This window comes from Mugil cephalus, chromosome 1, assembly GCF_022458985.1.
Source record: "Mugil cephalus isolate CIBA_MC_2020 chromosome 1, CIBA_Mcephalus_1.1, whole genome shotgun sequence".
NCBI lineage: Eukaryota > Metazoa > Chordata > Actinopteri > Mugiliformes > Mugilidae > Mugil > Mugil cephalus.
In genome coordinates, this window is record NC_061770.1 from 5137092 (window position 1) to 5281270 (window position 144179).

The window sequence follows — 144179 nt, forward strand, 5'->3', positions numbered from 1 at the left end:
GCGCTGCATTGGTTTTCTTTAAATACAACAGTAGTTCTACGTTTGGGGTTTACTGGGAGCAGGCTTGGTTGTACAGCCTCACATTCGCAGGAAGGGAGGACCTGCAGTAACACTCCTTCACACAGCGCAGGTGAAGCAGTTGTCTGCTCAAGGAGCTGCGGATCTAATACCACAGAGGGTGTGGGATGACAGCTTTGCTTTCATCCTCCGATCACCTGCCACCCCCGTAGGCTTGATAGGGAACCACAACAGACATGGCCTTCTGCACCAGTTTGTTCAGTCTGTTTTTGTCGTACGCTGAGATGCAGCTGCTCAGACCCCTCTGTAGTATTTGACTGATGATGAGACCACAGAGTCATTAAAGGACCTCAGGAGTGCTCACTGCACCACGAAGGACCATGTGAAGAGTTGATGGTCTCATTTCCCTGTGGTTGGAATTAATCAGTTCTTTCTGCAGTTTATCCAATAAAGTAGTAGAAGTATTCTTCAGCTAGTTGAAATTTCTGATCAGAATAGTTTTGCTGAAGCTGCAGAAATGTTGTCCATGCAAAACATAAAGTCTTTTAGATTTCAAAATTAGTTGTTCAATGGTGATCTTTTACCAACTATTCTGCAATAATAATAATAATAACAATAAAATATTTTAAAGTTAGTAGATAATTTTAAAGTGTCACTTTAATAAAATACATATTTGGTTTCTCTCTAAATTAACAGTGATTTAATTTTGTTACTAAATTACTCACAGGATTCTCCTCCAAAACTTTAATGTCAATGTAGCAGTTGAAAAGCTTTTTATGGTCGTCTTTGACTTGCAAAGTCAAAAATAATCTAAGGCTAAATGGATAATCAGATTTAAATAAAAATCAAATTACAGTTTGAGAATGTCATTTGTCACTAATTTAATTCCAGCTTATAGCTTATGCATTAAAAAAAAGTCTAAGTGAAAGTTAAAGGTAAGAAAATCCTGGCTTTCAGCCTGTACTGCACATACAGGTCTTAACTCTTGGAAAATACAGGCCATTTAAATCACAACTGCCATAATGGTCAGATCCACTGACTCACTACACTCAGGGGAGATACTATGAGCACTTCTGCAAGTGCTGACATCATGTGCATAGAGAATTAGAATCCATTATTTGTATTCCGGGTGACAATACAGGAGATCCCTGGGGGAGACGTTAGACTAAGATCTGAGCTCAGGTCAGTCGAGGTCCTGTTAAAAAATAAGTGTGTTTAATGAGTCCTCTGTGATATCTGGGTCCCTTCAGCCTTCAGATATGCAGCAGAAAGGCTTTGGAGCCTTTAGACGGCACCAATAAATAAATGACACTGTAGAGCGGACAAACAATTCCCACTGGTATATCTGCTGCTTCTTTCTCATCTTTATCTGGATGTGATTCATTAAGTGTATTCAGTGCAGTAAGTCCCTTTTCCATTCACTTTATAAACAGAAAATGGATGTTTGTATGCACCCTAAGTGTCTTTGGAGGTTTGGTGGTGCCGTTGAAGATATTAACACAAACAGATTATAAGTGTTGTTCTCCAGATCAGCATGAGAAAGTTTGTGTATTCATTTGTGATTACATATTACAGTTCATGTGATGAACATGTGTCTCTGAAGGGTTTTTTCTGCTTTATAGTGTATGGTTCATTCATGACAGTGTCTTGTAATGCTCTTTAATAATGTGTGGAAATGTTGGTCTAAAACCACGATACCCTGAGAACTGTGGGAATTTCTCTCTGACTTGTTGTGATATCTGCATGGGAAAGGGGTCATTGAGACCCAGTGTTCCTGTGATAAGATTACCGTTTACGTCAAACTGTCCAAAGCAGTAGTGTTATCTCCTGGAGGTCAAGGGAAGCCATGCCTCATTAAACAAGATCACTTCTTTTAACAGTTTCAACAATTCTTCTCTATCGTGTCAATGTCATCTCTTCCTTATTTCTCTACTCTAATGATTGAGCATTTTACGATGTGTAAACCTGTGCCTTGTAGCTAAGGAGTGGTGAAATATAAGATTGCACACTGTTGTCTGCAAGGAGGCCAAGCAGAGTTGGCATCCCCTGCTGTCATGACACTGCTCACCTGTAATTAGCCAGGGCTGGGAATTGGCCTCAGTCAATCAAAACATAGTATCATCATCATCAAGCCTCTGAATGAAATAATGCGAGATTAGCAAGATTGTGTTGACATTTTGTTAGCAAAATTAGCAAATGCAGTGACAGAGTGTTGGAGATTTGGAGTATCAGTAAAATTGAAACTGACTGAAACTATCTGGGGTTCTATTGCAACAAACACCAGTTTGATCAGCTGGCTGACATTTAGTCAGTTACATTGCACAATCTGCCCAAATACAACGTGGTTCCCGACATTACTGACATTGCAAATGCATACAAATGGTGCAGTGATCTTAAATTTGTTTTTCCTACTTTCACATTGGGAACATTTGCCAGAGTGCATTTCAGTACACTAGCAAAATTTTTACTTTAAGAAAAAAAGAAGAAAAGTTGCCTGGCATAGATAATGTAGACTTGGAATATTAAACAGGAAATACAAATATTTGTACAGGGTGGTTCAGAGGAGTACACATGAACATATGATGAACTGAGATCTGTGCTGTCACTGGATGGTAAAAGTCAATTCATAAGACTTCACCATAGATGACTTAACCCACTTTTGACATCAAAGTTAAGGTGACACCCAGGGTCCTACTAAATGAACTGTCTGAGCTTTAAAAATATTCATTAGTTAAGAAAATGGAATAAAGATGTGCAAGATGTTCCTTTGTGAAGTACAAAATAAAACAAAAGCTAAAATGTGGCTGTGCGCTTTGGGAAATAACTGGCAGACAGTGTAGCGTAGTGGAAAAAAATGCTACCATGATCCTCTAAATCCACACCAAGCTGCAGCTTTTTCATCAGACTAAATGAGCTGGGTAAAACTGGTATGTGTTTTTGTGAACTGACAGAGGGTTGCCAGAAAGTGATCCCAACAGAAAGACCTGAGGGCTGCTGGGATTACTGCTCAACCAAGCGTCAGACTGACTCATTCCACACTCGCCGGCACACGCATACACAAAAATACACCAATTACTGCCAATTTTGCTGATCAGGTTAACTCAGGACTCAAAAACAACATATGACTTACTGGAGGACCTCCAATTTAAAACCCCTGTGACAGTTTGAGAAAGACCTGACCTCATGACGAGTTAATTTTTGTGTTTGGTTATGTGATGCCAATTTCTTTTTTGTAATATTTATCACCTTATTTAAGAGATTATCTGTAGAGTAAAGACTTTAAAATATAAGTATAACTGAGTATGATTATCCCTGTCTCTATACCCCTATCTGGACAATGGATCCTCTGGGTAGACATTTAATGCCTATTTCTCAAAGTTTTGTAAATGTCATTCATCATTTTTCAACATGAATATATACAATTATCTTTTTAAAAACAAAGACCCCCAAAACATAATTAACAAGAAAAATAAAAACGCTTAACACAGGGCCAACTTGATATAAACTTGATGTAAAAGTATCACAATCATCAAGATAGTGTTGAATGCTGGCAGGAAGTCACATGACCTGGCTACTTGACCCATCTGTCTTAAGAGTTTCTCATGACTTGAAATATATACAAATATATTTAATATCCCTCCCTCTACACCCTGCCGCATGTCTGTATCCCCAAGGGCACAATCCATTTAAGTGCATGTTTGGTATAATAGATGACGATAAGTGATGAATAACTTGTGCAAGGCTGAAAAGACAGCACATCTTTCCATACGTAGGTGTCAGACCGTCAGAATCAGAGCGTTTTCTTTTGCATGGGCAGTATAGCAACAGCGTTAAAAGGTTTAGAACTCTCCAATGAAAACCCTGGTGAGAGTGAAGGTCAAGTTTTGTAAGAGTTTAATACTTTTCATTAAGGGAAAAAAAAGTTGTGCCTGAATTGAGAAGAGTTGTCGGTGACTTTACACTTAGCTTTTTTATCACCTCGACATCAAGCATACACCGTACTGTCCATACATACTGGGCCTCATGCAAGAACATTTTCGTATTCTTATCCTGAATTTCTCTTACCTTTTTTCTTATGTTGCGTTTGTACGAACATGCCCCATCAGCTTCAACAAAGACACGTTGTGACAAATATCCCAATATCCCTTTATTTTGACATTTCTGTCCTCACCTCCATCATTTCCTTTACCTTACTTCGTTTTCTTTTCTCCTTCTCACCAATTCTATCACTCCCTCATTGACCTGATTGTGTTCACCTGTTCACTCCTTGTTTAAACCCTGCACTCATCTTCATTCCTCCTTTCCTCACCTTTGTATGGGGTGGCGGTGTTGGTAAGAGCTTCTTTGGTCATTCACTCCTTAGTTTTGTCCATTTTTCACATGCAATCTTATTTCTTTACTATCTCCTGCCTGCATGTATTCTCATCGATGCCCCTATGATAGTGAACATTTAATTCTGAATCTCCTCCACATGTAGAAACATGATGACTGCCACCTATGCGTACTTGAGTGCAGTATATTCGCATAATAAATGCCCCAAGAACACCATGTAAGGATGTTTCCCACGCCTCATGACAGAGTGAGTGAGTGTTCATTAAAAAAAAATGGTGTCTAAGAGTAAAAATAAGACCTTTAGTGATTCAGAGATAGAAGTCCTGCTGTCTGACATACAGAAAAGAAAGTGTCATTTTCAGCAGTGGAATTAAAGGACCCACTAAAGGCAGGGAATGGGGAGAAAAAAATATAAGTGCTGTTAATCCCATTTCATCTGTTGGTCGCACTGTCAAGGGAATTTAAAAAAAAAAGGTTCAATATGAAACATGAATGTCTTCAAACACTATGTCTGGCATGCATCGCTGATGAAATACAAAAGCCACATGCCAATAACACGTAGACCTAGAAATAAAATAAATAAACCCATCAACTCATAACTCATCGTATTACTCAATCACAGCATGATGACCTGCCTTAAAGCCACGCAATTAGTTGTTGTCTCGTCATGGCGCCATGTAACTGGTGTTGCCCATGTGCAGGTTCTCCTGACATGTTTTCTGCTGGTGCTGGGTCAGGGAGAGGAACGCCTTACTTCATTGCAACATTGTGAAAAACACAGCAATAATTTGACAGGTCTTTTCAGGGGTAAAGAGCAGCTTTCCACCAGCTGTGTCGATGGACATCCACTTGGCCTTGAGGGCACAGCGCTTATGACGCTCGTTATATGAGAGCTCCTGTCTTATTTGAGGGTTTACCAGAGGTGTCATAAGCCAAGAGGCAAATGCATAATCTCGATAACTTGGAGAAAAAATGTTGTGTTAGGAAAATGGTGTGAGAATAGTTGGCATGGCGACAACAATTATCACGTCACTTACCAAAAAGTCAGCCATCACCATGCACACCTTGCGCAACATGCTGAGACCTGTGCAAGATAATGAGACCAGGAACTAATGGCACTTTTTCTTAAAAGGTGTCCGGTTTATTAAATGTTCACACTTTCATAATGTTATTGTTATTGATTATATAGAAGCCAAACGGTTGGAAATCACTGGTTTAGTCTTTGTGTTGTTAGTCAGGTTAGTCATGTTGTATCTTATCTTATCCTATTGAATCAAGGTCCGTCTGTAGTAGTTCTGTTGGAAATTCATTCATGTGCCTTGAAGATCTGCTGGGCCTATCAAATGCAGAGGGATGGACAGAAGAGTAACATGAACATCTCAGCACTTTAGATTTGTTTACAACAAAATTGCAGTCATCGGAGAACTGAGATCTTTAGTTTCTGCTATCCCTCCTGTAGCCTCATCAGAGGACCTAATTCTTTTTAGACACTTGGTGAGAATCATACAGTACATCCAGAGCCAGCTGTCCCACTGGGCAGTATAAGCAAAGGCTAAATGCACTGTGGCCTCCAAGGGGCGCCACAAAAGTGGGAAAAACATCACCTTTAATACAATTATATTAAAACTATTAGTTACTAGTTACGACTAGGGAAATGAAAGGAAGCATCAGTGTACTGTTGAGTTGAGAACTTCCTTGTTTTACTGTTGTGGACCTTTTGTAGAGATCAAACCTACCCAGTAGGTGTCTACATTGGCCTGGTCAGTGCTTTTATTGTTTGTTGTATTTACATCTACGTAGCTCTGCCTTGTTTTTCCAGCTGTTAATGGTCAATCAAAATGCTGCTCACTTTTCACATCGTTATATATCAGATTTTTAACCCTAGTTGTACGCTGTGTGTTACAGTAAAAACTGTCTAAAGCATGGTAATTGACTTAAACTTTACATCAGCATTAAAGTACACATTATTATTATTTTTAATACTCAGATGCACTTTTGAGATATTTAAGTCCAGCCTCTGCAAATGCTGGGTCATCAAGTAAGCCTCTAGCCCTCCCTCTGACCCCTCCACCTCAGAAGAGCCCAGGGATGCAGCATTGCTGACTGGCCATCTTCTCTTATCTGATCAAGTACGAAGACAGTTAGTTCACAGAGGTCCACTTCAAGTTCAAAACGGCTTCACATTCCAGAAACAAAAAGGACGGACGAAGGTGTCCACATCAGTATTTTATCAGATCCTTATTCAATGGGGAAGAAATGAGGAGAAGCTGGCTCATGTACTCTAAAAAGGATGATAGCTTTCACTGCTTCTGCTGCAAAATGTTTTCAAATAGAGATAGAAACTGAACAGTAGATAGACAGGAGAGGGCACTTGTTGAAGCTGGGTGAAGGTGAGATGAGGTTTTATATCGATTCGTAGCAATATTTAAAAAAATAGGGTTTTTATTTTGTGGTAAGGGTATTCATATTGGATTTCAGATTCGTTAGTATTTAGTGGTAATTTGTAAAGCATGTTAGTTGGGTCAAATGTTATCTCATAAATTAAAGACGAGGGTAAAAACAATGCCACTCAGTGTCTTTTGTAAGCGTGTGTAAATCGCTTCCGAGGGCCACCTCTGAGTACATCACATAATTGTCACATAATTAGTTGCTCTTATTGGTTGTAGGACCATCCAGTGCGTCCAGGGGTTTTCTTTTTTTCTCCGCATCAGTTCAAACATGCCCCATAATGTAATCCAAATGGCGTGTTGCCACTCAAATTCTGATGAGAACTGAGTCTGTCTATGTCAGCCGGAGACAGAAAAAAAAAAAGATAGTACGTAAAGTTGCTTCAAATGACGCCACAATCCACATTCCCAATGTCATTAAAGGAATGAAAATAAATGACTGGAATTCGGTAAACTCCATTATTTAAGATGATAGATAGATAGATAGATAGATAGATAGATAGATAGATAGATAGATAGATGCTTTATTCATCCCACTCAACACCATACATACCGTATATAACAGGAAAAACACAATATATACACATTATTAACAGAATTATAATGCATAACCACTAACTACAGTAGATGGAGAAATATTCACATTTTTGCTGTTTTGTACTTTGCTCTGTCTACTAACATAATTCTGGGTTTACCCATTCAGATGTTGCTAAAACCTTAGGACCTAAGTGTGAACATTTACGCTTCACTGTCCAGCATGTCCTTCCTCTGTGTTGCTAAAGGATGTCAAAAAATAAAGATCAGATCATCAAATATTGAAAGCTCATATGGATATTATAAACCTTTAAGAGAAATTCAAACTCTTACAAAACAGTTTCGTTTTGTCCCGTGATATGATTATTATTCCAGTAATCCAATGTCACACAATGATGCTTGGTTCAGAAAGTGCATTCAGTCATTACCCACATCAGAAACGTGACATCACCTTTTTTTTTTTTTTTTTTTTTTTTTCACTGGAAAAAATTTCACTGGACAGGAACCTAGCGTGTCCAGGTCTTGTTAGTGGGAAGGGTAATGGGATTACAGTCACAGGTTGCAGTACTCTGATCGCGTAATCACGTGCTCCCCCACAGACGTTAAACCGCAGGCCCCGCTTTATCATTCCTCAAGATCAAACACAGTCTGGAGAGTCACATCCTTGCAGGCGCCTGTATACACACACGGCAACACAAAGAAAGGGCTGCCAGGATGCATGCACACGCACGAACTAACGATTCAGATGCGCATACAAGATGGGTTACTAGCGCAGAGACGGAGAGGAGAGGGGGAGGAGGAGTGGGGGTGTCGAGCGAACCCTCATCGATCTGACAGGAGGGGGAGAGTGTGGGGAGAGAAAACGCAGCGCCTGGCTGCATCTTTATCCTAGCAGACCCCTCTCTCTCTCTCTCTCTCTCTCTCTCTCTCTCTCTCTCTCCTCGTCTTTCTTCCAGCTGATGCTGAATGCTGGAGGTGAAGCGGTCTCTCTCTCTCTCTCTCTCTCTCTCCCCCTCTCTCCGCTCGTCATCCCGTGAAAATCTGGACGGATTGACAGAGGATTGGGATTTTAGACAATGGCTGCTACTTGATGACAGCGGGAGGAAGCTGTGAGTTGTAAAGAAAACTAGCCGAAAGAAAGAAAGAAAGTGGACAAAATCCAAGACAGTGCACAGTAACGCAGAGAGAAACACAACAACTTCCAGCGCTGTCCTCGGGTCGGTCTGCGGGGAGCTCTGGGTCTGTTGACACTGAGGTAGGATACTGAACAGTCTTCTACAGAAAATAGAAAATAATAAAAAAAAAAGAATGAAAAAAATTTACGGTCCCAGCATGCTCGTTCATGTACATAGATGGGTGTAGAAAGGCTCCGTGTATATCCTGGACCACCACAGTGCGCACTGCGCGAGAAACACACCCGCCTGCCTGCAGTTTGTCACTGTGTTTATGCTGATCTGCCTCAGCTGAAAGGTTGCCATAACACACTGTATAGATACTGACGGAGAGTGCGCGCGGCGCGTGCGTGGCGCACTTACCTTAAAGCGCGTTTATGGCGCATTTGTGTGTGTGTTTGCAGAGCGCGCGGTGCGTTTAAGCGTGTGCATACTTGTAGCACATGCCTCCTCGAGTGCTGCGTTTAAGCGACAGATTGCCTGGAAAAGACGGATGGAAGTTTGGTGCATTGAAGTGTGTTCACTTCAAACACCTGCTCAGAGCGAAGGGCATCCTTGCTCGGAGCTGTCTGATTGCGTGTTGTGTCGGGCTGCTGAGAGTGACTCTGGAGTAAAAACGTGGGAGCGTGACATGACAAAACAAAATAAGGAGCGGATTTATGAGCTCTGCCACAGACTAGACCTGCATGGTCCATCAGCGTCGTTTCATCAATAAAGCAAACTCCCCATGGAAGACATGCAGCAGGCATAGCTCAATTAAAAAGTCAACTTAAAGTCGCAGTTACTTTTAACCAAACAAGTAACTAGAGAAACTTACAGGAACATTTGACCACACTATCACAACTCTTGTATGCTCGGTTGCGCTCACATTTAGAGATTCAAACTTAACATTAGCACACGTAAAACTTACTTTCCCGTTGGGTTGGAAAGTGTGCAGTGTTGTTGTCACCCCGATGAGTGCAGTGATGCAGAATCATCGCTTAGTGCTTATTAAAGATGGAGCATATTTGCAAATACTGTGATTCCAGAGATGAGACATTTTCCAATAATGACTAATGACTTGTTACTAATCCCACATAAACACAATAACTGGTCACATGCAAAAGCTCTGTTGACAAAGACCCAGATCAGTCAGCCAATTAGCGAAAATCGAGAAGCAAACAGCAGTTTTCTGTTGATGATTAAAAACAATTAATACACAGCACAGCACTTGGAGAGACAACAAAACTTGGCTTGTTTTTTTTTTGGCATGTCTCATGAGACAACAAACCTGTTGCTGACACATAGCTATAAAAAAAAAAAGTTTTGCCACTGACACGTGTAGCCTGAAAACAACAGAATGCAAGAGAAGTCTGTGGTGATCAGATGGGTTGGCAAACCGGCCCTTTCTTCTTTAAACTGTATTTCCGTAAATTCAGAATCAAATTTCACCATTTATACTGTATCTTCCATAGTCTCTCAGGGAGTTGAGGACATATGTTTGTGGACTTTAGTCGCATGGGAAACTGAGATTTTACAGGGTTTTGTTTTGGTTTTTACCTCTAATCCTATTTTCTTGCCTTTAAATTCTTATTTTTTTCCTGCCAGGTTGAGCAGATGCAAGATGTTCAGTTTTTTAGTTTTCAGTTCAGTTTTTTGCCGTAGAAACCTACGTTAAGTAGCACAGGATATTTACAGTGTTATCATTGTAGGGAATGTGGAAAGGACTCTGGCCAGGGCTGTGTTCTGCGGAGATAAAGCAGAAACGAGGACTGTGTTGCAATGAACAAGCCGAAGGGTTGAAAATAAGCAGAGACTGCATCATCCTCCACAGTTTACCTGAACTGAACGGACATATAAACAACTTTTTGTATTATCTGTTTCCTCTGAGGAGGCAATCTGAGCCCGCAGGCATCCATCACAGACGACTGTTCAGCAGCTGTGTGATTTATCGTGTATATATATTTTTTAGCAATATTAGATACTTGTTTGCGCATTTATAAATCTGCTCTGTGAACTTGGGCTGAACTTGTCTCAAATTTTGCTGGGCCATCATTGACTTATTTCATTTCCTAGTCCTAGCATGGCGTAGCCGCACTCAATTCTTATCAGAATATTAGTCTGGTAGCAACATTTCGATATTATCATGGGGCGTGTGTCAAGCGATACAGAAAAACAAATACTTCTGCATGTGTTTGGACAGCAATCACCGCCAAAAACCTGCCCAAACAATTTCATTTGCCAAGTAGTTCTTTTTGCCGGGATATGATAAGTTTCCTACAGATTGACTCCAGACCAACTTTCCCACACAGACATTTTATAGGCAGAAGAAGCTCAGGCGGACTTCCAGGCTAATCCCATCATACCGTATCCTTTCAAATTCAGTGTTAAACAGATTTCAACACAGTAGAAACATACACTTGGTTTGGAACCCCTGCTTGTTCATCAGCAAGCATATGAATCAATCCTGTGTCAGAAGTGAAATCCATAAAATTCAGCAGATACAAGTCAAAATTATCAATCGTGTTCAAGTATCGGCATGTGGAAACAATTAGATCTCGGAGACATATCAGACTGGCTGCTTTAAGTAGGAGACGACGACGGCCAGACTGGTTCAAGCTAACAGACTGGCTAAGGTTACATTAACAACCACTCTTTACAACAGTGTGGGATTTGGCGTCTAAGGGAGGGCCAAATATATCCAGTATCAGTATGTTTTTTATCAACAACTAAAGTACAGGTGAGACTGCTGAAACCATGTCTGTAGTGTCTGCTGAGGAAACATCTACAGACTATCAAGTATATGGGTGACTTGAATGTCCCCAGTTTACCCCCAATCTCACCACTGGCGATAGAAACACACGACACATATGAATCAGGGACAGTAAACAAATGCAATCAGGGGTTGGATGCAGCAATGAAATGATACAATGAGTCAGAGTTACTGCTGCTTGATTAATTAATGATGTGTGTTCACATTACTGTAGTTAGTGCATGGATTCACTTATTACTTCACAGTCCTCTTAGGAAATGTTCACCAAACATTCGGATGGACACACAATAACTGATATAACACTGGCAATCAATATGTACACACAGAGGCACCCGGAGAAGGATAGTTGCTAACAGTACTTTTTACATGCAGTTTAGTTAGTTGTGTATAGTAAAAGTAATGAAAACATCAGTCTCATTAGGGCTCCTGTGTCTCCTCACACGTACTGGTGGTACACTGACCCGTCCCACACACACACACACCAGAGTGGCACTCCAGCCTTACATGGACACACGCTTAAGGCTCTAAGTTTAACTGCTTATTCATCAAAGCTTAGGAAGCCAAAACACACGCGGAACACATAACACCCTCTGCTTCTGCAGCAGAGACTGAACCCAGAAAACAAAACACACTGTGTCAGAATGAAGAGTTTGTTCGTGAGGGGGAGAGGAGTAAGAAATGGGATAAAAAGAGAAGAATATTATAGCATATGTAAAGGATGTATATTAAGCCTGGCAGTGACCCTCGGGAAATTCAGCAACACAGCAGAGTTACTTCGCTGGTTTGATTTCATGAATATTCATGACAGTGCAGAGAGGGGGTGAAAGGGAGGGAGAGAGAGAGGGAGAGAGAGAGAGAGAGAGAGAGAGAGAGAGAGAGAGGGATTGAGGGCACTCGCTTTATGGCATCATTTTGATATACTGCTGCTGCAGCTTGCATGTAGGGGTGTTTCAGCGGAAAACAGTTTTGCAGCATCAGTGTCATGTTGTTCAGAATCTAATAAAAACACATTAGTAATCGCCTTCATTTATTACAATGAACACTGAGGCTGTCATTAAAGTGAATCCATGTGGCATTTTTGTTTCTTAACGATTATCTAGGTCCCAGCGGTAGCATGCAAAGCAGGTAGCCCACGCATCCTTTTCCAAGCCACGTCCTCCAGCTCTCCCTGAGGAATTCCAGGGTGCACCCAGGCCAGATGGAATATGTAATCCCACCAGTGGGTGTTGGTTGTGCATCTTCTCAGTTGAGTGTTTCAAAAATATCTCAACAAGGGACCTCCCTTTTGGCTAAATCTCCTGACCTGGCTCTTTTTGATGTGAAGGATCTCCTTCTGAGCTTGTTACACCCTAAGGATAAGCATAAGCTTGGCTGCTCTGCAAATGGAAATCTCCTCACACGCTTGAATGCATTATCGTATTCCTTCAGTATCTTCCCACTATCATGATCGTAAAGGCTGCAAAGTACACTGGTCAGCCACAACATTAAAACCTGACAAGTAAATGACATTGACCATCTTGTACAATCAATATTCTGCTGGGAAACCTTTGAATCTGACATTCATGTGAATGTTACTTAAACATGTACCACCCACCTAGACCAGACCAGACACCCCCACCCCATCGCTCCTTGATGGCAGCAGCCATCCCCAGCAGGATGCAACCCGAGACAGGCACACAAAAAAATGGTTTAGGAACAATTTAATACTAAAGTAGATCCCAGACTGATCAAGTATCTGTGGGATGAACCACGGACGCCCCTCCCCTCAACCCATAGGACCCAAAGACCCCCACTAACAACATTCTGTTGTGAGACACAAGGGAGACCTACACAATATTAGGCAGGTTGTCATAATGTTGTGGCTAGTGAGCGTATATCAACCAATGAATTCAAAGCTTCACTTCTATGTTAATCTCTGGCTTCATTAGGAAAGTCCAATGTGAGACTGGTATTACTGCTGATGAAGTACCAATTCGTTTGGCAGTCTGTTACTTTATTTTATTCCCACGTTGGAAAGAGTATTCACTCCTAAACAGATATGAGCAATCTGTATAAATCCACTGGCCTCAAACGTGGAGGTGCGGATTTTAATCGCTGCAAGTTCAGACGCAAAGTGCTTCAGTGCAGACTGGCTGCCACAGTCTGATGAAGCAGAACTACCAGGTGCAGTGAAGGGCGACCTCTGTTTTAGACACTGGCTCACATCACCTCAGTGTTGGACACAAGGGGATGTGGACCCTTATAGTCCTGAAACTGCTTCTCTAACCAGTGGCTCACAGCTCCCCTAAAAGCACATTGAACCCAGGTCGCAGTGGTGAAAGCACAGAATCCTACTAGACAGATTCTAGCATGGGTCCAGATCTCTCAGTCAGTGCATACATGTATGTTGGATGTTGTCGTTGCTGTGCCATTTTTGTCTGTTTCCCACCTAGTTGCTGTTAGATTAAAAAAGCAAAATTAATTGCAGTATTAATAGTGTGAGATTCTTGTAGAAAGACTGCATAGGGAGGATGTCTGGGCGGGTAGATGGACTACAATATACTGAACATTGTCTGTTTTGTGCTTTGCTTCAAAATCATATAACCGCTGCTTTGTCTCTTTTCGCTGCATCAACATCCATAAATATTGACGCCGATCCTCCCTCGTTCTATCCATTGATGTCTGTCTCACATTAGTTGGCACTGATACATGGCAGTGCATTAATAGAAAATTCGACGCTGTTAGTTCCTCCCCCTCAACCTTCCTCATCCACACCATTTCCTCCCCGTCTTTCCCGTGTTTCATTTTATCCTCTGTGCCTTCAGTCATGCGCCTCTCTTACTGGCTTAAATTTTGGGAAGAGAGAACAGACAGGAAGCTGTCGTTTGCAACTTGCAAAGATTTATAGGGTTCATTCTGAGGGACACCTGAAGTAATAACTTCATATATCAATTATATTCCAATTTAATAAACATTTTATTGTATTGACAGTATTTTAAATTCATGGTGTGATAGAAAAGCACATGGAACAGCCCCTCTGTCTATGTCACCAGGACAAAACACAGCATTGATGAAGACATGTTTAACCAGAAGATAAATTCAGATAAAACTGTTGATTGCAAATACACATCTCCTTTATATATGCAGTTAAATGGGAAAGTTTAATGATGAAATCTATTAGTTCAAATGTATCATATTATCAGACTCAGTATGTTAACATGCATATGAAAAAAATAAATTATTGCCTTAATCTGACTTTAACTGGACAACTTAAGTGCATGTTAACACATTGCTCTGATTAATATCGAAGTTCTCCTTATCCGATTAAGATATGCGATAATGCGATTGGAAATTGATTTTCTCCCCCGTGTATACGCCTTAATCAGACTTAGACTTGACAACGTGTGTATGCATGCTCCGCAACCGCTACGCTGGAGTATGACACTGGAACAAAAACATCCAAGAAAAACAGTCGTAGAAAAAGAAGCTAAACAGAGCCGGTAGAAGAACCACCTGAGGGATAGCTTGTGTCTTATCTGCAACTTAATTAGCACGCACATAACATACGAGATTAAAAACGCTGTACTGTTATAGTCTTGTTGTGTGAAATGTCGGTCTGTCGTAATATTATATTATATGACGTAATAGGTCAATTGCAAATGGGGTGTATTAACCTGCTGAAAAGACATTTTCCTGTCAGTTATTCGATTTTCTCAGGACGGCATTCAGAAAGTCGAATTTATTAGTAATTAAAAATGTCCGTATGGCTCTAATGGTAAATAGCCACAAGGGAGTTCCCCCTGAGAATTATACAATTTTGAAGGTCAATACTGCCAAGAGGAATGCTGAAGTGATGTATAGTAATAGCTGGCGGGAAGTTGGTATGGTAACATTACTTAGCTAATTAACAGCATGGCCATATGCCTGCTCACTAAAATCTGGTCCATTAGAAATTAACCAACAGTGCTGTTTTCATTTGTGTAACCACTCAGCGTACACTCATGCCTGGATCACTACCACTGAAGATTCCTTTTGTGCTGGGAAAGTACCTACGGTGATGCAGTAGCTGTGAAAAAGATTGTTAAACCAAGTGTTTTCAGGTTCTTCAGCAGTTCAGCAAAGCTGATGGATGTTCAGAACAGGCAGAAGGGTGGTTCATTAGCGAACCCACACAATTGTTTCCACTCGAGTAAGTTACTATTTCGTTACATTGGGTTTGGATTTACAACAGAAACTAACCCTGAGGGTGACTCCATTACGATATGAAAGTGTTTCATACTATGACATCGCCTTCAGTTTGACCGCACATCTTTCTTCTTTCGGGCAGGTGTGAAACACGCCTTGACGTTGGTCAGAGATGGAGTTCCAAGATGACATCCTGCTGGCAGAGCTGCAGATCTACAATGACTCGTTTTTCACAAACAACTTCAACAGCACCTACAACGAGACCGACGCCTTACTGCCGACGGGGGTGAAGGTCACCATCGTAGTCGTGTACATGATCGTCTGTGTCATTGGCCTGGTGGGAAACTTCCTGGTCATGTATGTCATCATAAGGTAAGACGAATGTAGTTAATTCCAGTGTGTAAATAAAAATAAAAATTGCAGCTGTTCTGTCTTACTCCATCTATCAGAGGATGAACCCTCCCTCGGCATGGCCTGTCTCCACTACTACTGATGTATTAGTGTGTGAATCAATACATTGATCGGGAGAAAATTATTCACTGTCAGTTTAGTCATTTACATACATCATTTGTCAAGGAAAAGCCACACCATTTTCTGCTTTATTAGCGTTGTATCTATGTAAACGCAGTTCTTTTGCAGGCTGGAAACATTCGTTAGACATTGGTCTGCAATTTTTACATGCAACCAGTGCATTCTGGTCTTAGAGCTCACACCTTCAGTACATAACCACTAGGGAGCTCCCCCCGAGAATTATCCAACTAGGTTTGCTGTACAAACGGGATTGAGTGAAAAATACTCACAGTTCTCCTACACAAATGTATGTATTTATGCTTTTTATGTCTGCTTGTGGAGTGTTGAATTATTTTGCCACCAGACATCCAAAAAAATACCTTCATAACACAATCTGAGCAAATCCAAGACTTGCAGGGGGTTGCTTTCGTTACATAAATAACAACCCTTTCACCCTAGAGATTCCTGTACCCGGATAAGTCTATTATTTGTTATTAGTATGCCACAGGCCACCATTTTTAGAAGGTGTAGAAAGTCTGTTCCCACTGCAATGAATTTGAAGCAGCATTGTTGTGCTTCAATGTTGTAGAGTTGCATTTGAGATTCCTTAGAAAAGGCTGACTAACTATCACTTATTTGTTGTTTGTCGTTTCCTTTCTGATGATTGGGTAGAAGATAAAAACATTTCCCAAGTGTCATTTCAACCTGGTAGTGTTTCTCACTGATTTTGGCTTTGTTTTTTTTCCCCCAATGTGGTAATTGATGTGGCTAATCAGAAATGACATTAATCAGTAGCTGCAGTCTGGCAGGGCATGAGGCTCCTTCACACATTTCCCCCCCAACCTAAAGTCCCTCGAGGGGATCTTTCAAAACACAAAGGCCACCATCGATATGTGTCTACATTTGTGCGGGTGCGTTTAGTTGAGTGCATATTTCTGTGGAATGCCTAGCAGCCAACTCTCTGATCACGTTGGGTCACGTGTGTCTCTCTGTATGTGTTTTGATTTACGGCATAGTGTGAATCAAGCATGGGTGGACTCATAGACGTTGTCAGTTACTGTTACTGCCAAGTGGGCTTCTGCTGTTTGCTCATGTATATGATGTTGATAACATTATGACCACTGACAGAAGAAGTAAATAACACTGGCCATCTTGTGACAATGAAATGTTCTTCTGGGAAACTATATCTTCTTACACACTGTTCAAAGATCCTGCGTTGCCCCGGATCATTGCGGGTCTTTTCGGCGGTGTGAAAGGGTTGCTGTGGCATTTCTTCACAGGTCAAATTACCCTTCAAGCAATCTGGGAATTTAGCGGCTCGGCTCGCCTGCCATGTGAAACGCCCTGCGTTGTCCTGCTAAATTACCCAGTGACGTTGATGTACCTGCCTGTCGTGCTCTGATTTTGTCACTGCAGCTTGTCAGGCTGTCATTATGGAAACTCCAGGGCTGCGAGAGCTGCTCACTCAGATCTCAAAACAGAGCAAACTATTGGTCTACTCCCATAAGATCAGTCTTCCTATTGATCTCACTGAGACCGATCTCTGAAGTGCAGAGATTTTTCTTTCAATCAGACAAATCAAATGTGTAGCTACACACGCTTAGAGAAGCCCATACGCGAATTAGCCCTATGTCTTGCTTAGGAAATCCCTCCGCTCGGGGAATGCTGACGTGAACTGCACATGTGCGACTGTGTTTCTATACAGCTTGTATGGCGATATGACACACCTTTTTATCCATCATGGCAGTTCATGTACATTTTCCAGTCTGTGCTGAATTTGTACACTTTGCAAAAGGGACATAATTGCAATGCACAAAACACTGGCGTCCATCCTCTATTGTTTACCTCAGAGTGTTCCAGCACACTTAAATGTGTAATGATGACGTTATCAACGCAATGACGTATGAGAGGGAGGAAAAAAAACAGGCCTGCAGCTCTCACAGCGGGAGGTCAGTCTGAAAGCACATTAACGCCCACCAAAGCAGGTCAGTCCTAGTCAGAAAATCCCACGGCAACGCGTTATTTTCAGTGTGAAAGCTTAGTGGGAGGGCTTAGTTGCACATAAAAAAACACTCTTGAGAAGCACAAGTGAAAAGAAATGAATTAGCATGAACAAAATTTGTACAGTTAGTACCTAGACAAGACCAGGCACCCAGGAACTCAAAAAACATGATGAACAGCACAAGGTGTTGACCTGGCCTCCAAATTCACTAGATCCTAAACTGATCAAGTATCTGTGGGATGATCCACAGAGGCCCCTCCCCTCAACCCATTGGACCCAAAGACCCCCACTAGCAACATAACCGAGTCTTACGCAATATTAGGAAGGTTGTCGTCTATATCTCTTTCTCTCTTACGGTAGATCAATAGATGGATGAATTATGTACGTATCTATTAATGTATTTTACTGCATATATTATAGTTTGATTCATTCTTGTTGTTTTGTTCTTCCACTCCATGTGTTGTTGCTGACCAGTCAGAGATGTTGCAGAGAACAGTCAGTAAACATAATAATTGGCATCACTATTTTTAATTTTCTGTCATTTGTTCTCTAATGACGGTATGTGCTTCAAAACATGGCTTTAATTAGTGTTAATGAGTGTTGTGATCCGAGAGCGGCCATGTGTAAACAGTTAATTTACCATCAAGTAAAAAGTAAGCAGTGAACAGAGTGCCGCTGATAGGCTCCCCTCTCTGTACCTGTCTTCATTTAAGCCCGGGTGATTAACAGATTTCTCTGTTCGCCGTTGACGATTCATGCCACTCGTCTGCTCGCTCGCTGCTTGTGTTAACAAGTGGCGAGTTGGAGATATAACAGAATTCCTCCTCGCCCTCAATTCTCCACATGTCCTACTTACAGAGATCTCTTAAGTGAAAGAGTGATTTTTTTTTTCTGCCTCACTTGAAAACTTGCAGTAGGCGCAGTGTCAAAAAAAAGGGAGCAACAGCACAATACGGAGAATGTGATGGATGCAAACGGCCCCAAGAATAAATCTTACAGAAGCAATGCAGTGCAAATTAAAGGATTAAACAAATTACAAATTTAATTATGCATAGAAAATGAATTTGTGCTGATGATAAATAACGCTAATTACTAATGTATCAAATTAGAGTATTATGACATTATTATGCACTTTAAGCATAGGTCACATCACTGACAAGGTAAATCATGCACCTTAAATAGTCTGAAAGCATTAACATATAATCTCAGATGTTTACAGAACGGGCCCAATGAGACTCACTTCTAAGATGAAGGATTGTGGGTAATTAAATTAAATCTCACCTGGAAGAGGAAGATTTCGGGAGTCTCATGACAGTGGTCCGTCTGGATAACTCACTTAGGAGCTTGCGAGAAAGGGAGAAAAATGTGGAAGTAATGATTAAAAAAGATAGAATCCTGGATTGAACCCTGTTTTCGCTGTGCACCAGATGTGATATTTGGCTGTCATTTTTAAGAAATACTCACAGCTATGCGTCATTCCTTTGGAGCAGATGGGGAAGAAATGGCGTTTAACCTACACAGATACATGCCCACACATGCGCATTTGTCACTTCTCTGTTTATCCAACAAGGATTTCTTGAAGACAAAAAGCGCATCTATAAAACACTGGTTACAACCGTTTGCCAGAGGTGTTCTGAATACAGCTGTAGCCCACTTTGAATGCTGTAGTAGCTCCTCAGAGAACTGTGAAAATGATCAACTGAGAGATCAATCAGTTCAGCAAAATGTACCACGAAATATCGTCCTTTTTAAGCATTTATTTTGTGTCTTACACTGATTAACTTTTAACTTCTGTTTATGCTCGCATAACGTTTCAGTGAATCCCCCACATATAATCAGTTTTACACAAGGGAAAGGTGGCTGAATTACCTCACTAACAGCAGTGTGTCGCTCAACGCGGAAATTCAGTAACACGCTCCAAATTTTAATCACTGTAAAATGTCTCCCACATGGACATCACATGGCGCCTTGATGAAAACTGACTTGTGCTGCACACGTGTGAAGTGTGAGGCAGCCGAGGACAGTGGGAGGCCGGCATTGTGAGGGAGAAGCCAGAGCAAGACAAAGACAGATTGACAAATACAAAGAGGAAGTTTTGGGGATTTGCACAGTGGGTGAGTCACTTTGTAATTTAGCCCCCCAGCAGTGACAGAGAGGGCCCTGGAGGCCATCGAGGATTCCATTAACCGGACTCCACCCTGTTGCACATAATGGAAATGAAAAAATGCTAGGGGTAAACAAGAGCAACAGGAAGATACACCAACACAACATGGCAGCAGACAGTAGATACAGATACATGCAGGGCAGGAGCTGCTTTTTTGCGAGTGGCTTTATTTTTTCTGCGTGAATGTTTACGTGCTACACGCCCGTTCATCAACCTCGAGCACCTTCAACTGTGTACACAGGAGGAGGAGCGCTGACTGGTGCATCAGCACAGCAGCTCCAGTGCACAAAAACATGATGCACTCAACCACAATGTTGAGAATAGGTCACCTGCATTTTGGCAACGTCCAGAGCTCAGCCCTACACACCCTGTAGCTACATGTAAAATGAAAAGAAACAAAAATTGTAAAAGAAATAATAACAATAAAAAAATGTATAAGTCACGTTTATTTAAGTATGGCTTGAGAAGATGTGAGCCTGTGTAGGCAGCTGAATTGTTTCAAATAGAGAAGTGATTAAAGTGAATAGAGGAAACTAAGCAAACCAGTAATATCCAAGGCTATATTTCTGAATTCTTCATCCATCACGAGCCAAACCACATTCTGAGTTCATCTGTCAAGGGCTGTAGGTAGCTGTAAGCTGTCATAGCTCCCCTTAGCTCAGGAGTGTCTAACCGGAGGAGCTAAATTTAACATGACGCGCTGTGCATTTTGCCCTGTATCTTACACTGCATATGTAAGGAAATCACTGCAATTCAAAAGTGGACTGGAGGAATGTAAACTGAACTCTGGGTACAGTCTTTGTCTTGTGAGTGTTACGTTTTCACAAACTTTAAAATCACATGTTCAAAAAACAAAACAAAAAAAAAGGCGATGTGTTAAAATTGATGCCCGGCACTTGTTGGGCTGGCTCCACTTGTAGCGCGCACATCTGGTCGACCGCACAATGCAGATGCTCACACTATTTGTGCACAAAGGTTTGCTGTAAGATAAAACTTGAAGAGAACTGCGTCGACTTTTCGAGGGGGGAGACAACAACACGTCCCTCCACAGCCACAAATTATCATTTAAAATGCCAGAGTTAACAACAGAAATCAAGCGCGGCAGATAGCGGCTACCCAACCCAATTTACCTCTTCCTTGTAAACACAAAAGTGATGAAAAGCACAGAGGAAACGGCATCCAGCAGCATTAATTGGGGTTGTGTGTCTGTTGGGAATGTCTTCTCTCTGTGTCTTTTTTTCCACTGCACCTCTTCTCGACAGCACTGCGAGCGTGGCGCGTTTTCAGATAACAGTGGGAAACAATGAGTTTTTACTCTCTGCAGCAGAGCACATCACCGCAGACATGTTTCGGTTCATCGCAACATCAGGAGCCTCGAGGAGGTATTCCTTCGAGCTGTTTAGTGCTAGAGGCACCGAAAAAGAGAAGGTGGACTAAAAGGAGAGAGAGAGATCAGCACAGAACCACCTGGAGACAGAGAGACGCAGAGAGGGGAGACAGTGGATGGCAGGTTGAAGCTCTGTTTTTACGAACCATTTTTTTTTCCTTGTAAGGGAAAAAGTGTTGCCTAAAGGGATTCTTGTTAGAAAAAAATAAAGGGTTCTGTTTCCATAACAACAGACCGATCCACATTGTACAGTTTAGGACATCAGCCACCCGTAGCATAGCATCACTCCTGAAACATTAACACGGCATAAATCCTTATATATATATATGTGTGTGCGTGTGCGTATGTATGTATGGAAACAGGTACTTTATCAAAATCAAGTTTAAACACAATATTTATTCAGATTCAGGGATTCCAATCGTCATCCAAATAAAAGGTTTCATCCTCCTGATGGTAAACTTGGCATATTGTTGGATTAAAAAACAAAGACAAAAAAAAACATGCTTTCCTCAGTACAAAGCTTGAACAATTAACACCTGGCTAAAACCTTACTAAAAGCAGTGCAGGAATCAACCTGCCCTCTAACCATGTGTGAGAGGACTGGAGACATTTCACTCAAATACACAAATTTATTTTTTTCAATTGAATTCTTTCCCCAGACCTAATCACACCAACTGCTCTGTGTTCTAGAAAGCAAAAATGAATAAATAAATGCAAACATTGACGTTTTGCCTTTAGACAGAGGCAGATTAAGGTCATCCATAAGGTCATTATTGGTCCCTGGTCATGGGCATTGTGTGGTTGTGTGTCTGTTGGGAGTCTCTTCTCTCAGCCACACTATTCTTAATGCTGTACGTATGAATGAATTTTAATAAGAACTAAGGAAAAGTCCTTGTGGCGGTAAAAGATTATCACTGAATGTAATCAGACGATAGCCACGGTCAGCGGCACATTGTCCTCTTGAGATTCAAACTTTTTAAATACAAAAGTAAAAATTAGTTCTGAACAGTAAATTTCTCCCATTTTCCCACAGAGTAATGCTCATTGTGGTCTGTCCTTCAAAGTTAAATTGGTATGTAAATTCAATGGGGCTGACTGATGCCTCTAAAGTACAGCTCTGGAAGGGTCTCTGCAATGACAGCGCCCTCAGTGGACTGCATTTTTTCACGAGTAGCCTCTACATATTAAGATGCTTTTGACCTTTTCCCTCGGTCCTTTAATTTAGTGGGCGTAATGGAAAGATACGCATCAGAAGGTGCTTGAAATTTCACAAGAACCTTGATATTGGTAGAATGGAATACAAGGATCGACAAATGTAGACATGGCAAAGGGTAAGTGATATTGAGTACATACCTTTTAGTGTAGAACACACCTGAGCCAATTAAAGCCTGCATGCTGATTGGCAAGAAGTCACAACAATGGATGTTGCTTTTTTTCGTTTGAATCCCCAGATGGCCATGCACCTATCCTTTATGCATTCTGTAATCTTAATTAGGCAAATGGAGGAGATATGGAAGGAAAAGAGGAGGAAACAAGTCAGTGAGTGGGCACTTATCTACTAATACCCTCGGCTTGATCTTCTCTCTTTATTATAAAGCAGGTTTTCTAATGTTCTCTCTTTGAGTTGTTCATTAGCACAAGAAACCCTCAAAGATGTTAATCGACTGCATGATGCTGCCTGGGAATTATTCCATGTGTGTTCTTTGGTACTTAAATGCACCAGTAAACACGTTTCTTATCTTAAGATCCCTAAAACATCAAACAAATCGGAAGGTCAATTTATGTTAGGTTTGACCATCTGCTGTGGAGCAGATCTGGCACCGCCTGAACGGAGGTTTTGGGAGCCGAGACTCTTAATTAGGTTGTGACTGGGCTTTAAAGCTGCGCTGACACCCTGTTATTTAAATCTCTCACGGTAAACAGGCTGCTGGTTGGTTTGAGCCGATAAAACAAAGACAGTAATAAATTAACCATCATTACAGATACCAGTTTCATGGGCTTTTTTTTTTGTGCAATTTATTTTTCAGATTGATGGTCTATGTGACACAATTTTTGTGTGACACAAACATTCAAAATGTATTGTTACTTCGTTCCAGTGCACTGAGGCTCACGAAATACCTTTTTCAATTATAGCCTCTATACCCTGTGAACCAGAAGAATAACTTTACTGTCGGTTACTGTTGGTTACAGTATCTTATTCAGCAGATATGACTGCTGGTGTCCATTTCATGGTCGTTTATGGATAATAGTCATTCAGTCCACTCTGCTGTTTATACTAAGCCAAAAAGTCTCCCTGCATAGGGACAAAACATGAAGCATTCATACTTTGGCTGAGAGACATGGAGCTGACTGAATAGGTAATTATGCGCAGATGGTCTGTGAGCGAGACAAAAAAAAAATAAAAAACAAACGCACGTACGCAGGCGGCGTCGATTTTGACCTCTCATTAGTCAGCTCTTCAGAGGACTTCATTCTGTCAAATTGCATTCATTGTTATTGTCATTACGAAGGTCAAAATCAACTTTTAGTGTGTGCGTATAGGTCGAGCCGGAGGTGTCATTTTGAGGCTTTTAGTGAAAATAGACTGAAGCAGATGGGAATTGGCAGAAATAGAGAGAGGTCAATAAGAGTACCAGAGGCGGAGGTAAGTGGGACACAAAGGGCAAAGAGAAAGACATGAAACTAAAGGGGATGACGGAGGGACATGGAGGATCCAATGTCACAATATCTGATGGATCATTTTCCACGTCCTCCATTGGTTCCCTTTAAATAAGAATGAGTGCATGTGCATGACACGGTGTTCGTAATCTGCATTTGGTGACAGTCATTATCACCTTCCTGATGAAATCTGTTTATTCATTAGTTTGTTCCTGCATCCATCACCAGGTTATCTGCAACATCGCCGCTTCATTTTGACTAAACCTGAAGAATGAGAAGTACTAATATGTAGGTTTTACATAATATAGACTGACTAATAATGTATTAATATATATATATATACATTTGTATATTATACATATACAAACATACATATATATACATACATACATACATCATGTGGATGTTACTTAGATAAGTAGCACCCACCTCACAAACTGATCAAGTAACTGGGATGAACGGGGAGAAGGTTAACGTCCAGCCAGAGGCCCGACCCAAAACACAAGAGACTGAAGCTAAAGTCAGTAAAAGGACGAAGGAAAAAACAAAAATGCAGAAAGCAAACAAAAAGTGAGTTTATTGGTGATTGGCTGCAGTTGAGTCAGGTGCCCACCAGTTTGCTGCCCAGGTGAGTCTAATGAGAGTGACTGAGGGAGAGAGAGCGCAGGGAAAGAAGAGAAAAATAAGGCACTGGATGCACAGGAACCCAGGACCACGACAACAAGCCTGACCCTCAGAGAGAGATACAAGGCTTGACAAATGTAGACCTTCCTGAACAAAACTCTGGAGAGCAGTAAGATGCAGTATGCTCATTCTGTAACTGGAACAACAGTGTCAAAGATGACGCCTGCAAAATGCATTCTGAGATACATAGCTGTCCCAAGACCATACAAGTTACCTCCTGATGCATCCTCAGTGAAGGCTACTTTAAAAATGTTTGGTCTCACACAAACAAACAAAAGTAAACTAAACTGAGGCTCTTGATGTGAGCTGGTGTTTTGTTTGTTTCTTAGTTTGTGTGCATCCATTACCTGCCTGTATACATGTGATCCATCTGGGTTATTACACTAATAATTAAAGCTTTTATATCAAACCATATATGGCAAAACATTAGGGAAGTTCTTTCTTGATCTTTTTTTTTTATCTCTCTCTCATGCATTTATTTATGACCCAAACTCCCGTCATTCTTCTCCTTTCATACTTTATATGCATGTACCTTCCACATTCACCAGATTCACTCTGCATCCGGACAGAGAACTGTTGGCAAGTGTTTGTTGGCAAGAGACGCTCTGTATGAAAAGGAAGGAGGGTGACTGATGCACACCAGAGAGACAAAGAGAAATATGGCTGTCGTGGCATTTCTGTCGGTCCTTGACCCTATGATCTGAGTTCTCTGCAGATGGATTGATGCTGTGAGTGTGTGTTTCTCTCCGTTTTCGTATTAAATGAAATGATGCGTTACCCTAACTGACGCATTAAAAAGAGCACTTACCACATTTCACTGTCGTGCAGTGTTCTAAAACTGAAGCAACCTTTTCAGCTTCTTTATTTGTCAAACTGCGGAGGCATACATGTCCCCGCAAATGTTTCTGTCTGCACCTGTTTGTGTGTGTGCACCACAGGGTAATGACTGTGCCTTCCTCCCTTCTAATGACCACATTGAATTATGAGGCCATTTACTCTGAACTGCAAATGAATCCCTCCATGCCGAGAACAGAGGGCGACTGACTGCGTGTGAGCACGAGTGTGTAATGGACACCAAATATAGCTGCTTGTCACATGATTTCTCTCTTCCGAAAAAGAGACACACACACTGTTATTTGCATATACTAAAGACATGCACACTTGCTGTGTCCTCTCTGCCGTGCTTCCTTGTGTCTCATGTTCTGTTATTGAGACTTTCCCCTAATGTTTCATCACCGTTCATTACCCGCGTCCGTGTTCAAATTACCAGGTTTATCAAGGCTTCTACTTAGAACCGAATGAAATTAGACTGGAATAAGTCACTATAGTCCCTTAGAGTATCTTTTAAATGGCGGCCACGTTTTTTGTCATGCAGCCTGCATGTCTAGCGCCTCCCTGTGGAAATCCCAACGTTCGGTTTCAAGCATGACATTTTGAGTAACGTCCAAAATGGCTGAGGTGGATCGTTGGTCAATACATTATTAATAATCAGATTGTTTCTCTTGTTAATTGCAATTCTGTAACATGTCAGTGGAAAAAATGCTTTTTCCATAAGCTCACAAGTTCCATTTGAAGGCAGCATTTGAAGGTTGTACCCAAGTTTGTAGTGCGCTCTCCAATGATGTGGAAAAAGGCTTTTGCAGAAAATCAAAAAAAGAAGACATGACAGCCTTGGAGCTTTTTAAACATCTTGATACGGAGCAAGCGCTGCACTGAAACCAAAAACAGACACAATTCATAGCTCTTATAACACAACACATAACAGCCTTGTGTTGTGATAAACAACATTCTGCTGTCTGAGGTGATGGCTACTGGCTGCTGCTGTGGGGCTGCTAACAGAACCTCAGTAGAGGTATAAAACACTCTCTGTGTCAAGCAGAACCAGTGCGTTGATTCTCACAAGTCTCTTGTCTCTCCTAATCTGTGGATAGATACTGTGGATATAGAAGGACTTAACACTCAGTATTTAGGTGGTTATAATTACATATATGAAGAGCTTTGGAGCATAAATGTCATATATTATAAGTACACTCACTTGCCATTTTATTAGGTACACCTGTTCAATTGCTTGTTAACGCAAATAGCTAATCCATCAATCATATGGCTGCATTCATTTGAAGTTCAAACAAAGCATCAGAATGGGTCTGAGCATTTCAGAAACTGCTGATCTACTGAGATTTTCAAGCACATCACACAACCATCTCTAGGGTTTACAGAGAATGGTCCCAAAAAGAGAAAATATCCAGTAAGCTGCAGTTGTGTGGATGAAAATGCCTTATTGATGTGAGAGGCCAGAGGAGAATGGGCAGACTGGTTGGAGATGATAGAAAGGCAACCGTAACTCAAATAGCCACTTGTTACAACCAAGGAATGGAGAATACCTCCTTTCCTACCTTCAATATCTCTGAACGCACAACGCGTGGAACCTTGAAGAAGATGGGCTACAGCAGCAGAAGACCACACCGGGGGCCACTCCTGTCAGCTAAGAACAGGAAACTGAGACTACAGTTCACACAGGCTCACCACAATTGGACACTAGAAGATTGAAAAAAACGTCTCAATTTCCGCTGCGACATTGAGATGACACGGTCAGATTTGGCATGAACAACATGAAAGCATGGATCCATCCTGCCTTGTATCAGCGGTTCAGGCTGGTGGTGGTGCAATGGTCTTCTGACCATTCTTCTGACAGTTACTTCCAGCAGGATAATGCACCATGTTACAAAGCTCATATCATCTCAAACTGGTTTGTTGAACATGACAATGAGTTCACTGTACTCCAATGGCCTCCACAGTCACCAGATCTCAATCCAATAGAGGAACCTTTGGGATGTGGTGGAACAGGAGATTTGCATCATAGATGTGCAGCCGACAAATCTGCAGCAACTGTGTGATGCTATCATGTTCATATGGACCAAAATCTCTGAGGAATGTTTCTAACACCTTGTTGAAAGTATGACACGAAGAATTAAGGCAGCTCTGAAGGCAAAATGGGGAACAAATTTTTACTAGCAAGGTGTACGTTACAAAGTGGCCGAGGGTGTGAGTGTATATCTCCTTTGATTGGCCAATCCGATCTCAAAAAAAAGTTGGTAGTATTGAATGATGATTGGCTACTTCTCGCCAAACATCTGATCTTTGTTGATGATAAATCAGTCACTGATTTATTTCTTCTCTTTATTTAATAAACCTGTAAGGCTTTTATGATGCACTTTGAGCTTCCATAGGTTTGACATAATAATTTGATTGATCTCCTTACAGGAACATTAAATACACATTAACCCTGTAATGTAATAAATAATATTTTTTTTTGTTTGTTTCAGTTTAAAATCATAATAATAAAAAAGACCTTAAAATAAAATATTGAAGTTTGGCAAAAAAAGGATCTTGCAGTCTGGAGTCTGGAGGACTAACAAGCTTCCTTGGCTTGAATGACACGGCTCAAGCCCTTAACAAAATTAGTTTTGCACCTTCAGGTGATCCATAGTATCCACGGTAGATATTTGGAGGGAGCCTGAGCACACATTTAAAGCCTCACCAAATCGTCTCGCAGTCACACTGAGGCGGTGCACCCAGACCCCAATGCCGTTAGTTCAGCTACCTTTGAGTTTTAACCTGGAGATAGATGGTCTCTCACTTTCATGTGCCTACTCTTTTTTTCTTTTGAGGAAAGTGAAGTCAGCCTGAGTCTGAAATCTGTGACCCTCAAGGGGAGTTTGGGAGCTCTTTCCTTCGAATATGTCAGGGGTTAATAAGGATGCGAATAAACTGAGCCACAGGGCACATGACTTTTACTTCAAGCCTGCTTTCGACTCAGTGCTCACCCTCATCTGTCATCCACGTTTCAGTTTTCCCGATACACATGATAGTTCTAAATTAACATAAAAGGTTGGACTTCAAATCAGGCTCCTTGCAGCGTTTTTTTTTTCGTCCTATTTTTTCTGATCTCTAACTGTACCAGCCTGTTAATGATTGCTCCAAGTACCCTTAACTGCCATTTGATGATTAAAGAGTCCAAAATAGGATTGACTTTGAAACTGTTTGCTGAAAAACCAGCACCTAATGAGCTATGAAGATGACCGACATTCTGTCAGTGTCTGTGTGAGATGTCCCAGTTGGAACATCTGAGTCCGTGACACTTGCGTCATTGTCATCTTTTCCCCTACACCTGCCACCTGCTACTACAAATCCATCTTAGTTAATTGCATACACAGATCTTAAGATGCATGCAATCCCAGCTTTGCAGGCGGTGATGAAATGTTGTCATGTGCTATCAGGGATGAAGGCAAACACTTTAAACTCCATCTGGTGAAAAGGTAGCCCCAGATTGCGCCTTTGAGTGTATTAGCATACGTTGGGGCCACAGAGCTAACCACTGAAAAAAGATTAATTTTGAAGGTATCCAGCTGCATACTCACCATCTGTATGGGGGGAAAAAATAATATTTCAAGTGCTGATTCTTACATATTTCTATCCAGTCCCACAAGGTGTGCGTTTCTGTTTATGAATCCAAACTAACGTAGCAACCCTCCAGCTGAGGATGGGCACAAACTGAAGCTAGGTTAAGTGGTGTCGGTTTGCTTGTCTCTCTTTGGAGATGAAGGGACAATGATCTGAGAGATAATTTGGGATCTTTCATAAGTTGTTGGACACACTTTGTGAATTTTTAGCAAGCTAACAGCATGGTTTTGATACCATTAGCAGGTTAAAGGTCACTGACACTGTCCTCTACAGGTGAACGGTCAATATATAAATACTGGAGTGTGCTTATACGTGTGATTGAAGTACAAGCTTTGTGGGCTATGTGTGAGTGAGTCTGAGGGACCTACTGAACAATTTAAAGGCCCTTTTAGTTACTTCCTTGTTTTCAAATGTGACAAAAGTCGCCATTAAACCAAACATCTGCTTGTCCTTGGTTGCTCAGAATTAAACACTGACACTAATGAGGAGCCAGATGTGAGGAAGAGGAGTACAGTGTATATTTATTTTTATTTTTTTCCATTTTGACTTATATGGCTTGATTGCGTTTCCCTCTGGTGTGCGGCAGCTAATACTGATTGGGAGAATTGAATTAAATCATATGAAAAGTGGAGACATTAACTGTTCAGACCATTCATTTATATCATTTGCTCTTTTAATTTGCACTTGCACGTCTCGATTCCGTCGCTGTACCTCTCTCTGGGTCGTCTCTCTCGCCATATGTTTCTCTCCATCTCTGGCTGGTTTAACTGTAGATTATAATGAGACTGAGGTCATTACCTAAATGTGCATTGAAGTGATTTTAACAAACCGTTTCTCAACTGCAGACTCCACTCGAGGGGTTCCACAAAGTCACTAGGTGTAAGAGTTCAACGTAGCGTACCCGTGGACTGGATTCAGCCTGGATAAAGCTTCAGCTTCACATTAAAACAAAAAGGAAATTAAGATTCTAAAGAAACACTTTGCAAATCTTAACAGCACTTTTACTTTACATATATGAACAAACAGCAAATGAAGGCAATGGAGTCTCTGAACCAGACCTCAACCGATCGGCATCTTCATCAAAACACAAACTGGGACCTTCTCTTATGGAAGAATGCTGTTCATCCCTCCAGAGATTCTTTACCAAGGAGGATTAAACCTTTCAACCTAATCGTGTTGCCTTCCTCGGTTGATTGAACATGCTCATTGAGGCTCATGGCAGGAAAACAAGAGATACAGTAAGCTGTTTGGTATTCATTGTTGTGTGAATGTTCCACGGTGAAAAGGTAACAATTCAGTCAGTCAGAAGTTGACAAACCTCTGCTACTGATACAACGAAAGCTTACCTCCTCTAAAACCGATGGTAGCCACTGGCTGCGGGGTTTGCTTGAATTTCTGGATTGTAGTCAAATGTTGTAAAGAATGAAAGAAGGGGTATCTGGGAATTTCACATAATCTGATGAATCGATAAATATTTAAGTCTGTTTAAAACTAAAAAGCATAAATGGCACTAACTAGGGATAAATTATTTTTCGAAGACTATTCAAAAGCAGTGTTGGCCAAACTGTATTTTTATCTTGTTTCATGTCTGGCATATGTGCACTGCACCCCTCTGCCCTGCTTTCTATCTGTCAGAGAAGAAGAAAATTGAAACATTCATGAAACACACACTGGAGCTGTGATGGGGAAAAGAAAAGACGGAAGGCAAAATCAGATGGAGGGGAGAAGAAAATGCAGAGAGGCAGGAGTTCCTTTTTTGTTCTCCGGTCCCTCATTATATATTTTCAGGCTTTGATCTTCATTGTCATCTCAGTTTTCCATCAATGGATTCTCCTTTTTGTTTTTGTTTTATTATTCTAGCTTGTCTTTCTCTTTGATTTAAATAACTGAGAACTGCTGGCCTTATGGATCTGTACAGAATTAGATTATCAGTCAAACTCAACAAGAACAAAAAAATATTTTCCAGGTTTGTGTTTTCACTGGCCTGCGCTGAACACTTCATGTACTTGTACTGGATGATGCCTTTTCTAAGATTCACTGGAACATTAACACTAGTGTTCCACTAACTCAGAATAAAAACACCTAACCACCAGAAGAGGCTGACCTCATCGAAGGGAATTACAAATCAGACTGAGAGGGATGGTGTGATATTGCAGAGACAAACATGCACATATTTGGCTCGTGTGGAATGAATGGAATAACACAAACATGGAGGCTGAAAAACAACCTGTTGAATGATGAATAATGTTAGAATGTGTGGGGGGAGGGTTGGGAATGTGGCTCTGCCTTGGTCATCATTGACTGAAATGTTGTCAATAAAAACTTTAGAACTTTAGGACGTTAGAACCACTTTGTCAAAAAAAAAAAAAAAGTTTTGGGGTTTGAGGCGAGGAAATATGGAGGAAAAGCAGATTTGTCACACACACGTACACACAAAGGACACAGCTCAGGGTTAACAGCATGTGGAGTCAACGCTTATTATCTTATGGGGACATCAGATGGTGAAACAGAGTTGGACCATTTGCCATCATCATGGCTAATTTCTGGTCTGCTCAGCCCGAACATGGCGCAGCTTCTAGCCTTTCTATCTGCAGGCCTCTGGACTTTCTCTTGATTTCTAACAATGGAGTGTCCAGAGAGTGATTGATTTGCATTACAGTGAGAGCCAGAGTGGTTTCTGATGGTGGATGGATGGTGGTGATTTATGCAGCTTGTAGCTCAGCGCTGCTGATTCTGACATCATCCCAGAACATTAGAAACGATTATAGTAAAACAAGAGCTACGCGACCTGCTGACAAATCCTTTATGGAATTGATCCTAAAATACCGAATGAGTAAGAGCGTCAATTAGCTGCTGAATTGACTTGTTGTCGTACATGCTGTGTGAAAGGGACCATGACAATTTCAAATCAGGCTGCTTGTTTGCTGTGTTGGAGTTTTTGACCCTGTCACACATTTCTCATTAGCAGATGAAGTTTGTTTTTAAAAGAGATGCCTTTCCAGTCTTATGACATCTAGGATCGAAACATAACAACGGCTGCTGCTCCTTCTGCTTCTGAGTGTTGTTTAATATAGCCAAATGCTCCAGAAAGAAGATTCATTCTTTTTGGCAATTTGCTTTTCCTTTAGATTTCGCGGCAGAGACAGGCGGGATGTGTAGGGAGAGAGAGCAGCAGAACAACACCAAACCAAAAGGCCTGAAGTCAAACTGGTGACTCATGCACACTGACCACTTGGCTTAAGTTGCAGCTTTTAGCCAGAAAAATTAGTAGTTTGAGGTTTTTTGTCAAAGATGCGCCTGATCAAATCAGATTTTATGACAATTATCTTCAGAAACTGTGCTGCACAACATGAGTTGGTCTTGTTCCATTAATTATCCTTCTGCCTTTTGGAACTATTACATTCAGCTATTTTCTTCATATAGTGTGAAAAACTATTGAAATTGTCTGAACAGGGTTTACAGAACCCAGAGCCTGAAAACCCCAAAGCAAGCATGAAGGTGACAGTGGAAAAAGAATCGGCTTCAGGCGAGTTGGGTTTATGAAAAAAAAAGAAGAGGGAGGCAGGACAGAAGAGAGAATCAGCAGAAGCAAGCAGATCAGCCGATAACTTCATCAGGATAAGGAATATAATCAGGATACAAACATGATTTGACACCAGGGGCACATTGATGATGGATAAAAAAGGATGGAAAGACCCAGCATTCAAACAATTATGCAGCAGAGATCAGCCGATAGGGACTTTTTAGGGCCGATACCGTTTTTTGTTTTTTTTACATCGGCCTTGGCCAATAGCCAATATGTGCCGCCGATTTTTCGGAGCCGATATTTGTTGCTTTTTCTCCCTCTATTTACATGATAAAAATGACGCAATGATAACAAAGATGAATTTAACCAAAACATGAACATTTATTCAGTTCAAAGAATATTTAACAGTCTTCTGTACGAAAAAATAAAAATAATGTAAAAAATAAGGTAGTAAAACAGGTAGAACACAAGCATTTTCCAGCGTCCAGCTGCACGTGCTGTACTTGCACTAGTATCCGTGAACACACCCTACATATTGGCCGATGCCTATACCAGTAAAAACCACAAATATCAGCATAGATAATAGAGACTGACCAATATATCGACCGGTAGATCTCTGTTATGCAGTATATTTTATTACATTACAGGACTATATACCAGACTACATGAATATTTGAGGTACGTTACCTTGCAGTATGGGATGGTATGTGGAACAAAACTTCTCAGCAGTCTTATATAACACTGCCTCTCACCCCTCTAGCGTGACTAATTTTCAAAATATTGCAATTCATTAAAATGCCATCAGTGTTGTTTGTGTGGCTGCACGTCATTATCCAGCAGACAAACAAACTAATAGATCACACCGCAGTCTCACTCTGGAGGAAACAAAGAGAGGGCTGAAATGAGAAGGGCAACAAGAAAGGCACCAGCAGACAAGTGAGTTAATGAAAGGGGAGAGCCTTTAAGAACTGGAGCCAACAGCGGAACTGAGAGGAGGGAGGAGACCCGAGGGCAGATGAGTGGATTTGTGGCCACTGCCATGATTAGGTACTTGTCGGTACAAACAGGCGAGCTGCAGAGAGGCAGGTCAGACATGCAACAGCATGTTTTTTTTTACTGCTGGACAATGAGAAAGTGATAAAGCGGAGAGGGGTTTCCATTAGAAGCAAGAGAAAAGAGTGCAGGCGATAACTATAAAGAGAGAGGGTGTGAATGTAAATGTAGCATGGATAAAAATGAGAAGGAAAGAAAAGATATACAAAGCAGAGAGAATCAAAGAGACATAAACAGAGAAATTAAAGTCACATAAAAGCAAATTCAGTGTTTCATGTAATATCTCTTGCATTAAGATTATATATGCAAGTATCTGGCCCAACCCTAGCCTTAAAAGCTTACCTAGTGAAGTACTCTTGGGACTTTTTTAGCATGAGTTGCTCCTGGAAAACTATTTAAAACTGTTGACTCATCCTGATCTCAGGGTTGTGTACTAATGTAGCATCCAGTCAAACACTCTATTAAATTTTCTTTTCCATCCCTCTCTTGCGTCTCCTCTTCACCAGCATCCACGTAATGCTAGATGCTGGAAAAATTACAGAAATCCTGGGGAAAAAACTCAGGTTTTCTTTAAAGGAGTGAAAGAAATAAAACTTTTCATTTTGTCTGACAAAGTAGTTGCACTGCTGCTTGACACCTATGGCCTAATACACTTCACCTTCTCTGCCTTCTACTTAACAGACTGTATCCCTGCTGCGTTCAGACCAAAAATAGCATGAGAAAAATAAGGTTAAGGACTTCAGATTATAACCGTTAGATGGAATCTTACAAGTGGATTCACAGCAGACAAGGACTACTTATCCAGTCCCATAATGAAATATGAAGATTTCTGGACTGTTAATCATTATGATGCACACAGTAGTACTGATAAAAGAAAGGGAAAAATCTACACCCATCAGGCATAGCATTATGACCACCTTCCTAATATTGTGTAGGTCAACCTTGTGCTCCAAAAGAATGTGACTCATCAGTGAATGGACATGGTCCTCCTGAGCGTGTCCTGTGGTGTCTGGTGACAGGATGTTGTTAGTGGGGGTCTTTGAGTCCTGTGGGTTGAGGGGAGGAGCCTCTGAGGATCATCCCACAGATACTTGATCAGTTTAGGATCTAGTGAACTTAGAGGCCAGGTCAACACCTTGTGCTGTTCTTCATGATTTTTTTTGAGTTGCACGTAAGCCATTTTAGTGTGTGTGTCTGCATCCTGCTGGGGACGGCTGTGTCATTACTATGGGGTGCCTGGTCTGGTCTAGATGGCTGGTACATCCTTAAGTAACATCCACATAAATGGCAGGTCCAAATGTATCCCAGCAGATCATTGTAGTGTCACAATGGTCAGAAGAGAGCAGGGCCAGATGCCAGATGCAGGAACATTATTGTTGATGGAAGCGCCACAGGAACATTAAAATGAGCACAACCAGAGGGACGACTTATCTGTGAAGATGCTCAGTCATCCAGGTCATGGTAATCCAAAAGCTGTTTAAAAAAAAGACAACTGGACTTTTACAGGTCTTTACAAGTCCAGTTGTCTTTTTTTTAAAACAGGTTTTGGATTTATTTATTTATTTATTTTTTAAATGCCTTTTGGATCAAAGACAGCTTCATCCCCTGAGCTGTGAAACCAATCGCCCCCCTATAGTCACAGCCAGTGTCCCACCCCCCTACAGAACTCTCACACATGCACCCTCCAGACACACACACACTCTCACCTTCTCACATACAGTGCACACACTCACACCTCCTCAGACACACACACACACGCCCCTGCTGACAACCAAACACATCATCAGTCCTCTGCACGAAGACAATCACACACTCACAACATTTCATAGACTGGGACTGCATGTGCATCATTACGTTATTTACATTCATTTTCTCTTCTTTTTTCTTCACGAGTGTTTTATTTAAATATCCGTGTGTTATATGTGCGCTTGTTAAACCGGGAGCATCTGCAAAATTTTCGATATGTTCTCATAATGACAATAAAGAATCTAGATTCCTGATTCACCATAACTGTCATGGCTCATGATGTTTAGGGGTGAACAAATATACACTGCTGTATGTGTATGTGTACGTGAATAGGCAATCAGAAACTTTAGGTCACTGTTACATGTGAGATGTTCAAGTGAGATATTTAAATGGAACCTGATTTATTTGCCTCAAAAAGCCTGAACAGTTTGATCAACCTTTGTGTCAAGGTCCATCTCTTCAAATTGGATTAAATGTGAGGTCTGCCTCAACATAAAATAACGTGCTTAACTGAGTTTTTCATTTTACAGTGATTGCATCAGGTATTGTTGGTAGTACAAATAATAAAAAGAAATTCATGCAAAGATAAAGGCTGCCATAATTATAAATGGGCAAAATATCTGATTATTATTGTGCTCCATCCCACTAAGCTCTCTTCTCTGCTCTACCCCAAGGCTGCAGGGATTGTAATTGTTTTTAATAAGCTCTATTTAATTGTGTCTGGCTTATGTCATTCCAAGTGTTTTGTTTTTTATTTTTTTCCCAAAGACTCAGTTTTTTTTGCAGCAATAGAAGTGATCCTGTTTACAGTGATTCTCATAATTGCATATGAGGCAAATGTTTTAAAAGCTTTGTGACCAGAACGTTACTGCAACGCGGTCTCATTCACAGGCCCCCGTCTCAGCAAATCAAATGGAAGTTACACACAGAAAAAAAAAATCAGACTCCCTCATATTCAGAAAAGCATCTTCAAGAGCTTGTAAATGAATCACGTCTGTGTTACCTGAACAGCAGCCACGAACAGAAAATCAAACAGGCATTTATATGCAAATGTCATAATTACATTTGGAGGAACCCACCACACATGGGAGGAAGAAAAAAAACAATGATTGTATCCCATCGGCATGTAGGTAATTGAATTGTTGACGAGGAAGGACAGAAGGGAGGAGGAGGAGGGCAGGTAGAGGAAGAGAGAATAAAGAGCTACATGAAAAAAAAAACTGAAGTGATGTGGAACAAGTAGGGAGCAAACTGAGAAAAGCCTACGAGAGGGTTGAGCTCCAGTGGTGGTGGGCAGAAATCTAAAAAGAGAGGAAGAGGAGCAGAGGAGGAACAGATATTGATGAAACGATTGTCATTTTCTCCCAGAGCTGTTACGAATTACCTCATGTGTCGTTGAATTTAATGAAATAAAGACGTGATCAGTCAGGGTTTGTGCGACTGAACGCAAGTAAATGCTTTAAGTTTATCACATTATTTTGAATTGATTAAGGAGGAATCAGGACAATCTGAAGCTGCAGCTGGAAAGATATGAAAGTTTGGAATTTCACACATTTGGGAAGGAATCAGATAAGGAAAAAGGCGAAACAAATGATAGTGGCATAGAAAATAGGTACAGATAAAAAAAGGAGATGGAGAAGAAAGAAGGGGCAGTGGGAAACAAAATTGGGGAATAAATAAGGGCCAATCGAGAACTGAATAAAAAATACGGGGAAGCAGGCCCAATGGGGAAAGAAAAAATGAAAAGGGGCGTGAAAAGACAATGAAATCAAACAGAAAACGAATGGAGGAAACGGAACAAAGGAAGAGATTGGAGGGTGAGAAGAGATGTGGTAGCACTAGGAGAAAGGTGAATAAAAGAAATGAATACTGATAAGGGGCTAGGGGGTGGGAAACACTGTAAGTGAACGGAAGTGGAGAGACGGACTGAGAAGCAGAGACGCAGATTAAATTTGAGTTGACAGGAGGCAGATGAGGAAACATCAAGAGAAGGAGGAGAGAGAGAGGGGAGGACAACACATGCAAGATAGAGGGCGGAGAGGTGATGAATGGAGAAGATTGCTGCTTCTCTACCTGCGTAGATACCCTCAGGAGGACAAAGAGACGACCCACAGCCTCACACAGAAACAGGGTTTTGCTGGTGAATATCAAATACAATCAGTTATCAGATAAAGATGATTTTTTTTTCTTTCTAAAAACAGCTCTGTGCATAAGTGCCCTCTTTAAATAGTGAGACCTAAAACTGAAAAGTAAGGAGCTGTTTTGAAAACTAAATAAAGCAAAATAAAGAGGTTTTGCGCCTGCGTCCTCCATTATCTTAGGTGTTATTTTGTTTTCATGGTGTGAATAATTGTGAGCTGTGATTAAAGGCAGAAAATCTGTGTATTGTTACTGTTGTCAAAATTCCTGGAGCGGTTTTGAAGCTCAGTTGGACGTCTTGCATAGCAGCCATCTTTGCAATGTCTGACACTAGGGACGTGCGTATCGATCGACAAATATCGTTACTTCCAATCTCGACGTGTTTTGTTTGGAATCGATTTTCTCATCAAAATATCAATACCAAGTCGGCTTTCACAAGAAACATTCATACTTTTAGGACGCAGAATCTGTAATCAATTCTAAAAAAGTAAGAAGTGTGAGAGAGAGGGAGCGCAGGCAAATGCCCCCACACCTCAGACAGACCTCTGTGACGTAAGCTCCTCAGAGAGGCAGGCAACATCCAGGTTTCACAGTGCCCATCACAGGTATATACACGTAAATCATGTCTACATGATGCTGTTTCTTAAGAAAAACATAAATGGGAAATGATAGAGCATGCAGAATGTGACAGCGGTTGTCGAAGTTCAAGTTGTGTCAAGTTCTAACTTGAGGACCACTCTGTCTGGTCCAAAAAGAATTCTATCAAAGTCAGAGAGACTGTTCTTAGTTTCATTTTTGTTTGAGATTTGTTTAACTAAGATTTGATCAGATTTTCACATGACTTGATGAGTTGCAAAGTTTGTCTTTAATTGTTCTGATTAAAGAGAAAAAGTGATATTTGTCAACTAGTTTAATTATTATGCAGAGGTATAAATAACATTTCAAATTGTAAAAGTCATCATTTTCATATACACAAGTAGACATCTAAAAGTATCGATAACGGTATCGGGATATTAGCCTTGGTATTACTTGGTATCAGAGAGAATAGTGGCTATAGAAACCAAAACAGTCTTCGTCAACAATGTTTTTGGGGTGGAAAGACAGTTTGGGGTCTCTCCTTTGGGATGCACATGGTATTCTGATTGTCATGGTGTCAGACAAAATAGCTCTGATTGTTTGGAGGATCTTACAATTGCAATTACAATCTTCTTGTTGCCACCTGCTAGCTACAAATAACCAAAATGGTACTTTAACGCCACCAGGCAGTCACTACCTCTTAATGGCAGCGTAGAGAATACATTCATCTTCAGTAATTTCCTATCAGGTGGGTGCATTATATATTAAAAAATTATTTATTGAAATGTATTGGACAGTTTTTTGTTTGTTTGTTTGTTTTTTGTATGAAACAGGTAGAGGGCGCTGTTCTCTTGCTGCACACTGAGCTAAAGATTTCACGTTATTGTCACCTTAAAAATAATCGAAGAAATACTTGAGTAACTTTAACCATATTACTTAATATTTTCATACAGTAGGAGGATAGGGGCTCCAAATTAGAGGGTTAAACTAAAAATGTTGTGCTGTTGTTTACCTGGACTACCTACCAAATCCAGAGTTGTTATGAAATTTACCACAAAGGTGACATGACAGTGTTGACAATTTCTACTCTCAGATGATCCTGATTAGTTGCAGATAAACGGGCCACAGGTCATTGGTCTCTTCCTCTCCTGCACCAGATCATAATTAGATGGGCTTTGAGTTTATCCATTGAGACATGCAGCACCATCAAACCCTATCCAAACTAATTTCACACATGATTACACGCGTGCCCTAGGAACAATAGCGCGGTGATAGCTTTCTGATGACTTACAGGGATTGTCGACTCAGACAGGAGACATTCAGGATGGTACAGTTTGGACTGAAGGCAATGCCCGCACAATGGGAGTCAGCCTGTTGCGGAAAAACAATGGAAAATTCATCGTTGAATACACTTGTTTTAATTATTTTTGTAAAGCAAATGAGGTGATAAATGTCTGAACCACTGCCATCATGTCATCGAGCATAATCAAAGCACTGATGTGTGAGTTTCAGGTCAGAGTGAAAGTGCTTCAGTGCTATTTAAATGCACTTCATTCATATTATTTTTTATGACTACTGTGGCTTCTCAATTTCGCATCACGCATCCTTTAAAAATAGCAAGCTATTTACTCAAAAAGTAAAAAGTGAGGAAATTCCTTAAACAGAGTCCCTGATGCTTCAGAGCCTCTTGTCATTTTTTTTTTTTTTTAATATCCTGCAGGTGGCCAATAGCTCAGACCTGCCAGAACCCCTAAACAAGTGGTTGCCCACTGAATGAAACTGAAACTTCCCTCAACTATAGCTCAGCCTCTCAGTATTTGGGCTACTTCTATATATAGTCTGTTTCTTGGTTAGTGGTCGGAGGCTGGGAGTTGTTTTTTTTGAGAAGAAACTCAAGAGCAGATGCTAGAATATCACTGGCACGACAGCACTCCAGTGCTTCCACACATATAGACCTGTAATACTAAACCACGTGAATCTAAATCAACGGAGATTTGTAATTGGATTTGTAGGTGTTCATCTCATCATGAAGGTTCTGGGTTTTAGCCATTGTTGGCTGATACTGATGTTTGATACCATGGATTTCCTTTCCAATACGATACTGAGTAAAATCCTGGCTGGTATCGATGATACAAATCCAATACCGATACTGTGGTAAATACGCCCTAATATGTCTTGTAAACCTAAAAAAAGATGGAACCTAAAAACGATGGAAAAACCACACAGAGAACACAATCATACAAACTGTGAAAATGCTGTTTCACACACTGGAAAAGAATAAGTAAAATAATAAGACCATTGAAATAAATTATTGTTTAACTATTAAGAACTACTATAAAATGAAAATTTGCATCTTAATTCTGACCCTGTGCTCTCCTCTTCTGTCCTCATCATAAATGCCTCTTATTCTGTGTTGCTGTTTGACCTGAGGTGTTTCACAGGGTTTGTTGTGTTGCCACAACTTAATAGTTTAGTTACTTTCCACTGTATTTCTACATTACCTCGGATGACTGAATTATGTAAAGTATCAATATTTTAATTTCAGAGTTTAGAGCATAAAGACCTGGTATCAGAAGTAGTGATATTTCAGTATCAATCCGTGCATCACTGCTGGCTGGGGTCTTTGCTATGTGCAATTCCCATGTTTTCCCTGTATCTACTGTGTTTCCTCTTACATACATGTTTGGTAAATATGAGTATTGTGAAAGCATTGTGATGCTCAATACATCAGGACTTCTGAACTTTTGTGTGTAATATCATTTGGTAAAACCTAAAGTGAGAAATGGGGTTTTCATTCGTAGATATCGTTAAGTTTCGAAACAACATTGTAGGAAAAGTTCTGTTATGTTTTAACTGTTAACCAAAATCGATTACTCAGAAAATAATTGATACATTAATAGAAAAAACATTGTAATTAAAAAATAATCAACAGATTAATCAGTTAAAAAAAAAAAAAAAAAAATCAATTTATTGCAGCCCTACAATTTTTTACATTTAGTACCAAGATCCTCCACCACTGCTGTGGTTCTCTGTTGGCTATGACAGTCAAGTTCAGATATTATTTGTATCACATCAATGAGGACCTGCAGTAAATGATTAGGCTACAAATGCTTTCTGATTTGTTTGACTCATCTGACTTGGCAAATCAACTCCTGTGGCTTTAAATTAGGAGCATGGAGCCCAACAGGCCAAGGCACTCAGCCTTACTAATGCTGCCATGAATAAATGCATAAATAAATCTTTTTTTTATTTGTTTTGTTTTCTAAAATCTTTGCTGGCTCTCAAAGTTGTAAAAGAACAAGCTAGAATAGCAGTAATACAAAGCACTAAACATGTGAATCCCCATAACACAGATCAAAATAAGCTCTCTTGGCATTTTCTAAGCTAGAGTGTAGAGAAAAAACATGTGGAGAGTATAATGATGACTGGTGAAAACGGAAAAGGTGAGATGAGAAGACGTTTTAATGGCCACACATAAAGGTCACGGGTTTGTTCCTGTGCAGCCGCCAGGTCTTCATCAGCTTCCGTGATGAGGAGGGCAGGGCCCTTTTCCCTTTCATGGCTGACAAAATGCTCGGCTGTAATGTCCACAAGAGTTGAAGGGGCTTTGTGATAATGCACAACATTTGCCAGGAGACAGCAGTCAGCAATCACAAGGCCGGCTCATAGCTTCTGGCAGAGCTTTGAGCAAGGCTAGCTAGCTGGCTGGTGACAGCAATGAATAAGCTGTCAAATAAGGAGATGTCGGCAGACCAAGCACACTCAGCGCTTCCTCATCCCGCGTCCAGATTTATAGAAAAATCATTCATTATTTACAGGCTGCAGAGGGCCTTCTTTGTATGCATTACTGCACCAGTGTGTGGGAGGGAGGTGTTGCATGACTGAGAGTTTCGATGTGTATGTGCAGCTGCTTTCAGTGGCAAACACTGTGACAGGATGGCAGGTGAGGCTCTAATGAACATGTCATCCCAGGGTGTAGTCTGCCTCTCTCTGTAATATCCTCAGATCTCAGTTCGTGACTCTCCTTTCAAGATAACGAGGGTAGCGTTCACCCTTATGTATGTATGCATAACGGAGCGCGTGTGAACCAGTGGGAGGAACGATCTCGGTGTATTTGTGTAGACGTCTTCACAGGACCTCTCGGTTTCTAGTAATTGAGCGGTTGAAAGTATAATCAGCTCTACGTCCGCAGGTCTTTGTGTGTCATTGTGTCTAGAAGTTGAATAGGTCCAAGTTTTTAGTGTGGCTTTTGAGCCAGGACGTGGAGTGTGAACCGTGGAACGCTGCGGCTCTTTTGGGCCACAGCTGTTCGTAAACTGGTTGCACATCGGAAAATATGCCACTGCTTCAGACCATCTGTCTATTAAGGTCTGTTCAGGTGTAAATTATTGTCAGGTTTGTTGATGATATTCTACTTCCCTCCCTTTTCTATTTGTATTCTTCTTTTAATGAATGTATGCACATTGGTTCCATAGTGGTTGCTAGGACTGGATGATTAATCAGTGTGATGACTGATTGAGGCACTTGGTAGTAGTGTGTTTCCACTCTAGTATTTCCGGCTGCTTCTCTATCGCCGCAGTTTTTTAATTGATTGTTTTGGATCAATAAAGATGGGACACATAGAGGAAAGGTTAATTGAGGAGGTTTAGAGATTGACTGGCAAAAAATGGCGCAGTGCTGACTAGCTTTTGGGTGGCGTTTTTATGGATCACCTAATATAAAAGTATAAAAGGCTCGCACTGACAAAGCCTACATTCATAGGTTACAGCGTCTATGTCCCGCAGTACCAAATGAGTCCTAAAAGTCAACTTTAATATAACTAACTGATGAACAACAACTAGTGCAGCTGGGTTTAAAGGGATACTTACCGTATTCCCTAAAGTGTGAAAAGGTGTTTTTAAATCAGTCCTAAAACCAGTCACATCGGTGTGTTGACTGAAGATTAGGGGTGTTCAGGTGATGCGTGGTGTCTTTGCATCTGGCAGCGATGCTTTGCTGGAATATAGTCCCAAGTCCTAATTTGCCTTTGACTCTGTCCCCTAGGCATCTCTTCATGTTAATTGCATTGACATTTGTGCTATATATGAATGAACAGGAGAAGTAATTAGGAAAATTCTTGAGTTTATCTATCTCTTTGGCAAATGGATAGTTGGGTTCGGGTTAGGCTAACAGCTGCACTGCTGGATTGGGACAATAACGTGACCTATTGAAAAAGTTAGGGGTGGCGGGTCCTTTTAAACGAGAAGTCTACACCATGAAGAATAATTAATGAAAAACAAGATTAATCCAAAATGGTAATAAACGTGATAAAGCAAAGGAAAAGGCAACTGCACCCCGGCACAAAGAGAAAAACACATTCCCACATGAGAAAAGAGAAAACTGACACACAAGATTAATGATGCTTTAAAATTGAATTTGTGAGCTTGTGGTTAGGACGCGGGAAGCCGAGTACATAAAATGTTTGGTGGTCATGTGGTAACTGTAAGTTGTGAGAACACTGCTGCTAGGCGACTGTTAGGAATGTCACTTTAATTACGAAGAAATCTCTCATTGATTCAACAATGGCTGAAAGGGTAATGAGACGCAGGTTAGATCAATGAGGGAGGGTTCTAGTTTGAATTGCAACTGGGGTGTAATTATTTCAATCTAAAGTAGTCTAACCCGACTTTTACGCTTCAGTATAACAGGTGAGTTATGATGTAGTGGACTCTCTGGCAGAACCAAGGTTTGTAGTTTAACTTACTGTGCAGCTTGGGGAAGACTGCCATTAACACTTCATGCACTCCTGATAAAAGCACCAAAGGAATGGTATGTTAGACAACAACAAAATATATTGAAGTCATTTATGTCATTTAAAGAAGATTAAAAGATGTCCTTTGCTGCTCGATTACTTGAGTGATCATCAACCCTTTCACAGGCAGATTTATCCAGTCTAGTGAATATACATTTACGTATACAATGAGGACCTAAACTGGATCACTGGCCATGAAATATTAAATAGAAGTAAATGAGGCAATTCAGACAGAGCCAGTCCTATAATATGTGCCCACTGAACCAGCATCAGTCAAGATGTTTTAGCTAGGAGGCTGAACACATTCAGTTATTTTCTGACATGTAGTGAAGCTATTCAATGGAGGCAAATTAGTCAATAACATTAAGATAATTGGTTGGTGAAACTACAGTAGTTCGTGATTAATGGATTTAATAGGAGAAAATGGAGTCATGGCCCAGAGGAACGAACTTACAAATTAAGATTCAGAGTGTCAACAAATAGAAAGAATAAACCAGCTTTAAGAAGAAGACATCTATCATGAGACCTTCACTGAATACATGGACTGTAACCTGGCTTTGGAATGATTTGGAATTATGATTTTTAATCAAAGAGGTGCACATACTTTTGCACCTCACAGATTGCAACTTTCCATTTCTCTTTACGGAAACAAAAGCTTGGTTTGAGTTTTGGTTTTCTTTGTCTACTGTCAGGACTCCAAAATCCATTGATGTTCGGAGTCATTTTTATGCAGAAATGTATAGATTACTGTAATATACTGTCAAATCATATTCAAAATTTTGGGATTTTTACCTTTGAAATGCAGATAAAATTATTATCATGTATCATACTGTATTTTAAGTCAAATCTCATTACAGCATTATTTGGTACATTTAACATTGCAGTCTTGCAATGAAACTACTGACTAGTTCTGCCTTCAAATGCTCTTGTGGTATTCATAACCATGTAAGTGGTCATTTTTTGTTAAGGTCTGACTTTTCAAGTTTAAATGTGATTGCTGACATTTTCAGAAATGACGGAGGTGGATCGTGACTCAGTCTATTTGAAGGTAGTCACACTGAGTTTTCAGCGGTTGTTTAGCTAAAGTGCTTTGAGAAAGTTGCTTGGGAGAAGGCTAAGCAATAACATAAACCAACAGTCCCTGACTGCAGAGGACACATGTATTGATCGCTTTCTTCCTGCTTTAGACTGTAAGCATCTAAATGCACCCTTAATCAAAATATTGCCATCGCGCATGGTCATAAGTTAACAGCAAACCTCATTAAAAAAACGGTGAGATGGTCAGAATAAATTTTTGAATAAATTGAAGCTGCTGGCATAATGCTGATATCATCCCAATAAATCAGAGTTTACATTAACATTTTTACAGTTGAAAAGAGAGAGCGGCGCCTGCTGCTTGCTTCAGAATGCTTGCTTTAGAATCGACTTAACTGAGGTCAGCTTTTGTTTTTAACGTCTCTGCAGCTCTTTTCTGTGAGCTGACCTGCTCATGGTTTGCAGAAGGTTTACCTTCAAATAGTTGCGGCATTTTGAGCTCAGGAACTGAGTTGACGACAATGGCGGTCGATGCTTTTATTGAGCATCATTCATCTGAGAGCTGTTGCTGCCTTTGAAACAGATACATCTGACACATCCAGTACATTATGTTGCTTTCAGGTTTCTTTCAGTTGCTCTGCAGCAGATGTATTGAACAAGCGAGAATAAATGGAGCAGCATTCATTGCCTGAACAGTAATGCCCCTATTATTGAAAGTGTATCTGTCTTTTATTTATTTACTTATTTATTTATTTTAACCACTTCAAAAATACCGTATTTGCTGAACTTCAAACGTTGGTTTCACTGGTGTCCTTCACAGTTTCCCACCCCTTGTCACGAGCCTTTCCTCGCCAACAGAGATAAGAACAGATGAGGTGCCGTGTATGTGTAATTGTGTGGGGACAGGAAGGGAATGAGAGGGAAGACGAATGCCTCCAACGGAGGAATGAGTCCGAGAGGTAAAGAAGTCACAGGTGTGATCATTTTGAAGGTTAACAAGCTCGAGACTGAATCAGTTTTTCACCCAGGTGTTTGCAGTGCTGTCATTAACAGATAGGGATTTAAAGCCCTACAAACATCTCCTTTATTACTGCATAAATTAAGTAAAACAGATTTGTTTCTTTAGTGTGTTCACACACGTCAGTGTTTAAAGTGATGTTAATACTGAAAATGTTTCTAATGTTCACGATGTCACTATGTAAAGTACATAAATTGGAGAAATATCCCTTCAACCCTCAAGTCCAGAAATGGATTTGAAATGAAACGACTGAGTTGTAGTTGAAGAGCAGACTTTCAGGTTTAATTCAAGTTGTTAAACTAAATTATCCTACGAAATGGTGAGTAATAGCAACCATTTTTAGATAAAGTCTCCTCATTTCAGGGGATAAAAAGTGATTGGACAAATTAACATGAATAAAATGTTCATTTTTTCAGTATTGTTGAATAGTGGTTGCCTTTGCAGGCAATGACTGAATGAACCATCTGAATTTACTCTCACAAAGTCTTCTGTTTATTGTAGACTTAGATACTGATACGCCTACTTTTCTGGAGAGTGTTCTTCACTTGGGTGGATGTTGTGAAGGGGTATATCTTCCCCATGGAAAGGATCCTCCGATCATCCACCACTGTTGTCTTCTGCAGACATCCAGGCCTTTTTGAGTTCCCAAGCTCCCGAATCTGCTCATTTCAGCCATCCCTCTGACATTTTTTTTTCTTTTTGTTCAACCTAAGAATGTTCTGTTATACTTTCATTGAGATCTCCTTTGGGAGCATAGTGTGGGTTCACAGCAACAGCTTCCAAATGCAAATGGTACACCTGGAATCAACTCAGACCATTTACCTGCTTAAATTATGATGGATTAACGAGGGAATAGTTCATAGAGCCCATGTAATAGCCTTCAAGTCATTTGTCCAATTACCTTTGGTCCCTCGAAAAAGAGGTGACTTCATATTAAAGAGCTTTAATTCCTAAATCCTTCCTCCAATTTGGATGTAAATACCCTCATATTACAGCTGAAAGTCTGAACTTGAAGTCCGTATTAATTATATAACGGTATCTTTAACATGTTTTGTTATACAGCGAATATAACAAAACTTATGTCACTGTCCAAATATGTGTGGAACAGTTTTAGGCATAATCTGTGATCTAGTAAATCATGTGAGCATATTTATGGGATGATTAGCTTCCTTTAGCGATTTTTCCTTTAGCCTGATTGGGGCTTTGTTGTCAACTGTGATTTGGCTTGTGATTTGGCCTAATTTGACAGTTTGAAATAGTTGTCCAATGTGGAATTTTCTGTATTTAGAGTGAGGCTGCAATCTCACTGAGAAGCAAAAAAACAATGCAAGAGAATAAATAAGCACTCAGAGAGTTCACAGGTCGATATGGATTTAACACAGCACAAGGACATGGTAACAAATGGCTGGGAGAGGAACCATGAGCAAACTTGGCGCAATTGTCAGTCATGTCAGTGGGATGTTTTACACCGAAGGGACAAAAGAGGGAAAGTGTCTGAGTCTGGTGCTGTCGTTCCTCAGATGTTTTTTTTTTTTTTTTTTTTTTTTACACAGCCCACTGGGGGGGCAAATGTCTGATAGGTGTCCTTACCCACCATCAAAATTTCAGTGTAGCCAGCAGGGCTAATCTTCCACATCTCACATCTCAGTCACTGAGGATGAGAGCGAGCTCCTCTCCTCACAGTCGTCCTTGGTGAATTAAACCCGATATGATCAAAAACCCCTACTATATGCAGCTGTGCTTTCATTTGAGTGGTTTAACAGTGGTCTAACAGACAAAAAGCAACTGTACACATAATAGTAGTAGGTAATTGTAGGCAGAATGGGCTGAAAGCAGACAGTCAGTAGATACATATATTCCAGTACAGTATTTCACTTTTACTATTCACATGGATGCTGAATAATTGGTTTCAATAAGATATGTAGGTCTATTTACATGCCCCCAAATCATAAATCAGAATGACATGAGCATCCTTCTCACTCTTCTCACATGGGGCCAGTTGTTTGTGATTGGTTACACAAACACATTGGTGACTCATGAATTCTGATTGTTTGCGGAAGTAACAATGTTCATATGCAAATTAATATTCTGAACTTGATCTGATTATGATCTTCCTTGCTTTTTCTCTTCCGGTCTGCTATTCCACTCTTTTGACTTTCAAACCTTCAAAGCATTTCTTTTCTTTTCACCGTCTCTCCCTAGGAGACAAAAACGGGTCATTTCTTGCTTTTACCTCGGACACTATTATTTCATCCTCTTTAAATGAACAGCTATCTTCTAATTCTGCATTAGGGGCCACACTTCTCTCTTGCAAATGACTTAACCACTTGCTTCAGGATACACGTATGTATTCCTTGCAGAGAGTAATTGGGCCTTGCCATTATGCTAATATTGCTAGAATGCACCTGCCAGTTTAAAGTGATTCAGATTCATACGTACACTTAGTGGTAAGAACAACATTGGCTGATGGTTTCATGAATCTCATTGTCTTCTTCAGAATACTATATATTGTGTGTGTCACAGATAGTGTCTGGATGTACTTCCTATGACTTCCTCCTTCCTTTCTCAGCTCAGAGCCACTGTGGTATATTTATGCTTGTACGCTGTAACATTTCAACAATGAAGTATTACTGTATGAGAACAGTAACTGTTTACTCTGCTCTCCAGTCTTTGAAATAATTGAAATCTTCTTTTCCCGGTGTGAGACCACTCGTCATGTGTACTCTGTGAGGCTCTTCTCTCCCTTGTCCACCATTTGCAGTGTTAGCTAATAGCATCGGGGGAAATTACTCCAACCATGTTTTTCCAAGAATATAGACGGAAAGAAAATGAAACTCCCTCACAAGCAATTTATTTTGTTGGGATGTAAGTGTGTTAAAGAAAGAACAGAGTACGTTAGTCAGGTGAAGATATACAACTGGAAATTGCGTCTTGGACAATTGCCTGGAAATTGTTGGGCATTCTTTATAAACTGCCTGTTTTGGATCATTACAGTTATTGTGCAACAATAGGTCAGAAAGTAATTGAAACTGACAATGAACACAGGAGTGTTTTTTCAAAGTTTGGGATTATATATAATAAAGGACGAAAATAAGAACTGCTGAGACAATGTACATCAAAAGTATTCTTTCCACGGGGTAAACACGCAGTGTTACATTGACACAATATTTTCGTAGATCATTTTGGAAAGCAGTGAGTAATCCTGCAAAAGGGTTTTGTTTTGGCCAAGAGGTGGTCTGGAGTGGGGATGGGTATTGTTAAGGTTTCATCCGATACTGGTGCCAATCAGTACTTGAATCAGTGCCAGTGCCTAAAAGGTGCCTGAACCAGGTGTAAATCCAAATGATTCACAGTCAGTTTGACCATTTCACAATCAAAATTAAATTGAGAAATTAAAAAAAAAAGTGGCAATCTGTATCTCTAGCTGCCTTTTAAGAGTAGTTCAAGCATCATCATCATGGTGTGATGACCATTAGTGGTTATACTGTGATGTAGCCGACTTTGATTACTAAATTATTTTTTGATTTTTTGCTGTTTTTAATCAGGTAAAAAGTTATTTACCGTAAAAATAGATTTAAAAAATGTAAGTGCTTAATATTGAGGAGTTATTAATAGCTTGCCAAAAATCTCATCCAATGTCATTCAATCGATACCACTCACTCTCTTGAGCTCTTATCTGAAAATGACAAAAATAGCTTTTGCTCATTTTTCATTTTAGCTCTTCAATGCGGCAAACAGCTCTCTGTCCTATTTATTATATATTTTCTTTTGCACCTATTACATGATGCAAGAGGGAAATCAGTTTGGTCAAAGTAAGAGTCCTCTCAGGATTTTGAATATAGTGTATCTCATAGCCTTCATGTCATGTAATCTGTTCTTGAATCTTTTTGTAATGGGCCAAAGTGTTATAATAACAAATTTATTCATGGTTAGCCCCTTAAGATGAACCATCTCCTTTTTGAGGGGGTTCCAAGGGGAGAGAGTTTGATCTGGTCTTAGCCATCAGAAATCATTCACATAATATTAAATACCAGCAGTTATGTGGCAGGCTACCATTTGGTTTTGAAAACCTCATGAAAAGTGGCTCTGGAATCATGAAGTGTATTGCAGCGTGTTCACAACACCTTTTTTTTTGCATGGACACCTAGGGCGATTAGTCGATAACCTAAGATAGGTAAGTTAAATAATGAAATATACACATAAAAAAAAAAAACAAACAAAAAAAAACAGTCAACCCATTTCTGGCATGGCTTAAATTGGTACTACTGGTACTACTAGTATTCTCAGCAGGAAACAGCTCCCTGATTGCTGCTCATTCAATCTTTTGCTTTTTGCAGCCTGTTGAATATCCTTATATTTTTCTGTTACATACTGTGGACATGGAGATTGCCATGCATTTTCCAGAGAAAGACATTCAAGGAACAGATGCTACTGAAATGCTCTATAGTACGTTCAGATCCAGACTCTGTAGCCACTGTGACTCTAATTAGAGTAATACTGAATGAATTATTGGTCAAAAATTCTACATTAGCTCGTAGCTGTGGTTTGCCAACAGTGTTATCAACGAACAGTATGCTTAACAGCAAAAGCTTTTATTCTGTTTAATTTGCACAATAATTCTTTGTCCAAGAAAAGCATGTTTATGAGTTTGCACCACCCTTTTCAAATCCACATCCCACCATACGAAACCCTGCCACTCAAAACATTAAACTGACTGTGGCTATCAGAGCACAGATGGAATGCATCAATACCAATTAAATGTAATGTATGTATGTATGTATACTACCCACCTAGACCAGATCAGGTGTCCCCACCCCATTGCAATGACACAGCCATCCCCGGCAGGATGCAGCCTGACACAGGCGGTCAGACACACAAATGGTTTAGGAACTACTCAAAAAAACATGAAGAACAGCACAACGTGTTGACCTGGCCTCCAAATTCACTAGATCCCAAGATAATCATGTATCTGTGGGATGACCCACAGAGGTCCCTCCCCACAACCCACAGGACCCAAAGGCCCCCAGTAAGACAACACAGGACACCCTCACAAGGACCATGTCCGTTCTCTGATGAGTCACAACTGTTTTGGAGACACAAGAGAGACCTGCACAATATTAGGAAGGTGGTCATAATGTTATGCCTGACCAGTGTATGTATACAGGAAAGTAACAAGAACACCTATCATATCCTCCATAGTCCAATCCAGGTATCTATTCTGTGCTGTTGTGCTGAGGTGGAACACAATGATACGCACAATGTACTCTGCTTTTGGCATGTCAGAAAAAAAAGGGTAACTCTGGAGGCACTCATGGCAGAACTCCTAAAGAGTTTATACCTGAATGAAGATTGTAATTCTCAGAATGCATGTCAAAATCCCAGATCTGCTGTTTGACATCACCATCAATATGCCTTCATGCTGCACACTTGAATCCCTTCCCAGCTAGGAAGAGATAATTGTACATCATTTGGATCGCTTTCAGAGACCTTTAAGGATAGGGCCGATGATGAGTGCTGTTACAATACACAGTGTCGGTAGCTCTGGAGAGAGCTGGCTGCCATGAACTGCACTGTGTGAAATGCTCTCCTTTAAGACTTCTGTCCCCCAAGCACACACAGAGACATGAAGGGGCCTTATAATGGCTCCAGACACAGATAAACAGATCTTTATGAAAGCGTGTGATTAAAGCACAGGGAAGAGAGTGGATGGGAGATAAAATAGGGAGGATTACTATTAAAGTCATGTTTGATTGGTGGTGAATTGACTGGTTCTGTTTGACATGGAGCTTTTCAAACCTTTGTGTACTTTTTGAAATGAAGGACTGAAATCCACCACTGGCATCATAATTACTCCAATAATGTGATTTATTTCAGTGTAAAGCAGAATTTTCCAGCGCATGTCACGTCTTGAACTGCTGGCTTTGAATTTTATTCTCTTTTGTTCATTAAATTTTAATAAAATGGCTTATTTTGTCACTCCAAACATGTTGAGCTGGATGCTCTATATTCCCATCCTTTCTCCATGAAGCTCAAAGGACTGTGGGCACTCACTCCGGTCACATCATCTTTGCATTACTGTTTGTGTGGGATCGGGTCTCATTCACACATTCTTCTTTTACGCTGTTCAGTTACAGCCCTATATTAAAAAGAGAGATTACAGAGCATTTCAGAACAACAGGTTCTGCTGTTATTCATGCCGTATAACAATGAAAGGCCTAATTTTACTTTTAAGTAAAAGCTTCTCCAGCTCTGAAAGGGATGTACATTGTTTTGGTGTTTAAGTAATACTTTCCCTTTCAGAGTGATTTACTCTGGCCATTTGTTCGCAGCTCACCATTCATACTGTCGGCAAAGACACGCAGAACCGTAGAGGAGAGGCCGTAAACAATGTCCTGTTGTAGCAACAGAACAAACAGAGGCTTCAGGGGAGATGGCTGTGTTTGCCACAGATGGATTGTCGCTGTAAAGATGTCACAAAGAGAACATTTCTGAGTCTGTGATGTTTATTTTTTCTTGCGGACGAGCCGTCATGAAAGGCAAGAGCCCTAATACTCACTGTTCGGACCTTTTTACTACACACTTTTTACCTGAAATTCAAGACAAGTTCTTTGTTGTCACAGAACTCGGTAGACAAACTTGTAAGCTGCTGGTAATGTTACTATATAGAACTTCTCTTGAATTTAGCATTTATTTAAAATAGTTTAAGAGCATTGTGTCTTTTGTGGTTCATCATGCTCAGACTTGAGGTGATTGCAGGTTGTGTGCACTGTCAACTACAGAGCCACTTTTTGCTCCCCTCAGAATCTCTATAAAAGGACGTAAAACATGAGAAGAATATTTAGACAACTTGTGGAAGTAGACAAAGCCATCTAAACAAATGCAACACAATTATTATATTTGTTCAGGAAAATGTGCCAATATTACAGTATATATGTGTGAGGGGCAAAAGCAGGTCCAAGAATACAATTTTAAAGCCACATTAGGGTCCAACTGTTCAGAAGTGTCTCCAATTAATGTAATGAGACTCGGGTGTTGTTCAGTGCGTAAGCCCTAAGCAGTCATTCATTCACACACACAAATACTCTGATTTCCTGTGACAATGAGTTAATTTCCTCTTTCTTGAGATCTTAAGTTATTTATCTCATTATCTCAGGAAAACAAGCTTTGTTTTCTCGAGATCTTGATATATTTAATTTGAGAGAGTTCCATCATAGGTGAACTGCCGTGCTGGCTGATGGATGTCCTTACTTACTGGTAAGGACATCCATCAGGTATCCATCAGGTATTAATGTATTACCACTCACTAAAGGAACTCTCACATCCAACACAAATGCTTGGGAAGCATTTGAAATCGGCATTTCATGTGAGGAAACCTGTCACCATCTCAGAACTGAAGTGGTTCTGGGATGATTGAGAATAGGCTAAAGAATATTGAAACATGTTGGAAGAGATTTTATTTCAGTGTGCACAGAGGAAGGTTAGCTATTTACACAGTTACAAAGTTGACCTTAAAACCGGCAGTACCGGCAGTAGTATGCATATGGTACCACCGATACTCTGTGGAAGAGTATTGGGGCCTAATTAATAATTCATATTAGGAATTTAAAATTGGATTGTGATTATTTTTTCAGTTATATTGTTGATATATTTTATTGGACTGTTGCATGTCAACAGTGATGTGGATATTGTTACACACTGTTGCCTTGTCCGCTGAGGGAGGGACAGGAAGTCGTATGCAGCCAGGTCTCCACAAAACACAAACACTGCTCATGGCGCACTCCCTGTGGGTGCCAACAAGCAAACACAGTTTATCCATCCTGCCAAAAACCTCACGTTCGCCATGAGTACAGATGGTACCGCCGGTTTGTATAAACTGTGTGCGCTTGTTGCAACTTCCCGGAGCACAGTGCTTTTGTGCCCAGCTTCGGGACTCTATGGGCGGATAGGGACACGGTCCTGAGCCTTGAAGTTTACGTCCCTCCCTCAGCAGACAAGGCAACAGTGTGTGACAATATCCAGGCCACTGACGACATGCAACAGTCCAATATATCAGCAATATCACTTAAAAAATAATCACAATACCATCTTAAATTCTTAATATGAAATGTTAATTAACCCCTAATACTCTTCTGTGGAGTATCTGCGATACCATATGTATACAGTACTTCTGGTTTGGAGGTCTACTTTATGACTTTTTTCTCTAAATTCCGTCTTTCTTCTTGATCTTGACTTTTTTCTCAAAGTGCATGAAGAAAATAAAAATCTACCTCCCCTAATTTTTTTTTCTCATGGGTGGCCCTTATACTCTTCTGTAATTACACAGAGAAAATAATCAATCATCTAATTTTCACAAAATAGAACTCAAATAATTCTATACCCTACAATAACACTCTAGGGTTTACATATTTCAATGAACGCCCTATGAAGGGTTAATGTTAGCCTTCTTTCAGATCCCCAACGAAGAAATACAATCGAAATAGATTGTCCTTTGTGTTTCTCATGGCCTTCCTTGTTTCCCTGGAACACTTCGCCTCCAAAGGCACGCTACCTGCTCCAGAGTATTCGGAAGGGGTGGTTCGGCTGGGACAAAGATAGGGAATTGTTACAAAAGCTGAAAGGAAGCTTATTATATAGTGTACTCACAAGGTGTGCTTACACACACTGCTCAGAAAATTAATAGAAAACATTTTAATCAGAGCATAACATTAAGTCAATTCAGTTTCTGGGGTATTCATCTAGTTAGTCAAGTAGCAAGGGGGTGGTTAATCAGTTTCAGCTGATTTGGTGTTACTGAAATTAACAACAGGTGCACTAGCAAGGCAACAATGAGACGAATTGACTCCAGTTGTGTCGTTTTGTAGCTTTGTAGCTGTGTGGAGGTTGACACCTTTTTTAAAAAATTCATGGATAGATGCTTTAATTTGTACATCACAATATGATTATATTGCTGTAATTGTTTCAACCAATCTCTCTAGAGTATGACCAACTATAATACATGCACAGGCATCTACACTAGAGCATGAGCTCATCGAGTCAAGAATATCTCCACACACAAACATACAAATTTGTGCAAGTGACAGCTCATCCAGGCTGATGCAGTGCAGACTGGCAGCGTGTGAATAATTCAAACATTTATTAATATTTGAAACTGAACAGCTCAGCGGATAAAAGAGTCATCAGATAGACTGCTTTCATCCTCTTTCCTCCTCTCAACATCAATGGAGCAAAGAAGTGCATTGCAATATGAAGAGACATAAATACTATCATCAGACTACTACTACTACTACTACTACTATTACTATTAGTATTTGAAAAATACACAAAAGATGTAAGGAACAGTGGAGCTCTGAAAAAAAAATGATACAACTGATGTATAAAGCACAGCATCATCTGCAAACAATTTCACATGGTAAGTGTCACGCATCGTCGAATGTTACTGATTGTATATCATACTTTATTGTATTAAAACTGTCATTTTTTAAGCACATCTTAACTATCTTTATTTCAATATACAAAACCAAACCCTGGTGGCATTAAGCTGTTCTTTGATTCAAAATCTTCTGGTAAATCAGTATTTCGATCATATTGGAACATTTTAGATTTTTTTTTCGGTCAATGCCCTCGATAAACTTCAAGGATTCAAGGATTTTCATTTGTCATTTGCAACCATACAGAAGCCTGAGATGGAACGACATAAGGCACTCAGGTCCCATGTTGTTACCCATAGTAACTATAATATATAGATACTAAGTAAGTATAATGTAGACACTAGTAACAGTATATAGATACTAGCAAACAGTGACTAATCAAGATAAATAAAATAAGATAAATAAGGTAGAAATATAAATAAAAATGGCAAAAAGCAGCATGAATAATGGTAGTGGAGCAGCATGAATTATTCAGATTTGTACAGGGAAATAAATGTGCAAAACAACTGAGTTGTGCAGTCACACAGTTCCACCAGCATTTAACAGTCCTACAGCTTCCTGCTCTTTGTATTCCGCAGCCTATTGCCAGAGGGGAGGGGGGCAAAGGGTGCGTGTGCTGGGAGCGGGGGGTCCTTCCTGATGCAGGTTGCCCTCTTCCTGCATCTGGAGGTGTAAATAAAACTGATCATATTAAATATATTGTGTTTGTACTAAAATACCAATATTATATCCCAAATAGCAATGCTTCTACAAATGTCATTAAAAGTGAATGTGTAGTGGCTCTGCTTGAAGTGCCATTTTATGTTTTTTTGTTACTATGTATGTACAAAACATAGTACATATGTTATTATAGGTATATGCCTTTGTCAGAGATAGAACAATAAAGTTATGTATTGTACCTTAGACTGTGTGTTCATTTGTTCATGCGACTGGATGGTTTACACACTCAGTGGTCACCATCTGGGCACTGAACTACATTTTGAGTAATTACATTATTGTAACACTTGGTACTTTTGACCCAGAGTTGTTTTATCAGTCATAACAATCTTTGTTCTTGCGTGAGTGTAATTTTAATCTGCTTGTTGCTTATTATTTTATTTTAAATGAAATGGACTGGCTGTTAATTCTTGACCTTGAAGTCGTCAGCAACAAACCATGTAACAACCAATACAACTAATTCCATTATGTGCTGCAAATGCATTTTCTAAAAAGGTCAGAGGTGTGATTCAGTAATTGCATCTATCAATTATAAGATCATAGTTCCATACAAATAAAGGTGAAAAGTGAAGTGTACGAACTGAATTGAAAAGCAGGAGAGAAAAATGCAATCAAATGTGTGAAAGGGAAAAAGAACCCAGTGAGCTGTGGCTGTGAGGCAAAGGAGAAATACAAAAACAAAGAACTCAATTATTCTGGAATGCATAATCTGACTCGATATGAATTATTAATACAATGATTTGAGTGGAAAGATGGTTTGTCAGAGTTATTGTTTTAAAAACGGAATGAAAAACATAACAAAAAAGAAGACAGGATATGAGGGTGCGTAAGGGTTACGCTGCTAAGAACAGAAAACAGTGATTCTGAAAAACACAAGAGCTGCAGGATAATCCAATTTACATCAGTTATGATAGAAACAGTATTATTGTGATGAGTGTTTCCTTTTTGGTTTTGTTTGTTTGGCTGGATAATGTTAGCTGTCTCATGAGGCACGATAGAGGGACAAAGTCTGCTACTCTGCCTGAAAATGGGATTGCTGATCTCCAATTGTTATTGGCTCAACACTGAATTTTCACAAAGTGCAGGAAATGAGCCAAAACAACATGAGAGTGAAGGGCAGGTTATACGACGTGCTGCAGCTTTTGCTTTGAAAAATGTCCAAACGAACTGCAGCCTGTGAGTCATATCAGTGTTTTTTTGTTTATTTGTTTTTTTTTTGTTGTTGTTTTTTCATTTAATGAATTATCAGTTTTAGAGTTTTTTTTATTTAGAAGACTTAAATACAGGTTGCACCCTGAAATCAGTGGGGGAAACCTCAAGTATCCATTACTGTTAATAACAACACAAATTGTCTGTTGTCAAAGAATAATGCCAAACGTGTGCAGAAAGTGTAAAAAGCTTTTGATTATTATGATGAACTTTGAGTGGCATCTGAACAAATTGTTCCTAACAATGTTAGTCATTTGTTTTCAATCAAAGTCAAATGTTCCATAGTCATTCTTTCTTGTACTTTAAAGAGCAGTCAGTGACAGGTAGCAGGCTCCCTTTTAAAGTCCAGACCAGTCACATTTAAAAGTTTTGGCTTCGATCATGAAATATCTTTGAAGTAGTATTAAAAGCAAGTGAAATTTATGGGATGTGAACAGTTTGCTGGTGCGTTCAATGAATATTTGATTTTTTTGTAGGTAGCTACAAATTCCCTTTTGTAGACAACAAATTGCATGTTGAAGTAGCGTTCCCATCCAGGATCTCACCCCAACTGCATTTCCCACTTTGGCTTTTTCATTTCATTGCATTGACTATAAATACTCCAAGCTGCTCGTGTTGCATGCAGCAGTTATCGTTTAGTTGTCTTGAATATTTACTCAGGTGTAAGGTTTTTGTCTTTACTCCTGGCTGAAGTTCTTGGTGTGTACCTCATCCAGTGTATGTTTGTCCCAAGCCCAGCTGTATCCGGGGGGTACATGGGTGGTTCACAAGCACAGTATTGAACAGATGACTGATACTGTCATTTGTAGATTTATCCTGATCTTTTAAACAATAACATTTCTTTGTGCAATTCAGTGTCTTTTTTATTTTTACTTTATCTTGAACCATTGTTTAATAGTATAAAAATAATATATAAAACATCTTGAGAATAGACCTAAACAACCATGTTTTCCTTTGAAGCGATTACACGTAGATATACCGTGGTCTAAAAGATCAATACATGATTCAACATTTTCTGGGAATTCATAAATAACTGGGCTTCAGCATCAAAACATCCTCTTCTGTTTCCTGTCACCCAGGCATCATAACAGTATATTGATTTGTGTGCTGACTTTTCTTTGGAAAGATTTTTGTGCGTGAACCACCTATTCTGTCTTCCTTGCGATTAGAGCCCATCTCTCTCCGTGCTGTCTGTGCTCCTTCTAATGAAAAATAAACCTGATGGTGATGTAACATCTTGCACACCATTTCATATCTGGACCCTTGCCCCAAGTTTCCTTCTTTGAAATTAGAACAAAGGAGTTAAATAGCTGCATGTGTGGTGGGTCTGATGTGTTTCAGCTCGGGTCCCCCTCTCAGTCCTTCACCTCTTTAGTCTAAGCCTTCTTTTGTTTTTCTCCATTCATGGGCTCTGCTGCTGGAGCCTTGGACTCATAATTGGAAGAATACAATTGAAGAATACTTTGGCCAAAAGACATTGTCAAAGAAGGACAGAAATGGACAAAGACAAATGAGATAGGGAGCACGGCTGAATATTCAATAGTCAGAGAACAGGAGGGAAACGGATTTTGAGCCAGAGAGACAGAATGCCAGAAGACAAGAGAGACGCGGAGAGATGTGCGGAGAGAGAAGACAAGATGTTCCGCGGAGTGAAAGGCAGAGATAGGAGGCTTGGCTGGTCCCCCGATGAATAAAGGGGAGGGTAGATGAACGGCTATGAAATATTCTCTCTGAAGACTCTCAGCTTGCCTTCGTATTTTCAGTAAAAAAGAGAAAGTGGGTTGAATGCAAGAGCGAGGCGGAAGAGAAGGAAGGAGGAGCTGGAGGTATAAAGCTTTAGATTAGGTATAGTGAATAAAAAATAGAGGTTAGAAAAGGAGATGAAGCAGGGGGAAAGAATGGGGTGAGGAAAGAAACGGGAAGGATCTGTGGCGGAGGGGCAGGAGGAGGGATGAGGAAAGGAAAGAGGCAGATACCTGTTTTTTAGACTTGTCATTATTATTCTTACAATTATTTCAAACATTAATTATGCATAGTTGGAAATTTTATGCACGACGTTGCTCATGAAAAGCTTCCTAATGGATACAGGCCCAGCAAAGGATCTGACCAGCGTTTGCAGAGGCGGATGCTGTTGTGGATAATTGGGAAGTGCAATGAAATAGAAAAGAGCTCACTAATAAATTTATGGCTATCAGAGAGATGGGGAGAGATTGTCCCCAGTTGTACTTGACTGGAGTGACAGCACAATCATTATTTTGCTGTGGAAAGTAAATTATAGATAGGTCTGCAACTGAGGGGCCCGGTCAACTTCAGTGACTGGCTAAGACTCTGTAGCCATTAGAAGGACCATGCAGGAGAATCTCAGGCAGCTTTTATGCTCAATAAATTGGAAATGTAGGCAGGAGCCTGACTATTTGAGGCTTTAAAAATACATTTCATGTTGTCTGATCTAAACCTAGTTAATGACTAATACAAGGTTTCCGTAATTACCTTTTAACTGGGCTCATATCTTTAATTTTATTTAACTCAAGTAGTATTGATGAACACTTAATTTCAGTCTAAGATACACTGATTAGGCATAACATTATGACCACATTATGACTTTATGACAGGTGAAGTAGCTACCATTGACCATCTTATAACATTACTTAGACTTGTACCACCCACCTAGACCAGACCAGACACCCCCACCCCATGGCAATGACACTACTTGATGGCAGCAGCCATCCCCGGCAGGATGCAGCCTGACACAGACACACACACACAAATGGTTTAGGAACTACTCAAAAAACATGAAGAACAGCACAAGGTGTTGACCTGACCTCTAAATTCACTAGATCCCAAACTGAACAAGTATCTGTGTGATGATCCACAGAGGCCCCTCCCCTCAACCCATAGGACACAAACACATTTTAAATTGAATTTTGTTTCACTGGCATGACATGACTTGGACAACAAAGGAATAGATTAAAAATAAATAAAATAAATACTAAAAGTGACTGAAAACGAACTTGTAGAGAAGCATTTCGCTTCATGAAACCTGAAAGCACATACAGCTGAATGCAGGTTATGTCCAAATTAATTTTGCTAAACATAATATTTTATATGTGAAATTAATAAATATGTCAACTCAATGTTCAAAAGGAACTCACTTACTTTTGTCCCTTTTCCCCTCCTCCATTCAGTGTGTCTCTTTTGTTTTGATCATTAATTCTTAGATCTAACTCTGGGCACAAAGTATGATGAAAGTCTTAAAAAACTCAGCTTCCTGCAACCTGCAGACACAAAACAGACAACGGCAGGAGGCATGAGAGGAATCAGAAAGAGCTGAGGGCATGCAGACAGAAATGAAGAGGAGGATACACAGGCGTGGTGCAAAGAAGAGAAAGTCATTGGGAGGTAATGAAAGGCACGAAAAGATAAAAGACTGAAAGACCCAGATGTTGAGATGCAAGGGAATAGATGAGCGAGAGACCTAAAAGGAGGGAAGAGTGTTGAGTGTGGTGAACATAATCTAACAACTGACATGAAGGGCGAAATTGAAAGGAAGAGAGAGAAAGAAAGAGGAGGCAGAGGAGGAAAAGGAGAGGAAGGGTGTAAGAAAGAAGGGGGTGCAGTGAGGAACAAAGAGACAGAGAGCAACAGGGCGAACTAACTGAAGGGCAGCAGGGAGGGAGAAAGGTAGAAAGGGGTGAGGTGGAAATATGTGACTGCAGTGTGTTTTTGTCAAGCTTTATAAACGCCTTCACGGTGTGACATTTTTTGCGGGGCGGGGCTTAACTGGATGCAACACACCTCAAACAATATAGCCTGTAAACGGCGGTTAGCATATTTCAATAGACGTTGGCATGTTTTGGCATGAATGGACGAGGAAAAACATATTTTAGAGAATATACTACTACATTAACTCTCCAAGAGTATTATTTTAAATAGTTGACTCTGACTGACTGTCCTTTATCAAGTGAAAGTGAAACCTCTCCAGCAAAGATATTACAAGAAGTATGTGCAACTACTGTTGAGGGTAACCTAGTAAATGCAACTTCTGCTTTGACGCCGCTGAAACACCAACATTGTGTTAGCTCGCGATTAGCGTTAGCATTAGCATGTAACCAGAAAAATAAATAAATAATGATTAACTTTCACGATTTAGTCTAATCTATAACGTTATCCAGGCTGAAACTGATGAATCATTACATATCAGTCTGACCTGATATGAAGTGTGCACATTGTTGATTGTCTTACTCCAATACTTTCTTTTCATTGCCAGAGCCAAAGCAAAGCTGGTATGTGATAAAACTTAAAGTTAGTGTTTTTGATTTTTCAGTTTTCGCAGCCACAAATACAGCAAGACGACATTTTCATGGTTGAAAATGACAGTGTTCACGTCAAGCTCGTCTGCTTTGCCTCCAGTTAACATCGTGACGTCACAGTGACGTAGTCCATGAAGGGGTCTATTCAAGGCAGCCGAAGCAGGAAAGCATTGATGAATATTCCTAATTATTTTTAAGAGTTTCACAGTCATACACATCAGAGTTAGACACATGTAAATGCTTCATCTGTGCTAGTGTGTGACCCCACACCTTCAAGGCAGAAAAGTCCTAGCCAAAGTTGACAAAAACTTGGGAGATGATATAAGCCTTGGAGCTGTCCCTCATGTGCACCACGAATACACAGAGAAGTGAACCTGAAAGAAACAAAGCAGAAGCGCAGTCACAAAGTAGTGACCCATGCTGGACCACGAGCACCGCAGGGGAAAGGCAGATCAAGACAAAATGCTCAGTGGAGTGGATATTTACCAACTTTAACCTTTCCCTCAGTGTTAGGATCAGTCAAAAATCACAACGTGGCACACAGACCATGGCTTGAGATCTGATCTAGCTATCCAATTGTGTGACCACAGACCCCTTTTTCCTGTCATACTTAGGAGGAATATTGACAACGCTGATTGCGTTTAGCTCTAACAGTGAGAATGATGGCACATGATGAACAAAAGGCCTCACCTGGAGTAAACATCAATTCAACTGTAAATGAAGAGGTTATATAGAGAGAGACACACAGTTAATGACAAGCCATAGTAGCGCATGAATGCATTGTTTCTGAGAGAAAGGAGTACAGATAAGTTCTCAGTCATCATGGGAAGTCCACCAGCAGGCTGGACCTATCACCACAACAGTTACGCTACATCTCTGTGATAAGTCACACCACAGTAACCAAGGACCAGGAGTCTCATTAGACAGGTGACAGCCAGACCTGCAGCACCAGGCCTCTATTACAGTGCAACACACAACACAACACCAACACAACACATGTGACACCACAGCAAGTCACACATCAAGTTTATCAAAAAGAAAAGTGTTTAAATTCAGAGAGGCTTCCTTAACCCACACTGAGCTAGTCCCACAGGAGATGGACCCTGATGGAAGTAGCAAGATGCAGCCAGCATCACATAAAGTGGAGCAACAGACATAGTGAGGTAGCCCAACATTCAGTAGTTTAAACAAGCATTTGTAAAGATGAAGGACCATTGGAAACCCATAAAATATGACTCCATCTTCATTGTCATATTCTCCTATTGAATTAAATCATATATAGCACATACACATCTGCTGTGATATTTTCTGGCAGATCAACCACTCCACAGCAAGTCAAAATTCAAGTAGGGCCCAATGCCACCTCGACAATGTACTGAACATGAATATAGTGCGGTTGCAAGGTTTTTAAACCTTGATTCTGTTCAGGGCCATAAAAGGCATTAATGCTGCCAGGTTTGAGATGCAACTTCCTCTATTGCCACCAAGTCAACAAATTCCTCACTGCGAGGTGTTTTGGATAAAAGCGTCTGCCACATTTCATTATACACAGCAGTTTTAGCAGCAACAGCCCCTCACAATGACACCCCATGCATTCTAATAGTGCCACGCATCGGTAGCCACGCAGCGTCTCCGTTAGTTATGCAGACTGGCTGCAGGAGCAGAAGGTGCACGTTACCTTCAGTCGAATGAGCTGGCTGTCTCTGGTTTTGCATTCGACTAAACTTGTTTTCTTTTGTGCTTCTTCTCCCTCAGATACACCAAGATGAAAACAGCCACTAACATCTACATCTTTAATCTGGCTCTGGCTGACTCTTTGTTCCTGGCTACTTTACCTTTCCAGGTATGACGTTATCGAACATCTCCACACTGTCTCTTGAACCATCAGTTGCCTTTTTTCTTTTCTTTCTTTTTTTTTTTAGCTTTAATTTAGGTACCCCAGGTTCTCAGTGAATGAGAATCTTTGTAGACATTTTGAAAATGTTGTTTTGTCAGTCTTGAGATAGCACTGAAATAAAACCTGCACCGTTTCCAACATTACAACTAAAATGAATTAAACATCCAGCCTCTTATTTCTCTTAGGATCAATTTGGTCTCAGGGAAGAATTTGTGTATAATGCTGCCAACAATTTAAACTGCGATGTTGTGACATGAAGCAGATGCCAGATAACGATTTGTTAGCTCTTACCAATTAGTTGTTAGGACATTCTTTTTTTTATTATTCTTTTAATTTTTCATGTATATCTGGCCTTTTTTAGCTTCTAGGGCTGTTTGCTCTTTTTATATACAATCTATTTATCGCATTTACTGTTGAGGTGACAGTATATTCCCCTCATGTAGATAATTTGTGACTGTTTCACTGTTCAGTACAGTAGTGACATTACAGGCAAAGCTCCTGGCAATATTGTGGCAAAATATTGCGACACTGCAGCACTTCAGATGATTTACTTCTCTAATAGAGGAATGTGCAGTCTTTGTGCAAATGTCTGTTTTGACACTAACATGGGTTAAAGGGGAAGTAAACCAAAAGAACAAACAAAACAACAATAACATCAAAAAAAAAAAAAAACAACCTATCTGTGTCCTGCTCCAGCTGTATTTCTGTGCCATCAATGTTTCCAGGGCACTGATGTGTTTCTGGGCTTCTGGCCGTTTGGCAACGCACTCTGCAAAGCAGTGGTGTCTATCGACTACTACAACATGTTCACTAGCACCTTCACCCTGACAGTGATGAGCATGGACAGGTACGTGGCCGTCTGCCACCCTGTCAAGGCGCTGGACATGAGGACCCCTCACAAGGCTAAGGTAAAGCGGATTCATTTCAAAGTGTGAGATGTACCATTTCAGAAGCTTCACATTGCTTCTTTTTTTTTCTTTTTCTTTTGTAACTCCCTGAAGTGATTGCTGACATTGATTCAATCGTTACGTCACTAATATCATGATAAACTGGTAGTGGAGAGTGGTAATACTCTGCCTCAAGCTCAGATTCTGAGTCGCTTCTCTGCTAACTACAGTTGCAAAAAACAACCATGTTATTGTGTCTTCAGGTGGTGAATATCTGTGTGTGGGTGTTGGCCTCTGCCTTTGGTGTCCCAGCTATGGTCATGGGAAATGTAGAGGAGGAACAAGAGCATAACAGTAAGTAACTCACACACCACAATCTAAGGCCCTAAAGGTTAAGAGAGGATGTTGGAAAAATATGTGAAAAGCAAATATTCTCTCTGGTACACTTTCACTTAATTTTGGCTGGCAGGTAGTTCCAACCATCGTGGCAAACCTTCCAAAGCTCCCCTGTGGAATTATGTATTCTCAGCATATTTGTTTACATGGGCAGTATTTCTTCTATCCCACTAAAATCACTGTGATCAGAGGTTCACACTACGGAAAATAATATACGATGAATGTGTGTTTACATGCCCCAAAATATCAGTCAATAGAAATAGTTTTACACGTGTAAGTGGTTTTGCCCACTGTGGAGTATCGAGTCTGCACGAAGTATAAGAGAAAACGATGACTTAGAAGACGTTCACCCCGTTGCAGCGAACATGTGCAGAAAGGACGTATTTATTCAAACCTGCGAGAAATCCCTTAGTAGTTTACTTAATAGTTTCAAATTAACCGGATGACCAAAGATTGACACCGCTCCAATGGGTTCATTATGTTTTAACTGAGATGGTTATGTTAATAAAACTTTACTTACCGTGAGAGCAGCGTGGCGCAGTAGACAAGACACCCTTTGATGAAACAAAAATCACACACTGTTTACAAAAACTATAAAGTAGATAAAGTGCAGGCAGGGTAAGTCTAAACGTGAGACATTGTATTGCAGAGGTTGCAATGGATAGTAAATAAGAATAATGACGACAGAAGGTGCATACAAAACTGTATTGTAGATAGACGGTTACATGAAGCATTTTTATTCCGATTATTTGTGGAATAAGTGAAACAGCTGTCTTCCATCTCCTCATATTCTCTTATAGACTCTATTTGCTGCAGAATAAATCTGTGACTGGGCCTTGAGACGGATAAAAATATAAGAATCAAAACATCCAGAATGCCTGAATAATTCAATCAGCTTCACCATTCATGTATCTTTACCTTCACTGTCCCTGTATGTGCAACATTATCATTTGCATTGCACCTGTGACTTTTCTGATATACACTTTAATGTAATATATTATCAGCAGCTGAAAGATGTAGGTGTTAAAGAAAATGCTTGATGCTGTTGTTCCGGTATTAACTTTATTGCACAGTACTGAGTAAATAGGCTGAGTGCGTCCTCATCATCTACTTTCACTGAGATGAGAATACAGATAATGGGAAAAACACCCCCATCAAACACAGCTTTTAAATCATTATGTTTATCTGAAAAATAAAGAAATCAGGAGCTCCACTCATGCATTGAAGTCACCAAACAATGTCATTCTTCTCGTGCTGATCAAAAAAAAAGGATGCACAGTTCCAGCTTCTTGTTTTATTCATGAAGGCACTGCAGTATTGCTGCTGCCGCCCCCCTCCTCTCTGCACTTCTCATCTTAAACTACACTCCTAACTCCTTGCGTAAACTCCTCTATCTTTAAAAACGAAAAAAAGGCCAGACACCCGATTTGTGATGCTGCTCAAACCCAGTAACATCTGTCAGAGCCATTCTAGTTTTATCCCCACACGTAAATAACAGATATTTCTGCCAGTTGCCGAGAACGAGTTTCCCATTCAAATGGTCTAATTTGTTGAGATTTGAGTTCGGCCATTAGGATGCATTACAGGTGGATGGGAAATGAATAACTGTGAGTTTGAATTTATTTTTTAGAGCGATAAATATTCATCACACAATGAGAGTATGAACAGATTTGGTAAGTGGAATATCAGGCTTCATTTCAGCAGTCAAGGTTGTTTGATAATGATTTCAAAATTCCTTTTGTACCAAAGAGATCTCAGGGAATTTTATTGCATAATCAGAGGGCCTTGTATGTTTTTAAAAGCACAAATGGATGTACAACATCATATCAGTATTGGTCTCCAGTTTTCAGCTGTACGTGATGCTGGAATTCCTTTGTTTGCCCAGACATGTATGTAATCACCTGGTTGACCAGCACAGTTGTCATTATTTTGCTACAGGCTGAGTGCCCCACTATGCCTGAAAATCCAAATTTGGTTCGCTGTTTCCACCCTGATATGAGACCTTCCTGATAAGGCTACGGCCTTGCACGTGTTTCATTCATATCTGCATTCCCAGTGCTGCTCTTACCCATTTATCGGCTGTTTAATTTCTCTCAGCTCCATAGCGTGGCGGAAATCCAAGCGAAAACGCAATTTCAGAGAGCATCAGCTGAAGTTCAGTAATTAAATCCAGCCTGGCTTAGTGTGCCTTTCTGAGGACGCACGGCTGAACTCCTTTCCCTTTAATGAGATGTCAGTCAATCAGGTGCTCCATACTTGTTAACCTCTTCTCTGCTGCTCGTGTAACGCGACATGCATGATACGGTCAGAGGATTCATTTAATCTACGTGGTTCGTCTGCATTAATCATTCAGAGGCACCCGTGTGACCCTTTACAATTTAGGGAGACGCTCTCTCCAACGTGAACCAGTCTGACAGTTTTCTGGCTGCACTTAATTATGCCAATACTATGCTCAGTGTTGTGCTCAGTAAGTTCATACTTGACATGGACTAGCTCAAACTCTTCACAAAGATCAGGATGAATTTTATTCAGTTATTCTTCTCCTCCATTCCCAGACACTGCCACTTCTATATATACACCCTCAGAAGACCCATGTCCATTCTCTGACTCGGACTGTTGGAGACTCAAGGGAGACCTACACAATATTAGGAAGGTGGTCATAATGTTGTGCCTGATTGGTGCATGTCACATAGATTCCAAATATTTTTTTATGAACAAAGTTTTTTATTCAAATATATGCACTTCAAAATGATTGCCTCTTCAGGACGTTCCAGTATCAACAGCAGAACGCATAGTGCACAGTAGCGATCAGTGAGAGCTTCTTACAATTCGGCCAGCATATCCATATCCACCTAGAGAGGAATCACCACAGAAAAATGAACACATATATCCAAAAAAGGAAAAACAACCACAAAGAAAAAATGAAACATTTTAGATGGTGCAAGTGAGAACTTTAGCCAGTCTCACTTAAAAATATCTTACACAGCTGTTTTATAACATGCTGTTACAGAGGCCCATCGGTTTAAGAATAAATCAAATTTACTTTTGCTGTTATTCTTTCCATCAAATACACTGTGATTAATCTCTCTTACCATAGATGGATGGTGAGTGGATGGGGTTTAGGCCAGAACAAAGTTGTTGTGTTCATCAAGTATACCTTTTTCCTATCTGTACTTCCATCTGGAATTTCTCCCAAAACATCGTGCAGTGGATCTAATGATCAATATTTAATATGATCAATATTTAATATGATCTATATTCAAAATCTGTACAAATCCTGTCCCATAATGAAATTTTGATTTTAGGAAGTCACAAAAAAATGTGTGTGTGTGGTCTCCAATATTTTTATAATTCCTCCACCATAAATTTGTTGCTACTTTGTCAAATTCTGCCACTTTTGAAATACGTACTTTTTAATCTCCAGCTGAATTCTCAGTTACTCAGTCATCTCAAACTCCCACTTTTCTTTTGTGTCAAGAGTATTCCCTGACATCTTTGATTGCAGATAATTATATATTTCTGACTCAGTTTTTGTGTTTCTTTTTTATCTATAATTTGTATCCAGAATAGTTCTATGGGAGTAGGATGTCGCCTAAGCATCTTCCATTCCTTATGTGATGTTAAGTAATTTTGCGCTTGAAAGAATTTGTGGAGATCATTAGAGCCTAAACCAAACTTCTCTCGCACTTGTGTGAATGATTTAAAAAAACTCTCCCTCAAACAGCTGATCTGTTGTAATAAATCCTTTATTTGCCCAGTCCCTAAACCCAGTGTCTAATTTATTGCTCTTGACATTGTTAGGGACACTTTCGTCTTTTCCCTGACCAGAAAGCATTATTTATCTTAAGTTTTCTCACACTCTTTCTCTCTAGAAATGGCTCTTCAGGACATAATTTTATTTATTTATTTTTTCTAAATCTAATCAATTTGTCTCCTAATTTTGCATTAAACATTCAGCCAGATTCCAAATATTTACTATTGGTGCTGTTGATGTCCTGCCTAATAAAATTATTATTAATAATAATAATAATAATAATTCATTTAAAACAGTAAATTTAGTGAGAAGGAGTAAAGCTGTGCTCAAGAGCTTTAAAATCTTACTGGAGGTTGCATCACACGCTTGGAAAGTGCACAGATATTGTCCTTTCTTGCACACAGTACAAGAAATAATGCATACACTACATAATTTGTTTAGGCTATGTTGTCAGGTCAGGTATCACTGAATGCAACCCCAAGCGTGATCTCCTGTGGAAATGGATGTATACAACAATTTGTTGCAAATCCTCTGGTCCGCTGTCTAGTCAGACAGGCGGCGGTATCAAAGCTTTGCAGTGCTGTGCTGTGGGAAAAGAAGCAGAAGGCCATACAAAAGTGGATGAAAAAATGGTTGGGAAGCAGAGTGTCTGTTCGATTCAGTTTTCAATCAACAGCAGCGTCCCCCTGGCCTTGAGGATTCCGATGTTTGCTGTTTCCACTCAGTATCCTTGCATACTCGTTTCTCCTGTTGCTTATTGTGAAAGATCTAATCATCCAGATGTGAAAGCCTAAATATCAGACATGACTGATATTGATTGAGGGTACCCCTATGTGCCTGAGAGCTGTAGAGGGCGTTTAAGATAAGATCTGTAAACACTTCATATTACAAAATTATCTGGGCAGTTTCTCATAAATCACCCCAAAACTCCTTTTGGTCTCAGCTCATGCATAAAGCTACATTAGTATTTAGACAAATCCGATGCAGTCGCTTGCTAGATTCTTAGCAAATACTGACATTTACAAAAACATATAGCAGCTGGAGTGTGTATAACGGTTTCTCTCAGTTCATTACAGTCTCTTTGATACTTGATAACACCCACCTGATAACAGCAGCTTCATATATGCTCCTTTCATTTCCCTTCTTGAAGATGTTTTTTTTTCAGTTTCTATTAAGTGGATCCACCTGGGTCCTCCTCTGTCTGTTGCAATGAATCATCTCCTGGACTAATATATTTTAGTGTGGGTCACACACACAATCATATTTATAGTATAATATTAATGGGAAACTCTTGCAGTGGACCATGTTACACATATCAACCTGTGTGTGTCTTTCAAGCCTATGCGTGTGTTTGCCTTATAGGGCCGTGTGAGGTGAGGGTGGTGATGAGTATTTATGTGTGTTTGTGATATGATTGCGCTGGCAGTCTCACAGGTCGGGGCAAAGTTGCTGCTGGAGCTCAGAGATGGCAGCTCCTTTCCTAAAAAGGCCAAAATATGCAAAGAATGTTGCTCAGTCACTATAGTAACAGGTGCACAAAGACTTCCAAATGACCTTAAATGGGAGACTTATGAGGTTAATACAAACATGAAGATGGAAATGGCCAAAATATCTCACCAGTGGATAAACATCAGCATAATCATTATGCTAAACCAGCTGCTAAATTTCTGCCATAAATAACTTCCTTGCTGGCTTGTACTCCGAAAACTTATTTCAGAAAAAATAATTTAATTCATTAAAACATTCAAATTATGGTGCGTCCTCCACCTCTGTCCTGAAGATTGTCCTAGCCAATGTAAGCGGGCAGTTTAGTGGCATGGAAGGGTTAACAGAGCAGAGACTAAGAATATAGCTTCTATAGCCTGACATACGATGCAATACGATGCAATACGATACAATACGATACCATATGATACGATACCATATGATATGAAGACTTAGACTTAAAGTGAGACAAAAGTAAAATGAACACACTAAGAATAACTTAAAAATGTAAAAATCAAGGAGCTACTGGTGACTTGATGCCATTCTTTCAGGTGCCCAGGTCAGAAAAATTACATGGGAAAAAACATATGCAATGTGATATGATACGAAACTATACAAAATGATACGAAACAATACAAAACGAAGACTCTAAGCTAGACAAAAGTCAAATGAACTCACAAAAAGGAAAAAATACAATTCAATAAAGCAATCGTTGATTTATTCCACACTGGGGGAAATTTGCGTTGCAGCAGCATACAGTTTTTGCATGGCTCATGTTTCTATCTTCTGCACCACACAATGTGTTCTCATTATTTATTGCTACTGTCTGTAACTCTAACTCCAAATCAGATTAGTTTTGTCCATCCATCCATCGTCCATCCCACAATACTACCAGGAAGGTAATGTCAGAGCATCAGACATCAGGTCTCTCCAAAACCACAGACTGCAGTGACTGGTGGAATGGAAACATACTAGAATCTTCCAGTGTAGCTCTGCCCTCTCTTGCTCCCTTCACTGCGTGTCAGCATGGAGACCTGCTGTGAGGCAGTTCATCTGAACCAGAAAAAAATGACACCAGTCAGCCCACATTTTGCTGCTGGCCTGACTGCACTCTTATCTGCCACTTCTCTGACTTTTTTAAATTATTATTCCAGTTCTGATCATATTGTCAGTGACATTTTGAAAGGATCCAGTTGAGGTGGTTCAGGCGCTTGATAAGGACGCCTCCTGGCCACATCCCTGTAGATGTCTACCAGACACATCCAGCTGAGCGTAGACCCTTGGGCTGACCCACAACTTGCTGGAGGGATTATGTCTCCCAGGACTTGCAGGGGGTGGGGGGATGTGTCTCTGCTCCCTTTGTTGCTACTACTGTAAGCTCGATGGACTACGTGGTTTGGAGTATAAATGAGAAAGTGACATTTTACTTTGTGATTTTGGCCATTTTAATGGTTGAAGTATAAATGAGTGGTTTAGATTATACATGCGACTGTGGCCATTTTAACATAGAAATTGTTTTACACATAGTGTTTGTACCATATATTCAAATATATTTCACTTAATTGTATGACTCATACACCAAAGCATTAAGGGCTAAGGTTTTCATTATTAAGGCAAAAAAAACCCAACCTACATGGCCCTGTGTGAAAAAGTGTTGCCTCCCCATTAAAACATAACATAACTGTGGTTTATTGCACCTGAGTTCTGCCACACTTAAATAGGACCTGCCTCGCAAAGTGAAGTAGACCAAAAGCTCCTCAAAAGCTAGACATCATGCCAAGATGCAAAGAAATTCAAAAAGCAGGTTAAAGTATTTGAGATCCATCAGTCTGGACAAGGTTAACAGCATTTCTAAAGCTTTGTTACTCTAGTGAACCACAGTGAGAGCCATTGGTGAAAACATGGAGCAGTGGAGAACCTTCCCAGTGGCTGACCGACCAAAATTACCCCCAAGAGCACAGTGACAACTCATTCATGAGGTCAGAAAAGACCCCACAACAACATCCAAAGAACTGCAGGCCTCACTTTCCTCAGTTAAGGTCAGTGTTCATGACTCCACCATTAGAAAGAGACTGGGCTAAATGTCTGAGTTCAAGACCAAACCCACTGCTGAGTAAAAAGAACATAAAGGCTGGTCTCAGTTTGGCCAAAAATCATCTTGATGATTCCCAAGACTTTGGCAAAATACTCTGTGGAATGACAAGATAAAAGTTGAACTTTTTGGAAGGTGTATTTCCCATTACATCTGGTGTAAAAGTAACACCACATTTTAGAAAAAGAACATCATCCCAACAGCAAAATCTGGTAATGGTAGTGTGATGATCTGAGGCAGTTTTGCTGGTTTCAGGACCTGGAAGACTTGCTGTGATAAATGGAACCATGAATTGTTTTTCTTCTCCTCAAGGAGAAGAAAAACAAAAGAAAATGAAGACAAAGTCCTGACCTGAATCCTACTGAGATGCTGTGGCATGACCTTAAAAAGGTTTTCATGCTCAAAAACCCTCCACATCTCTGTAAAAGACTCATTGTACAAATACTTGATTGCAATTATTGGTGGCCCAACCAGTTATTAGGTTTAGGGGGCATCACTTATTCACAAAGGGCCATGTAGGTTTGGATTTTGTTTTCCCAAATAATTTCTTGTGTTATCTCTGACTAATATTTAAATTTGTTTCGTGATATGAAACATTTAAGTGTGACCAACACAGGAAAAAATAAATAAATAAATCAGGACAGAGGCCAACACTTTTTGACACCACTGTATCTTCTATGTGTCCCAGTGTAAATGTTGTCAGTGAAGACCTGCCTTGATCTCATGTACTTTTTTCTAAAGCTTATTGAAGGAGATGAACAAGGCTACAACAACCTAAGCAGCCTGGACTGAATAATTTTAATGAATCGAAGCTGATGGCCATTAGTTATGATACGCTAAGTATATTTAATTCACATCCATCAAATAGTTGCTTCTCTATTGCGTTATTACCCTTATCTTTACTGCCCCACTTTCAAGAGAATCTCCAGGGTCTTTGGTCTGGTTTTTCTTCTGATAAGTACTTTATTTTGCTGAATTAATGAAAACGTCAAAAGTTAGGTGGTTCCCCCCCACTATGCAGTGTATTCCGTCTGAAATAATTTTCTCTCATATGCAAACCTCTTGATTTTATTGCTGTAATTATATGCCCCCTTTTCCAAGCCACAAAAAAACATATGCAGGTATTCTGCAACTGGGGCAGAAAGCAGCTGCCAAACAACCAACACGAGCTGAGATCTCATTACACCAATTAACTGGCTGCCTGTCAGTTTGAGAACTGGTTTCACTGCTGCATTAAGGTTTGCATGGTTAGGTTGGTTTTCTTGTCTGGGAACTGATTTTCTCCTCGGTGCCTCCTTACAGCCCGAGAGACTCTCTCAGCTCTTCCCCAAGTCTGTCAGTGACCTCTTTTGTAATCCATCCCTAAAAGCTAGGCTGTTAGACTTTATCTTAATAATCCCTATACTCTCTTGCAGTGTTACCTTTGTTCATTGTAAAAACACCATTTTGTTTCGAGCCAGCATTAGTAGCACACTTGTGAGGCATGGAAGCTTGGAAAAGCAACATCGCTTTCTATGAATATTCACAGTAATGCCAATCTTGAGTGATTTTCAGACACATGTCCACACACGCAACACAGTTCATATCTGTGGCTATTTTGCAGTTAAATTGAATTATATGTTGTAGCCAGCAGAGAAACGGGAAGTCTAGTGGTTAGATATTGATCCAGTCTCAGCCTGCAGCTGCGGCTATAATCGTTTTTATTAGTCTACTCTGTAGACAAGCTACATCTGCACTTCACTCCTTATCCTTTTTATTATTATTATTATTATTATTATTATTATTTATATTATTATTTATTTTTTACCCATCTTGGCTCAAGTCTTCTTATATCTCTTATTTCCCTCCTCATTCATCCATGCCTTTTTTGTTTCCGCTATCTCTTCACCTCATCTCAGTTCACTTTCATTTAATTTATCTCCTCTATCTTTTTATTTCATTCTTTCCTTCCGTTCTCCTTTCAGTTTCGTTCTTGGTGTCTGATACGTCCCATTATTTTATTTCCATCTCATCTGAATTCATTTCATTTCATTTCCTTCATTTACACCTTCGTCTCATTCTCACTAGCCCTCTCTTACCGTCACCACACCTCCCCATACCCACATACTTTCCCCTGACTCTTCAGTTTCTCTAATCCTGCCCCTTCCTCATGTCTCATTTGTTTCTTCTCATCTCTTTCTCACTTCTGTTTCGCTCTGCTTGGTGTTGTTTCCTTTTAATTCTCCTGGCATCCAAACTAGATCAGGATCTCTATCCTATGATCATCTCCTCCATTTAATTTGAAAATCATCTTATTCGTTCCAGTCTATCTCTTTATCATCTAATTCACATCTAATTATCCTCTCTGGTTTCTTCTTCTATCCTTTCTTCCTACTCCTCTTCCTTCCTGTTATACTTCCCCTTTCATTTACCTTTTCTTCCCATCCCTCCTCTTTTCTGCTTCCTGTATAATTACACATCCTCACCCCAGACCTGTAGCTTTTTTTTGTTGTTATAAAATCTCTGTTTTTGCGAGTCTGTTATCTGTGTGGAAAATTGAAATCCGGGCATAATGTCCACTCCACTTCGCTTCTCCTCCTCTCCCTGCTTCTAAATAAATAGAGAGGGGTCAGAGCGGTTCCATAACCCGACAGCTGCAGGGAAAGTCACGGCACGCCGCTCTCAGTAATTGGGGTCAAAAGCCTTGCCCAAGGACACAGTGGTAGGAAGGAAGGCTATAATCAGCAGCCACCCTGCTGTCACTAATAGATGCTCTGACTAATCCATCCAAAATCATGTAGAAAATGTGTCCAACTGTGCTCTCTGGCAGCATATCAGTGCCAGAACTGAAGTATTCAAGCACTTACCACAACACAGGGGCTGCTGTTTCTCAACGCCTAAAGCGTTTATTTTAACAGCATTTTCCATTGAGTGAAAGCCAAACTTGAATCTGGAGCCAGCTCAGTATTGGATAAATCTTAAAAGGTCAGTGTCAGCTCAGGACATGAAGTAGAGTTATTTTATGCAGCTTGCCCTAACTTTGCAACTCTCCACAGCAGACCAGGGATGACACAATGCAGACATGTAGAAGGACTCTGTGAACAAATCTGCTGTGGACTAAAGCCAATGAGTGAACCAGAGTTTGATAAACATTCTTGACATTAAGATCTTGAAGATGTAGTAGATATGTAATTGCATTTTTGTCCAGTTAGACAGAAATGTTGGGATTTAAGGAATTTGTGAGGAAATCATATCATGAGAAATATGTTGCATTTAAAATCTTTTTTTAAAAAAAACTGGGTTCTTGGGAAAATGTCAGCGGTGGTTAAAAAGCATAGGTTTTTGTAGACTTGTTCTCTGGTAACACGTGTTAACATACATTTCGGACATTTAGAAAACAAACTTGTACCTATTTGTTAAAAAAAAAAAAAAAAAAAAGCAGCTCTAAAAGAATCAATCAGTTTCCAAATTGTACACCTATGTACATTTGGTACTGTATATCCAGAAGTGATAACCAGGTATGTGGGCAACAATATCAACTGGATACCAGACATCAGACAAGAAAATAAAAGTTTTATTCTGGTAAATTGAAGTGACAAAAATAAGCAACAAAATAAGATTGTGGGTGAGCTTCAGCAGCAAACCTTGTAGGCCTCTGAAGGTTCGCTCAAATTCAAGTACTTACCATTTTACCAGCTTCCTTTTTATAGACAATAATTCATCAACCTGATGGAAATCATTCTGATCAGAGATTCCAGCTAAATAACATAATTTGAGGGGATATACACGATCAGGCGCAGCGTTATGGCCACGTTACTAATATTTTGTAGGTCTCCCTTTTGTGCCTCAGCTTTATTGACGCCAACAAATTAATTCAATAAAAGAATTTGATTAGGCTAAACACATGCTGCCCACAGACTTTGCTCATTTTGTGTTTACAAAGCTAGTTACAAAGTCTATTCTGATTTGAAGTGGTTATGCAAAGCATTCTTTATTCTAATAAGACTAATATGATTGTTGGTGTAATACTAGAGACCATGAAACATGAAGACCGACCCTGCAAGAGCCTGCAGAGAGGTGTTAACAGTATTCTACATGGAGCCAAACTCTGTTACATTCAGAGGTGAGGGTGTGCGGTTTGGTAATTGATTGGGCCAAGAGTAACTGGAGGAAATGAGCAGAGGGATAACAAACAACATGGAGCCTGATAAACAATTGCAGCCACCCTGGGAGGAGGATCACTATGCAGTCATGTAAACACTGTTGTATATTTATGAACCATGGATCATAATGGATTTCTCTTTATGTAATGAAGTGGGAGGCCAAACCTTAGCAGAGCCTCCACTGTGGCCCTGACTTGTGTTGTTTTTGCATCCTCCAAACAGTAGGATGTAAACTTAAGAGAATGAGTAATTGTAAAAGGCAAATGCATAATTTAACTCCATTACAGTAAATATGTCTAATCAGTGTTGACATGCCTCATTAGATGTGATAGAGTTACTTTAAAAGCAGCAAGAGAATAGCAGCATAATAGGATTTTTAATGTGATGTTTAATGTGATGTTGATGTATTCAGATTAAGTATTTTATGCAAAACATTTTTTTTAATATATGAATTTGTATACAATTAAAACAAAAGCCTTCATTTTAAAAAATGAAATCCATTCCAATGGTGGATAGCCAAGGCACATATCTGCAGGCCACCAAGAGTCAAGGTCATTCAGCGTTAGCTTTCAGTGGATTGTCTGAGTCGAGGACACACACAGTACTTGCACCAGTGCTCATAAGTCACTACTGCTTTGATATTCGTCCTCTGCTTTCCTGTTCCACATTATCATTTTGTGAAGGCAAGAATATTGTGTCCTTATGTCGGATCTGCACAGTTTACTGCACAGTTTGTAATCTAGTTCTTCATATTTCACCTTTCAGTGAAGCGTTGAAACGAAATGTGCTACTTCTTTGCCCTTGTGTGTATTATATGTAAAAAAAAAAAGAAAAGAAAGAAAAAACATTCTGTCAGAATGCTATAGATCATTAGCCTGTGTGTTTGTGATTTTTAACAATGTAGAAGTTTGTTCTAAAAAAGGATGCAATCTGGTGCTGATGCTTTGAGCCAAACTGGCAAACACTCACCTTCAGTCAGACTTATTTATATTTTTGTTTCGCTTGAAGCTACATTGTGAGATGAACTGTAAATGCAAAAATGTCACACACAAGTGAAGCATTGTCCTATTCAGTCATACTCTGCTACCAGGAACAGCTCAGACCAACAAGGCTGAAAAAGGTCCTTTAGAAAGTCATTTCAATAGAAAAGGAGACCAACACACTGAGTGGTTTAAATATGAAAGTGGCGTGCTAAATGCACTCATTTAAGATGGTCACCACTCTGAATGTCACCGGAGGCCTTTATCACGAATTGAGCTCAACTTACCCTGGGTTACTCCAGCTTATCCAGCTGAACCTATCAGTGACAATCTGGATAAGCGGTATCACGATGCTGGTTATCAACTCGATAACTTAAAGGTTTGTCTGGTTGAGAATCAGTGAAGGCGCACATATAAAGGGCGGATTCCAATGCAGAAGACCAATCACAATCATGAGCGCTGACCCGCCAGCAAAAAGGACAGCATAAATCTCCTACGAGGAGCAATGGTTTACAGTTCTCCTCTAATATGAAGGAGAAAAAGTAAATCTCACTTGAAATCTCAAAAAGTCAAACACGGCGGCTGCATCAAAGACACCAAATGGCATGACAAAGGATTGCAGATTGAATAAATTGCGCAAATTACACATCAATGGCTCAGTTAGTTTATATTTAACGAAGCCATGAATCCCAATCACTGTGCTGCATAGATTAATCGCATGTATGACAATTAGTGTCATTCCCCCAGATGTAACCCCTCTTGATTAAAAAGAACATGAGAGCAGATAAAAACCAAGCACAAAAACACCATTTCAGTTGGACTTCTTAATTCTATAATGTTACATGGACTACAATAAAGCTGGAAGCTCATGCCACAATTACATCATATCACTACATCAAATTGTTGGCCTGAATGAAATTATCCTGATTTTAAGCTGTGTTTCAGCTTAGCAGGGACAAATGGCTAAAATAGCCTCTTCTTTGTATGGTTATATCCTGGAAGATGCGTTCACGCTGTAACGCTCTTCTCGCAATTTGGGCTCAATTTGCTCAATCTCAATCGGATCTTCAATGAAAGGGCACATCATTCTTCCCCATTCAGCTGATTGGCCGGTGAAAGTTTTCCAGACCTGAAACAGGTTTCAGAGTAAGTTACCATGGTAATGTACCTCGATAAGAATGAATCCAGCTTCGTGATACCGGAAACCCAGGGTTAATCCCGAAGTCACCTCGCTAAGTCTGCAATCTGGCTTCGTCAAGGTCAGCACTTTAGCACTAACATTTAGAGCACTGTGTGTGACTAAGTACAGCTCCACATAGGTGCTAATATGTAGATGCTAATGTAGATTCCTAGATTTCTGTTCGTTCAAATGATTGTTCAAGGTCTACACTCATGCATAACCATCACATAGTCTAGGCCCAGAGCACAACATGAAACATCAACCAATTTGTGTCAGCCAGTGAATTCAAACTTTGAAAAAAAAAAAAAAAAATGTTAAGAATTGTGATTAAAAAGAATGTACATTGTTGATGAGATCTTCTACAATTTAGAACAAGCGCAGAGTTTGCTTTTCTGTCATTTACAGAAATTAACAATTAATTAACAATTAAGGTTAATTGTAATTGTTCCTCATTCTTTAAAGTTCAGTCGCTGACATTAATGAAGTCAGCGTCAAGTCTTGTGTTTTCTGGGAAGCACTGAGATATTTTATCCCTCAAGTTTTCAAAATATCAAACGTGGCATCTGGATTCAGTAACTATTGAGATGGGAGTTTAACCGAGGTAAGAAGTTCTCAGGTGTTCAGGTGGGAGGGCACCGAGATCCAATCAGCTCAAAACCCCAGCCTTTGTCCTCTGGTGGAAAATGAAATGGAAGCTATACAAGGAGGAGAAGAAAGAGGGAGAAGAAATGATAAGTGGAAATATACAAGATGGTGAAAGGGAGAGGAAAAGGAATGTTGCTTTGCTCTGATTGAAAATGAAAGGACTGGGCTGCAGAGGAGATTAGCAATAAGAGAGAGAAGAAAGCAAGAAATTGAAAAGTCAGAGAAAAGACAATTGGAGAAAGAAAAAGGGAAGAACATGTGAACAATTTAATTTATTCAGAGAATAAGAGAGAGAGAGAGAGACTGGCAACTTTAATATGAAGTCTAAACAGCGGTGAAGTATGGCCAAGAAAGACAAAAGAAGAAATGAAGAAACTATAGTGAGGGAGCAGGAAAAAGAAGTGGAGAGAGAGAGAGAGAGCGAGAAAAGAAAATGAGTATGCATTAAAATAGTGACAATAGCATCACATGTGAAAGGAAGAAAAAAACATATCCCATCTGGAGAAATGTAAAATGAAAAGAAAGATGGCAGAGGAAGATAATCATCAACTGTGAAATGGGAACCAGGATGAGATTCCTGGTTATATATGGAGGAAAGAAAGCAGGGAGGAAAAGCCATGAAGGACCTGAAGACAGAAGCAATGTGAAAAAGAAAAACATGGGAAAAGCAATGGAGAGTAAATGAAAATACAGTTGAACTAGGATGAACAAAATGATGCTAGAAATGAAGCATCTATACACCAACTGTGTAGAGGGCAAAAACAAAAAAAAAGCTTCTTACTTTTCTTTTCTTTTCTTACTTACGTACTACTTACTAGTCCACCAATATTACTTAAACATCCATGTACACCAACGATAGAATAGGTAGATTGTCAATAAGCACAGGGAAAGTCATACAGTGACATTTCAAAATGTTAGGTATTTGGAAATAGCCACTCACTGATTTCTGCTAACAGCTACCGATTGATAGCGGCTTGACCTTTTCCCGCGCATTGTTCAACGCTGCCGTAAAACTGCAGTAGAGCAGCAGTCAGTCCAGACTGAGATTTTCATCTATCAGACATCAGAGAGACGAGGGCTGAGGTGTCTGACGTACCCTCAAAATATTAAAAGTGGCACACAGTAAACATACTGACAGGACAAGTAAATAACATTGACCAGAACAAGGTGTTGACCTGGCCTCTTGGCTTTTTGTTTTATTAGACAATACAGATATGAACTAACAACATTCTGTTACCAGACACCACAGGACACCCTGGAAAGGGCCTTGTCCATTCTCTGATGAGTCACAGCTGTTTGAAGTGTTTTGTTGTGGATGGAAGGTGGAAGGATGAAGCAAGGAAAAATAGAGAGTGACAGGATCGGAGAATGATTGATGGTAGGGAGAGTATGAGTTTGTCACTGATGTTGTCACTGGCCCCACTGACAGTTGACTCCTTTACTAATATGATGGTTCGTGGGATGTGGGGGATGAGTGACACATTCAGCGCGTTTACATGTACAGTTTAATCAAGCTATGGAGAACTCACATTTTAGTCCGAGTAACGGAGTAATCGGATTGTTTACGTGCTCTTAAGTTGTCCAGTTAGAGTCCAATTAAGGCAATAATTTGTTTTCTTTTTATGTGCATGTAAATGCACTGAGTGATTGTAGTTTTGTTTGCAGGGTGTACTTGGGTAAAGAGTCACTTTCACAGGAAAATAACATCTGTTCCAATAAAAAACAAATTATGACTTGATAATACTCAAGTCGAGAAAGTGGATTTCCACAAACATGCTTTAATGTATCAGGGAATGACTAAATGATTAAAATGAGGGCGGCTTGTTTGGTTCTTGTTGGGATTGTCTTAGGTATTCTTTTATATTCTGTTTTTCTGAAGCCACATATTCAAAGATAATACAACAAAATAAAAATGTGAATAGCACTCAAATTAATGTAGTCTATTTAACATGTAGTGAGTGTATTTCAACAGATTTTGTGAGGATTTATGAAGTGGAAAAAAATTAGAAACACAGACAACATGAATGAAAACTAATTTGTAAAGGTTCAACTGGTATACTCAGTTTCCTTATATTGTACCACAATGTAGACAGTAAATTCCCAACACAAGCAAAAGGTTCTTACACTTTGCGTACTGCAAAGGCCAGCCAGTGGATGCAGCCTGAAGGCCAGACAAACTGACCCACATGCCCCCCACAAATTTTTTGTGGTGGAAAGTATGTTGGAGGTTGTTCTGTTGGGAAGTTCTTATGCTCTGGCAGTCTGCTCAAGTAAATTGGATGAGCTTTATTCAGTGTTGGACAGTAAAGATAGCGGACAGTAAAAAAATAAATAAATAAAAGCGATCACATACATAAATGTCAGATACATAAAAAGTTATATGCCCCATCTGAGTGAAGTGAAGTAAAGTTCATTTACAACGAACTGGCTGACGTTTAGAGTTCACTATCAAGAATCGTGCTGTAAATCATGACCACCTTCCTAATATTGTGTAGGGCCCGTGTGCCTCCAAAACAGTTGAGCAACGGTGCCCTGTGGTGTCTGGAAACAGGACGTTGTTGTTGTGTTCTAACATCCACATGAATGCCAAGTACCGGAATTTCCCAGCAGAACACTGAATCCTCACAAGCTGGTGGATGGTATTTACTTCTCCTGTCAGTGATTTAATGTTGTGGCTGATCAGTGTGATTACAGTAAAATACCATTAAGAGACGAAAAATGAACAGAAATGAAGGCATTTATAGAGAATGCCTTAATACACGTAGTGCTCTGATTGATTGTGGGGCTATACAGTTGTTTCTTCTTTTTCTCTGTATCCGTTGCACCTTACCACTTAATGAAATCCCAGTGCAGTGGTGTGGAGTGTTATGGTCCTGATAATAACTTAGTCGGGCCACTTTAGAGGTACATGTAAAATTACATAAAGGTATGTAACACTTGAAGGTGAAGTCATACATATAATAATATAATATAAAACTACATCACAGTTTCATAGTTCAGTGACGTCGAGCATCTGTTCCTCTGTAAGGTAAGTGTCCTGATGCCTTCAGAAATATTATAATCACAGCACATGTTAACACATTTTAATCACTGTCACCAACGCCCACAAATGCTCTGAAATGTGCAGCTGCGCTAAGGTCTGTGGTGACTCGACAAGCTCCCTGTCTTTCTCTGAGGGGACTGACGATAAAATCACACATGATAAATTAGAGTTTGGAAGGTTTGCTGTCAGAAATGTCTGCACTGTCTGAAGAATGGAGGAAGAAAAACAAGAAAGGAGGCAGCTTCCTCAAGATGAAGACAAGTGAGTGGGCGGAAATGAGAAGTGATCATCTGTAGCCACATCAGCTATCCCCGAACACTGCAGGCTTTCATTTCTCTACTTATAACATGTCACTATGGTCAACCCTGAATTGCAAAACTGTCTTTACTGTTCCATTTGACCCTGGGCTGTCTATGAAGCAGCAGTATTGTCCAAACAGGACAGTACCTTTGTTGTATTTGTGCTTGTCTTTAGATTTAAAACCTGCCTGGTGCATTCTGATGCTTTCCTCCTTGGGGAACAGAGAGCCATCCACAGCAATTTTCATAAAAAACACAAACTTCACAGCCTCATCATGCAGGTTATTACTATTCCTATACTTTCACACTGACTTTTACCGTGGTTTTGAGCAATGGCTGGAACATTCCAGTAATGGAACCGTGGCTTCAGCTTCCATTTTTATTTGAGACACCCACATGCTATAAATCGTGCACAATCGATGCATCTGATAAAAGCATCCGGGAAATGGAATAATAGATCAAGCTTTTCTTTCTACAGTTCCTTTTCCTATTTGTTTGATCCATCTTTATCTCGACTATTTATGCTGTTTGTTTTGCAGTCTGACTGTGTGCCAGTTGCCTTATCTTCCCATTCTTGCAAACACAGTTGAAGGCTTTATTTCAGAGCAGAAATACTGCTAAGTACCGCATGCACATTTAGGCCTCACTACATCCTGAGTTTGAAACGTTTCTTGTGATGTTCATTAATATTTTTTGAATTTATTCAAAAAGTATTCCTACTATATGTGGACTTTGTAAAAGATACGAGTATTTAAGCCGGAAATCAAACTGTGTTCCCATTCTAAAATACTGTGTAAATGTCCTATCCCTGTGGAGCACCACTTCAGACATATTGCCTAATTAATTAAAAACACACTTGTTAAAAGGATCATTATTATAATCAGAGCAGCTAGGAGGCACTCAGAGTGAGAATGTGTTCTGTAGTTCTTGAGCCTCCTGATGTACCACACATCATTTCTAGCACTTAAATTTAGTGTGATTGATTTCTTGGTTTTACAAAACAACTTCAGGATTTAGGGAAAAAAAATCCAATTTCCAACCCCTGCTCACTTTAGGGTTATGATTAAAACATGAAATCCAGCTAATGGCAGACATCCCAGAAGCTGATGTCCTTTACAGTGTAATCAGTCATTGTTTGGACCATTTGTGGTTTTGACAAACTGATTGTAATGTATATGTACACACACACACACACACACACACACACACACACACACACAGTACTGTGCAAAACTTTTGGGCAGGTTTGGAAAACAAGTTGTAAACTAAGAATGCTTTCAAAAATATAAATTATTTTTATCAATTTACAAAATGCAAAGTGAGTGAACAAAAGAAACATCAATATCTGGTATTATGACCTTAGCCTTCAAACTAGCATCAATTGCACAAAGTCAAGGATTTTGTAGGACCGTAGACGCAGTGGTCGACCAAGGAAACTTGATGAAAAACACATCAAGCATATTTCTCTTCAAAATCGGAAGATGTCCAGCAGTGACATCAGCTGGTTTTCATGGGTTGCAGCCAAAAATCCATCCTTCTGACATGAAAACAGGCCAAAAGACTCAACTGTGCGCAAAAACATAGGCAGTGTGGTCAGAAAAATGGCAGCAGGTGAGTCAAAATTTGAAATATTTGGTTGTAGCAGAAGGCAGTTTGTTCACTGAAGGGCTGGAGAGCAGTGCAATAATGAGTGTCTGCAGGCAACAGTGAAGCATGGTGGAGGTTCCTTGCAAGTTTTGGGCTGCATTTCTACAAATGGAGTTTGAGATTTAGTCAGGATTAATGGTGCCTCAGTGCTGAGAAATACAGGCAGATACTTCTCCATCGTCAATACCATCAAGGAGGCATATGATTGGTCCCAAATTTATTCTGCAGCAGGACAAAGACCCGAAACATACAGTCAAGGTTAAGAAATATCTTAAGAGTAACAATGAACAAGAATTCCTGGTAGTGATAGCATGGCCCCCACAGAGCCCTGATCTCAATATCATGGAGTGTGTCTGGGATTACATGAAGAAACAGAAGGATTGGAGGATAGTCATGAAGAGTGGTCACACCAAAAAATAATAAACACACACAAAAAAAAGAAAGAAAAAATTAGAAGGGATTTCTCCCTCTGGTCTATCCTAGCCCGGAGCATGCTGTTTTCATGCTTTCTGAGTAAGCAAGGGATAATTAAACTGCTGCTTCAGGCATTTTTTACCACTTAAATTCATTTGTCAGATTTGCAGGTGGTGTGTTTAACTTTCATTGCAGTCTTTTTAACTCACAACTTACAAAATAAAAACCACACCCCGTGGAAAAGTATTTAGAAGAATTGCATATGACCACTTCAGTACTGCAGTGTAACACTGCAATTTAGTGTGAAGACTGTTATTGAACGTCAACTCTACACTCTTCTGTAAGCACTGAACTGTCTTGGATGTAGAGTGAAAATCTTCACATGGATTAAAAAAAGAAAAGGCTATTTTTTTCATGCAGGTTAACATCTTTATATTTCCTCTTCATTTCATGATTTATCGCTCTCTGCTTCTTAAGAGTGTCTTCCTGTGTCCAAAGCCAACACCTGAGTTCTATTCAGGCTTAAATGGTTAACATGATCAACATCATCAGCAGCACTGTGATGCTGCTATGCCAGTGTGTTTTTCTACAGATAGCGGGAATGAGTTCCACAGTTTTGTTTTTCCTCCTAATTTCCCTTTTCATTCTCGGGTAAGATTTACTGCTTTAATATAACTGTTTCTGAATTATGTGGCATTTAAAGTGTTATGATGCTTTGAAGTTATCTCTCCTGGAAAACATTTGGCTGCTATAGTGTACCATATGTTTTACTATATTATTAAAATATCACCAGCTTCACCAGCCAAAGCTCTGCAGTCATCATTCAGTGTCTTTGGTTCTACCTGCCTCTCCTTATCTCTTTATAGGTCCAGACTCGTTTATCTCTGTCGTCTTTCTTCCAGCCTCTCTGCAGACTGTATTATGATTAAGAGGATTAAACTGGTCTCCTTGTGAAAGCGGCTCCCCTGTCATTGCTCATTCATCCTTTCATACTTTGTCGTCTTCTTTGTACCTCACTATGATATCCCACTGTATGGATAGTTTTCCTCAACTCCATGAGCTTATCGCTAATATTAAAAAAAAACACACACACACAATAGAACATCTCATAATTCTGTCAGGTTTCACACACTGTTCCCAGCAATATGCATAACAGGTTTTACCCCAGTTTATCCAGTTGTTGATTCAAGAGCTGTAACTAGCAGCACCTCAAATGTTTATGTTGTGTTTAACTTGGGATCCAGCACGATGGTTGCAAAAGTTCCCAGGCCTATGTTCATGGTGGATACAACTAGGATTCAACCACACAACCCCACTGTGAGCACGTGAGGGTGCATCTTTGAATTGCTACATTATCAGTGGTCATTGCTGAAGAACCAGACACAAAGTGAAACTCATACCACTGATCATGTCTTTAATTTTAGATTCCCGTTCAGACCAACATAACCTGCTCCTACTATATTGTAGTACCCCAACTCTAACCCAATCCTCTCTAATGATTCCCTCTTACATTAATGAATTCCTTTCTTCTTTTTTCTGTTCCTCTTTATTTTTTCACATGTAGGTGTTGAATGCATCGTGGTTTTACCTGAACCGAGGAGTCACTGGGATCCCGTCTTTGGCACCTGTGTCTTCCTGTTCTCCTTCCTCATCCCTGTGGCCATCATCAGCATCTGCTACAGTCTGATGGTCAAACGCCTGCGCAGCGTTCGCATCCTTTCTGGCTCCAAGGAAAAGGACCGCAACCTGCGGCGCATCACCAGGATGGTTTTGGTGGTGGTGGCAGCGTTTGTCGTCTGTTGGACCCCCATCCAGATTATGGTCCTGGCTCAGTCCCTGGGCTTCAACCTGAGCAGCTTGTTCACACTGGTGCTGATGCACTTCTGCATCGCGCTGGGCTACGTCAACAGCAGCTTGAATCCTGTGCTCTACGCTTTCCTGGATGAAAACTTCAAGCGCTGCTTCCGTGAGTTCTGCCACCCATCTCCCTTCCGCCTCGACACTCAGCAGTCAGGGAGGATGAGGAGCATCGCCAGGGAGGTGGCAGCTGCCTACAGCTGCAAGGCTGGAGATGGCGGGGGGCATGGTGGAGGGACGCCTAATCCAGCATGACTAGGCGTGGAGCTCCCCTTGGTGGGGGTGGACCCCCAACAAAGGGGAGAGAACCATGGGACAGGGAACTCCAACACAGAATTGACTCAGATCACGGCTCTCTAGCGGCACGAGCCCTCTCGCCCCCCAACAAGGAGACTGGCCTGGGGCGGGGGGGAGGCAGATGAGGAGGATGGCATCGAAAGGAAAAGAATTTAGAATTAAGGATGGAAGTACATACAAACATAGCACCCATAGGGTTGTATGGGTGCAGGGAAATTGGAAAGTAAGGGCTGTGGCTATCTGTGCTCGATGCTCGATATGGAAGAGTAGCCAACACACAGCACTAGACTGAAAGGACTATGGCCTTCCACAACTCCACAACATGTTGAGAGAAAGTGATAAAATATTTCAACACACATGGTTGGAAACTTTAACTAGAGATATGGGTGTTTGAAAATGAATGAGGCATTTCTCAAAAGAGGACTCTGTGAGTGGGCATGGAAAGGCAGGAGTTGGAGCAAGTGTATAAACAGCGGGGGATTAATCGGAGAAGCTCCAGATAGCCAGTGTTTGAAACCACCATGCACTAAACTGGTGGTTGTAGAAAAATCATGAACAGCATTTAAAGCACGGACTGTGGCTAAAATAAGACTATGGACTACAGACTTCTCAAAGTGTGAAATGAGAAAATGAGAACACATTCAGTACAATTTACCAGTCAATGTTTCAATGTAAAAAACAAAACAAAACAAACAAAAAAAAAACTTTGTATTGTGGCTGGTGGGTAAAAATGCCAGTGTCCTATACTGATCTCAGTTCGGACCACTGTTTCTGTGGTTTTAGTGATGTCTACATGATGGTGATATGCTGCAGAGCTCATGATGGGCACGCAAAGTGTAATGTCATATTTGTGTAGACAGGAAGTTGGATGTAAAAGAACAATGTGTGTCAAGTTCCTCTTGAAAGATATTTCTTAAACTGTGCATTTGGACCCAGAGTAATGGGTCTTATGAATGTTATTTCTCATAGGAGCAACATTTTTCAGTGTATCCTGAAACAACTAAACCTAAGAAATACTGTATACGTTTCTTAAAGTGGTTTCTGAAAATTTTCTATGATCACAAGCGGGGTCGGAGATGGGTGGGAAGGATTACAACCTCAATGGACAGCAAAAACTGTACTGGGACATAGACCTATAATTCTTGTGGTCTTTTAGGACACAAACTGAACATCAGTGCCTGTTTGTGCTGGTGGGTCCCACACAAGAAATGTAAGTGATACTCCATCCAAGGGCAAAGCTGTATCCATATCAAACTTGCAGCTAGAACTTAAAGTTTGCCATAAGAAATCGTAATGTGACCTGGATAAAAACAGTTCAAAAGCTGTTTCAAGTGCGTGATGCCTTAGAAAACATCTAACAACAAGGGCGAGACATGTCATTTGTGAGACCTCCTGAACTTGAACAAACATTGTCTTCAGAAAAGTCTTCAGAAACATGCTTACCAGATGAAAGTAAGATAATCTAATGAGACACAGAGCTGGTTAGTATTACTATGGTTTCTTGAAAAGTCAAATATTAGCATCTTCATTTGAACATCTTCTAATAATCATGAGTCCAACTCAGAGACCAATAGATAAAAAAATAATTTCATAGTAAATGGAACCCAAAGGGAACTTCATACAAAACAGAATAGCCAGCATATAAAAAGAACTCTATGGTTTAAATACTACATTAGCATTAGCAACCTTAAATTATGACCAAAACAACTAATTAGGATGACGTCTGATACAGACAGAGGTTAAAAGAAACCCAGCCTTTGATAACAAAGGAAAGATAAGCCCAGACAAACCATTGAAAATACCATGAGCAAGCTTGGAGTTTATACTTCAGTTTCCACTGAAACCTGTCATGGTAATTTAGGCATTTTCGATACAAGCAGAGTGAACATAACAGAGGCAAAATAATCACAGATGTTTTGAAAATGAAACATCTGGGTGTGCTGTTTTTTACCAGGTCTGCATTTGCTGTCAGGTGTTGGGGTTTCAGCGGTGAAGCTGATCTGGTCAGAGGTTGAGCTGGGGCTTAAGAGCATTTCTGGCTTTATGCTATTTGTAGGTGGGGTGGGTAGAGGTGCAACCTTTGGCATTATCCAGTAGCGTATGAGCAACGCGCCAAGTCACGTCGCGTGTGTCGATTCACACCATGTAAACTCAATGAAGGGCCGCCTACTCCTTAACCTTGCTTATAAAATTTGTTGCCATGACACACAAAATGTGCCTGAAGTGGCGTGCAATTTATACGCAGTTCTGTGATCACATAACCATTGGAGTCATTTTGACTCCCAGCACCATGGTGGCGAAGTAGGAGGAAGGGGTCACAGTGCTCTGACCCCACTCCAAGGGACAAAGGGGCTCTCTCTCTCTTCTTAGTGTCTTAAAGCGGAAATCAGCCCTGAAACAGAAATCACATAATGTCTTCTCCTGATCCTGGACAGTTTCAGAAACCATATTTTGATCTCATAACAATATATTAGTAAATATGAAGCTCACACAAAATATAATATGATACAGGTGTGACTCGTTAAATTCTGAGTCAGTCACTCAGTTTCTGAGGAAACATGTGATTCATCTACTGATCTAAACTTTTATAGTGCATTGTTTCTGTTGCCAGTTGTTGAAAAACACTTTTCTTGTGTTTCAGAGTCAATGATGGTTTCTGTAAATTGTTCAGCTGTCAAGAGTTTGCATGTGTATTGTCTTTTAGGCTTGGTATCCCTTTTCATTTTATATTTGTGTCTTCACTTAATTAGTTTCATCCAGATGTCTTTACTTGTTCTTCTTTCACTCCTCTCATTGAACAGAAGGAGTGTCAGGACAGCAGCCGTGTCCACATAGTGGTATGGATCGCTGGAAATTGTCTTATTTGTACAAAGCGATTAGTTTGCTGCTGTTGCAGCCCAATTAAACTCCTCTGCATTCTCTTGAGTTAGTGTTTTCATTCAAGAAGAACATTTATATGAACTTACATTGCCTTAAATAGCAAGTGAAGTCTTTCAGTGAAGCTCTCTGGCTGGATAAAATGTGTTCTAGTTTTTAATAGTGCTTCGCTGTTAGTTTATAGTAGTGTAGACCGGTATTCATAAACTCTGAGAGGACAGTCCATCAGGCCAAAGAAAAAAATAAGGTTGAGTTTGTGTTTCTCAACTTGAAAATTGAGTGCGGTTTAAACAGTGTTTTTTAAACAGGCTGTACTATAGTGCCATTACATCCAGTAGCACTTTCATTCACAGCACATTTGCTCAATTAAGATTAAATATCCTTGAAGGCTTCGAATAATCATTTAATATATATTAGAATATATCGTTATTTGCCCCATTCCATGAAATACATATAGTTAAAACCTTAACTTCCTAATAATTCATTTTATACAAACAAAACGTTATTTTAGACTACTATGTCTGAACTTCAGATTTTCCTCTTCACTGCTTCACGCGTCCCAGTCATCAGGTCAACCTTGGTTTTCAAATCTTGTCTGCTCTATTGTCTCTCTCTTTTTGTCAGTGCACTCAAGTGTCCAATCGTGCCTGCAAAGCATGAGACTTTCTTTCATTTCAAGGTTTGGATTTGAGTTCTAGAAGCTAAAGAGAAATCTGGGGAAAGCTACTGGCCAGTGACATAGAAATGGTATCCCTGATGTCTGACTGTCCTGTTCTGAGGAAGTTCTATGAATACTGGTCGTTCTTTTGAACACCCTAGCAGACTTTGTGTAGGAAAAATAGCCGGAGCATCAAGGACACCGGCTTTGACGTGATTCATTGTTCTGAAGACGTGCTATGACGCCGCTGTGAGGCTCTTTGTGCTTAAATGTCACTGTTAGAACTGAAGACGCAACGATTTTCTATTACTGTTTGGTGTATTTTTGTAGCGCAAAACTACATAGAGAGGACTCGGAGAGGGTGAAATATTTCCGTTTTAAAAAGCAGAGTCAGCCCAATTATACCGTCCATTAGCTCTGTATAGACACTTTGTTTAATTATTACTGTTATGTAAAAGTATAGGATTGATTCTCATTTGACATCAGTCTCTTTCTCTCGTCGTCCTGTGTTAAGATGAAACCAACTGTAATATACGTATTGTTGCCTCCTTGCATCAGAATGCAGGGGGAAGACTTTCATTTGTTTACATTTTGCAGACCACATGAATGTCAAATAAAAAAACCTGATGAAAATCCAAATTTAAGAAAGAAAAGACATACAATGTTGATGTTGTTGTTATTACTACTATTATTATTATTATTACTATCAAAAGAGAAAAAAAACTTGTTGCATTAGTGTTTCTGTTTCTGATTTTTTTTTTTTTTTTTTTTACCTTACATGCGGGAGACTGTCTGGTGTATAGCTACTGTGTATTAATTGTGGACTGCATTTTGCTCGCTGCCTGAGTCATGAATTCAAACTGTTCTTCGGGCTTGGATATTAAACATTGTCTCCAGTGAGAGGCATATTTTAACTATAAATCCACACACAATAAGAATATCAGGTAAATGCCCTCAATATTATGTTTTAAGTATGTCCCGCTGCTATAATTGCAATTCGTATTATTTTAATGGGATTTAAATTGGAGCTGTAAAAGGAGTTGAGTGGCAGTTTGTATCAAGTGACTCAGGCTGTAGCTATATAAAACGTGCTAGTTCCTGTTCTGCAGAGGGCAGACTGGGCTACCCTGCTATGTGGCTTGTTGTCGACGCATAAAGAGTTTTTTGCTGAAGCTTGAAATTTAAATTGTATATTTTTCTCTGCTTATGAAATGAATAAATAAATAATGGCCCTGATGGACTGGTTACTTTGCACATTGTTCACAGAGAAATTCCAAGGTTGATTCAGTGCAATAAGTATAAAACGTTGTCATTTTTATTTTTTTTCCATTGCTTGTGCAAAAACAGTAGCAATGTGGTTAAAGTAATGCATTTGTAAAACATAAAATACATTTTTAATTATAAAAAAGCATGTTTTATTTATTTATGTTACAGAATTGGAAAAAAAATAGATAAGAGCTTATGTCTAAGAAGACGGCAAAGACAAAGTCTCTGCAAAACACAAAGCTTGTTAGAACTGAATTAATGATGTGTCCAAGTAAGCCCTGACAACATGACAACAGCATGTACACAACAGCACTGTTGGCTACCTAAGTAGCTAAATGGAAATCCACCATAATCTTTTCTTATTTCAGATGTAAAGCTACGGCCACATGATGTGTAAAGCAAGTGTCGCCCGTTCCTTGTAGCCAACATTTGATTTGATTTGATTTGATGATCCAGACTCTGGTTGCCTTGGTAACCTGCTTGTATAATTTTCACTGCCAGTGATTCACAGTGAATAAAGCACATCTTTAGCTGTGGTAAAAACTAACGAGTATACTTGCAGGGAATGCTGATGATTTCAGTTGTGATGATGGTTTGCTGTGGAGTGTAATAATGAGCTGCTCTTGTCAAGTAGTTTGAGCTTCAGTGGTAGGATATGGTTGGTTAGTCCACATTGGTGTCATATGTTAATCAAACCCATCCACCCTTCTCTCATTGGTCATTGTGCCCCTGTGTCAGAGTAGCACTTCTCCTATGGCAATGTTTCTCAATTCCAGTCTTCGGGACCCGCTGGCCTGCATGTTCAAATGCAACTTCAAATGAATGGCTCCTTATCAGGCCACTGCAGAACTTGATGACGAGCTGATCATTTGAATCAGGTGTAGTGGAGGAGGGAAACACTGAAAACATGCAGGGCAGTGGGTCCCGAGGACTGGAATTGAGAAACACTGTCCTATGGTGATATGACAACATGTGGTCTGTGACAGGCCTACCTTGAAAGTTCTTGAAAACTAAGCCCTTTATCTCCCCCCAACTGTCAGCTGTTTGGGTTTCAGATGAGCATTTGTATCTTATCAGGAAACGCCGTACTAAACAACTGCTGGGATTTACAAAGTGTGGACAGCGACAAATCTCCATGATGCACTCGTGATCAAGAGCTTCTTGCCAGCTGTAGCTGTTTGACATTAATTATACTGCTTTAGTATCACAGTTATTTAGACAAGGGTCACACTTCCTGATTGTCACTGTGGTGTGAAACGGCCTTTAAGCCAAAGTCTTTGAAACACAGTTTATATTATGTTCTTTAAGCTTTAAAGATATGTGGCTAAATACACAGATGTTTTATGTTATTTAGATATTCCCTCAGTATCTTCGCCTTTTTAAGTTTACTTTATGGGAAGTTTTGCGAGTCTCTTGCTCTTATCAGCTGTTTTGACAGTGAGCTTTCAGCTATTCATTTAAGTGAACTGACAAAACATACAAAGGATGAACAGCTAACTGGAGGAGGAGGAGGCGTCTCCCCAACACCTACTACAGACGTTCATGTGGAAGATCCGTAATCATTCAAACCCTGTTTATAGCTACACATCAGACATCAGTCTTCTGCCTGACAAAAAGCAGAGCGTTGCTTTCGCATGGTCGACCCTGTCTGAATACAGAACTGTCATCATATTTTGATGTAATATAAACAGCTTGCAGCAGGCACTGCCTACCACAGGGCTGTTCCCACAGAACCATGGCAACGTAGCTTTTAATTGTTGACCCAACATTTAGAGCGGGTGAACAAAGAACTCTTCTGTTTGGTTTCAGTCCCTTTAAAAATATCGTGTCTATGAAATCTGAATTCTGCGTGTGTAAACAATCACATTTTATGATTATATGAATTTCAGCAGCAGAGTGGAGGATACTGGTGCAGCTTCACCGACTGATATGGAGAGGAACAAAGAGGCCAAAGCTCCTGAGATTTAAAAAGAAAGAAAGAAATACTTCTGCATGCAAACATAACCCATCCAAGCCTTTATGTTGTAGGCACATTTATTTATGTAGGTACAAATTACGTCGCCACATAAAGTCTGTGCAATGATTTGATTGGCCCAGCAGTTTTTTTTTTTCCAGGGCATAATCAACTCCCAAAGGAGTGACCCCAGACCAACAGTATCAAACACTTTTGTAACAGCTCACTGAGAATGTTGGCCTACATCTTTGCTATGAAACTGCCTCCTCTTTCAGAAATGAAATGTAAAAATCATACACCAATCAGGCATAACATTATGACTACCTTCCACCATCCTATGGGTTAAGGGGAGGGGCATCTGTGGATCATTCCACAGATTACTCCCACCTATTCAGCTAAACCTATCCACAACAATGGCAGTCTGGATGAGCGGTATCATGTTACTTGTTATCAACTCGGTAACTTAACCCAGGTTTGTGTTGTTGTGAATTGGTGAACGCGCATGTATAAAGGCCGGGTCCCAAGGCAGCAGACCAATCACAATCATGAGCCCTGATCCACCAGCAAAAAGGACAGCATACGTCTCCTACGAGGAGCAAAGACAAGCACAAAAACATCATTTCATCTGGGGAGTTGGATTTCTTAATTCTATAATGTTACACGGGCTACAATAAAGCTGGTAGCTGATGCCACAGTTACATCACATCAATACATCAAGTCACTGGCCTGAATGAAATTATCCTGATTTTGAGCTGTGTTTGAACTGAGTGGGGACAAATGGCAAAAATATACTCTTTTTCGTGAGGTTATCTCCTGGAAGATGCGTTCACGCCGTAATGCTCTTCTCGCCATTTGGGCTCCAATCTCAATCGGGTCTTCAATGAAAGGGTACGTGATTCTCTCCCGAACAGCTGATTGGCCGGTGGGTGGAGCCTTTTATCGGATTCAGATCAATCCTGAAAGTTACCCTGACCTGAAGTAGGTTAGCCGTTCAGAGTAAGTTACCATGGTAACTTACCTCAATAAGAATGAATCCAGCTTTGTGACACCAGAAATCCAGGGTTAATCCTGAAGTTACCTCGCTAAGTCTGCAATCTGGCTTCATGGTACAGACCTCAGGTCGACATCTTGTGCTGTTTTTTAGTTGTTCCTAAACTATTTTGTGTGTGTGTGTCAGCCTGCATCCTGCTGGGGATGGCTGCTGCCATCAAGGAGTGTCATTGCTATGAATGCCAAATGAATGCCAGGTCCAAATGTTTCCCAGCAGAACACTGAATTATCAGAAAATGGTCAGTTATTCACTTCTCCTGTCAGTGTTTTTAATGCTGTGGCTGATCGGTGTATACACACATGAGCTGAGGAGTTGATGACACTCTTGTGAAACTAATGAGGGTCCAAGGAAAAACCAATGAAATGATCAAAGAGGGAAAATACAGGAAGTAAAGTCAGAAAACAAAACAACAAGGAATGAACACAGAGAAAACCACCACAACACTGCTGTGATTTCTCGGTGAACAAAAGTACACATGTGTCTGAAGGACACAATGTAAAAAGTAATCAATTCTTTCTAACAACCATTTGACCTTTTCAGATTTCCTGGCGATGGGTTGGAGTTAGTTGTGGAAGGAGAAAAGGTTAAAGTCATTTCAACATGTCTCTCTCTCAGCACTGAAAGCCAGACGTGGTCAGCCTTTGGATCTGGACATGCAGCTCAGTGGGAACTGTAGGTAGCTGCTGTGATGCACGTCTCCATTGTTGTTTGTGACTCAAATGTAGTGTTTAAAGGGGCCTTCAACCACTACTAACCATAGCAACGCAACGTTTTGTGGAACATGTTAATGGTTCCCAGTGGACAGATAAAATTTGTCATTTACCATCATCATGAGGGCACTGAAATGTCATCATGACCAACACTTTGATTATTGCTAATAATCAACCTGACCTTTCCCCTGAGGCACCACCATCAGGCAGATTAGTTTCAGCTCGACAGAGAATGAACCCTTTTGATTTGAATGACAAGTGAAAAATATAAACACCTTCAGAAGTTTTTTTATTTTTTATTTTTTTTGCAGGTAGATTTCTCTCTATCGTTTGCCCTTTGTCTCACTCATCATTTATACTCAGCTGCATCCATTTAAATGAACTTGGATTGTGTGTGTGTGTGTGTGTGTGTGTGTGTCTTCTTTCTCCTGGAGCCTCTGAGTCTTCTGACCTCCTCATCTTCATTTTTCAAGGGAAAGTCCTACTGTTGTCTGCTTCAGTCCCTTTGTCGTGCCCTCCCATTTTTCTCTCACCCGCCTCCTCTTTCATTACACAACAGCTCAGCTCTGTCTTTTTTAAACCTCTTAGCCTAGCTCGAAAACTTTCTTCCCCCGAACTCTGTTCTTCTGTTGTGCTCTACCTCTCCCTGTTTTACCTTTGATTGTTTTTAACCTGCCCCCCCCCCCCAAACGGAAGAGCTCGCATGTCGTCCTTTTGCCAATTTACCCACATGAGAAACCCTTTCCCAGCACTCATGACTCTCTGCAGCTCTCTTTTACCGCCCACTCTCCTTTTCATCTACCTGTACATGTAGTAGATGCTTTTATCCAAAGTGCCTGTTTTTTTAGCTTATACATTATGAATAATGTAACCCATCTGCAGATAGACCATGTATAAGCACTGATTTAACTTTTTATTGGATGCTGCTTTTCAGCCAGACGTCCCCAAAATACTCCAGTACAGTCTGAAACTCCCTTCTCTTTCATGCTGTATGTATTGATCAAGGCTTTCTGTGTGATAATTCAAGTCATCAGAATATGGCAAAATTCCAACACATGTAAACAGCAAATTCAGTTTGGGTCAGTAGGAAAACTTCTAAATTTAAATTTGACAAACATTAGTGCAACATTCACTTTCATTATCCATGCGAATAGTAAATATACAAACAGTGGCCTGAATACCAAGTACCTGAAATGAACATAAATGAATAACATTTCAAGTTCTGTCACACCATCTTCCTCCTCCCTCCCATAGTTTGAAGGTTTCTTCTTTGTTTCCTTTGTTCCGTTTTCCTTCACTGCACTGTATAACAGTTTAACAATAACAATTTAAATATCCATAAACCCGGGGAAAAAATGGTTACCTGCAAGATGTTCAGTGCTGGAGATGCAGTAAATGTGCTGAGGGACGATTTCAAAATTTCAGTACATGGCACTTGTATTTCAGCCACAGGGTTGTCTTTGGTTTGGGCTGCATTTCTCTTCCCTTCTTTCAGGTACCTTCCAGGTGGAGCTGAGCTCTTATTAGATATGCACCACAACAGAGCAGACAGGATTCAAGAGGATACACACTGCTTGGCCACAAAAAAGAGTTGCCACCTGGATTTAATTAAGCAAATAGGTACAAGCCTCCTATTGGATAATAACTGCATGGGTGATTATCTTTCCGCTGGCAACAAGTTATTTAAGCCCAACTGATTCAATGAGTAGCTTCTCATTTCTTAAACAACCATTTTGAAAGATGCATCCTGTGGTCATGGAAAAGATGTTAGTCTGTTTGAGACGGGTCAAACCATTGGCATGAATCAGAGGAGACTGAAACAGAAACTACTAAAATTTTGTTAAGAACTGGCTAACGGATTATTAATAACAGGAAGGATGGTGGAGAACCATCATCTTCAAGTAAGAAATATGGTTAAGTAAAAAAAATCCTGATTGATCGTGGTAGGCAATCATTTAATGTTGAACAAATTAGAGAAAAACAATGGTAGAACTGTGAAAGTAAGAGCATTTACACATGTACAATGCATAACCACAATGCGACCATTAAGAAAACCACTAATCAGTGAGACTAACCAGTAAAAAGGCTTTAATTTGCTAAGGAGCATAAAGATTGGACTCTGTAGCAAAGGAAGAAGGTCATATGGTCTGTTGAGTCCAGACTGACCCTGTTCTAGAGTGATGGGGCATCAGGGTAAGAAGAGAGGCAGATGAAGTGATGTACCATCATGCCTAGTGTCTACTGCACCAGCCTGTAAGTAAAAGTATAATTTACTTTGTAAGACTTTTATTTCTCTCTTTTGTCACACATTAAGAGTTGGGTTGGGACAGGATGTAAACGTCTGCCCATGACATCAAATTGGGAAAAGCACTTTAATAGGAAACAAACTGTAAGTAGATTCCATTACATTTCCTCTCGCATACTCTCACATGCAGACGAGTTCCCCCCTGAGGGCTGGTGTGACCATTATGAGCATTAATGCTTTTCATCCATCAGCTGGTTTGATGGAAATCTTCGTACTAACGTCGTGACTCCATGGGGTCGTGAACTCCACTTACTCTCTCCGCAAAGCCACGAATGATAAATATCACAAATGCTTCTCCGTGTGGATTTGTATTCACGCTGTAGGGTTTTTCTGAATGTTTGACATATCTCATCATTCAGTACAGTGCACCTTCGACCTCCTCACAGCTGGCTGCTTGAAATACTTACAGTAAAGTGCTGTGTCATCACAATATCCTTCTTGCTGATTGGATTTTTGCTCAAATGCACCATATACCTAAATGACTGTCACAATGTGTAGGTAGAAGAAAAGTGGAATGTGGAAATGCCTCATGGAGTGTTAATTCCGTCTTCAGAAAATGCTCGCTCCCAGCAACAATATTAGCAACATTTACATGGAAAGAGCTCTCGGGCACAATATAAAACTAAGTGTTGGAATACGTGTTGACATGCTGCAAAACATTGTTCAGAAGAGAACAATGCAGAGTGGCTCTGCCCGATGTGGAGCCGTGTTGAATCTGCTGGAAATATCGCAAAGTGGGGAAACCAATTACCTCTAAAAACACTGAATTTATTCAAAAGGAGAGGATCGAAATGGAGCCACATTTTCAACACTACTGCTCATATCAATTGCGCCTTTGATCATCTTTTCAAACGAGCACTCGTGTTTTTGATTCCTCCATGTTTACGTCCGTCCGATTAAATGGATTATGATGGTTTAAAAGACCTCTCTGAAACTGACTGAAAACGCTTGTGATTGGGCCAGTCTGTTTCAATTAAATTCAGATTAGTAGCAGTATACTAGTGTCGATGTAAAGCATCAGAATCTCATCCGATCTGTGAAATATGGGGGGGGGGGGGGGGTAATGTCCAACCCTGGTTACAATGGTTCACTTACATTTACATAGAAATTACGTAGAAATAATTAATTTTCTTGAATCAATAAATGTACAAGTAAATGACAGAATTTCCAGGACCAGCACCACAGACATCACTTGGGCTAGAAAGAGTTTTACAAGTCAAACTATCTCAACACCTCATCTCCTACCATCTGTATTTGTGTTGCTATAGGATCTATGGACATTGTGCAGGCTGATGGGTTTATTTTATTCTTTTAAGCAGCTGTGGCTAGAGCATCCCTCAGCGGCTAGTGTCTATTAATCAGTCAGGCTCCTCATCCTGTCACATTCGTTCCGCCCCATGCGCGCCACCTGTCACTCACTCTCTCAGTCTATAATCCCCCTTGCTTCTGCAACGAACCTTTTGTGTATGGATAAGTGGCAAGATGAATGTCTTATAAATGATGTATTGTTCTAGATTGCCATTAGTTTTTTTATTGTTTTTCAGTGTTCATAGTGAGATCAGTAGCCCCAGCTGTATTGGTCAAATTGATAACTGGAATAGAAAGTGCTAAAGAGATAGAGAGAGAGAGAATATCAGTCACAGTAACATTGTGTTCATTGCACAGCTTTTGCAGAGAAATACGCATTATCCACTGGAACAGCACAGTCTGTGGCCACAACAGCGCCACAGAGCAAGACAAACCTGCTGTGAACCAACAGCTGCACAACACTCTAGGGCCACACACATGCGGCTAACATTCGGTGATCTCACCAAATTCGAATAAACGCTTAAAAGTGATGATCCTAATCTTCACCACTCTGCTGGAAGTAAATGTTTGCAATGTTTGTAGACACAAAACACTCGACAAATATAACCTGCCTGGTTTCTTTAGTATTGTATTTCAGTGGTTCTAAACAAGCACATGAAGCACTTCATAACTGCAAGGCTTGCTGACACTGTTTCACACAGTCCCAGCGCCAGCCAGGCAACACAGTGAAGACTGGGACACCGGGTAACACCAGAAGTTAACAGAGAACACAAACACAATTTGAACCCATTTAACAATGAATTTCTGCAAAGCGTGTAATAAAGCCAACAAGTGATATGGAAAAAATCCTGCAAGTGTGTGCACGCGATGTATGTGGAACTGACCACTCAGTGCAACATTCAGCCTATTAAAAAGACGTCGATACAGAAGTTGTTTTATAGGTGGAAAAACCCTGCAATGAAACACACCTTCAGTTCAAGTGTACAGCACATAGGACTGCACTTTGTGGATCACACAGCTGTGTCTGGTCACCATGATTTAAATAACGTTTACCGTATCTTCAGCGTAAAGGTGGCTGCCTTAGAAACGCAGCACAGTGTGCAGGTGATAAGGGTGTGTGGCTGAGCCTCCTTCACAAAATCAGACGTTGGCAACAGATCCTTTCTAGACACATTCAGAAAGTCAGAACACCTGGACCCCAGACAGGCTCTCAGGTGGGAACACAAATGCATTTACGCTGTATCACAAACTGGCTGTGATGAGGGAGAAAATGTTCATTATTGTGATTTCACCAGCCTCAACCTGACAGCCACCCACAGATTATTTACAGAAATGTTCATAGTGTTGACAGTAATTTTGGATTTCTCAAGTGCCTTGTCCTTCTCTTGTCTAAGAGGTCTTCACCACCCTGTCCTACAGGTGCCATCACAAATGTATATTCACACTTTGCCGCAGTGGCTCAGAAGAGCAGAACCAGAGTTGTGAGTGTTTGCACAGTGACAAAGTATGGCATTTACACAACTGTCTGACACCCAGTTTATGGAGTATATCCAAACATCCCTCAGATGCAAACAAAAGGCATCCGGTTACCACACATGTTTAGAGCTCATAAGAATGTTATCTGTTTAATATCTGGGACATGCCATGGTTCAGTGGTGTTTTGCTGATGGTAGGGGATCCAGGGTGAAAGACGTAAACAGCTTCATAGGTGTCATGACTACCGCTTACGCAAGGCTTATGCCGTATGATCTGTTAGACAAGCTGCAGCACCATGTGTAGTTATGTGATTACCTTTAGACCTGGTGTGGGGTTCCACCCGTTGGCCCCTCCCTGGGGGATGTGACCTGAGTTAAATGGCTACCTGGTCCAAACTGCTCTGCCTACCCTGGGCAAGGCAAAGTCTGCAAAAGCTGAATACGGTTTGATTAATAACCCCTGAGACAAATCTCCACTTTTTGGCCGACAGATGCAATGCAAGATACTTTTTGGAAACATTTTGATGGATCTCATATGGTTACCTCATAAACAGGGGGGAACATTTCGGCATTGCAATAAATCTGCCATCGCTTAAGTTTTTATATGAATCCTCGCCACATGTGGAAGGTTATTAGTAATGCCAGTGCAGGCTTTATAAATCACGTGTGAAATCTTTTGAGAGGTTACAACCCACTGTCTGACTGAGAGTGCAAGAAAAAAGGCAATAATCAGATGGTTGGGGACGACATTATACTTGACACACCTACAATCTTCTCTGTGTGGACAAGAACGATACAACCAGGGTTTGACCTAATCTGCTTTTCTTCTAACAAAATCACTCCCATGGGGGAGGTACCAGTACCACTGGGCACTATTCCCATTGGTTCTTGAGCAATAAAGACATGATACAGCTAGGAGGCACCTTAAACAGTTTCACAAGTGATAATAGACATTATGAGGTAATATAGTGGATATGTAATAACACCATTTGCACTTGCCCCATCCAGAGCCATCGCTTTGTAGCTGACAGCTGGTGTCTAGAGAAGCTTCCAGGGTTTGGTTGCATAGAAAATTAGGAAAATTTAGGAAAAAGAAATTATGTTATGGGTTGTCAAGAATTAGCACTTCATAGCGGTAGGACTCTCTACCTGCCTTGACTGGATGTGCCAAGCCATGCAGAACCAAAATCATGCACCACATTTCTTTAGTAAAGAAGACTAGATCAGTTACTCCCATTCAGCGTTGCCTCAAAGTTCAGATTACATTGCTACAATTTGCTGAATTGCATTAGAATAACATATTGTTGCTAGTTTCTTCCTGTGTGTATGACCTAAGCTTTCACTCTACTATTCTGTATTCAAGAGCTGTCTATTGCCAGGAGGGACTCTCCTACAGGAGCAGCGGATACAGATAGTCACAGATAGTCACAGAAGACTCTACACCAAGAATTGATGCATCCTGGATAATCCGTTCACAGGTGAGTAGCCTAAAGTACAAGGGTGAACACACCCAGGTTGTATTTAAACACAATGCTCTGTTGTACCCAAACACATGTAGGCTACATGTATACATGTGTACAGGGTATTTAATAGTGATAAGACCCCAAGGGATCACTTGAGAACCACATGGACGTGCATTTTAATGCTAGGCCAAGTCTGAATAAACCTACTCTGAACAGGTACATGCAGATGAAGAGTGGAGAGTTTGTACACCTCTATGCAAAAACCCTGCTGGCTATCATATTTGCTTTCACTGTCTTTGTGCATGTTGGCTTCAGCAGAACAAACAAAAAGGCTGTCCGTGTAATTCTACCCCCAACATCCCATGACCCAGGTTTGTTTGAGGACGATAATGGGGAAATCCAAGTTGACGCCATGAGGCAATTACAGCAACACAATTACACTGATATCATTTCCAGGCAGTGAGGGGGTGGGTGTAAGGGGTGGAGGGTGCATTAATTCATCGAACTTCATGCACACATAAAATAATTATCACCTACGTCATGAAACACACCATTTACAAACTGCTGACAGATACGTAGGAACCGATGCAAATCCACACCTTTTCTCCGTTTCTCACGTGAATACATTCTCACGTAAATAATTAGCAACTGTGTAGTGATCTTGTCTATAAATAAAAAGCTGCATGATAATGAATAATTGGTGGCTGAGGAAAGACGAGATGTATCTAGTGATGAAATACAAAATGATAAGTATGCAGACAGATGAGAAGATTTAGATAGAGTTATTCATTTAGGGCTTTGCTCAAGTAAATTTGACATCCTTGCATCGGCGTATAAAGACAGTTGCCCTGAGCAGCAGAAAATTAACAGTAAGAAATAAAACTAAAATGTAACCGTTTCCAGACAGTAGAATTATAATGCTGCGACCAGCTATTTTTCTGGTGATGTGAGAAGCTCTCAGAGGCTGGAAAGGCAACTGGAGGTGAGACACGTCTCTTTCGTCATTCGTCTGCTTCCATTTACCTCCATTACTTTTTAATGTGTGCAAACAGTGCAATGGCACAAATAGCTTTGAGCGGAGAGAACGCACAGTTCGTTTGTACAATTTTTGTGTCTTCAGCCTTGTCTTTATGTTGACAGGTTCTTTGAGTGTGGCAGTTCGACACAGCCGTAAAAACTTTTCGCTTTTAGACAAATGGAAGATAACATGGCCTGTTTCAGACAAATGTCAGAGTGAGCGGGACAATTTGTCCTGCTGTCAAAGACTGCCACTAGAGCATTTTTAAATAACACAATTTACGGTAAAATGTTCAAATTAAACTGGCAAACCTTTTAGCGACTAAGAGGTATTATGGATGTCTTGAATCGGGCAAGATGCAAAATAATAAATATATCTTTAAATGTTTCTTTAATGTCATAATTATTTTCAACATTCCCTCTTTGTAGGTTTCATCTCTCTGGAGGCTGTGTCCAAGCTCTCTCTGTCTCTCACCTCACAGTCCATTTTCTCTCCTCTTGACTGGTGCTAGGTTACTGTAGTGGAGAACTGGGAGCAATTTTGTATGGGCTACAGCCTCTTAGAGCTTCAGTCCCGAATATTTTCTCTCCACTTCAGGCTACATCTGTAGTATAAAACAACTATACAACCATCTCCTTTTGGTGTTGATCACGCTGTCAACATCTGGGAAAAGGCAGAACACCCCCAGCATGTTACAATATGATGCTCCCCCTAGAATAACAGAATCTAGGGTAGCAATAAGCTATCAATCAACAAATCACTACGGCCCACACACACACAAACACGACTGCTCGTCTTGTCATTATTTACATGAATGAAACGGTTCAGTCAACACACAGTTCCCACCTGGATAATTGGAGTCACCTTTTGGTCTGCCTCTGAATTGGGAGTGAGGTGCATCTGGCTCGTCTCTTGCTGTCATTTTGGTGTGCAGCTTTAAACGAAAACCAGCCCAGGTGTCCAACAGTGCCCAATTCAGGGAGATGTGTCTATTGACACGTATCCAAACCTCAAATACACCCTGTGGAGTTTTGTCAGGTTTGTGTTATTAAACTGTCTTCCTTCAAAAATCTTTGCGTCTTCATGTGTCGAATGTTAAAAAAGATTTATATTTTTTTACTCCCACTGTATAATTCCTGCATCAGCCTCATCAAAAGCAGCATAGAAATGAGCTGAAACCCCGTTTATATATGAGCTGGGTCTGTGTTCCCTGTGACCCAATCACTTTGTTTTCCCTCTTCTTCCATAACGCACCAGCAATCACAACGCCGCATTTGGTGCTCACATTTATGGCCCTTACACGATGAATCCTAATTACCCATATTATCCCTTCTCTACAGCTACAGCCCAGAGCACCTCATGCTCAGAGAGGTTTGTTAAGCAGTCAGGAGATGAAAGGAGCGAGCCAGTGAATGACGGACAAACAAAGAGAGCTAGAGGACAGCAGCAGAGAGTCGTCTTAACAGCACAGCTTATCATTTGTGTCTCCTCAGTGAGAGCTGCAGCTGAGGAGATTGCCTCCTGACCTTTTTCAAAATGACAAAATGAAATTTATGTTGCCTGGTGACTATGTACAGTGTGGGCGTGCCTAGATGTTGCTTTCACTGTCAGTAAAATGATGAAATTTACATCTATATTGTATATATCTATTCATTTTTGTGAACATATCTTTTAGTATCATCTATAAACATAAGTAAACTCAAGGGAAAAATTAAATAACCACCTTGTAGTTGTTTGTCTTCACTAACTAGTCACAATTCACTTTACATCCATATAAGTAGTGACGATTTGAAGCGATTTAATGTGTGTTTTTTGCGGAACATTACTTCGCAGAGAAGTTGAGTTTCCACCTTTTAGATATAAAATGCCATCAGTTCATCATTTTAACTCATTAGATATTTATGTGACATTTCGTCATAATTAGCACATGAATGCTTGGGTTATGGGTAAATATGTGTTTTGTGAGGTCAAAATGACCTTCAACCACATCATTCTCATCAGTCCAAGTGAGCATTTGTGTAGAGTTTGAACAAATTCCTTTCAAGGTCCTGAGATAGTGTTACAGTCTGTCTACTTTAAGTTTGGAAGTATATGTCTTCCTCAGCCCATTCCTGCTCTCCCTTCTTCATGTGTTTGTTTTATTCAAACATTTATTAAGCAACCACCATCGTATTCCCAAACCTGCTTCCACCACGGGCTACATAAAGATGGACATGGAACAGCCCCTCAAAAGTGAAGCCAAAGCAAGTAGAGCTCCCCCTGGTGACTGGCTACGATATAGCCAGTCACCAGCTCCACTCCTTCCATGTGGATGGCAACTGGGCTGAATTTGAACATTAAAATACACATCAAATATAAATATTTTTTTCAAAGATGGTTTCAGTCATTTTAGGTAGTTAATACTTTATAATACTGACATAAACTCAAGTGTCATTTTTCTGATAAGTTCCATTTTAGTTAGTTAATTGATGCTATAGAAATAGGATGTCACATCATGATCACTACAAGTTGCCGAGGCAAAACACGACTGAGTCTGGTGGAAGTGTGGGTGGGTCATTGTTATTGCAGCTCCTCGTGCCTCCACTCCCAGACCGTACTGTGTAGGCTCTGGCTCCAAAGTCGCAAAAATGCCCATGTCTGATTTTAGTACAAGTTGAAATAACAAAGAGGGCACTGTCCATATGTCTGAGAAAGTAGCATCATTTTGGCCAGTGCAAGGAAGTGTCTATATTTATACACTATGGTTTGCATCTGGCTCCCTTTTGTTACACCCCTTTAGCTGGGTTGTAACATAGAGTATCTAGAATTTAGCACTTTCCCACACAGTTAGATTATTTCCTGTTATGTTGTTTGAAAGGAGTGCCTCATTTCGGAATTGGTGCTAATTGTTGAAAAGATGGATTGTTACCTTCCTTGAAATCACTGCAAAATGAAAAGAGAAAAGATGTGAGAGTAGATTGTGTGCAGGGGCCTGGGTGAATTTTCTGTGCTGGTCCACCCCGAAATCTATTGTGGATGACACACATTTGTTACGCCGTGTATTGCTGTGACGTAGTGTTAATATTTCTGGGGAGGTGCACAACAGTGTGGATCTGACACAGAAATATACGTTTTAGGATTGTTTTAAAAAAAAACAAAAAACAGAAATCCAGCCGGTTAATGAGGAATAGCTTGAATGTGGCTATGGGCTCCATGGTACTCACGGAGCTGTACACACTGTAGCTTTAGAGTTTGTTTTTGTCCATTTCCCATATGTCCTCTTTTGAGAAACACCACAAGTACATTAGAGAACATGCCCCTGGTCTACCTATTATTACATTCGGTCAGTTTGCTCAGTGACCTTTGCAGAAGTCATGTTCAGAAGTGCTACTTGTTGTCATTTGATGCATCCAGTTGGACACATTCTCATGGATTTGCCTCTAGTGAGTTAGGATTTCTTCAACATGATTTGTTCTATGGTTAAATTGAAATAAATGAGTCTTAGCTGCATAACTGCACAGATAATGGAGATCTTAATTTAATCTTATCTTGGTTCTGTTGTAGTGAATAACAACTCACTGGTAGGGCTGGCAATTAAAATAAATCTCTAAAAAATACAGTGCTGCACAGACACAGCAGCTGCAGCAGCATCAATCAGGAATATAAAGAGGAATAATTATCATTTTAGTTTTAGAAGAACTTTTCAACAAGAAAATTGGGTGGAGACTGAACTGAGTAGATGAAAAAAAAAAAAAAACAAGAAGAGTTGACCAAGAAGAGGCCTACAGATGTTAGTTTGTAGTGCCTATACTATAAACCAGAGGTCTTCAACAGGTAGTCCGCAACCCCTGGGCGGTCCACAGGGGTACTGCAGGGGGGTCGCAAAACCTTTGGTTGATTAGACATTTTTCATATATTTTTCAGTTTTAAAGTTAAAGGTATGCACATTTATGGCAGCTGCACAGCCAACCTACTGTTGCACGTTTGAAATTTGAACCTATGTGAACAGCTATTGAATGCAAAATGATAATAATAATGTATATTTATAAATAACACTAGACTACCATCCTTGGTTGAAGACCCCTGCTATAAACAAATGAATTTCTACATTAAATTCTACCTTCATAGCAGTAAATCCTATTCTCTTTCAAAATGCACAAAATGTCAGATTTTAGCTCAAGTTGAGATGACAAACGATACTTCATTCCTCAAGGCTACATGTGTGAAACTGCTTTTTAAATCTGCTACATTTAGGTCTCCAACCGCTCTGGGTTGCAACTCGTGTAAAAATGATCCACTTAAGGCAAATGTTATGGTTTATGTTTTTGTTGCAATAGATAAGAAAAAAAATGTGCTATGTGAACACAGCATTTTTTTTCCTTCCTGCAAGCGGATGCAGATGAAGTTTAACCCAACCCAGAAGAGGCCCAGAAAGCATGAATTAGCCTTTAATCAGCCTCCACTTCTTTCATCACAGCAGCTGCATCCTCAGTCATAATTGTAGCACCTGACTTTGATTTAGTTTTAAGAAACCTTGTCCTTTCATTTCAGTCAGTGTTTGCCTAGAATGTGAACAGAATGAACGGAGTTGACAGTATCTTTACAAAAACAAAAACAACAAAAAAAAACAAGAAAACAAAAACAAAACAAAAAAAAACACCAACAACACTGACTGCAGGGTGACCAAATTTGAGTTTGTGAAAAAGAGGACGTTTTGGCGGGGCTTCTCTTCCTCTGTTTGTACCCACATGCCCCTAATGAACATGTGAAACCAGGTGCATTCAGTCACCTGCTACAGTATGAGGGAAGGGCGGAACCTGGTGGAAGCACAAGGTAGAGAGGAAAGTCAAACACATTATTGAACACAGGTACTTCTCACCGACTGGAGTGCAGAAGATCAGCTGAATCTGAATGAAAAAAATAAACATTACTCTTCTGCAAAAAGAACTTGGTTTGATGCCAGAGTTTTTCAGTAGTGTGGTGCATACCTGCCCATTACTGTTTGGTTTTTATTTTAGCTTTTGTTCGAAAACACTTCCTTTCCTGAAATATTACAGTCAATTTTGATTTATTTCTTTTAACCTTTTTGGCGCATGTTCTTGACATACTTGAGGGAACCATTCAGAGTCTACAATGTAATGATATTAAATATTATCAACAGCAGGTGTTTCACTGAAGAGCCAGTTTTACACAAGGAGGATTTGGAATTCAAAACTTAATTTTAAACATGCAGTCTAAGTACTACACACTGATAAAATTAGAACAGTGCCACTTTATTTTTTCATTTGCAGACACACATGCATTCATATAACCAATGCCTCATTAACTTGAGCAATGACAATTGACAGCGTCAGTTCTTTGGTTGTGTCGAAACAGTGCGCATTATTGCCACGTGCGGCCGAGAACATGGGGCTCATAAAACGTTTTTATAAACCCAGAGTTAATTTTTGCGGCGCGATGAGACACCGAGATGAAACCATATTCCCTCCACTACCATTACGGTGTTTTCTATCCAGTTGAACCACTGAAGAGTCCATCAGATCTAATGGCCACGGAATCTTGTAATGACATTGTATGAGTTTTCATCCTCAGAAAAGCTACATAGCCGGCAGATGATATTCCCCAGCATGCATTGGTCCCCCATTAACGGTGCGGCGTGAGTGATAGAAATCAACAGGATTTTTATGATTAAGCCATAAAACTCTCTGTGATCTGCATTTAGAGTACAGATAAACAGAATGCTGTTTGCAGGGAACTCTTTTCATTCTCCTCTGCTCACTCAGTCAGCAGCTTGTCAGTCTAGACATGGTGAGCTCACCTCTGTGTGACAGGTGAATGGACTGCTATCTGTATACACAAACACCAGGACATATATTTTAAATGACATTATATAGCAGCATTTTTCTCTCCTGTTCTTACTGATAGATATACACCAATCAGCCACAACATTAAAACCACTGACAAGAAAAGTAAATCCACAGAGGCCCCTCCCCTCGACCTATAGGACCCAAAGACCCCCACTAACAACATTCTGTTACCAGACACCACAGGACACCCTCAGACGACGCATGTCCATTCTCTGATGAGTCACAACTGTTTTGGAGGCACAAGGGAGACCTACATAATATTAGAAAGGTCATATAATAATTCTTGTGAATGTACTGAAAAAGTTTCTTTTTACTGAACAAGAATTTTTGTTTTTGTGCTGTACTCCACCTTGCTAGAGTTTGAGCAAAGCTTCCTCATCAAGGTTGAAAGTACAAAGAGTAGTGGGAGAAAATCTCTTTTTGGCTGTTGCCTGTTAACTCCCTGGTTGTTTTTACATTTCTGAATTACTTTTTTATTATTGTTAGTCCACTCATCCCTCAGACCTTCTCTAGGAAATTAACATACTGTACCTTTGTTTGATCCAAGATCCCCTTTTTAATTTGCCATTAATGTGCACTTGTGCAATTTGTCCCTAAATTGTGTTAGACTTGAACAGTTTCCGACTGTGATGAAGAAATGTGAAACGGGTCATTAAATCTATACAGTGGTTTAATTTTTATTGAGTGTGAAATGCAGTTCTCAAACCTTGCACCAGTCTGACACATTGTTCCCAAGGCAGAGCTGTACAAGGAAGATCAGAGCATACCTCATGGAAAGGGTTCATCTTGAGGGAAACGTGAAGTACTCAAGCTTCCTCAGGCCTGCAGAGAAAGAAACGAGTGTGCTTCATTTATTGTGTATCTTTGTAGTTTAAATGATCATCGCACCAGAACGTAACAGTTTTCCATTTTATGGTAACCTGCTCGTTAGATTTCAAAACAGCTCATGGCAGTCAAACAAGAAGCATCAAGATCAAACTCTGAGTTAAATTCTACAAGCCTCTCTGTCCTCTGGCCCTGCTAGCAGTGGATATATAATCTCATGACGACTTCACAGGACAGGGAGCTGGGAAACGCTGCGGGTGGAAAATGAATGAGTAACGCCTCCTCCTCCTCCTCATCCAACAGCTCCTCTTCAGTGGCCTTTGATCGAAGGGGCTTGACTGCCAAAAGCTCGAGTGGAGTAGCTCTGCAGCCAACAGTGGAGGGCTGTGTTTGGACCTGTGCAGTCTGCACGGAGCTTGACTTGAGTGAATATAAAAGGAGGTTGTTGATGTTGAAAGCAGTGTGTGTCCATGGTTGGTATTCTGTTGACTGAGGGAGGCTGAACCCAAAATGAAAACTATGTTTAACACGGCCGAACAGAAGGGTTCACTGGTGTCTCCATTATATACAGTGGTTAAATAAGCCAGACAAGAACAACTAAAAGACTAAAAGACCCCACAGGTATTTTGTTTAGTGCTGCTTTAGCATGAAAAATAAGTGGAGGGGTGTCTATGGTGATGTGTTATGATGTGTGCTCTCTGTGTGATGACTTTGTTGTTGAGGTCTGAGATGTTGGGCAAAGGGGAACCCAGTAATTTTGGACTGTGTTGCATGTTAGATATGTATGTTGTTAACTGTTGTCTGTGCCACATTGGGCTGCAGGTAATTGTCCAGGCAACACCGTGTGAAGTGGGAGATTCAGCCTTGATGGCCTAAGACAGAGTTACTGTCAGTAAGGAGTGAGAGTGTTGCAGTGTCATCAGAGTATTGGGTCTGTATAGTGAGGGGTTAAGGGCTGATCCAGTCATTGTTGTAGAGGTTGCTGTAGAAGGGGCTCAGGACACAACCTTGTGGGGCTCTGGTGTTGGTGCTTGTAGTACAGGACGTTATAACACTCGCTGAGACTGTCTGTGGTCTTTTGCTGAGAAAACGATGACATTGAGATGCTTCTTGATCATCTGGTTCTGCTGAAGTTATCGGGTGTTTCCATTTGTTTTAGGAGGGAGTGAAGGTGGCTTCAAACCGCATCCTCAGTCCCAGCTGATGGGAGTCCAATGGTGGTCTGAAAAACTGGATGGATGACGTTAGGTTTTTCCAGGCATTTCATTATTATGGCGGTCAGTGCAATCGTCCAGTTTTCCACGAGGTGGGTACTGATGCAGTACTGCAGGATTTCCCAGAAGATGGGGTGAAGAATGGGCGATAGCTCAGTGGCACAGGCATCTGGTCCATGAGTCTTGCCTGGTTTGCAAAACAACATCTTCTGCCCATTTGTAAAGAGCACGGAGTTAGTGAATACGTTGAAATACGTATACGTAAGAAATTTGCAAAAGCTCTCAGCTCCTTTCTATGTAAAGTACAGATTTTCAAGATATATTCCACAGCCTTTCCCAAACCAGTGGAATGCAAGTTAAACAGAACATGGAAAAGACATAGAAAGCAAAGTATTTTGTAATACCCTAAAGCCTAACCTGATGAGATTTTGACATAAAAATCATAGGATATATATTTTGTTAACAGAATAAATTATTTTGTTTTTCAGAATGACTGAAACACAATTCCGGGCAAAAGGACTAGTATAACCACATCCGAGAGATCAAAGAGATGGCAGTGGAATCAAACTGTGATATCCTGGATTCACTAGGGAGAGCGTTTAAAAGGCTCTTTAAGATACCCATTTTTGCATGCAGATCAGCTGGCCTGGCTGTCGGTACCCAACAGCAGAATTTAAATTTGGCAACGTTCTCTGTTAGTGGACCTGAGAGCATTGCCTGATTGAATGTAATGCCCTCTATTTGAGCACTGCGAGTTTGTGTTCAGACCTTTACTGAATCTTAAAGCCTGCCTGAGAGAAATAAATAGAAGGTAGAGGGAGGGCAGATCAATAAATAAAGTCTGATGTCAGATCCAAAGTCTCATTCAGCCCGGCTCGAAACACACACACAAACAGGTGAGCAGCGGGAGTGTGTTGGAGCAAACACTCTCACGAATAAAATATGTGACTGATTCCAAGCCTGATGGAAGCAATGTCAAACTGTCAAATCACTGAGTCCTCTTTCTTCTTACCTTATGTTTTTCTTAAAATCTACATTCAAGAGAGTTTGTTTTATGGTGTAAGAATATTTTATGATTATGTTAAATTATCACCTTCATTAATTCTATTTGTAAAAATCATCCTGTTTTGAATAGACAGAAGCTCTATGAGTGTAAAACTAACAATACCTCAAAGAAAGTGATGCAGGATTAACCATATAGGATTAGGAAAATAGACTTTTGCTTGTGTTTAGCAATAAGACTGTCCCCTAATTTACATTGAAAAAAGATTTTCATCAAATGGCTACCGATCATCTGTAGTCTTGTGCCAAATGTCACAAGAAAGATTTGTTTTTTTGTCAATTCACTGTTTTGAACCAATGTTAGGTCATTTTATCTTCACTTAACCTGGCCAAATTTTAACCAGTTCGTGGTTTTAAATGTTTTGGGAAACAATCTCAAATGATCTCATATTAAAGATAAAAAGAAACACATGTTTAATAACGATTCACATTTTGGAGGACATGTGAAAATTAAATGAATTATTAAATATCCACCAAGCCTAATACTTCTGCATGTCTAATAACCAATTTCCATCAATGAGTCATTGGCTTAAAAAAATTAATTTAAATTTTTAAATTTAAAATTTAAAAATCTGGCTTTTAAAAAATTGAAGGTAATGAAGAGATTTTTTCTTTTAGGGTAAAATGATATTTAACTTAATTGGGAGGAAGAAGAGGGAGAGGAGGACGAGGAAGGAAAAGTTTGCATGTTAGGTGTGATTAGTGTGTAATTATTATCAGTTAGATAAACACATCTGGTTATTTGGAAAATAGTGTTTTGCTTTCCTGTATGTTACAGTGTGTATTAGGCACAGCATGGTGCAGAAGAGGAAGATGTCCAGAGGAAGGCAGGAGTGAAATGTATTTGGTGCTTCAGTGAATACTGTGATTTCATGCATGTGGAGAAGCGGAACTGGAACCTATCACAGAGCTTGGAAACATAAACTGAATGTTAAAAGTTCCAAGTTCCACTATGTTTAAAGTAAATGGGATTAAACTGGATTTGTTTTCTGAAGGAATCGAGTAGAAATATGAACAAATGGCTCCTTTTTAAACAGCTGTGTCGTTACATGATGGAACCAACAGGATTTTTGACAGAAAATGTGTGTCCTGCTGACAGAAAAAAAAGGCCTGTGTTTAAATAATTTTACTTGCAAATTTACTACATTTTTCAAAGAGCTATGCGGCTTCATGGACTGATTTTTTTCTGACTGTTCGGACTGATAAAATTAAGCTGGAATTAAATTAAGACCACTGCTATATTACCCACTGTATGCCTGATTTTCTTTATACCTGCATCGCACTCATTAAATGAATATTTGCAATAAAATGTATCTAGATAAAACAAGTCTAACCAGGTTTGACAATAGTTACAATGAATCAGAGTGGTGATTTCCTTGTATCTATAGGCATAATGAGAAACTGTTGCTGTATTGAGTTTTTCTTATTCTTACAGGCATAATCCTTTCATAACAAATTCATCTAAGCAACGGGTAAACATGGAATTTGGAGGAATAAGAATGGAAGGCTTGTCTTTAATGGAATCTTGTCATATTAAACACTAATCAGGCATTACATTGTGAGCACCTTCTTAATATTGTGTAGATCTCCTTTGTTCCTCCAAAACAGTTGTGTCTCATCAGAGAATGGACATGGGTCTTCTGAGGGTGTCCTGTGGTAACAGAATGTTGTTAGTGGCCTTTGGGTCCTATGGGTTGAGGGGAGGGGCCTCTGTGGATCATCTCACAGATACGTGATCAGTTGGAATCTAGTGAATTTGGAGGCCAGGTCAACACCTTGTGCTGTTCTTTGTGTTTTTTGAGTTGTTCCTGAAGTGTCCTTGTGTGTGTCTCTATGTCAGGGTGCATCCTGCTGGCGATGGCTGCTGCCATCAAGTAGTGTCATTGCTATAGGGTGGTGGTGCCTGGTCTGGTCTAGGTGGGTGGTACATGTCTAAGTAACATCCACATGATGCCAGGACCAAAAGTTTCTCAGCAGAACACTGAATTATCACGAGATGGCCAATGCTATTTACTTCACCTGTCAGTGGTTTTAATGTTGTGGCTGATCGGTGTATGAGACAGGTATATAATGCAATAATTATTGTTTTGCTTATTTTTGTACACACACTAAGGACTAAAGTTTCCTTTAAGCAGGATAAGTATAATGTTTTAAATAACTACTTGCTGATGGAAGTGTCTTTTTTTCCTGTCAGTGGATAGTGGAGTAAGTGATTTTTGGCATCTAACGAACTTTTGTATGAAAGACTGATGGGACAAAAATGACAGGTAGACAAATGCTGGAGGACGTATGTTTGGACAGATGTATGAAGCTGAATTGAAGGTCTGGATGTGCTGTTTAGATACACCTGGGGACTCAATTATCGGATACTTGGCAGAAAAGGCTGGAGGGCTGTGCTGTGGAATCAAAGAGGAGTAAAAGCATGAGAGGGAGATTGATGGGACGTAGAGGGTAAAGCATATGTTATTTAGATTAATGCTCCATCTCATAGACAGGAAGGCTACGGTTAGCAAGAGAAAAGAAAAACGATGTTTGGAGACAGAGATGAACAGTTTACATACACTTTGTACATCTACAAATCATTCCTCACTGCTGGACATGGACCTGTGTGTGTGCGCGCTTCTCTCTTTGTGATGTCTATTTTTACATTAAGGACCTTGAACAAAGATTCTCTGCCACCAGCAAACGTAAAGTAGTTTCTGTCATCAAAATAGCTGTCCTCTTTAGAGTCATACCACAGACAAATATGAACCCAGTGACATCTAGAGCAGTCTAGTGCTTGGACATTTCAGTCAACGATCAACAGTAAAATGTTCATTTAATAGTGTGCTCAATAAGAAACTCTAGAGAGTTAGGGCATGCTTGACAAAAAATAAATAAATGAAAATAATTCTGAAGACCTCAGATGAGAAGTGGACTCAATCATGTCACTGCTGTTAAACTTCGTCACTGACTTTTGCATTCAGCTGATTCGTAAATTAGTCAAAAGAAAGTTTCCTCCATTAAATTTAAATGAACTTAAAACAAATGATGCTGGTAAGAAATTTTGTCAAAATTTTGGAACTGCATAACTTCAACATGTCACTTGGCGTTGAGTCAAATGGAAGAACTTTGAATTATCTCTCCCAGAGGTATACATTCATTTTTATTACCTTTATTTTTATTTATACAGGTAAATCTTGTTGAGACATGGGGACTCATTTTCAAGAGAGACCTGTTGTAAAACAACACAACGATACAACATTCTTTGTTGACAGACACATTAAGAGACATTCCCTGGATAAACATTACAAATCTAACACAGAGTTACACATAGATATATTCACACAGAGTTAAACATAGATATATTCACACAGAGTTACAGACCGACCTGCAAATCAAATTTTATGTGAAAATGGGCCAAGAATAAAAGTTCCAGTAGAAGATCTTTCTGGTCGGCCTTTTTTATTTTACTGTAGTTCAGGAGTAATATCCTCATAGGTCATAGCTGTTCTAATATAATAGCTAATATATTAGCTTGTTTTGTTTAATGTTGTTGCCAAGTCTAATAATTGGTTGGACTGGTTAGGTTTATGTATAGAGGGTATACACTGACGTCACTGCCACCTTGGCCCACAGCCCCCTAAAAGTGAACTAGTCCTTGACTGGAACATCATGTTTCCTCATCTTTTATGCATGTTTTATTTGTGTTACTAGTTTCCATTACAGTTTTTTTGCAAAACAAAAGGGACACTTCTGAAATTTTGATAAGGTACAATTTTTAACATGTGAACTGTAACTCTCGTAAAGTCCGGTCTCCAATTTCCTATAATTCTCTTAAATTCTCGCCACGTGAGACTTCACTTTGAGGAAGATGTACTTCAGATGTACTGGTCACATGTACCCCTGCATCGTCTCTGGTGTTGCCGGTAATAGGGAATATCAAAATAAATGTTTCCATTGCACTTGTGCGATAAACTTTTGTGTCGATATGTCTGAAAAACCACCTCATGTGAGAGTGAAAGTGTTCAAGGTTTTTCGAAAAGTAGGTGTTTCCATTACCAGTTTTTCGTTACGATATTTAGGTTTTGTGCATTTCTCTGGCTAATGGAAACACAGCAACTGTTACTGCGAGAGAGCGATCTCCCTAAATGAACGGCATATTTTTCAAGCTGAGAGAACGTGTTTTCCATGTGAAGGGACGAGGGGATGGAGAACAGAATGATACTCACTCCCAGAAGTAAAGCAGCAGAAGTTAAATGACAGTGAGCAAAAACACAAAATTGTCTCGCTGCTTAAAACACAGAGGTTTTATTGTCTGCTGGTTGAGCCGCTTTATACAAAATGAGGCCATAAATCGGTCCAGGCACCACTATGCCTTACAAATCCACTTAAAAAACACAATTTAACCTGGCTCGAACTCACTGAAAAATACAACATTAAGGTAATGATGTTTCACGCAGTACAGCCATACTTATTTATATGTGTTATAATATATAGCCTCGTCTTCTGCTCCAGGAATAAAGGCTGGTCTGTTGACAAAAATGTCAATATCTATCTTTAACAAGGACACACAATCAACTCTGTTTCTAATCTCCATGCAGACTCCATTCTTTGTTGAACTCCACAGATCTTACTAAAAGCAAACATTGCTACTAAGCTCATGACTTCTCTGAGATCTGCCATTTTCTTGGGGGCTGTAGGTAAATACAGGGACCTAACAGGTGACAAAAACCACATGGTGTTTTCATTGTTAAAAATATGTTCTCTCTTAAAGAGCAGCTCATTATGACCCATAGCTAGGGGAAAGGTCATAATTTTAATGGCGGCAAAGGAGGAAGTTATCTGAAACAACACAGTCTATACAGAGAGGAGATGGGATGGATGAAAACATGAAAAAGAAAAACATTGAACTTTAACACAGATTGCTGTTCCCTTTTCAATGTTTCTTTTAATTATCATCTTTGATAGTTCCATAACCTTAACAGCCTGAGGTGCAGTGTTAGCATGATGAAAAGGCACTGCACTTGAAGTTAAATCCTCTTAACCTAAAACATAACCACCAGGGAAGGATAAAAACGGTGTGATATCACATGGTCAAATACAACTCAGCAAAACATACGCAGACCTCTAACCTCAATAAATATATCAATCTTGACTAATCTTAAATATTCAAAATATACAAAATCAAACAGCTTGGAAAAGAGGCCAAAATAAATAATTTCCCTCCAGACATGCGAATAAAAAACAGTATATGTATATTCAATATATTCAAATCTAGTTGTGTTGTGTTATGATTCATTCCAAACATGAACTCCCTTCACGTGAAGACCGTTGATATGAACTGCCACCTCCGGATGCTGGCTTGTTTTTACTTTCAGTCTGATCTCAGGTTAAATATTCATCTAGTTGGATTTGGGTCATCTGTCCATGTTTGCCATGAGAAACTTCCACTGTACTGTCACAAAACATGTCCACTGGAGTGAAGGTTGCCCTTAAATGGCGGCGCAGAGTGAACGGCTGTGGTGAGAATTGACACTTTAACCTCACAGCTGTAGCTTTGCTTCAACTCCAATATGATGGAATCAAAAAAGGTGAGAAACGTCTTCTTCACATTAAAATTGGGCAGACTGGGAGTTTAACAAATAGAGCAACTGAGCAACTAGAATCTCTCTCCACAATGATTTTAAACTTGTTACATGGATATAAAATTAAATGCTCTGATAAGATAGCCCAGCTGACTGGGACCCTGTGCAGAGTTTGCTCCTCATGCCTGTGGTAGCGTACTCCACAGCCCAAACAGATGCTTGACCATCGGTATCGTATTAGCTCAGTGATGAACCACCTGTCCACCCGTCTCTTGCCCAGAGACGTCTGGGATGTGGGAACAGATTATCAAAGATTTACACCACAGCTCAATCTGATTAGAGAATTCCTGATTAAACCAGTCTGTTCTGATTGAGGCGGTTACATGAGGATTATCTTTCATTCTGATTGGATCTTTATTCTGATTATTACTGTGATACTAGTGTCCATGTAAACGCAGCAAGTGATATGAATAGGAAAAAGGAAAAACACATTAGCTGTTAGTGCTTGTGTGACTTCCTGCATCATTACGTACCATCCCGGAGAAAAGCGTGTGTCTCCTGAGTCACAGGGTTAATCACCATGCCAGTTGGGAGTGTGATATATTTGGAGAATTTATTGCTGTTGCGTACCTGGTGCATTTTACTTCAAGTGGAGACATTTATCGACCAAAAAAATGAAAACAAAACAACAACAAATATTGTTGTATTTGCAAATTGCAAATGAATAACCTGGGTTCAGCAGATTTTTGTTTTCTAAAATGGATTCGTGGTTGTTTTCAATAGGAGCTAAATTTCCTTTTGTTAATGGAGAACGGTGAAGTGTTTATGAACACGCAGTCATCCTGCTGCCCTCACACCTATGGTATTATTTTGACATAAATAAACAAATAAAAATAATCCGCCCAAAATTACTATGGCTAGCGTTTACACACAATCCCCGAGCATGTCTTCAGCTAAAACTGCCAGCTTACATCATGCGAGTCTTGTTTGTGTCTCCAGGCAGTGAACTTGGTTAGCAGACGTGGGCACTCGTTATGCTGGAGGGCTGATGACACAGACCTGCAGCTCAGCAGGGAGCTGCTTCATTGCACTCATTTATTTTGGCTCTATAATATTACAGCAACAGTTGCCTGCAGCAGTGTGGTGGGGAAGCACAAGATAAATTAAGTGTATGAAGCCTAGCTCACCTCCCACCAACAAACTGCGAAGTGTGGAGTATGATGTGAGTGCAGCCCTGCATCGACACGAAGGATTTCTTTGGGTTGCAGGGGCTTCCTGTTCTGGTGACTTGTGTGGTGCTGCGAGCAATGGCAGTGTAGAAAGTGGAGCGTTCCCAATCATCGTCACATTAGCATTTAACACGTTTTAGATCTGGTAGATCTGCATTCAGACAGAGACTGAGGAAGCTTGAAGGGGGAGGATGTGAAACCCTTTGACGCTCAGTATCTGTCTGCAGCTTCCTCAGTGTGCACCTCTTAAACTATGACTAGCTTTTTACGCTGGGACATTTTTACTGTCTTCATGATTTTCATGCATTTTATAGCAGTTGTCTTTCACATTTAATTGAATGTACATATTCCTTATTTTTACAACTAATGCTCATTCACATTCATCAGTGGCAGTTCTATTCTTCTTTAATGTCTATACTGTGTTGATTTGTGGGAAAACTCTAGAGAAATGCATTGCTTTCACCCTGTAAACTGAACACAACAATTATTTTTACATAAAAAAAATGGACTACCTTCAGGCCTATTTATTTTAAATACATTTATTTATGCACACTGTGAATGAATGCTGGCTTAGACAACATACTTCCTTGGCTTTATTTCAGATCCAGTGGAGGGAAGGTTTCAAAAATGGAAGTGTTAATAGTTTATTTTCATCAATTAACAAAATGCAGCGTACAAACAGAAGATAAATCTAAATCAAATCAATATCTGGTGTGACCACCCTTTGTCTTCAAGACAGCATCAGTTCTTCTAGGTTCGCTGGCACACAGTTTTTGAAGGACCTCGGATGGTAGGTTGTTCCAAACATCTTGGAGAACTAACCACAGATCTTCTGTGGATGTAGGCTTCCTCAAATCCTTCTGTCTCTTCATGTAACCTCAGAAACACTCCATGATGTTGAGATCAGGGCTCTGTGGGGGCCATCACTCTCTTCATTATTTATACTTTTGAAACCATTCTTAGTTTACAGCATTTTTCCACACCTGCCTAAAACGTATTAACTTATGATGAGGTTAATTTGTCCAATTACCTAAATCCATTTGATTAAAGCTGAGCACACATTATACTTTTCTTTCTTTCTTTTTTTTTCTCTTTTTTTTTTTGCCAGATGTTACCCAAGGTTCCAAATTGGGCAAAGTCTCTACCAGTTTTCAGTAGTTGGGGACAGTTGACATGGGTAGTACAGCTCTGAGGGAACATACAAAGAAGGGTATGCTTGGAATATGTGGTGACTCCATGCATCTGCCATAACCGTGGACTTGATTAACACCTGGTAACCATCTCCATATATGGCCCCGTTGAACATTGCTCTTTATCTGTTTCGATATAAATATTTCTAATTCTCTGTAAAAGCCAGAGACACAGCAGGCTCTCCATCTTTCACCTTCTCTCTTCCTGTGATAAAACCAAAAAAAAAAAAAAACTGAATGCACCCAGGATCCACGTAGGAAATGGCATGACAACAGGAAGTAGCGGAAATATCAAAACAGTGCCTATATGTATACTGTTGGCTGCAGTGCACACCACAACCCTCGCGAGAGTTTGATGCTTTCAGTTGGCTTTAGTTTGTTTGGCAAATCATTTAGTGTCTGATTCTTCATCAGGTGCGGTTGTTAAATTTGTGATCCCCAGTCTTTCACTTGTCACACAAAAGTCCAGTTTGTTAGTCCCCAGTTTAAGCCTGTATTTACTATATAAGTAACTTGAATGTGTTTTGGTAGAGGGCTAAAATAACATGTCTTGACGGCGCCCGAAATCAGTCATTTATATCCTGTGACAAAATTGAGATTCAGTGATGTATTATGTCTGAGCTGAAGTCTGAGCAGAACAAACTGGACATTTTTGATGAGAGTAATATTCTGACAGAACGTCCATAACACATGGAGGATACCAGAGGGATTATTCCACCAGAGACATTCAGTGACATTCATTTCAAAAAATGTATTGAGGCTGGTCTTGTACTCAACATGTTTGCGTTGACAACAGAGGGCTGGTCCTTAGTGACCACATCAGATTCCATGTTTTGAATGTAACCTTGCTGTTCATTCTGCAGATCGGGAATGAGTAAAAAACCTAACAATGCGATGCAAAACTGAAATTGCGACTGTGTTCCCCCTCAGAGACAGAATGCTTTTGACATCGTTCTCCCCACTGCTCCTCCTCCTACTATTCTCTCAAGATGTGCGGAGCTATGAGGCACCCGTTGATAAGCAGGATGTGTTTGCTAGAAGACCCTGTCCTGCATTCTTGACCTTCAGCAATGCTGCCTATCAGTCTGGAGTCACTGTGGAGCTGCCCTGCCACTGCAAACCACAAAAGGTAGTGAAACATTCAGTGTGTGATGATGGTTTCCCGTTCTTTAATCCAAAAATATGCAGTAAGTATCTCTGTGACATATGAGTGTTTGTGAAGTTATGTGACCACATGTAGATAGCAAAGACTTGTGGTACGTAATCATGCTGCTTGCCTGTGCTCAACTCTTATCTGATAAAAGTCTGGGGTAGTGATTTAATAGATACTTGGGTAAAAATAGCCCTGCACACAAAACTGAATTAGAAATCGAGTAATTTGACTACTATGTTTCTGAATACTTTTTTATTTACATGTCTGAAAGAATGTTAGTAATTCTTTAAAATTCTGTGGCCAGTGGAACCTAATACTGATAAGAATTTACTTATTTCTTAGTCTAGTCAGTGTAATAAGAAATGAGGTTTAGAAGAAGACACATAACATATCTGAGCATGGTCAGGAGAGGAAAATGACAATGAGAGAAATCCGAGTAGTCTAAAACAACAAATAAAGGTGCCTCAGAACCTTTGGAACTTACACAAATATGAAACCAGTTCTTTGAAGTTTGTACTGATTATATTGACCAAAAGCATTATTTTGATGCCTTTATCTGTCAGGCCCAGTCGGTTGTGTGGTTCTTTAGAAAACATCTGGCTGGCTCCCAGGAGACCAGAGCCCTTTCTGATTACCATGGCAACAAGCTACTGGACAGCAGTCAGGTTCATCACAGCAGAGACCTTCGGAGTCGATTCTCCATCCAGCTCTTCAGCCTGCTTATTTTCAGAGCGGGGCCTGACGACTCAGGCATATATATCTGCGGCTCCGCCCACAAAGACTTCTTCTATGGTTACGACCTGGACATCCAGGAAGTGCACAAGCTCAGCTTCACTCCGAGGTGAACCGATAGACAGCTGGTTAAATACTGTGCTGTCAAACTCTGACCAGGATGATGGGCAATGTGTTATTTCGAATGGAATTGACTCACTGCTGACAAGTAAACATGTATTAACATCTAAGGTCAATTCTGTGTTAAGATCTCGGCCATATTTAGAGAAACGTGATGTACAGTATTATCACAGCAGACATGTTAAATGTTTGGCTCTTCTCACTGTTAACTAAGTGAAATCCCAACCCCAACAACACTACTTGTAATTAGAATATATCTGTTGTATAGCTTACAGCTAATAAGAATCTTAATATGAATGTCATGCTTATCCACTGGCTTGATGCTCATAGGTTCAATCCAAAAAGTGTGAAAAAGAAAACACCTGGCTCTCCTCCGCCACTGTACCGTGTCTTCACCAGCTTCCGGCCCTGGTCGGTGTGTGATCGCTGTGGGGTGCCAGGGGAGCAGGTCAGAGTAGGACTCTGCAACGTCCACTCGCGCTTCCTGCATGTGCGCTACAGACGCGCCAATCAGACAGTGGCTTCATGCGGTTCAGGGGCGGTGCCTCGGGCTTTCAGCAATCTCAAGCAAAGAAATGTTGGTGCTACGTTGGAGGTCAAAGGCTGTCAAGTAACTTGTGCATCTCACGGCCCTCCTTCCTCGAAACTACTCGCTCTGATGGCATTTCTTGGGTACAGGTGAGCATGTGCTCTAAGCACATACAAAGAAAGGTGGTGGGTAGAAACAGGGTGCAGAAAATTATTCGAGTTATCATTTCATTGGTCAGTATTTTAGACAAAGCCCTACTACTATCACCTTTAGCATATAGCCTTGAATTTGTAGACCCGTAACAAGGCTGACAATACAAGTATTCGCCATAGTTAATAGTTTAATAATGTATCTGTGTGTCTGTATTATAGTTCTGCCTCCCGACCAGTGGATGTGCCAGTGTTCTTCCTGAAACACCCAGCAGAACGTGTACTCTCCCTGGGGTGCCCCGGGGCTCAGCCTAATATGGCTGTGGCCTGGGACCGAGGACAAGAACCCATCTACCGATTTGAGCACTCTGCAGGTGGTAACCTCAGTGTCACACCCCCCAGGCTGCTGATCGACACTGGGCACCACCTGGTGTTTCAACCGGCAAAAACAGAGGACTCAGGTACCAACTACTGTGAAGTAATGTATCACAGGGCACCATGCTTTCACACCAATTTGTGTGCCAGCTTTTAATGGCAGTGGAAGTGTGTTATGAGCCCAACACAGAATTTATATCTGTTGCACCATCTAGGCGTAGTGCTGTGTCTGGGAGAAATTGTAATGCCTGAGTAGAGGTAGGTGTTTTAGATGGTGCAAGCGAAATAAATATTTATCACAAAGTTGGACGTTGCCGACAGCTGGGATAGGATCCGTTACATTTTCAAAAACCTGTAAAACTGACGGCAAAAAAAAAAAACTGCTGTTGTGGCTGAGACACGGCACCCTCTACTTTAATTGATGAACATATTTACAAACCGTTTAAATAGTAGTACACTGTAACAGCGTGGAGCTGCTGATGGCTAGGGTTAGCGCTGTAGATCAGTGTGTCAATTTATTTTTTTTAACTTTTGCCTACATAGGAATGTGTCATCAAGCATTTGCTATCAGACAGTTACATAAATATATCTTTACATGCCCCTTTTATAAATAACATTTAAATAGTCTTTTATGTTGTCAGGATCTCATTTGTGTGATGCTTTGTGCTTAATGAGTATATGGTTATGAAACTTTCACCACACACAAAACAACTGACTGCACTGTTCTTTTAATATCCAGGTGTCTACTACTGCTGGCTGCAGGGCCACCGGGCCTCTGAGATACGTTTACTGGTTTATGCCCACTTAGGGCGTGGCCAGTCAGTGTGGTCACATCCTGACCTGCCAATAGCCGTGAAGACGGTGTTAAAGACATATGCTGCCATGACTGCTGTGTTTTGCCTGCTGGTACTCATCAAAGCTGCAATCAAACACCGCAGAGACACAGCAGACACACACGTGGATTAAACTTGGTCTAATATAACCTGTGTAGTTATTTTCTATGATTATGTTGTTTTAGTAAAATAGACACAGACGCCGCATCACTGCATTATTTAGTCGAGAATTGTGATTACAAGCGAGAGAAAAACACAGCATAGCTCTGCTTCACTTCTCTTGATGAAGTCAGTTGGTTGTTCCACTGTGGCAGCTTCAAGTGGTTACAACAAGCAGTTTGGATGCACTGCTAGAGACATGATGGGGGGGAAAGCAGAAAGCTGCATTTCCATCTGTCCAACACTTGGCTGAATATGCTAAAAGCAAACATTAGACATCGTATTAATTACGCGAGGCTGACAAGCCAAGCTGCAAACATTACCGTGTTTGTTTTGTTTTAAACTCTTTCACATTTTCATTTTTAACCACCATATTTGAAGCAAAATGCCGATGGTAATTGCAATTATGTAGTCATTATAGTTGTGGCTGAAAACATACAGCGGGAGCAACACCCTTGTTAAAGTGTTGCATGTTTCCTGATGTCCCCATTTAAATACAGTTGTGTCCCTGTTCCGACTGTTCAAAGAAACTAAAGGATCCCAGTTGAGAGTACGTATTTGGGTGTATCTATACTTGCAGATAATATTGTAAAAGACAGACATTCAACATGAGATGTAAACAAATAAGAATCAGAATGTCTTCACTGTCAGCTGCTGAACAGTTTCAAAACCAGACAGTTATGCATTATGTTAAAATGCTTTCTACCAAGGAGTTTTCCAGGCAGATGGGACTTCCTCAGAGGAAGTAAAGTCTCTGTTGAGCCATTGTCACAACCACAGCAGAGTTCACAGTCCATGGAAGATCATCGCTGATATTGACCCCCTGGAATTTAACACTAGGCACCCTTTCCATCTCTAATATGCTCTCAGGTGGCCTGAGCTCCCCTTTATGTCACATGAAATCAATGATGATGATTTCCCTTTTTTTTTTTCATGTTCAGAAAGGTTGTTGCAGCCTCACCACTGATTCAGACAGTGTGCCTCTCTATCGTCAGCCTCGCTCCCTTTTGAGATGAGCCACAACACTGTTGCGTCATCCACAAACTTAACAATCAAATTTTCTTGGTGTAGAGGCATACAATCACTAGTGTACGGGACATAGAGGAGAGGACCGAGCACACAACCCTGCGGTGCTCCATGCTGGGGACCAAGTCTCACCTTCTGTGGGCTCTGAAAATCCACTATCCACTGGCACAAGTGACTACTGAGGCCCAGTTCCTGCATTTCTGTGACCAGCTTGCTGGGTACTATGTTGTTAAAAGAAACATAGTTAAAACAATGATGCTTACATAAGCATTTATATCCAGTTATTTATGTGCAGAAAATAATGGCTAATGTGAAACATTATAATTGTTTGCATTATTTGTCAGAGTTTTGCTAATGTTTAATATGCAGTAAAAAAAAAAAAAAGAAAAGCTTTTACCATGAAAATTGGGTGGGTTGAACTAATGTTAACTTTGAGCCAACGTCCAATAGGAAGTGCCCTCAATATGTACATCCACATTTCATTTATGTAGCACTTTGCTTCCTAACACTAAATTCACCATGCTGACAACAGGCTTGGTGTGTCAACTGAACTTAAACGGAGCGTCAGAGTCAAGGCTTTCTTTTATTTACACCAGAATCTAAAGTTTAATTTTCATCTGTAGCAACAAAAACTTTTCTTGGGCGCTTCCAGAGTCTGATTTGTTTTTCCCTATGCAAATTAACTATAAACAGTGAGTTCATAGAAACCAAGTTACATTTGTAACTCTTTTTGCAGTGGCTGACATGCAAAATATATATACATATAGATATATATGACAAGCAATAGAAATGCATGAGGAAAAAAATCATGAAGATTGTAGTTCCATACAGCTCAACATAAAGCAAGCTTAACGTGTTCGTAAGGATGTGTCACACCTGGACTCCTGCAGCACCTGCAGGTGTTGAAGTGTCTCTTGAAAAACATCCTCGGTGTCGATAAGTAGCAGATGAGAGATGAGCAGAATCAAAAGAGAGATATCTGGATTCTCGCTGCTATACACAGTCAGACATAAGATGTGTTCCCATTAAGGCGAGTCTTAACCCTGAGAGGCAGAAAGATGAAGACACAGACACTTGCTCCTCCACAGCTGTGATCTCTTCTCCACTCCCTCTCATTCCTCTTCTTCTCCATGTTTACTGTTCAACTAGTGCTCAGTCGGCAGCTGGGAACTAAACAGACCCTAAATAAAGTTCAGACGGATTTAATTGAATTGTACCTTGTACCTTGTTTTATCTTTTTCTACATCAAAATGTTTGATTGAAACTTCTGTCGGGTAATAAAGGTAAATCAGAGGGCATTTAGGCGAAACCATCTTTTCCCCTTGTAGCGCTTATGTTTCCATCTTTAAATCACACACTTCATTATCTTCCTACTTCTGCCTGTGGCCTGCTGGTTTAACAGTACTTTCATAATCAATAACGGACTGATTTACAACAAGGATGAAAGAGGGTGACGGTTAAGTGTCTGTGAGGAGAGAAACCTAGCAGACAGAATCTGGGCCTCAGAGAGCAGCTATACGAACCACTGCACTCCAAGTTCTCAAATACGCCTGGTTAATTCATAATGTTTCAGTGAAGAGACAAGAGGCCGTGGGATGTTGAAGTGAGCATTAATTCAGCGTTCAGTGAATTTATGAAAGAGGCAAAAAAATAAAAACTTTTAAAGTGGCCGTGTACCAAGTTGAACTAATGGCAACTTTGAGGTGATGTAATGACCAACTGGAGCGACTGATGTACAGCTACTTGACAAACAGTTCCCAGAACATTTACAGCAGGGAAACGGTGTCCACGGTGTTGACTCCTACCAAAGCATTCACCATGCTGACAGTGGACTTGGAACGTTTGGCATCCCAAATGGAGCTAACCTTTCAATACGCTTGTTGCGCGTTTGGCTAAATTGTAAATATATGAAAAATTTATCCTGGTGTTTACATTGTAATACTGTGGAATTATAATTAAAGTGTTTAATCAGAATAAAGCCAGAAGAGTTTGCTTCATCATGCTTCATTATGGTGGCAAAGCTTTGGCATTGTGTTTGTTAACTCTGAATCAAACACATGTGAGTGTCTGATGCATCACCACATTAGTAGAGTAATAAGACAAGTTCCAGCTCAACTTTATGTGTCTAGTGTCTCACAACACACATAGCAATATTGTTGTCTTGGCCTTGTGTCGCTGTCTCACGCTTGTGTATTAATCTAGCATTTCTGTACTCACGTACATTAAAAATTGCAGGTAGCTTAAACGTGTCAAGGCGGATTTCCACCTGACGCGTCTGCAGAGTGTTTCCACAGGTGCAATGCGGCTCGTCTCAGGAGTGTCCCAGGAGCGTGGTGCCGCACTGCTAAAAATACGTGGTTGTTCAATTTTTCCCGCTTGTGAAACTGCGAAACTTGTGAAACTGTGTTAATACGAGTAGATCGAATCGTTCAGGCAGGAAGTCCATAGGTGGTAAACATAGTGGATCGGGCTGATTTTCAAAATAACAATTGCTCGAAGACGCGCCTGGTGTGGCAGGGTATGGTGCAGCGATAAAGTTGGTGACTCGCCGAAACGCGTACAGTACGCGCTTACAGTGGATCTGAGGCTTTAAACAGCATATTCAAGAATGAGTTTAACGTTCCTTTTAAAATAACCTGACCTTGACTGGAAACTGTGTCCAACCACACTTTAAACTATCAAACGTCTATGAAATGTTTCAGTGGGCTGCAGGCTATTATAAACTCCTCACGACTGCCCGTTCACTCTGAGAAGAAGGCATCACTTCATCTCAGTTTCCCCGTGACTTCCCTCTTCACCTTAAACCACAGTCGTGGTGCTGTATTGCAGCCTGTCCTTACTCTGTGTTCTTTCCCATCCAGTAGGGAGCTAACTCTGCAGACCAGGCTCATACAGTAAGTAAGCTTCCCCACCTTGCCGTGAGCTACTTTGTCATTTTTATGGAGCTGCTCTATAATTGCTGCAGCAGCTCTTTACAGCACGTTCTGTTCAGGGTCTAAAGGAGCACTTTGGAGAGATATACCATAGTTGTGTGTAAGCATGACTGACCTTCATCGGGTGATGGATGGATGTGTTTAATGCGTTTAATTCGAAATCCAGGATAGCAAATTGAACTCAATTAATAGAGTTCATTACTATGGCAATAATGTGTAGATACCTTGCGCTGAGGTTGGTCTCATCAATAGAACTTTGTAAATACTGGTAGGTACTGTAAGTTTTTATCTTGAGGTCCAAGGTCTATACACTCACACTGTGGAAGTAAGATATTCAAAACGGAACAGTGAAATGATATGAATGTCTACAGCTCAGTGGGCAGGTCAAATCCTGATACTCTGCTATAAACCATTTGAAGTTCACTACCCATTATTAATAAGGTTACATTAACGGCTGATCACTGCAGACTACCATGCTACAAGCTCTGTGTAGTATATAAAATAAGAGATCAACATAACTTTTCTTTCAGGGTGTTTCTCACCGGCATAGGCTGGGTAAAAAAACAAAACAAAACAAAAAAAAAAAACAATGGAAGAAGAAATCTGTTGCAATGAAACAAGGTTGTTATCGCCTTGGCATCTGATCAGAATTTCTCCTGGATGCCTATTAAGAGTCTTAACATAGGCTCCAGGCAGAGCTCGCTTGAAGAAGTCCCAGAGGGACTGGAACAGGTTTGCTATACCTCAGGATAAACCGGAAGAATCGGATAGCAATTTCACGTCAATCTGGAGTGCAAAACGCTGCAGGAATTGGACGGATGGATAGATGCATAGATGGATAGATATGTTCTGCACCTTTTTAAATTGGCAGAAGAATATGAGATGCGTACAGCAAATCAATATGTCTGCTGGGGTTGAACTGATTGCACCTGACTGGCGAGATAGACATATCAGTCACTTCTGGTTAGTATTTAACGGCTAGCGCAATGAATAAATAAATACAAACAGACGAAAACGGGTAAAATGACAAGTCAGTGTGATTAATGAAGCTCAGGTTGATCATCGGGCTCTGATGGATGGGTGCAATGCTTGGAATTTATCATGTTTTCATCTCAGTGGCAGAATTTAGATACATTTATCTTCATAGTAGAAATCTGAGTGGTTACGTACAATGTTGCAAAGGTCATTAGTGGCTATACTTCCGACCTTTGTGGCCAAACAAAGCTAATTAATTGTGTTTCAGTGAGGGGTGTTTAATACTTCAGCGCACAATTTGTCTATTCTCTCCTCATGTCCTTGAGCATGTAGTGTAGAAGACACTGACCATAGCCTACTCCATCTGTGCAAAGAAAAATTCGTGCTCATTTGCGGTGGAGGTGAGTTAGATGCCGCTCTCTCCCCCAGTCGTCGCTTTATATACCCCCATTAGGTAACTCTCTTTCATTGCGAGCCCATTGTAGCTGACAGAAGGCGAGGGGGGGAATTTTGGACCACACACCAAAGTCATTAATCAACTTGTTAGTGCATCCAGGCCAGAGGAACCTAGCATACTCGCTGTCTGCAGGAAGATGAATGAGCTCGCGCAGGATATTTAAAACTTTCTGAAGCAGCATTACCTGTCTGCTGCTGCTCTGCACCCCCAGATCGATGAGGAATAATTTCAGTTATATCTCATTTGCTGCCATCTTGTTGATTGAAGTAATGGGCAAAAATGTCAACACACTCATTGCCGAACTCTCGGTGAGTAGGGGAGCGCTTCCAATTTGTCCTCAGGAAACAATTACAGAAAACTCCTCATGGTGGGTTCAGGTGAAAAGGTGTTTTTTATCATTTATTTTTGCCCCCACAACAATTTTATTTATCTCCACTGTGTCTCTATGCTCCCTATATAATCTGAGGCGCAAGGGACAACAATGTTAGGGGAAGATGTTGTCTGACTTATCAGCCACCCCCACCCTTTTCTTGGCAGCCCTGAGCAGTATGTTCGGTTCCTGTATTTACATGGATACTAAATCCTCAATCAGACCAAATTTAATTTAAAATTCTGGAGATGAACAGTAATTGTGTGAACCTTTGATCAGCCACATGGGAAAGAGAGTGCCACAAACTCTGTGCCACCTGGTTGTAGTTAATTCCACCTTTTTGAGGGGCATTACCTTTTTTTTTTTTTTACTTTTAAGGTTACTTACTCTTTGTCATTACAGATGACTTCACTTCGACCTCCTGGTTGCTAGGCCTGCCCTGACGAATCTCACCTGGGAGTCATTGTTCCCCTTGTATTTAGCCTCTGTGTTCCCTTCCCACTTTGTCTTTGTACTTTGTGTTAGAAATGTTCTTGTTCCTTCAAGATTTTTTGGGACTTGCCTGTTTTTTCGAGTAAAGACTTTCCATCCACCGCCTGGGTCTTAGGTCACTCATTTTGGCCCTCCTCAATCAGTTCATTGTTTCAGATTTTACAGTTTGTCAATCCTGGCACCGGATGGAACTGTTCTTTGGTCAGTACCAATGTAAGCGCAAGGGACCTGTCCAGACTTTGCATTAACATCCGTCCTGGAGAATATGAGTGTAATTAGCCAGCGTTTAGTGCCTGTGTTCAGACCTGGCATTAACATGCATCTCTAGTCAGATTCAATCAGATCCAGTCTCATTTTTGCACACTGTATACAAATAAACATCTGTCGCACAGTAGAATATTTTAACAGCTGCTGTCTCCAATGGTGGATGTTTCCATAGGTACCGAAACTTCTTTTTCTTATCTCTGTCCATCAAGTCAAGTTACTGAGTCACTGCCACCAGATGTGCACAGGTGTGGATGATCATCATGAGCTCTTTTTATGGTTGTTTTGTTGACATTTTTGGTGTGCAACAGAAGTCTGTCTGTTTGAATGCCAAAAAACTCTCCGTCTGGTAAAACATCTAAACTTTTTTGTGTCTGGACCCCTAGGACATTATTAGCATGTAACACTGGCAATCAACACCTCCAAATGTGGTAAGATCTCTCAGATGTGTCTGTAATGAGTGCTTAGTTCACACCTGTATCTTAAGATGGTCATTTGTGATCGGATTCCCCCAGTAATGCATGTTTTGACTGTCATCCACAGAGCTCAACAGAGCAGCAGATGACCCATTTTTTACAGTCCAGGGGCATAGAACTGGACTGCGATAACATCGAGGCTTGCCACCCTCTGCCCAGAAAAAACGCCAGAGACAAACCAGCAGTAATTATGAGGTCTGTCAATAGGACACAGGACAGAAAGCTAAAGGGTACCAACGTCTACATCAATGAGCACTTAACCAAACACAATTCAGAGATCGCCAAACAAGCACGCTACCTGAAGAAACAGAAAATAATTCAACACACCTGGACTACAAACTGCAAAATATTCATCAAACTAAATGCAACACCGGAGGAGGCCAAAGTGCTGATGGTCAAAAGTGTCAACAATCTGGACAAATATCAGTGACCAGTATGGGCTGGACATTAAGGTGTCAACAACATGACTCATACTGAAATAACTCACTCACTTACACCAGGTGACAGGAATACAGCGCAGAGGTTAAACGATAACATGGAACATCGTGATAGCCTTGAACTACAGACAGTCCAATATACTGAGCACAATCTTGTGGATTAGGAAGACGACATAGACCCGGACAACTTCTTCTTCAACTCCATCAATAATAATTGCTGCTATTACACTGATGAACAATACAATCACATCGACAAGGATGGAAAACAATCAATTATACACAGCAGGAGTCTGTATGCAAACTTTGCAAATATCAAGCAGTATTCAAATGAGTTCACACAACCATTCAACATTATTACTATATCTGAAACTTGGATTAATGCAGAAAAAGGGGTGGACTTTGATCTTGAAGGTTATGAGTTTGTGCACATGGATCAGAGAAATAAAGGCAGAGGAGGAGTTGCAATGTACGAGGACAAAAATATTAACTTCACGATGTTGGACAGTATGTCGACAGTTGTTGGCAATATGGCTGAATGCATAACAATGAACTGTATAAAGAAAAGAAAAAATCTGTGATCATTAGTTCTATTTATAGGACACCAGCTTTAAATATTGAACTGTTCAAGGACTGGATGGAGGAAATATTCCTAAACAAGAGTCATAAAACATCTTTCATCTGTGGAGACTTCAATATTGATCTCCTTAATCCAAACAAAAACACAAACTAACCCGATGATTTCATTAACACAATATACAGTATGAACCTGTATCCCAAAATCATCAGTTGTATAACTAACCACTCTGCCACGCTAATTGACAATATTTTCACAAATGACATTGTAAACAATACAAAAAGTGGAAAATGGACCATCTACCAGTTTTCACAATATATGACACTGACTGCAAGACAAATCTACCTGACATGAATTTTTTTTTTACAAAAGATTCAGATCAGAAGCATGAATAACAGCATTCAAAAAGTATTTAATGGCACAGACCTGGGATACTGTGTATAAGAGCAATAACACAAACAGGGCATACGATGAATTCTGAAAAAGATTAATAAGAAAATAAAATATATAGATCATCATGAGATCACAAAGAAAAAAAAAAGAAAAATACACTTTACAGAGAATTTATGAGAAACTATACACACACACATATATATATATATATATATATATATATATATATATATATATACTATATAAATACTATATAAAATATATTAGATGACAACAAGAATAACTTTAACGGCATATGGAACATACTAAACACTGTAATAAAAAATACCTCTAAACAATTTAATTATCCTAACTATTTTATTATCAATAACACAGAAACATATAATATGATTGAAGTGGTTAATAGTTTTAATAACGTATTTGTTAGTGTTGGACCTGATCTAGCAGAGCAAATACTTGAACCAGTACCAGCTGAGGAGCAGTTTGACAATCTAATAGACCAGAGTCTGAGTTCAATGTTCCTCACAGCAGTGGATGAGAGAGAGATTTTAAATACTGTTGCCAAATGCACAAATAAGACATCCAATGACTGTGATGACATCAGTATGAATGTGGTAAAAAGAGTGATTTAAAACCATTCACATACATCAGTAACTTAATCTGGGAACAAATTCACCACCTATAGACCTGTATCACTACTCAATTCTTTAAAATACTAGAAAAACTTTTCAATAACCGGTTGGACATATTCATAGAAAAACACAAACTACTCATTGAAAGTCAATATGGATTCTGATCTAACAGAGCAACATCAATGGCACTTGATTCATGCAATTGATGCAATGCAATTGATTCAGTTGAAGGAGTCACAAATTTAATAGATAAAAAACAGTATACAGTGGGGGTATTCATAAACCATGATATATTATTAGAGAAATTAGAGTGCTATGGCATCAGGGGAATATCACTGGAATGGATAAGGAGTTATTTATCAAACAGGAAGCAGTTTGTGAAGTTGTGTGATGGTTGTTCATCATGTTTGGACATTCCTTGCGGCGTCCCCCAGGGGTCAGTGCTGGGCCCTAAACTTTTTATACTACATATTATTGATATATGCAGGGTTTCAAAAGTATTGAAGATGGTTTTATTTGCTGGTGACACATAATATATTTGTTCTGGCAGTGACTTACAACTTTTAACACAAGTCGTCAATATTCAGTTGAAAAAAATAAAATAATGGTTGGACACAAATAAACTATCATTAAATCTGAACAAAACAAGAATAATACTTTTTTGGCAAATGCAGAGTTAACATGCAACTACAAATTCAGCTGGAGGGGGCTAGTATTGAAAGGGTAAATGAAATCAAATTCTTAGAGGTGAAAATAGATGACAAAAATAGTTGGAAATCTCAAATTAAATATATACAATTCAAAATCTCAAGATGCATCGCAGTATTAAATAAAGCAAAACAGGCACTGGATCATAAATCACTCCACATACTATATTGTTCACTAGTTCTTCCATATCTCACTTACTGCGTTGAAGTCTGGGGCAATAATTACATAAGTGGAATACATTCACTAATCATTTTAAAAAAGAAAGCAATACGGATTATTCATGGGGCAGGATATAGGGATCACACAAACTCATTATTCTTACGGTCAAGACTCATAAAATTCAAAGATATCATGGAATTTCAGACTGCACTAATCCTGTTCAAAGCAAAAAAAAACATCTCCTACCACAAAACATTCAAATGTATTTACTGGAAGGGAAGGGATTCATTATTTAAGGAGAAAATTAAACTACAGAACACTTAGAGTACGCACAACAAGGAGGACTTTTTGTGTTTCAATTTGTGGTGTTATACTATGGAACAGTTTAGAGGGGACACTCAAGGAATGTTCAAATATGAAACAGTTTTAATAAATATATAAAGAGAGGATTCTTACGAGGTACAGAAATGAAGGGGGTGTTTGACAAACACGGAGTGATGGCTGTTATTGTCATTTAAATTTATTTTTAATCTTTTTGTGTGTTTTTTTTTCTTATATATATTTTGTGTTATCTTTGGTAATGTGTGTATGTTATATGTGTGTGTGTGTGTGTGTGTGTGTGTGTGTGTGCATATATGTATATCACAAAGACTACTATTATTATACTGACAGAAAGTGAATAATATATAAATCATTGAGCTATTTAATGGGGTGGGAGAAAATAAGTTTATACTTCTTCCCACTCCTTTTTGGACATGTAGAAGACAGAATATTTATTCTGTTACTTTAAGTTTTTTTATGTTCGAAATAAAGAAATAACTAACTAACTAAATAACCTGTAGATGTGTATTTTGCGCTAAATATGTAGTGTTAATGCAATAACTACATGCAGCAGACCCAAATCTGCACACATTCATTCAGGCACCAGGCTCCACATTGCCTGTGTCTCTTCACTCTGCACAAGTTGCAAGATTGTATATCACATTCTTTATTTTCTGCACTCTGTCTCTCTGTACTACTGAAAACACTAGCGTATCCCTAAAGCAGTTAATCTGATAATTTTACTGCAGAGTGCCTCTCCAAAATAAACTGTTTTGCTGTGGATGTTAAACAGACTGCCGTTAGCTGGAACTACTCTCAGTTGAAGGCATACAGCTCACATTCTTCAGGGACATCGTCAACTAGGATTCATAGTAGGAAGCACTTTTTTAAAACCAAAACACCGCACGTTAAATAACATTCACCTCCACATAAGTAGTTAGGCCAGAATAAGACTGACAAATAAGGAAAAGGTGATAAAAACAAAACTGCAGACGGGTAAGAGGGAATTATCCCCAAGAGTTCTACAGAAATGTTAAAAGCATTTCCGTAGAACTCTTGAGGATAATTCCCTCATGTACTTCACACTTTTTCATACAAGAACAACTAAAGCAGACATATGATCTTCTTTAAATGGCAGCAATAAGAAATCAGCCAGCGCTGAAAAGTCCATCCTGTTAAGGTACTTCTTATGTTCTCTTAAAAAACGCGCTTCCTCCTGACTCCCTGTGGATTTCTTCCATTTGTTGTTTCAGTTTAAAAGCATCATCTATAAAGATTTATGTTTCTGTTTTAACGTGTCTTTAGGCAACAGGTCAGTCTTTACTAAAAGTGCTAGTTATGTGCAATTATGACCAAGAAGTGCTGAAACAATTTGAAACTAAGTGATTTTACAAATAACTTGAAATGTCACCTAACCAAGCAGGCGCTAAGAGTACTGCTGGAAGAAAGCTTTCTTGATGGTGACTAAGTATGTTTTCTTTGATACTTTTTTATTTTACTTTTTACCTGAAATTCACAAAAAATCTGTATCAACCAATCCATTCTTCAGACTTAAGACAGTGTAGGACAATTTGACAAAACTAAAGAAAGAATGTTGGTAAAAAACATTTACTCCTAAGATCAAGAATATTAAAGAAATAATTATGAAACATTGGTCCTGTCATGATTTTGTATTTAGTTTCCTGTTTTATTTTGTAAGTTCTGCCTTGGTTTCCTGTCTTGTGTTACTCCCTGTTTTCCATTCATTGCTTGATTGTTTTCACCTGTGTCTCATCACCCCTCTGCTTCTGTGTTTTTGTCTCCATGTGGTATTTCTTTATATGGATTTGCCTCCCATTTTGGCAGCCCCCCCCCCCCCCCCCTTTTTTTTTTACCATATTGTTTTCATTAAATACATTTTGTTTCGAACCATGCCTCATCTCCTGCAGTCAACACAACCTACCAACCTTCCCTGACAGGCAGGGAAGGTTGGCAAACAAACTCTAGCGATCCACCCACGATAACAACTCTGTCCCTTATCTTCCTCTTCCTCTTTTAAACATGTCAACATTCCAAAGTCCCAGCTGCTACTAAATCTGATGAAAGCAATTTCAAATGTGTGAACTGTGAATGCGCAGAAAACCTGAGGTATTTTAACTATCCCATCAGTGGGAGGACCATAAACATTAATGGTTACATCCATATAGGTGAAACATCTCGTTCCATAAAAGAATGAATCCATGAACATAAGGGCGTCATTAAGAGAAAGTGTTTTGTTGGAAGACATTTCAATAAAAACCAACACCACATCTAGTCTTTGTTTTTTTACAAGTGTAGAAATTCCATTTAGAGAAGTAGTAGCGTACCTTTGATCAGGAAAAGGAGAGAAGCATTTACAAATTTATTTTTTAAAAGCTTATTTCCAGTGGGTATGAATGTGAACTTTTCATTGAATTAGATTTTATACACCTCCTACTAGGCAGGTCCGTGTTCATGTAATGTTCTCTCTAATTTCACACTACCAAGTTGAATCAAAGGTTTGTTCTCATGTATGAATTGGAATAAAGTCAGCATAGACTTTGTGAACTTCCAAGACAAGGCAGAAAATGAGGATGTCACACACAAAGATCCATAAAGAAAGGAATGCAAGGGGATCATTTGGAACATATTTGTCCTTGATACAAATTTGAAAATCCATTAATCTTTTCTATGTAGGTTAAAGGAAACATAATGGTAGAAAAACCACACACACACACACACACACACTCACAGCATCAGAAGTAAATGTGGCAGATCAAAAAGTACACGGAGGAGGGATGTTGCGGCTCAAAAGAAGCTATCAGGCCACAGCTGGAACACTCTGGTGAGAGCTACACACAGCTAGAATGGGGTCCTTGACAGATCAATAATGTTTTTTGCTGACATACAGTATAATTAAACATCTTTATGTGTACTTATTGCTCTTCGATGGCAAGAAGCTGAACATTTCACCTGAGAACTTTCACTGCTCTGTTGTGGAGCATGACGCCCCAGCGACATGCAGAAGAGCAGATTTAATTGGCACCATCATAATTCTGATACTCATTCTCTGCCATGAAACAAGATAATCAATTCCTGCTGAGAAAATGACACGTTGTTTGTCTGTGACAATAGAGAAGGGCAGGGCAGACTGGTGAGGTCTATCAGCCAAGAAAGGTAATTGGATCCCTGCCTGACTTCATACTGAGAGCAGCAGATCTGAGATCTTAGCAACAGCATGGATATTAGTTACACCACACTATGGAAGCTGGAGCACGTTGGGACGGATGACCAAAATAGAACAACAAATGGTGGGTAATAAGACCTGTGTACAATGTGACATGATTACAGCTTTTTCCTAAAGAGAACCCTTTCTGGATTCTCTGATTCTGTACTGTGTCTCCAAGAAGAAAACCTGCAGATGAAGTCAAAAGTAAAGCATGATTGACTGCTTGATCAATGTCCCTTATCTATGACACTGATCTAGTTTTTGTAAGAAAAGTGGTACATACACTGTTAATGCAACATTTCAGGACAGATGAGGGTCCCCTTTTCAGAAAGGTCAGTTCATCTGAGGTATTTTTCAACAAAATTGACTCTGTTGCTTTAAATATCTTTCAGTTAAAGCATTGCCAATAGTGCATTGTCATACAGGAGAGCCGATGTCTCGCTGAGGCTTGGGCTTGAAAGCCAATACGTTCCAAAGTGAAAAATGAAACGTAATCGATGACTTCCAGCTTCAAAAACCTAAGCTTTCATTTAGACAACAAAGTTTTGCCAGTGACTTTAGAAATGAAACCAGAAACCTCCAACTTCCAAAGTTAAATCAACCAAGGACATACTTCACCTGCCTATAAAAGTGACTGACTTTTGATGATGCTGGCTCACCGTCATAACCCGCTCACAGTAGAGTTGTATGCAGGTCCTGGGCATCCACCTCTGAAAGAGTTACTGGTTCTTCAGTGGATTTTGCTCTGACATGAGGGGTATCATAACAGTAACTTAAATCTATTCTTTTATATACACCTATTTTAAGAGATATGCCATTTATTTTTGTTATATTATTTTATTAAAGCTTGTAGAAAAGATAGGAAAAATTATGACATTTTTTTACTAATTCATTGACATTCCAACTTCAAACGTCAGTCTGTCTAAACTAAACTTAAATATTGCATAAGTTGACACACTTTCAGGAAGTCCTAGCCAAAAACCATAAGAGACCTGAGACAAGCTGAGTAGATGGTTGTGACCTTGTTATATGGACAGCCTTCCCTGTTCACTATGATGGGACTTAGCTTTGTCCAGAGTTTCTCCACATCTCAACAATATGTGTGCGAATTAGTGTGGGGCAAAAAAAAGTTTATTTACTGAGGTAAAAATATCACAAGTATTACTACGCTCGGTGTAGATTATATAGAAAACCCATATATAAACAAGTAGTTTGTTCTGCTCAGATGAGAGTCAAAAGGGCTTTCTACTCAGCTCCAGTAATCTGATCTGTGAGATGAAACACTTGTGCTTTGAAATGCACACATACACTCGCTGCATGCAGCACCAACTCGAGGGTTAGTTGCTTAGATGCTTTCATCGTTGTCTTAGGACTCAATATACTACTACACAGAGAAAAGACAGAAGCAAGTACACCTCAAGGATGATCATCCTTTTCTCCTTTGAGTCTCTAACATCTTACATAGACAACTCTACGTAATAAAAATGTAATGGTTTGCCATTGTCACATTGCAAACTGAAATCACTTTACTCATTGGCAGTTGAGCCCCATTGTTTTAACACAAAACATGCATTTGATATATTCATTAAGGGTATGTCTTGACAGACGCTATAATCAAGATTTGTACATTATTGTCATGGTTCTGTGTCCTTGTCTTTTATTTGTGAATGTGTTGAGTTTCCTGTTTTATTTTGTTAAGTTTCTTGATTTCCTGTCTGTTGTGCTTCCTCATGTATCTCTTGATTGCTTATTGCTTTCTGCCTGTGTGATTTCTCTCACTTGTGCCCCGGTGTGTATTTATAGCCCTGCCTTCATTTAGTTCCCTGTCGCATCGTTGATGTCGTTACCTTGCCTTGATGATTTTTCCATGCCATGTTTTTGTCTCCGTGCCATGGTTTTGTCTTGTTTCTGGTCCTTGATCCCCTTTGATTTTTGTATTTTGGATTATCCTGACAACACTGCAGCGCCTTTTGCTTGATTATTGTTCTGTTTATTAAATACTTTTATTTGGATCCCCTGTCTCATTACCCTTTTGTCCTAAAAATATATAGTGGAGTATTTGCTCACAATGTGATTATGATTTATCCTTTTCAACACCCTATAACTATTATAGACACTAATACAGAAAGATTGGTTACTGCAAAGAGGCATACTGTAAATACAAATTAGAACTGAGCCAACGTTGGTTGAAACTCACTCTGTAATCAGGGAGGTCACGCTGTCTTCCCAGTTACCTTTTCCACCACAAAGAACAATGTTTCAAATGTTTAACCATTACTATTTGGCCAAGTTTCCAAGACCAGAACAGCAGGAACACCATTTATCCATGCATAGAACATTAGCAAATGTACAGACCTGTACTTTGAAGAAGTTAATGCTGTACTGTAACTTGAGTGACGTTTTTCTACCTCAGTGACTCCACACTCTAATCTTTGATCTGTTATAAAATTAAATATTAACCTAAGTCCAATGTGTGTTATTCACCTAAAGAAAATAACTTGGTAAAATAATCCCTAACACAAAGAGTCGGTGACTTCATCTGAGCAAGGAGAAGAGGCCTCATAATGTCTCACATGAGGACAATGCCTTCATTAAATATTCTGTATTTTCTTTCTAATAATTAACGAGTAGCACACATCTACAGGAATAATTAAGAACATAAAATGTTTGTGCTGCAATCAGAAGCCTCTCCCTAATACCTTCACCATGTCAAAATTTGGTTTGTTAACTTAAGTACCATATAATAACAGGACAAAAGGAAATCGCTTTGATTAAGTGTATAATTTCATCCTGTTAAACAAAAGTTTGTCTTTCCCCCTCCAGCTGCTTTTCTGGCATTTGATCCAGGAAGTAGATGTGGTGTTATTCTTTTTCAAATCCTGTGTTATCTAAGCAGTATATAACAATGATAAGTACGGAGAATCACTTTGTCTGGTGTTACTATAGGACTGTATGATCCATCTATGCTTGGAAAACATACAATCTACAATCTGTTCCTTTGACCACATGTAAGCCGATACACGATTATTTTGTTGTAAAATATTAAAAATTGAAGATTGAAAAAGCAATTTACAGAAATGTTTGTCTAGATGTTGTTAGTATACTCAGGAAGGCAGATGGTGCATGTGTTTGTCTTTTTGTTTATGCACCACTGATTTAAAAAGTGTACATTTCTAAAACTAAGCATGTCAGTGGCTTTATGAGGTAAAACTTTTGATATTTTTCAAAAGAATATGTTTAATGTGAAATCAAATGTTGAAGTTAGGCTGATAAAATTCAGTTCAAGATTTAATAAATATGTCTCACTCTTTACTAGTCTTCAGATTTTGCTAGAGGATCTAAGTTTCTGACGTCTGGTGCTGACGAGATGTTTCCAGTTCGGGTAAGGTCACTGTCAAGTGGAAAATAACCAACAGAGAAACGATCGATAAGCTCCATTGTGGTTATTTAAGTCTTTTGTTTTGATCACAGAGCATGTTAAGAAAAAAAAAAAGGTTTAGGTGTACACTTGTCAAGGGATAGACTCAACAGTGACAGTTGTTAGTCATAGAATCCAATCCAATCCAACCTTTCTATGGAGCCTATGTATTCTACACTGTATGCGCAAGAAATGCGCAAAACTTAAAGATCGCAATAAAAACAGGTAATGGAAACGACTACATTTAAAAAAAAAACTCTCAAATTTCACTAAAACACTTTTATTCTCTCATAAGGTGTTTTTCCAGACGTATCGATATAAAAGTGTATCACAAAAGTGCGATGGAAACACCTTTTTTGCAGTTCTCCGTCACTGGAGATGATGTGACCAGTCCATTTGAAGTCCATCTTCCTCAAAGTGAAGTTTCGCATGACATGAATATAAGAGAATTATGGGATGTCACGAGACAAGACTTTACGAGAGTTACAGCTCATTCACAAAACACCTTTCAGTGGAAACATGTACAAAGAGCAAAATTTCAGAAATATCGCTTTTATTTTGCGAATAACTGTAATCGAAACGCAGATACTGTTATATTCAGCATTGGTGGATTCATGTATGAGCTGTGAGTCTAAATTCATTTATTAACAATGTCATCCTAGTGAGTAAGTGTCAAAATGTAATAAAAAGTAACATTTTAAATTAAGGGTTACTTCTCCTTTAATCACTAAAACACACTGAGATGAGCATGAACACAATAAGAAATTCAAATTAATGTTTGCAGCACAAGTCATTTATTGATTTACTGTTATTTATCTTCTCAGGGGGACTCTAAATCAGTCAGAAGCACATCTGCCATTTTCCTCCACATTTACATTTCAGATGTATTTTCTGAGCTGTCAATATTGCTTCATAAAGTGCTATGAACTCCTCGCAGCTGCAGGCAACAACTTTTTGGAAAATGTCAGTGTGTGACATCAGAGAAAAAATGCATTCAAACTGATCTGCATACATTTGTATTCAACCGGTAAGAATCAAATAAGCCTCAGTCTGATGCAAGACACTTGATTCGGTGTGTAAAATCCTTGGAGATGTGCATGTAATATGAAGCTAAGTCAATGCATTTCCCTGCAGGTCTCGGGGGGTTTATTAGCCACTGGCAGACACAGACACCGTGAAGGTCCTGAACTTTCCATCTCACCGGAATCCTAATGAATCCTCCATCCTTAAATGACCTTCAAGCTTATCTGAAGAAGCTTTTCATTAAAATCTCACAGGAGGCTTTCCGTTGAATTAATATGATTGTCAACACTTTTAATTTCCTGTCAGTCACTCACCCTCTCTCCTGTCATTTAACCTCTTCACCTTCTCTTATCTGGTCACGTTTCCTTTCCGTACCTTTCTTATATATTATTTGTACCTTTTGCCTCATAACAAAAAGTGTCCTCATTTCTCCATCATAAACTTCTTTTTCATTTTGTTTGTTTATTTCATTCCCCATGCTTTCTTCTGCTCTTTCACACTGCACCACTCAGTGCGTTTACATGCACGTACAAAAAAAAAAAAAAAAAAAACGAATTATTGCCTTAATCAGGAGAACGTAAGTGCATGTAAACACGTTACTCCAATTAAAATCATAGTTCTCATTATCCGATTGAGACACCTAGATAATGAGATTGGAATCTGAGTTTGAGCTTCACAACCATTGCGCTGGCGTGTGACCCCGGAACAAAAACATACAAGAAAGCCGGGCGTACAAGAAGAAGAAGAGGAACAGAGCCGCTAGAAGAACCGTCTGAGGGATAGCGTGGATCTTACATGTACCACAAGTAGCGGGAACATTATGTACGAGATTAAAAAATGTACTATTATCCGTCTGGTTGTCGTCTGAAATGCCGGTCTGCCGTATGAACAACTCTTGTTTATTATATCGCGTAATAGGTCAACTAGAAATTCTGGCCGTATTAACGTGGTATTAACCCGCTGAAAAGACACGTATCGCCACCTAGTGTGGAGGAGGCGTTATTTGATTTTCCTGCGCTGCATGTAAACTGGGACACTGTCAGACTGGGAAAGTAAAACTGGTCATGTTTTTGTTTTGTTGATCATTTCTTTCTGTGACTGTCTTCCCTGCCCTTACTGTACCACCTGTGCCTAATTTCCCCAGTGTGTATGTATTGTGTGTCTCTTCCTTAATCCTTGGCCAGTTGCTCCTGTCCTGTCCAGTGGAATCAGCTTCGTGTCAGCCTTGTCCAGACCAGGCTGGTCATATAGTTTCCATGAGCTTTAGTCATTGTTTATTTAATACTTTGTTATTTTTCCTTTGATTACGATTTAATTGATTATTTCTTCCTCGAAAAGTGCATTTTTTTGTTACCTTTGCTATTTATTTTCCGATCGTGTTTTTACTTCTTAAGTGAATTTTTGTTGTTCTCAGAAATAAAAACTGAGGGAATTTGTACGTCGTCTCTGAGTCATGTGTTTAGGTTCAAGCCTTGTTTAATCACAACAACCACCTTCCTTTCTCTTTTTTTATTCATTCTTCTTTTAATGTTTCTCCATCTTGTTTTCCTCGTTTAAAAACTGTTCATACAGTACAAATATTCTTTATTCTTTCTTTTTTTTGATGCTTCGATTATTTTTACAACACTGGATTCAAACACGATAACTGATCCGTTATCGTTACTTTGAGCCACATGTGATCAGCGGTTAATCTTTCCATCGCCACTTCCTCCTGCTGCTGCCCAGGGGAGATGTATGCTACCTCCAGTTTCCGTGTGAAGGATTGATGTCTATATAACTTCAAACAATTTATAAAGCTAAACCAATAATTCACTGGCCACTGGAGTCTGTTATCAGATACACATTCAGCAATATAGCCTAAAGCCCAAGCCAGAAATAGATTTACTTGGCAAAATAATGATGAAGTTAGAAATGCTTTGAATTAAAGGCCTAGGTGTCGTATATCCTACTTTCTAATTATCAAAGCAACTCGACATATTCAGGCCCCAAAACCACTTGAGTTTATAATTTTCTTCCTGCAACACAATGGCATGTTTTATTATAGCTATTAGAGTCCCTGGAAATCCAAACCCTCAGTCTGTAACAAAGGCTATCACCAAGACTTAGGAACAAGCTGTACACATTATGTAACAGCTTCAAGGACAGAACTGTGTGTATTTTACATGTCTAACTGGCAATGTACAAGGAAGATGAGGGTAGAAATATGAACTAAATCAAATATTCAACACATTTGAAGCATTGTGACGTAGGCTGACACGTTTTTAGGTGACTGAGAATGACTCCCTCACGTGTGGCTGGATCCAAATGGCAGCACCTCAAGCTTTTTAAGGATGAATTACAACCTGCCCGCCTCACCTCCACAATAATGAAACCAATCTA

General features: G+C 39.9%; 2 protein-coding genes across 2 annotated transcripts; both read left to right on the top strand.

Annotated features, from left to right (window-relative positions):
* The first annotated feature begins 7829 nt into the window (after positions 1–7829).
* Positions 7830–91619, top strand: oprl1 (opiate receptor-like 1). Its single transcript, XM_047604125.1, has 6 exons — positions 7830–8586; positions 15562–15791; positions 63589–63676; positions 64456–64638; positions 64881–64971; positions 86259–91619. Exons 2-6 carry the CDS (start codon positions 15592–15594, stop codon positions 86804–86806), a joined length of 1110 nt encoding a protein of 369 aa, XP_047460081.1. The 5' UTR covers positions 7830–8586; positions 15562–15591; the 3' UTR covers positions 86807–91619.
* Positions 91620–120730: 29111 nt separating this feature from the next.
* Positions 120731–123890, top strand: LOC125021990 (Ig-like V-type domain-containing protein FAM187A). Its single transcript, XM_047608228.1, has 5 exons — positions 120731–120995; positions 121583–121860; positions 122202–122549; positions 122772–123010; positions 123664–123890. The coding sequence occupies exons 1-5, from the start codon at positions 120756–120758 to the stop codon at positions 123888–123890; spliced, it is 1332 nt and encodes a 443-aa protein (XP_047464184.1). The 5' UTR covers positions 120731–120755.
* The last annotated feature ends 20289 nt before the right edge of the window (positions 123891–144179 follow it).

What these genes read in the sequence shown, in the direction of transcription:
- oprl1 (XM_047604125.1), top strand. Translation starts at nt 15,592, where the DNA reads ATGGAGTTCCAAGATGACATCCTGCTGGCAGAGCTGCAGATCTACAAT. An exon ending in TGGCTACTTTACCTTTCCAG is followed by an intron (nt 63,677 to 64,455) that starts GTATGACGTTAT and finishes CAATGTTTCCAG; the next exon opens with GGCACTGATGTGTTTCTGGG. An exon ending in GGAGGAACAAGAGCATAACA is followed by an intron (nt 64,972 to 86,258) that starts GTAAGTAACTCA and finishes TTTCACATGTAG; the next exon opens with GTGTTGAATGCATCGTGGTT.
- LOC125021990 (XM_047608228.1), top strand. Translation starts at nt 120,756, where the DNA reads ATGCGATGCAAAACTGAAATTGCGACTGTGTTCCCCCTCAGAGACAGA. An exon ending in AAGCTCAGCTTCACTCCGAG is followed by an intron (nt 121,861 to 122,201) that starts GTGAACCGATAG and finishes TGATGCTCATAG; the next exon opens with GTTCAATCCAAAAAGTGTGA. An exon ending in ATGGCATTTCTTGGGTACAG is followed by an intron (nt 122,550 to 122,771) that starts GTGAGCATGTGC and finishes TCTGTATTATAG; the next exon opens with TTCTGCCTCCCGACCAGTGG.